General features: G+C 52.0%; 1 protein-coding gene across 1 annotated transcript; it reads right to left on the bottom strand.

The window, feature by feature from the left end:
- Positions 1–79,387: 79,387 nt before the first annotated feature.
- On the bottom strand, positions 79,388–137,111 carry NECTIN1 (nectin cell adhesion molecule 1). Its single transcript, XM_016188392.2, has 6 exons — positions 136,983–137,111; positions 93,263–93,613; positions 92,373–92,675; positions 92,039–92,156; positions 90,538–90,689; positions 79,388–83,411 (listed from the first exon to the last, which is right to left on the bottom strand). Exons 1-6 carry the CDS (start codon positions 137,059–137,061, stop codon positions 82,867–82,869), a joined length of 1,548 nt encoding a protein of 515 aa, XP_016043878.2. The 5' UTR covers positions 137,062–137,111; the 3' UTR covers positions 79,388–82,866.
- Between the last annotated feature and the right edge of the window lie 1,586 nt (positions 137,112–138,697).

Here is a 138,697-nt window from a genome sequence, read left to right as displayed (position 1 = left end):
CCTGTGAAGAGTGCCCCCTATAGGTGGGGAGCCCGGGGCTTGTACCTGGATCTTTGCACAGGTCCTTGTGCTTAGTTCTACGTGTGCTTAACCAGGTGTGCCACTGCGTGTCCCCCCCCCAACTCTTTTTAAAATTAATTAAATAATTTTTTTTTTCAGAGCACTGTTCAGCTCTGGCTTATGGTGATGCTAGGAATTGAACCTGGGACCTTAGAGCCTCAGGCATAAGAGTCATTTGCAGAACCATTCTGCTATTTCCTCACCAAAACTTGTAACCAGAACACCATAGTAACTGCAGGGTTCTTCAGACTTTCCTCTCCCCCCACCCTGCCCTGTTTTTCCTTCACTCTTGTCTTCTCCTGCTGCGCTCCCGACCGCCCCTCTCCACCCAGGTCAGCACATTCTGACTTTCTCACAGTTCAGGACCATCACCCCTTCACAGGGCACATGCTTATGGTTTCTTTGGACCTTATATCATAATGCAAAGCTCACTCAGTCTCCCCTGTCAGACTGAGATCCCCAAAGGTAGGAATCCCATGGCTCCTTCTCTTTCTAGAACCTTCTATAACACCCCAGAGCTCAGAGAGGGTGCCTGGAGGCAGCCGGCCCTGGAAGCTTGTCCCAGACCTTTCCATCTGTGCCTTCCTTTCCTCTCTCCTGCCATTCTAGAACCAGTTTACTGATCTAAGCTTGTCATAGGCCCCCTTGCTTCTCCAGAAAGACAGCTCCAGACAGAGAATGGTACCTTTCTAGCTATTTCTTCTCTCAAATACTTACCATCCCTGCCCCTTCTCTTTCTCTGCAGAGGAGGCCTTGGCTCTCACCAAGAAGTGAGCCAGCCACCTTCAACCCTTTGCAGCTGGTTCCTTCTTTTCTTTCTTTCTTTCTGTTTTTTTTTTTTTTTTTTTTTGCTCTCTAGCATGGGTGCTGGGCAGTACTTTCTCTCCCATTGCTACCTTCCATACCTCCCGCTGCCTCCCCGCCTTCTCCCAGCTTTTCTGTTCCCATCCTAGCTGTTTTCCCCAAGCAGCTGGGAGCAGGGCGCCTTCGATTTCTCTATTCAGTCTGAGGCGTAGCAATTTTCTGCTCTCCCGTAATTAGGGGAATTTTAAGCAAACTCCCCAACGGATGATTACAGTAGGTTCAATCCCAGCTCCTTTGATCAGGGAAGAATGAGGACGTTGTTAGAATATTCCTCGACCTGCTGGCCAAACAGGCTGGAGGATGACTGGTTCTTGGGCGCCCCCTGGAGGCCTCTGAACTTCATTCCTGGCACCTAAGTGTTGCAGGCCACTAAGATCTTCCCAGGTGAGGACTGGGTTTGAATCCTGCTTTGCTGAGATTATCCCAGACCCCATGTCTCTGGCTCAGAGCCAATATGGGGCTCAAGTTAGGACTGTGTTTGGTGAATTATGAGGGAATGGAAAATAGAGACTCACAAAAGGCCACCCAGGACTGCTGTGAGTAGCTGGACTAGGGGGTGGGCAGGGTTGAGGGGGTGGGAGGGGCGCATCACTCCCAGTAGCTAATGTGAATGGGATTCCTGGTCTTGTTCAGTGCGCAACCTATGCAACACTCTTGGTGGCCGGAACCTTGCTTCAGGAAGCCTGAACCACTTGATTTTTCTAAGATGTTAGGGAGCTGCCTCCTTAAAGTGGAGACTATCTCTTATCTTTATTTAGTCCATCTCTATGCATTTATGTGTCTGCCAAAGGCTGTCATTTTGTAAAGGTGTGTGGGGTGGGGTGGGGAGAAATAATGGGAAGATCATGGTCTTTGGAGCAGCCTGTTGGGAGAATGAGTTTCAGTCTGGCTATTCCTTGGCTGTGTGATCTTGAGTTAGTGAATAAACCTCTCTGGATCTCAATAGTCTCTTTAAAGGATCACTTTGAGAATTAAATAGAAAACAGTTTTTAGTGCTTGGCTCATAATAGATGTTCAGTAAATAGCCTCCCTCTTCTCCTGCCCACTTCACACACTTAAAAACATCATCACCTTTCAGGGAAAACTGTCTCCTCCTCTGTCTGCCTCTCCCCCCACCCCCAGGCCCCTGGGCCCCTAGAGCTGTGCCTGAGAGCAGACTGGGTGTATTAATAGACTACAACTGTCTCTGGCATTCCCAAGCAGCGAGCCTGGCTTTTCCATAGGTTAATTAGGCCATATTTCAGGATAATTACGGCGGTATATTCCTACACTAATTAAGTGGCTCTAAACCATCTCCACAATGCAGCTCCATGAATCATAATTAAGCCTTGCCGCCGCCGAGCGCCTCCGTCAGCCCCGCAGCCCTCACGCAGCCGGATCTGCCTGCGCAGTCTTGGGAGGGGGCGTGCCAGAGCCGTGGGTTTGAAAAGGACTTATTTTCCTGGGATCATGTCAGGAGGCTTCTCAGAGAATATGGGATGAGGTGTGTTTTTGTTTCTTCAAGGAGAGCGGCACAGGGAAGCACAGGGCTGAGATGGGCTTATCCCCTGCTCCTCTCTGCTCTGCTGAGTAGACATGAATGGGCTCCCCGGGGGACATGAGAGTATATATGAGTGTGTGTGTAGGAGAAAGCTTGTGTGTTGGAGCTCTGGGCGCCTACGTCTGTCTATTGTGAGCAAGTGAGAGAGCGTGCATGTCATGGCCATTGTTGCGTCAGGCCCTGCACCTAACCACTAGCCCACTCCATTCATGACTGCTTGCTAACCAAAACAAACTCAGCAGAAAACACCTGTCTACGAGGGCTGGAGGTGGGGTTGTCACAGTCCTGATTGTTCTGCTCTTGAGGTCCCCTTGCAAATGCAGGTGCCACCCTCTTGGCTACTGTCAGCACAGCCCTGAGTCACAGAGGGGGCCCTGTGTCAGAAGATCTAGCTGTCAATCTTGGCTCTGCCACCTGCTGAGGTCGTGACTTTGAGGAAGTCACCTGGCTTCCTCACTGACTTAGCTTCCTTATCTGGCAAGGAATGCTTATGGAGTGCTGAAGAAATGGAGCAGACAATGGGATGAAACAATGGCTCATGGGAGGAGGGAGTGAACTCTGGGCTGTTCTTCCAGCTTTGGAGAAGAACTCATGTGTACAGAACCCCACTACTCACTAGGGCTCCTGAGCACAGCCTGCCAGTTGTCTGATGGCTCTTATATCTTGTGTGCTCCATTTGTGTTTCCGGAGGCCACAAGGAACTCTGGGGACCTCAGGCCCAGTGGCACCCCGAGAGCTCACTACTGGAGCAGCTGGGGAGGTGGTGGCTTAGTGGTAGAGTGCAGGATTTGTATGCATGAGGTCCTTAGCCCAATCACCAGTACTGCATATGCCCAGCATGATGCTTTGGTTCTTTCTCTCTCTCTATCTCTCTCATGAGATAAGGGAAAAAAAGTCCACCAGCTTTCCTCCCATGCTTGGAAAAAGGTGAAGTTGGTTTCACCAGTTCCCACTGCAGTATCTTGGAGCTTCCACAATGTGTCATAGTGGCAAACAGAGACGGACGTAAGATGTCTGAAAAGGGTTTATAAATCCATGTTTTGGCAGCCTTGTTCCCAGGCTCACAGGCCTAGATTAGAGCCACCCTCTCTGGGGCTCCTCTCCTGGCCTCTCTGACCCACACTGAGACTTCTCACTCTCCTTCCTACTCACCTGCCTATCCCACTCTACCTGCCTTCCCAGAGCTGAGGCAGCACAAGGCCTCCTCCTTCCTCTCCCTCTCCCTCTCCCTCTCCCTCTCCCTCTCCCTCTCCCTCTCCCTCTCCCTCTCCCTCTCCCTCTCCCTCTCCCTCTCCCTCTCCCTCTCCCTCTCTAGCTGATGGCCCCAGGCATTTTGAGTAAGACATGAATCAAATAAGGACAGGTGACAGTACACCAACATCTTCTGTGGAAGCCAGGGAGACACTCAGCTGTCCACAGCAAAAGGACTGGGAATGGGAGGTGGGGGGGAGGTGTGTGGGAACAGGAAGGAGGCAGCGTTTATTTAACCTGGTTGTCACACACACAGCCCCCCCCGGCTTCTATGACAAGAAAACACCATATGAAGGCACAGATAAGGCGGCTGGAAAATTGACAGCGATGCAGAGGCCCTTGCTTCCCCCCCCCTGCTGCTGAGGCTGGTGGATTATGGCTCTGTTAAAATAGTGGAGGATGAGATGGAAGTGAGGACCCTCACACCTCCCCCATGATACCCAGATAGAGGGGAGCCAACCTCCTCCTGATGAGAGAATGACCTTGGGTAAGAGGAGGGGAGAGACTGGGGAGCCCTCCTGCTACATTTAGATGGACAACAGGAGCTAGCTGCTACTTAAAAAAAAGTAAATCTTTATTTATTGTATAGAGAACACAGAAATTGAGAGGGAAGGGGGAGATAGCTAAGGAGAGTGACAGACACCTGCAACCCAGCTTCACCACTTGCAAGGGACCAGAGCTTAAACCTGGGTCCTTGTACATTTTAACATGTGTGCTCAACCAGGTGCACCACCACCCAGCCCTGAATTAATTGCTTCTTTAGGAGAGATGCAAATCAGATCTCAGTCAACACTCACCCCCATTTTAGAATTTCTATGAATTTATTTTTATGCGACACTGTGCAATATTGCTAACTGGTTTCCTCAGTTGCTATTATGTTTTGAGAGAGATATGAGAGAGAGAGACAGAGACATCACAGCAGTGCCCCACCACTCATGGAACTCCCCCTGTGCTGTACATGGTGCTTCCATGTGGTACTAGGGTTCAAATCCATGTCCTCATGATCTGCAAGGTGTGTTTTCTACTGGGTGCACTATCTCTTCACCCCTCTATTAAAAAAAATATTTATTGGGAGCTGGGTGGTAGCACAGCGGGTTAAGCGCAGGTGGCGCTAAGCGCAAGGACCGGCATGAGGATCCTGGTTCGAGGCCCCGGCTCCCCACCTGCAGGGGAGTCGCTTCACAGGCGGTGAAGCGGATCTGCAGGTGTCTGTCTTTCTCTCCTCCCCTCTGTCTTCCCCTCCTCTCTCCATTTCTCTCTGTCCTATCCAACAACGACAACATCAACTACAACAACAATAAAAAGACAACAAGGGCAACAAAAGGGAAGATAAATAAATAAAATTACAAAAAAAAAATATTTATTTAGTATGAAGGAGAGCAAGCATGAGCATCATTGGCAAATTTGTTGCCTAAGCTATACTTGATAAAGCTCACTCATGCTATCCTGTGCTTTGCCACCGAGCCATAGCATGAGCAAAGCCTGACGCATCTCAGCTGAGTGGGGAGACTTCTGGTGCAACAGAGCCAGCCAGGGGGTGTGAAGAAACCCAGGACAAGGACAAAGACAGCAGATTATGGGGACACAGTAGCTTTTTCTGCACTTGTTACAGACACACCATGTCAGCACACCAAGTAACACCAGGGAGGAGAGGCTAGTCCTGACACTACCACCACTGCTGTGTAACTTCACCAGGTTGAGCCTCAGTCTTCTCATCTGGGGTGTGTATTGTCTCTGCCCCCTGTTCCTGGCATAGAGCAGCTAAAACCTGTGTAATTTCCTGTGTGATAAGAGCACCAAGGACAGCTTTTGTCCTCCTATTTGGTCTTTTGCCCTAGTTCCTGACATAGGGTTCCAAAAATCCTTGCCACTTCCTGGGTGATACAAGTGCCATTTGTTCTAAGGAACTGAGTCTGGATGGCTTCTGGATGAGGATGGGTCACTAGGAGGAACAAGTTATTCATGATCAGAAGCTTGAGACTGGGGTGGCAATATAGCTCATCTGGATAGTGTGTCTGCCTTGCTGTGCATGTGGCCCAGGTTAAAGTTCAGTCCCTGTTGCACTAGAGGAATCTTTGTTGCTATGGTGTCTTCCCTCTCTCTCTCTCTCTCTCTCTCTTTCCCCAGTCAGTTGAAGTACATTTTTTTAATTGATTTAATAATGATTGACAGGACCATAGGATAAGGGGGGGTACAATTCTACACAGTTCCCACCACCATATCCCATCCCCTCCATTGGAAGCGTTCCTATTCTTTATTCTTCTGAGAGTATGGATCCAGGATCATTGTGATCTCTTTCTCTTTCTATGGGAAACAGCTTGGAGTGCTGAAGCCCTGGTAACAACAAACAAAATTATAGGAAATTGGGATTTTCTACCCTGTCCCTATTCTCCTATTCAGGTATTAACTAGTCCTGCTTAGCTTCTGAGATCAGGTGAGGTCTGTGCCGTAAGCCCTGCTCCTTCCCTCCCACCCTATCCCTCATTCTTTAGAGGGGAGAGGGACTGGGAGTAGTATCCATTGAGGCTTTTGTGGAGTGGGGCTTGGAAGCTTCTAGGTGAAAGAATCCTAATTCCATTGAGATGGGAGCTACCCAGAGCCTCCAGGCCCCCCAGGTCTTCCTTGCCCTATATATCTCTTCATCTCTGTTCTCTGTTAGAACCTTTACTGATAAACACAAGGACATGTTTTATTGAGTCTCTAACTTGCTCTAGCAAAATCATCAAACAGAGAGAGGGAATTATGGGAGCTCCCAATCTATACCAAGTTGGGCAGAAGTTGTGAGTAACCTGGGGATCTGTCAATGGTAATTGATCTGGGGAGGGGGTTGTGGGACTGAGTCCTTAACACGTGGGGTGTGACAATTTCCCAGTAGAAAGTGTTAGAACTGAGTTAGGTTGCCGGACATTGAGGTGGTAATGCAGAATTGGTATGTGAGAGGAAAAAACCCACACATTTGGTGTCCTAAGTGTTGTGAGTGTGGTAGTAGTCTAAATAAAGCAGAATCACAGGAGGGAAAACTGAGTTTCCTATCTGAGGACTAGAAGAAAATTAGGAGACAGAAAGGATAAGACTTGAAGCACGAACAGGTCTACTGTGAGTCTCTGGGGGAAGATGAGAGAGAAAATAGAATGGGGAAAATACTGGAAGAAGCAGTGACTTAATTTTTCCTAGAATTAAAGAAAAATAGAAACCTTCTGATAGAAAGGGTTAAGAGAGCACTGAACAAGACAGAGAAGGAAAAACTCACACATAGACACACTAGGGAGAAATTTAAGAGCATTACAAACAGAGAGAAATCTTCCACAGAGAAAAATCAGATCACCAACAAATAGAGAGAATCTGAGTGACAAAGGATGACAGTCAAGTGACATCTACAAACTGCTGGGAAAATGCTTTGAACCTAGAATTTTATATATAGCAAAATATTTATTTTACATGGGAGAGAAAAAATAAAGATATCATCAGGTATAAAGATTGATGCAGAATGTATTCCAGCAGTAAAAAAAAAAAAAAGTTTAGCTAAGAGGCAGATACAAGATAAAAAATAAGACTGAAAAAACAATTTCTTAAATTTTATCGCTGCCTGAATAAAAAATGAATGTATATCATGATCTGGGGCTAAAATCCACATAATGTCAGCCTGATAGCTGTCAGGGGAGACAGAAAGTGAGAAGAGAACACAGGAATAGCCCTGAGACCCCATGTCAGAAAAATAAAAAACATATTACCAAATGGTCCTTGGACTAAAGAAAAAAATCTTCAGGGGAAATTATGAATCATTTATAACTGACTTCACAGAAAACTCTGCATGTTAAAATTTATGTTCTACAGCTAAAGCAGCACCAAAAGGAAAATTTATAGCTTTAAATACATCTAAAAGAAAATATGAAAGACTGAAAATAAATGAGCTATATATTCATATCTAGAGGAGAAAACAGTAGAGATACCCCACATAAACAAGAAAGAAAATTTTTGAGTAGAAATTACTGAAAGAATACCAATAACAGCAAACACAATGTAAATGACTACTAAAACATGTCTTTGCAAAGGCACGTATACTAGACATCTTTTAAAAGGCTAATGAAACAGACATCAAGAAAACAAGGGAGAATAAAAAAAAATAACCTCACTGCATAATTAAATAAGAACTAGAACTAATATGTTTTAAAAAATATTTCTTTCAACAAAACCTTTGTTTCATTTATTTCATGGGTTGGGGGGGTAAAAGGGGGAGAGAGAGAGAGAACCAGAGCATCACTCTGGTACATATGATGCTGGGGATTGAATTCAGGATTTCATGCTTAGGAGTTCAATACTCCATCCACTGGACTATCTCCTAGGCTGCATTTATTAAAATAGGCAATTAGTATTAGGAGACTAGTTGGTCTTGGAGAGCACAAAAGAGATGTCTCTGATGATTGCAGTGAAAACCACAAAGGCCACAGGGATTAACAACAAAGGCCCAAGACCACAAAGGAAAAACAAAGCAAAGCAAAATATGAAGCTTTCTAGCACTATTAAAGGAAAGCACCCAAATTAAAGGGAATACTATATCCATGTTGGGAATTCCTTAATCTTGGAAAGATGCTTATTAGGCCCCAACGTATTTTTATATTCAACTAAATTTCAGCTGGATTTTGGGGGAAGAATTAAACAAATTGATTATTGAATGTATATAGGAGAACTGAGCTGCACAAAAAGCTAATCCAATTAAAAAGAAGAAGAAAACAGTAACATTCTGTAGATAATCAAAATGACTGCAATAAAAGCATAATAATAAGGTGATGTCTGTTGACGTAGCAACAGACAAGTGGACCAAAGGAACAAAAGGAACAAAATGTACATAAGCAAACAAATAAACACAGAATGTCTAAATCAACAAACTAGGAGGAACCCAGCATAGGGGAGAGATCATCATAAATCAGAGAGAGGATGAGTTATTTAGTATATGGGATGTGGGGGGAAAATGGTTTTGGAATTACGTTGGATTCCTACTCAATACTTTATTTCAAAAAGTTCCAAGTGAAGAAAGACCAAAATGTGAAAAGCACAAATATAAACACAAATAAAAGAAAGCATATTAAAAAATAACTATAAACCTCAAAGTCAGCACTTCTTTGAAAAGATTCTTTAAAACCATCCGCAAACCACGAGGCACAAAATAAACAGATTTGATCACATAAACATCAGAGATTTTTTCCACTTCTTGAAAATGGTATAAACAAAGTTAACAGGAGGTAACAGATCAGGAGTATATATTTTTAGATGTTCAAAGCTGACAAAGGTTTACTATCTAGCATATACAAAGAACTGCAAATCCATAAGAAAAACACAAAGCTCTCACAGAAAAAAAAAAAAAAAAAAAGGAAGGAGATATAAATATGCCATTCACAGAAGCAGCCATTTGAAGAGCTAAGGAGTATGAGAAAAGTTGCTTAAGCTCTTTAACACTCATTAAAATAAAAGGAAGCACTCACCACCACCCCCCACCCACCCCCAGCAAACAACTGGAATCACATTGAGTTCTATTGAGGAAGGGGAGAAAGGGAAGATCTATCCCCGCTGTGGGCCCCTTCACTGTGGCAATTTCAGAGTCCCCTGTGCAAGGAGGTGTCCCTCGTGAAGGTTGGGGCTGGAGCCCCTCACCCCACCCCATGGTTGGGTGAAGAGTAAATGAACTGTGCCCTTTAAGAGCCTTTAAGGGATGGAATACCATCGAGCAGACAGAAATGATGAATGGCGCTTCATTCATTCTCGTGGGCAACACAGAGGGAAGCAATGTTAGAACCAGAATGGGACTGATAGTGTGAAATCATTTATGTAAATTTCAAGACACAGGCAGACAGTGCTGTTTTCAAAGGGCATCCATATATCTACATAAACAAGACTGCAAACACCCCAATGGGAGGGCATTCTAACTCCTCTGGTTTGTGACACAAGTGATGCTTTGCTGTAGCTCTGTACAAATGCTGCTGGTCTGATGTTCACTCCCCAAGATACCAGGCTGGGGTGAGCAGTCTGCTTTGCTGGTGACTTAGCAGTAAGAGCAAGCCGAGGGTTTAATGGCTGTTAGAGACCACACCAAGTGTCTTAGTGTCAAAAGGGTTCAAGTGTCTCTTACCTCCCAGAAATAAGTTGAAAGGCCCTGTTTCAATAAGTTCTCTGGACTGTGAAGGAGCTAATTTGATCTTCTCCTGTGAGAGCCGTTTGCCCTGCTTGTCCTCTGTGCTGTGGAAAGGCTTCATTTTAAAACGAAGATGTAAGTCTTTCCTGGAGGACTATCTTTGGGGTCTGGGTTCCTGCTCTGGAGCTCTAGGTCTCATTAGCTTCCCCTTTGACCTCACCGTTGTTGACTCTCCGTTTTCTCTTTTAAAAGCAAAAAAGATATAAAAAAAAGTGAAATAAATGAGACTAGTGAGGATGTGAGGGGGAGAAAGCTGAAGGACTACTTAGTAAAATAAAAGAGATCAAAAAGTAAAAACAGACAGCTCTGGCAAAAAAAAAAAGTTTCACTGGATGTGACCATAAAGAGCCAAGTGAGGTCTTTTGTCTAAATTAAAATAACTGAGCCTTAAAGTGGGAGCCTGGGGTTGAAGGAGTGAAGCTTTTAGACTGTCACACGTAGCTGGGAAAACTAGGCATCAGGAGCTCCTCTAACTCTCTCCTGGATGGGTACCCTGATGCCCACATGATGGGCAGAACTGATAGTCTCAACTGTCAAGGACAATTGTGGCCTGGGAATGTACCTGGGGCCCCAAAGCACTCTCCCCTGCCTCTTCTGACACCCCCCCCCACACACACACCCTGCTCCACCTCTCTCCTGCTTTCCACCTCAGTGTGACCTGCAGGGAGTCAGGGCCTGTATGCTCTAGTCCCAGTTCTGCCCCCTAATAACCTTGGGTCCAGGCAAACAGCTGACTCTCCCCTTCCTTGTCTCTCCAAGGGAGAGAATCAGAATAGTGACCTGGCTGGCTTCCCAGGCAGTCTTTGGAACCTAGGGCCCCCAGGAATGAGGAGCAAGTTTCACTGATGGTCCCCATCAAAGAGTCCTAAGGGACTCCTTTTCCCAGGAGGCCCTCCATGAGTACTTCCATTCAGACTTGATCTTTTCTTTTTTCTTTTTTTTTTTCCTGGTCTCCAGGGTTATCTCTGGTACTTGGTGCCTGTACTGCAAACCCATTGCTCCTGGTGGCCTTCTTTTCCCATTTTTATTGTTGTTGTTGGATAGGACAGAAAGAAATTCAGAGAAGAGGGGAAAACAGGGGGAGAGAAAGGTAAGACACCTGCAGGCCTGCTTCACTGCTTGCAAATCAACCCCCATGCAGGGAGCTGGGGGCTGGAACAGGGATCCTTACACCGTTCTTGCGCTTCATACTATGTGTGCTTAGCCCGGTGTGCTACTACCCAACCCCGCAGACTTGTTCTCTAACTGAGCACTACCAACACCCAGCACAGTGCCTCGCCCTGCCCTGTTTGGAAAGGCAGCAAAATATTGGTTGGTGCTTGATATAGATAGATATTAACTAATTGGGTGAGAGGTCTTGATTTTCCTGCCTCTCCAACCAGATTGTTAGCTCTTTGAAATAGAAGCTTCTTCTCCCCCCCCCCTTCCAGTTATCCTGCCCATCAGTAGCAACTTGACTGTTTACTACGTACCAGACACAGTCCTGTCCTCACAAAGCCTGTCTTATTGGGGGGTGGGGTGGGACAGGAGTGGAAGAGACACTTAGAAACCAAGGGAACAAGCTAATAGACAAAGATAAGTACAGATCCTGCGAAGTGCCACGGACACAAAAGAGACCAGAGGACAGCAAAGATAGCACAGCATAAGAGCACAGCACTTGCATGCGGAGGCCCTGGGCTTCACCCCCAGCACTGTATGTGCTAGAACTGAACAGGGCTCATCTCTCTCTCTTCCTCTCTCTTTTGAAATAAAAAAAAAATCCTAAAGCTATTGTTGAAAGAGTGGCCTGGGGTCGCACAGTGAGTGAAGCATTGGACTCTCAAGCACGAGGTCCCTGAGTTCAATCCCCAGCATCACGTGTTCCAGATACTCTCCTTCTTTCATAAATAAATCAGTATAAATCTTTAGAGAGAGAGAGAGAGATGGGGGGAGAGAGAGACAGACTGAGATGGAGAGGCCCTGGGGGAGGGATCACCTTCAGATAGGGTGGCCTTTCTCTGGGGAAAGAACATTAAGGCAGCAGAGTGTACAGAGTTGAGGAGGAGGGCTCAGGGGGAGGGAGCCACCACTGCCAGGGTGCAGATGTTTTCAAGTGAGGAAAGGCAGCCTGTGAGTAGAGCAAAGCTTGAAGAGACAGAAGAGGGTGGGTAGAGAGCAAGGAGGTGACATTGGAGAGGCTATGAGGAATTGAATCAAACAGCAGATAGATCTGTGGCCAGGAAGAGGGATGTGGGTTTAAAGCAGAACCACGTGGTCTACTTTCTCTGTCTCTCTGTCTCTGCCTCTCTCATACTGAAGAGGATTTTGCACACACTGTGGGGATGGAATCAGTTAGAATGTGGAACATTCCATAGACCGGCGCCTACCTGGAGGAGGTGTCAGGGTCTGCCAAAGATTGCGGGACCCAAGACAAGTCAGCCAAATGCACAGAAAGGCCCAGTTCATCTCCTGAGTTGAATAAATTAGCTGTAAAAAGTCCTTTCTGAGGCAAACGGGGAAATCTGAACATTGAATGTTAGGTAATTTTGAAGGGCCCTTGCTAATTTTGTTATGTGTGCTAATGGCACTATAATTAGGTTAAAGAAGAAGCCCTCATCTGTTAGAGATACATACTGAAGTATGCACAGGTGAAATGAAAGTTGTCTAGGATAGGCTTTGAAATACTCCAGAGAAAGAGTCTGTGTGTGTGTTGGGGGTGGGTGGGGCAGAAGAGTGGGGAATTGATGAAGCAAGATTTTTTTTTTCTTTTTTTTTCTTTTTTTTTTTTCAGTTTTTTTTTTTTTTATTAAAGAAAGGATTAATTAACAAAACCATAGGGTAGGAGGGGTACAACTCCACAGAATTCCCGCCACCCAATCTCCATAACCCACCCCCTCCCCTGATAGCTTTCCCATTCTCTATCTCTCTGGGAGCATGGACCCAGGGTCATTGAGGGTTGCAGAAGGTAGAAGGTCTGGCTTCTGTAATTGCTTCCTCGCTGAAGATGGGCGTTGACTGGTCGGTCCATACTCCCAGTCTGCCTCTCTCTTTCCCTAGTAGGATGGGTCTCTGGGGAAGCTGAGCTCCAGGACACATTGGTGGTGTCTTGATGAAGCAAGATTAACAATATGTTAACACATTTAGAGTTCTTGGACTTGCTGGCTTTGATCCACCAAGGTCTGAAGATGCACACAGGACCCTCCCTCACAGCCCCCTAGATCTGCCTCATTTCTCTGTGGACTAGCCAGAGAAATTCGAGCCACTGGGCCTTCTGGACTCCTTCCCCTCCTCCCTGGCTTCTGAGCTGAGAACCAGGCAGAAGGCAAAGGAAGCTTTAGAATCTGAAGTCTGTAGCGTGGAGGGACAGGGTTGCAGAGAAGAGTCTAGGGGGATTACTGGAGCACCCCCAGAAAGAAAGACAGGAGGCAGGACAGAGACATTGAACACCCCCTCCATGCACACACACCTTCGCCCCCACCACAGGCTCAGGGTAACTCATTCAGTTCTGTCTTCATCCCTGTGAAGGTGCTTTTAATCAAATTTGAAGTTGATTGGTAGGAGGGAGGGAGGAGACCCCTTCTGCCTTCACTTGTTCTCTTCCGGAGAGCAATCTGGGGAGTTGCTCATCCTGCCTGCATCACATTAACACCAATAAAACACCCCGATGCTCCCACTCTCCCGATGTCAGCATTTATTAACTCCACAGCACAGCGCCAGCTTCCACGTGGTGCCCTGGGTGCACAGCCCCCGAAGGAGAGGAGGAAAGTCTGTCTCCACAGAAAATACACGGCCATCCCTGACTCGGGCCTCTGTGAGCAGTGTGGACAGGCTGGGGTGTGGCTGCCAGGAAAATCTGGGAGGGGTGTTCCCAGAGGGGGCCAAGGGGCAATGCCACAGAGACTGGGCTGTGTGACCCAGGGAAAAGCTGGCACCTGGTGGGTCTAGGAGGACTCAACTCTAAGTGCTAGTGCTAGGGGGTATGCAAACTGTGAGTGAGTGTGTGTGTGTGTGTGTGCGTGTGTGTGCGCGTGCGTGCGTGCGTGCGTGCGTGCGTGTGTGTGTGTGTGTGTGTGTAGGGAGGCTTTGACCTCTCCTTCCTGCTGTGCAGGGGGCCACTGTCTACCACATCAGAATGAAAACCCCCAAACCCCCCACTTCTGCAGCAGCAAACTTCTTCCAGCAACACAACCGTGACTCAGGACATCTCTTCCACTCCCTCTGGGCACCACCATGGTGTCGTTTATATCGACCAGATGCTTTGTTTTACAACCACTCCTCATGGTTGACCCAAACAACATCCCACAGCCTGATGGTTCTTGGCAAGCCAGACTTGGCTGTGAAAGCCTCCAATTAAAAACAGTCACATCTGGTCTGCTCAGTGGCCTGTAGCTTACGCCTTGGAGAATCCACAGAGGCAGCAGGTATTTGTTCTCTGCAGATGGGCCTTGCTCGTGGGAACTGATACTGAGGTTTTCTGAGTCGAGGCTGGAGAATCATGGAGCTGGGGTGAATTTTCTTTCCTAGAGTGAAAACAGGCTCATCCCCACACCGAGGTGTGGGCTCACTGCACACTCTTGTCCTTCTCTTGGCAACACACAGTCCCTTGCACCTGCTGGTTGTACAGCAGATGTGACCAGGCAGTGGCTGCCTCTCTTGCTCTCTGCCAGGTGTCTCTGGGTCTGAGCTGTTGCTTCTCAGGCTGCCCTTGGCAAGGCTGCTCTGCAGCTCCTAGCCCCCAGGGTACCAAGAGCAGTTAAACAGTCTTTCTCTTCCTCTCCTCTTCCTAGTTTCCCTCCCTTCTTCCCTCAAGGAGTGGCATGAAAGGCTAAGCACTTGCTGGAATCGGGCTTAGACAGAGTGTCTGAGGGACATCCACAGAGCAGTGAGTCAGTGTGGCAGGTGGCAGGGTGCTGGGGGGTTGGGGGAGGCAGTGGAAGAGGCTTCTTGGGGGTCTTTCTTTGACTTTCCCTCAACTCTATTTGAAAATTAATTTAAGATTTATTTATTTTTGAGAGAGAGAGAGGCATCATAGTACCACTCACCACTGGCATGAGGTGGTACCCGGAATTAAACCTGGAACGTCTGTGACCTCCTCAGGCATCAATGTGCTTCTCCTTCCCACTGCACTCTCTGTCTGCCCCCCCCCTTTAAAAATGGCCTTGAAAGGTAACAGAAAACACCCCCCATAAATAATGTGAACTTAATGGTCTTTTGCTTGGTCACAGAGCTATACAGCTACCAGCACAACCAATTTTAGAGCATCTTGCCATTCTTTTTTTTTTTTTTATAATCATTATGCTATCTACCTATGCCTCTCTCTCTTTTTAAAAAAATTTATTTATTGATTCCCTTTTGTTGCCCTTGTTTTATTGTTGAGTTATTGTTGTTGATGTCATCACTGTGCATCTTATCATTCTGAAAAGAGCTTCTGTACCTGCTAACAGTCATTCCCCATGACCACCTCTAACCCCCTGCCCCAGCTACTAATTCATTTTCCATCTCCTTAGACCTGTCTCTTCTAGGCTTTTTATAAATGCATTTAAATACTGTGTGTGTGTATATGAGTGTGTGTGTGGACTGCCCTTAGCATGTTGTTTCCAAGGTTCTTCCATGATGTGGTGAGTATTAGGAACTGACCCCTCCTTATGGTTGAGTGATACTCCCTTGCATAGCCATCCCATGTGCTAGTTGGCCTTTCACTGGTTGGAGCATCCTGAGTGCTGTGGCATCTTGTTGCTTCTGTGTCTTAGAAGGTAGAGAGGGAACTCTTACCCTGTTTTCAGAGGCAGCAGTTTCCATTTCATATATATATATATATATATATATATATATATATATATATATATATACACACACACACACATATATATATATATGCATATATATATGAATGCTTCTTCATGAATGTGTGTTCTTCATTTCTTATATAAGTAGTAACATGCACTATGCACTATTCAACACCTTTCTTTACTCATTTAACTAAGATATAAAGACTGTCCCATATCTCTACTAAAGAATTTCTTCCTTCTTTACCTGTGATTAGTACTCCCTTGGATAGAGGGAGATTATTTATTTAATCAACTTCCTGTTACAAGGCATTAACCCCCCCACCAATCTTTTGTTACTATAATAAAAAATGGAATGTAAAGCCCTGAACAAGCATCCTCCCTCCACCCCATGTGTGAACTCCCCCATAGGATCCATTTCTAAAAGGAGAAGGACCTTATCATATGGTGAATGAACTTTAAATCCTGACACATCAAATGCCAAGTGCCTTCCACATGGGGTTATACCCATCCACTACCCGTCAGCAGAGTCTGAACCTGCCTGCTTGCCTACCTCACCAACGTGAGGACTGCCATGTGACTTGCAGGGTCATTATGAGTGAGAGCCTTTGATTTAAAAAAAAAAAGTCTGTTCATATTTTTACCTGCTTTTCCTTTAGCAAAATTGAAAATTACTTTGTGAGAGAAAGAGACCAGAAGACTGCTCTGTTCTGGTGTGTGTGCTATCGAGGACCAGCTCTGGGGCCCCCATCCTCATCCTACTGAACCCCTCCCCTGGTTGCTGCTGGTTTGTTGATTGATTGTGGTTCTTTACTTGCTGATATGTGGGTGCCTTTTATTTATCAGTGAAACGAGGCCTTTGTAATAGGAGCTTTGAAACTCTTCCCAGTGGGAGAAACGTGTGTGTGCTCGTGTGCGTGTCTGACATCTACTTATCCAATACCCTCTTTCTCTCCTTGAGAAAGAATTCTGTCTGTCTCCTGCCCCAATGACCACAGGCAGTTGGGTGACTTGCCTTGGCCATTATCTGTGAGCAGAAGCACTTGTGACTTTGCACCTGAAGCTGGGGTACAGATGCCCTGCACATGCTTGTTCCCTCTGCTGCTGTGATGTTGTCTGCAGTTGATGGCTGCAACTTCAGTTGAAGATCCCCAAGTGGAGGTGACAGTAGTGATAGCCATCTGTGGCTGCCAGGCAGTGCCAGCAGGGAATACTCCTTTGTGGTTGTAGGCCCCTAAGCCTGGCTATTTCACTTTTTTTGGCGGGGGGGTTGTCATATAACTATATGCACAGATAGATATAAGTGGCTTGTACAACAAAGAAAAAAATCTGTGGGGCTGAAATAATCAATTCTTTATATCATAACCCCTGGGTTTGTGTCAGAAGACCTTTCCTACTTCTGGATCATTCTTTTAAAAATTCGCCTATAGCTTGTTGAAAGCCCAATTTGAAACACCATCAGGTGTTTAATAACAGAAAATTCTGTTGTGACTCCATAATTAAAGAAGCAGAGCCTGGGGCAGCAGGCTCCAGCCCCGATAACCAATGTTAGAGTGCGTCTGGCTGCTGCTCTGAAGGTGGACTGCAGATGCTTCAATTAGGAGCTTTTTCTCTCTCACGGAAATCCAGAGCTGAGCATCTCAGGGCTGCCAGGCTAGCATCAAGGGCATTAGAGACTTGCACTTCTTACGTACTTTTGTTTTAACATCCTTAACATGACACTTTCATAGACTCATGATGTCACAGAATGTCTGCTGGAGCTCCACCCACCAAATCTGAGTTGCAGAGGGGGCACAAAGCACTGTGCTTATTCATTTCTTTTTCTTTTCTTTTTTTTTTTTTTACTTTTTAAGGAACGTTTTGAAGAATAATATTCCCAAACATCCCTTTTTGTCCAAAACTTCTCATATGGGCATGTCTTGATTCACAGGGGCAAGAAGCACAGTGTACTAGCATGTCTGTCCTTTTACTGGCTAGTCTGGAGTGTTATCGGTGCAGACTGTGGGTGAGACAGAAGGTGGAGAAGTTCTCCGGCAGCCTCAGAGCTTTGGGAACAGGGCCTTTCCTAAAAGGAAAGAAAAAAAAAGGAATTCCTATGATGGCACCACAAGCCCTCCTCATTCCCTGCCCACTTGGTTGTCTTCAAACTATAATAAACTGAGCCATGGAATCAAATATTTAAATTTTTTTTGGTGCAAGTTATTATCCCTTAGCTCTACCCCTAAGGAAGTCAGCTCAGTACATTCCTTGTTCAGTGGTGTCTACTTTCTGTAAAATGAACTAGAGGACCTGCCCCGTCGCTAAGGCATGACCAGCACTGTGGGCTGCTGGTGACCTCCTTCCTACATTCATGGCCCCCTGTCCCAGACCCCTGGAGTTCTGGACCGTTGGAGCCCCAAACCCACAGGAGCCCCAGACCCCTGGAGCCATTGAGGAAAGTGCTGGGCCGCCCTGGGAGCCCTGGGGGTGGGGGTGGGACAGAGCGGCCTCCTCAATCCCTTAGAAGAGCAGGTCTCTCTTCAGGGTCAGGGGGTTCTGGGGGTCCCGGGTGGGATGCCTCAGTTCATTTACTTGTGTCAGTTGACAGCCCTGCAGTGACAGGGGATCTTGTGTCGGTCATCCTCAAAGTCAAACTTTTAGTTGTAGTACAGCTTCCCCCACTTCTGGGACCTACGGCCTGAGCTGATGCTGGTCTTGTGTCCTCTCTTGAACATCACCACGCAGTTGGGGGCACATGAGTGTTTGATGTGCCCGGCAGGCCCCCTTGTGAGCTTAGTGTCGACCATGTGGTCGTTGTCCGTGCAGAACCTGTAGATGCTGCAGTTCAGCGACTTGTAGAGCTTCGCCTTATGGTTCTGCCACCTCGTTGCAGATGATGGTGCAGTGTACGTGATGGTTATGGCATGCTTTTCTGTGAGCGTGCCGTGTATAGCTCAGGCCCTGGATGCTTCTCCTCGACAGGTAGACATTGGACTTCCACTTGCATCTTCATTTGGAAGATCACCCAGAGGAGTCTGTGTGTGTGTGTTCGTGTGCATGTATGTGTGTATATTGCTGGGAGGGAGCCCGGCCTCTTCTCTTGGGATCTGGGCCCCTGACAGTCTGTGGTCCTTCCAGTCTCAAGTAGCACTGATGACTGTGGTTGCAGTTTTTGGAGCCTACTTCACTCTTTCCAAGGCTGCAAATGAGAGTGAAACCATGTTAAGAAAGGCCTGTGGGGTTACAGCCTTGATTTTGGGACAAGAAGAGAAAACCTCCTGAGAGTCCATCTGGCCCCTCCTGAAACAGGGGTGGTAGCCAGAGATTGTCAGATAAAGACCTGGAGGAGAAGGCTGTGCCGCCCACCTGATCCCTCCCCCCACTGCTTCTTGACCCTCCATCAGGACTTGCCACCTGTTCCAAGTTATTCCCTTGCCACCAGACTTAGTACCTCCTGGGTCTCTGCCAGACTCTACCCATGGTCTGGCCATCTACCCATGGTCTGGCCATCCCCAGGTCTCATGCATGTGTGATTCTGGAACTCCCAGATGACATTTTCATTGATTTCATTTCAGAGAGAGTAGAGAGGGAGAGACACCACTCCACCATCCCTGAGACACCCCTCCCTGGTACTGTCCATGTTGCTCCTGTGTGGTGCCAAGGCTCGAGCCCTGGGTCTTGCACATGATAAGGTACACATTTTACTGGGTCAGCTATCCCCCCTGGCTTGCTACATGGTTTTGTTTTTTTCCTTCTTGTTTTCTTTCTTGTCCACATAAAATCTGCCTGACTTTCTAAGATAGCTGTCCCCGTAATCCAGGCATTTTAGGTCCGTGAAGGCTCCATCCCTACAGGAGCCACACCTACCACTGAGAGTGAGGAGGGGGACCAGGCTATGGCTCACCCGCTAGTGCCAGCTATCACCATGTGCAAGTACCCAGGTTCAAGTCCCTGGTCCCCACTTGTGGGGGCAAATTTCACTGGTAGAGCAGTGCTGCAGGTGTCCCTCCTCTTTCTCTCTCTCACCTTCTGTAAAAATAAATAATCTAAAACAGGGAGTAAAGGGAGACTAGGAACTGACTGCTTTTGTCCGTTTTCAATGAGGCTGAGGGGTGGTAGGTGTGAAATTAGAGCTTCTGTTTATTGTCTAGAGCTGTGTGGCCCTGTCTCACTGTGCAAGGATAGAGAAGAGGAGGGGAAGCATGATCTTGCAGTCACATATCTGTTTCTGGCAATAAAACATGTTTTAATTGCCTCTGCCAATATACTACTGTCATGTCCAAGTTCTTGTCTGACCCTCAGCAACTCCTATGGGGTGACTCCGTCCAACACCTCCTAGCCCATCACCCACCTTTCCCGGTATGGACTCCCAACTCCAGACTTATCATGCCAAGTCCTTTTGCAAACAATTGCTCATGCTGTTACTCTAATTAATTAACTGGTTAATTAGTCTAGTTTTTCCGCCACTTCTTTTCTATGTTCTTGAGGGCACGAGTCAAGGTCAGTCTTTTTGGTGAAGGTTTCTCTGGGCTCAGCTCACAGTGTTCTACCGTTTTGCAGCTCATGTAAGGCTTGTTTTTATTTATTTATTTATTTATTTATTTATTTATTTATTTATTTGTCAGGAAATTGTGAGGAGCATCACGAAGCACCCTGCATATTTCTGCCTCCAGAAGCCTGGCATTCCTTAAAACATTAAGCCAGCTCCCCTTGCTCCATCCTGCATTCCTGATACTATAGTCTATCTACATAATCATTGTTTTGCCTGAAATATCCCCACCCATTCTATTCCTCTGATTTATCTTCTTTCTACTCTCAAGACCCTCCCTGTCTCCAGGGTATTATTAATCCCACAAGTTAAAACCTTTGCAACAGTTGCTAAGAAGTTTATACCTTTCCAGCTCCCTTCTGCTTTTCTCCACCCCTTTCCTAGCCATTTCCGTTTCTGACTTGCCACTTCTGGGTCGGACCTTTAAAAGCTTTGGCTCTCTGATCAATAAAGATATTACATTGCCTCGCACCATGTGTTTGGTTCCTGAATCATCTCCCTCGCGTTGTTGAGTGAGTAGCAGCCCAGGCTGGCTCCGGTCGAGTTCTCTCCAACCCAGAGAGCATGCCCCCAGGAAGAGGCAGCCCCATGCTAGCCCAACATTTATTTATTTATTGTAAGGCTTATTTTAAAAAATATTTTATTTATTTACTAATGAGAAAGATAGGAGGAGAGAGAGAAATAACCAGACACCACTCTGGTACATGTGCTGCCAGGGATTGAACTTAGGACCTCATGCATGAGAATCCAATGCTTTATCTACTGCGCCACCTCCTGGACCACTGTAAGGCTTATTTTTAAGATGTCACTCCGTCCTGAGCATATGTTCCTTCTGTGGCCTGTCTAGGTGGCAACCCTTGGCGACCAAGGCTTTGTGCCTCACCCCTCTCTGTTCCTTTAGTGCCCTGGTCAGTAGGACTCTTGGTGACCTTAAATTGTGAGCAGTCATTAAGCAACTGTTAATGGCCCGACACCCACTGAGGAAGCAAAAACAAAACAAAACAAAAAACCCCACAAAAAACCAGTAAAACAGCCCAAGAAGGAAAGCGGCCTGCATTTATTTATACATGCTGGCACCATATCAGCTAATGATGAAGAGAGACAGCTCTGGAGTCTGCTTGGGGGAGAATTCTGTCTCTGATGAATTAGCGACAAGACTTCAGGCAAGCTATTTAGCTCTTTTAGCCTGAGTTTTCTTGTCTTCAGAAAATAATAATGATCATTATCTACTGTATTAGTTTCCTGAGGCAAGGGAACACATTTCCACAAACTGGGTGGCCGAAAATAACAGAAATGTATTCTCTTGCCACTGTGAAGGGACTATGGCAAAAGGACTTTTTGGGCCCTCCCCCCTTTATGGCCCAGGCCTTAAGATTTCACACTGCTGTGTCCACTCATTCACTGCTTCCAGTTCTGGAGGCTCTTGTTTCCTCTTCCATTCTCTCAATCTTTGTGGGTTTCCAACTTAAAAAATCCCTTCACAGTCCAGTTAGCAGGGTTCTCATGAAGAGCAAAATTAATTGTGAGTATTCAATTCATCATCTTTACCTAGAAGTTTCTATCTGCATTTCACCTTTGAACTGACTGCATTTATGCCTTTTAATAAAATCCCTTTCCTGTCATTTTCATGGGGGTTAGAGAGAGTGTGAACTAATGGATGGTTTCAACTTGCCATCTTTAACTGGAACTGCTTTGTTCTTTATTGAACTTCTTTCTAGACATAAATGGCTGTCTCCCCACTAACTGTGAGCTTCTTAAGAAATTCCTTTTCTCGTCTTTTTTGCTTCAAAAAATAGCCCAGTGGTAGATATGGTGGGAGCTTCTGAAGATTTATGACCAAACCTCTGCTTTTTTGGTGTTTAATCTCACTTCTCTTTTGCAGCCTTGACAGGTGGGCATTCAGCAAATAAATATTTACCAAATATTTACCCTTTGCTGGGTAATAGCCAGGTCCCAGATGCACAGCAGAGATCAGACCTGACCGAGTCGCTGCTGGCACGGAACTCATATTCATTTCTGTTCAAATCTCTCTCACTAAACCCCCAAGGCATCCCACCTGTGCCAGAGGCTCTAGCTGAAATTGAATTCCGTCTTGTTTATTTTCTGACCAGAGCACCACACAGCTCTGGCTACTGCTAGGAACCTGAGCCCTCTCCCCAAGCAAGTCCTGTGTGCTACCACTGTGCCTCTCCTGGGCCCAACAGCCAAACTCTGCTTGCCTAACCCTAAGTCAGTGAGAGGCACTAATTCCTCCTGGCAGGCTTCCTGGGGTTGTCTGCCATCCTGTCTTCCTTATTCTCTCTTGCCTCAAATACCCACATCCAGTCCCCAGCCCTAGCACTCCCTGGTTCTTCTCCACTCCCTTTCCCATCATGGCCCTCAGGGACCTCCTTCTGTAAGCAGGATGGAGTATGGTTAGATTAGAGGTATGTTTGGCCTCATTCCAGAGCTTGAAGAATCCTTGGAATGCCCTGACTGCTTGAAGCACCTTTTATTATTAATAACTGGCACCTCATGTCACTTCCAGCCACACCTGGGTTTATGCTAATGAGATGATTCACTCAGGTCCCGAGTTTCAGAATGGCAGCTGGGAAACCAACCAAGTGATTAGAGAGTTGGAACTCTCAGCATGCGCCCCCCCCACCCTTGTACCACCCCCATATACACACAGCTTCTTCATGAACTGCTGTCCAGCAAGTGTTCTCTACTGCTGGTTCCCCCAAAGTGGAGCCCTGCCCTGGCTCAGGAGTGCCCAAGGACACCCCACAATCCATTCAGAAGTTCCCCTCCATCTGGGCATGGAGGGCTCCACAGGAGGCCCTGGCTCCTGCTGGGCCCTGGCAGCTGCCAGAGACATGATTGCCCTGTTTGCAGCTCCTGTCCTTGTGTGGAAAGATCTGGAGGCAGGCAGGGCTGGAGGAGAGCAGAACTGACAGTTTGTGATCAGAGTCTGCTCAGAGATGAGTTTCTGGAAACCAGAGCTGCTGCTGAGGTCTACACTCTGCACTCCTATGCCCACCAGGCTGGGACCCCCACCAACCAGGGCCACCTGGCTTTCTCTGAGCTTCCCAAAGGCTACAAGCAGCCCGGCAAGCCCAGGCAGTTCTTCCTGATGTCTGACTTCTCCCCATGCTCAGCCCTGGTGCAGTCTGGGTTTGACAGAAAGGAACGTTATGCAGTCGTGCTGGTCTCCTTCCCTACCCCCTCCCCTCGCTGGGCTGCAACCCACACATCTGTCATTGCTGGCATTTTTCTGGCTCCTGACAAGGCAATGTGTGAGGAGTGGGGCGCTCTCCACAAGATGCTAAGTGGGAGTTGGGGATGTGGGCGTGGGGGTGTTCTAAAGAGCTACCCAAATTAAACATCCAATCTGCCATGTCCTGTGTCATTCAATGCGATTCATCTTCTCTGGGCTCCCCGCTGGGACGGCTCCCAGAAGCAGAGGACGTGGGGACGCGGTCCTTAGTGCACACTGTTTATCAGCCTCCTCCGCTAAGGAGAACAAATGGGCGCCCCGCGGTCCCCGCCCCATTGTCATTCAAAGAGCCTGCGCTCTGGCTCCCCGGCCCCAGAAACTGCCGCCAAGCCTCGGGCTGCAGAGGGATTGACTGGGGAGGAGACAATGGGCAGGAGGAGGGACCGCAGGTTTCTAGAGACCCCTTCGGATGCACTGGGGAGTGAGAAAAGCATCCCCCCCACACACACACATACACCAATTTCCATTGTCTGTCTCAGTGATTCAACGGGAGGGCTGGAATGGAAACTGAGGTTCGTGGAGTGTGTGTGTGTGTGTGTGTGTGTGTGTGTGTGTGTCTGAGCTTGCACAGTGCAGAACTGGGAAGGGACCGGGAGACTTCCTACAACCCCCACTGCCAGCACCCCCAGTAAATGTGTCCCCAAAGCTGGCAGGCATTCAGATCAAGGAGGAGAGGTTGGGGGCCCAGATCTGTATGGCCCCCTCAACACCTCAGGATTCATCAAATAATTTCTTGATGAACTACATATTGGAATCACTTTTGGAGTTTCTGGGGTATACCAGGTTTCTAAGGAAGTTCTGTTTCATGTGAGGAAATGAAGGAGGCAAAGGGGAGGAGCAGAAAACACCTAACATTTCCAGCCCCAAATTCACACTTGGGGGGGTCTATGCTTCTGGACTTCTCGCTTCAGTCCTGATACTCATTTTCTCTAAATCTGGATGGCCAGGTTCTCTTTCTCCATCTCTCTCTCTCTCTCTCTCTCTCTCTCTCTCCTGCTTCTAAGTTTGGAGTTTGGATCCTGAGGCCTGAGGGTCCTTCCACATTCCTCTCCCTGAACTCCTTCTAGGCTGTCTGTCTGGAACAGCCAGGGACATAGAGGTGCTTCTGGGACTCCGTGGCTGCAGCCCCCAGCACAAATGGTGGGCCCCCTCTGTTGCAGGAAGTAATGTAGTTTTGTCTGGTGATGGTGGTTGAACACCACTCCTGAGCTCCTAGGAGAATAAATCAACAGGCAGCAAAGTTGTAGAAAAGATTAAAGTTTATTAGAATAGGCAAGTCAAGTAAAAGTCATGAAGGGAAGTGATGGACAGGGAGTAAAAGGCCAAAATCACTAACTGGGTAAGTGGTGGGAAGGATCTGTACTTATATCTAAGTTTTTGGAGTTTATATTCCTATATTTAGGGGTTGCTCAAGAAAAGCATGGAGACAGGGGTGTTCCTATCAAACCCTTCAGAGGCGGTCCACAGTCTGGGTGGGTGGTGAGAAACTCCTGTATCAAAGCTCTAAACCAAGGAAGGCAATGAATGTTTTGGTCATATAACTCAACTCCCCCACCCCTGCACTAAGGGGGAGGGGCTGCTCACGGACCTTCTGACCGGTACCAGGAAGGTTCTGATCATGTAACTGTGTGACTGTCATTTTGTTCCACTTTGCTTGCTTTGCTTTACTTGCTCAGGCCAACTGCCTGGCAGAAGCCACTTTTTAAAAAATTTATTCCCTTTTGTTTCCCTTATTGTTTTTTATTGTAGTTATTATTGTTGTTCTTGATGTCGTCATTGTTGGATAGGACAGAGAAATCGAGAGAGGAGGGGAAGATAGAGAAGGGGAGAGAAAGATAGACACCTGCAGACCTGCTTCACTGCTTGTGAAGCGACTCCCGTGCAGGTGGGGAGCTGGGGGCTCGAACCCGGATCCTTACGCCAGTCCTTGCGCTTGCCACTTTTATATATTTATGCCACAACACCGTCATCCTTATAAGTTCCCTGATATTCATCAGACAGAGACACCTGACTTCTGCAACAGGAAAGCTGATTCCAGACATTCAGAACATTCACTACGCACCTCTTCTGGGTGACAGGGCATGGTAGTGGGACTCATCTTGCCCCAGGAAATGGCTTGATTACAGGAAGTATATTGACTTGCTAGAGGTGACCAAGATGACCCTGATGACTTATCTCTAAGCTGGAGCTACTGAACCCCAAACCTGAGTCCCTCTACCTGCTTCTCCAATGCCACCAATAGGTCCTCCCAGTGGTAGGGGTGACCAGTGACTGGGCAGGCCCAGCTGAGTCAATGTTTGTGGATAGTCTGGAGTGGAGTGATGAACAGGGCCTTGTGGACTGAGAAGTCTGACATGAAACTATCCTAATTCTTCATAAGTCCTGCCTGCCGTCTTTTATATATCAACCTGAAATGTAATTATCTTTATGGCTGGCGGAGTAAATCACCACTGTGTGTCAAAGAGATTTGCTCCTGTGTTTTATTACGTAATATATTAGCTGTACAGTTTTAAGATGTCATTACTTGGCTAATCACACGAAACGTTTTCATGAGCAAACAGTGGTGCTGGTGGGAGCTGGGGACAGAGACCTGTGGCGAAATCCTTCTAGGGAGTCTGAGAGGTTGGGGGGGGTCGTCTTGTTCAACCCCCTGCCTTTAGGCAAAGAGAGCTCTACTCAGACAGAGACTCTGCACCATCTGAGGGGCTTGGAGAGGTGGGAGATGAGGAGCAGCCAGTAGTAGAGGGCAGGCATCCAGAGGCCCTGTGACTCCATTTCCATATCCCCAACAGGGATGAATGCTTGAGGCTTATGCCCATCAAAGGACACGCAAAAGGAGTTCTGTAGCTGCTTTATTCCCAATAATCAAAAACTGGAAACAGCCTACATTTCACTGTAGGGAAGACAAAACTTTCCCTCTCCCCTTTTATGTCCTGGGATTGGAGTCTGTGAATTAAACTAACAAAAGACAGCTTAACAGAAGAAAAGGCACAGAAATTTTATCATCGTGAATATTTTGTGTGTATGAGGCTTCACAGAAGAGAAGTGAAAACCCAAAGAGACAGTTAAATCCAGGGGCTTATATATCATTTTAGCAAAGAGCAATAAATCATGGGGAAGCAGCTAGACAGAGGGAAAGGGGGAGCAGTTGAACCACTAGGGTGGTAAATTGTGGGAAGGTGGCTAGGAAATATATTTGTTTCAGTGTTGTAACAGTGTTGAAATTCTCTTGGTCTCTGGCTGATTTGGGGGGACAGATTTTTGGCAAACGCTAGAAGAAGAAGAAGGGGACAGAAGTGATGTGGTGTCATGAGAATCTCACAGGCCCTGCAGGGATATACACTGTGACACTTTTTTTTTTTTTTTTGCCTCCAGGGTTATTGCTGGGCTTGGTGCCTGCACTACGAATCCACTGCTCCTGGGGGCCATTTTCCCCATTTTTGTTGCTCTTGCTGCCCTTGTTGTCGTTATTGTTATTGTTGTTATAGCTGTTGTTGTTGGATAGGACAGAGAGAAATGAAGAGAGGAGGGGAAGACAGAGAGGGGGGAGAGAAAAACAGACACCTGCAGACCTGCTTCATCACTTGTGAAGTGACCCCTCTGCAGGTGGGGAGCCGGGGGCGAACCGGGATCCTTATGCTGGCCCTTGCACTTTATGCCATGTGTGCTTAATCCGCTGCACTACCACCTGGCCCCCTCTACCACTTTTTTATGCTGTTATCTAGGACAGGTCTCTTAAATTTACCAAACCTCAAGTCCTATCTCTGTAAAACAAACAAACAAACAAAAGCACCATCTCTCTTGGCTAGGGATGTGGTTCAGGTGGTAACGAACATGCTGTGATGGTTTGTGAACCTGAGGCCTCAGGTTTGATTCCAAGCATTGCCTATGGTCAGAGCAGTGCTCTGCTTTCTCTCGGTCTCATTAAGTAAGCCTTTTTAAAAAGTGCTATCTCTCTGCAAGCAGGGTGCTGTGGTGGTTTTTCTTCGTTGGTACTGTATATATATATGTCAGAGTGATGCTCTGGAGCCAGCCAGCACACAGCAGTGCTATACTGGCCATCTGACAAGTTCTGCCAGCTTAACATCTGATGGTCCAGTATTCTGCTTTTTGACTCGCTGCTCCCCTAGCTGTAGCTCAAGTGGTCTAATCGTGGTTTAGCCTCCACCCACCTGACAGTTCAGGTTACTCCTTCCAGCTGTTCCCACAGGTTGGTTCTGGACTCACATTGGTTCCATGAGACCCTGGGACTTTCCTGGAACTTTCCACCAAGGATGACCAGCTAGCCAAATGGAGCCCTGAACTTGCTGAGAAAGGGCTAGGAGACAGCATCTCAAGTAGAGCACACAGACAGCTGAGAGACAAAGGGGGAAAGATTCTGATTCCTAGCTGGTTCATTTAAGCCCCCTGATACACAACCACACCTGGACTGAGTTGGGTTTCTGGCTCTCACAAATAAAATAATCCTGATTAGCATGCTGTTATAAAACTAACATTCCACAAGGTTTTTTTTTTTTTTTTTTTTTTTACTCCCCTGTGCAGCAGGCATTGTGCAAAGTGATTTACAAGCACCACCTGATTTAATCCCCTCAATAGTCTTGCAAGGTGTGTGCAGTGGGTTGAAGAAACCATCTCCTAAAACTTATGTCAGCCCAGAATGTCATGATGAGATCTTATTTGGAAACATGGGTTTGCAGATGTGGTCAGTTAAAGCAAGGCCAAACTGGATTGGGGGAAAGCCCTGAATTCAGTGACTGGTCTCTTTTTAAGAACGGGGGTGGGGGAGAACATCATATAGATGCAAAGGCAGAGATTGAAACAGCAATATTTTGGAAACTCCAGGGGCTGCTGGGAGCCACCAGAACTCATAAGAAGCCAGGGAGGATTTTGTATTTCTCCCTTTCTCCCTAAGGGAGCTTTCTGGCACTGGTGACCACAGATATTGCTGGAAGAAGGGAGGAGATTCAATTAAGAAGCATGGTTGAAAACTGAGACATTTGCCCCTCAGTCTTCTCCTCAAATTTGTGGGAGTAGTTGTGCCTTCTCCACTCCAATGGAGACTGGTTTGCTCTTAAAAATGGTAAAACAGAGGACTGTTAGATTTGGGCACAGGGGGGCTGCCAGGTTGAGGAGGGAGCTATCAGGCTGGAAGAAGAGAGATGGGATAAATTAGTGCATATGGATTGCAGAACCCTCCACATCTCTCTCCCCAGCATGCTGGCAGCCAGACCTGCACCCTGGAGGCCAGGGAAGACAAAGTTTTCCCTGGGGAATCTGACCAGCTCAAGAGTAAAGACTTAAAAATACAGCTGCTTGAGGGCCCCAGATACACAGTCACTCACCCTACAGGATTGCTGTCCAGCAAGTTCCACATGTGAACTCAGAGCTTCCCTTAGCATTTGGTCCTGGGGAATCTGACCAGCTCAAGAGTAAAGACTTAAAAATACAGCTGCTTGAGGGCCCCAGATACACAGCCACTCACCCTACAGGATTGCTGTCCAGCAAGTTCCACATGTGAACTCAGAGCTTCCCTTAGCATTTGGTCCTGGGGAATCTGACCAGCTCAAGAGTAAAGACTTAAAAATACAGCTGCTTGAGGGCCCCAGATACACAGCCACTCACCCTACAGGATTGCTGTCCAGCAAGTTCCACATGTGAACTCAGAGCTTCCCTTAGCATTTGATCCTGGGGAATCTGACCAGCTCAAGAGTAAAGACTTAAAAATACAGCTGCTTGAGGGCCCCAGATACACAGCCACTCACCCTACAGGATTGCTGTCCAGCAAGTTCCACATGTGAACTCAGAGCTTCCCTTAGCATTTGGTCCTCTACTTCTACACATCACTGGACAACCACGGGGAAGCATGTGTGGGACAGAGAGAAGGAGAGAGAGACACAGGGAGAGGGAAAGGCACTCTGGCACCACTCCGCCACTTGGGAAGTACATAGTGCTTCCATGTAGTGGCTGGGGCTCAAATATGAGTCCTTGTACATGGTGAAATATGCACTCTGTCAGGTGAGCTATCTCTTGGTCCCCAGAGGGAAACTTACCAAAAAATGATCGTTAAGATCCTTAGAGATACAAGTGAAGAAATAAGAAATCACTATTAAAAATGTGCAGCAAGAGCTCATGAAAATTAAAAATATGATAACATAAATGAAAAATTTAATTGAAGCAGTAGAGGATATAAAGTTTAGGGAATTTTTCAGAAAGTAGAACAAAAGAGACAGATGGAAAATAGAAAAGATAAGAAAATATTAGAGCAGGGTGTAGGGGGGTCCTCTCGATGTGAGTTACAGTATGTTTCCAGAATGAGAAAAGGGAAGGGAGGAAGCCACAAGCTACCTCCCCCAGGAGAAGTTCCAGGCAAGAAGGACATGAAACCTTCTACACTGAAATTGCTCACCATGTGTCCAGCTGTGGACAAGTTGCCCACACCAGGGCACAGCACTTGGGAAATTCAGAGCACTAGGAAGAGAGATCTTAGAAGTTTCCTTACAAAGGGTTGGGGATTAGAATCTCATCTGTTATAGTTAGAATCATGGAAATGCTGCTCTAACAACTGCAGTGTACATATATTGTCCAGATGGGGTATGAGTGAGAAGTGTGTGTGTGTGTGTGTGTGTGTGTGTGTGTGTGTGTGTGTGTAACAAAGAAAAGAGAGAGAGAGAGAGAGAGAGAACAGACACAAAAGGGGAAGTGGGCCAAATCTTCATTCTATATTCTGGAAAGTCAATAGATAATGCCCAAAATGGGAAAACAAAGAAGTAGCAGTATAAGCACATTTTAAAGAGATAAAATGGAAGGAGATATCAAAAGAATCAGCTACAAGCGTGGAAAGTGGCTGCCTCCAGGGAGTGGCTGCCTCCACCTGGGTGAGGGTGGAAAGCAGGGGATTGCTGCAGCTTTTTGTTTTGTGTTCAATGTCAAACCCGCTAGAATGATGTCTCTTTAAACTGCACAATAACACTGACAAAATGACAATATAGTACTAAAAAATGTTGGATGCGTGGTTTTTTAAAAACAATATTATATGTTTTTGTCTATCTAATCCTTCATAATAAAACTCTTTTAAAGGAAAACCCCAGGCCTGGTGGCTTCAGAGGAGAGAGGGGTTTCTGCTATGGGAGCTGCTGGGAGGCTGCTGCTGGTGGGGCAATTAGCTGAGTGCAGGGCTTAGAGAGGATTTACATGGGTAAGGAGGAGTGGGGCAGGGGGAGTTCTGGGGAGAGGAGTGGTCTGAATTCAGGCTCCGGTGGTTCTCATATGGGCGTGCTTGGTGTGATTTTGCTCCACTGGAGTGAAATTCCACCCACACTCACTCACAGAAAGACGTTTAGAGGTGCACTGTGGGGGTGATTAAAGCCAAGCAGAGGCCCAGTGATAGCTGCAGTGGTAGAACACCTGGCTTGCATGCCAGAAGCCCCTGGTTTAATCCTCAGCACAGCCACATCCTGCAGCTGAGCAGCGCTTTGGTCTGTCTACCTCTATTGTCTGAGTAGTGAGCTACTCTAAACCGATGTATACTTTAGGCATTGTGTGTGAAACAAACACATGCAAGCCCAGCAGAGGCTGGAGTGCCTGGGTGTGCCCCACATGTGCCCAAGGGAGTGAACTGAGCCCGCCACGAGCAGGATGGGGCAGCAGGACATGTGGGAGTCAGGGAACCAGGCAGTGACTGCAGAGAAGTGGGGAAGGGCTTGAGGGGGTGGGAGATGATGGAGGAGGGGAAGGGCAGCAGCCGGACTAGAAAGGGGGACTGGAAGAAAGGTGAAGGAGGGAGCAAGGTAGTGAAGGCTGTGTGTGGGAGGCTGGGGTCTGGGGCAAAAGGGATGCAGGAGGAGAGAAACTGGCAGGCTGGGCTGGGTCCTGGTGTATGTGTGTCACAAGTGTCACCATGTAGAGCCTGTCAGTTCTTTCTTTATTCACCATAAATGAAAAGGAGCCCGAGCGCAGCAGGCAAACAAGCTTCCTTCAGTGGTCAGAGAGGAGTAAACAAGAGACTGGAGATGGGGAACTTGTGTTCTAAGAGGACCTTCTCAGGGAGGCCACTCAGCATCAGAGCATGGGACTCTTATACCCATGATCCAGAGATCAGGGCTTCTCATACACACACACACACACACACACACACACACACACACACACACACACACAATTTATTTTTATTTATATATTATTGGATAAAGAGAAATTGAGAGAGGAGGGAGAAGATGGAGAAGGAAAGAGACAGAGAGACACCTGTAGCCCTGCTTCACCACTTATGAAGCTTTCTCCCTAAAGGTGGGGACCACGGGCTTGAACCCAGGTTCTTACTCAGTGTAATGTGTGCACTTAACCACCTGTGCCACCACCTGGCCCTTTTATTATTATTTTTTTAGAGACACCTCTCTAAGCAGGGGTCTTGGGAGGGTTCTATCTGGGTATGGAAAATGAGGTTGGCATGAGGTGGGGCCTGGTGTGACATCATTTAGGGTAAGGGGCCAATGACTCCCTTTCTGGCCCCTTAGGGTCAAGGCCATCTGGTTACAGTCTGGGGTAGGGGTGGAAATGATGGGCAGGGCACTGTAAGATGGACTCCAGATTCCCTGCTGTCACTGCAGGAGTGCTGCATGCCGTGAAATGTGGGTGTAGACCTCCTGGCTTGCTTTCTGTTAAGTAAGCCTGTGGCAGGGAGGTCAGCAGGGGGGAGGTCATTTCCCAGGGGGCCTGGCCAGCCAGGTGGGCAGAAAGGACTCAGGGTGGCTGGTGGATGGAGGAGGAAGTACAGCCCAGAGGAGAGCTCTGAGATGAGTGCACCACACCCAGATGTTTCTTGGGCTTTCCAGCTACAGAGAAGATTTCCAGACCCAGCTTCACCCAGCCCTGTGAGAACAGGAAGGCTGGCATCATTGGCATCATTTTGTCAGTGGGAAAATTAAGGCTCCCAAGGGGTTCATCGAAATCCCCCTCCCGCCATGGGAACACCATCAGAGTACTCTTCTTTGCCCCCCAAACCACCTGATGGGTGGGTGAGAGGAGTGTGGACATTTGTCATTGGGAGGACAGAATGGAGGGGCTGCCTGAACACCCCCACTAGGGGGCAGCAGAGGCAGCACGAGAGAAGGGGCTGGTACACAGAAAGCCAGAGGGTGTGAGTGGCCCATAGAAGCACAGATCCCCGGGGTGCCCACCCCATATGTTCTGGGAAGCAGGTGGAGTGCAGACGTGCTTTTCCTCAAGGATAGGGGAGCCTGGATTCGTCTGCAGGCTTCTGCCTCAGAACCTTCCAGGTCTCCACTCGGAGGCATCCAAGGTCAGCCTTCCAGTCAGAGACAGTACTTTCTTCATCGGAACATCTTCTCAATGTTAAAAAAGAAAAAAAAGATTTTAAAAAACATCTGCCAAAGTATAAAAATAGGTTCAATAAGATAAAGCAGCTGGGGAGGTGGTAGAGGTAGCACAGAGATTACATGTGTGAGGACCTAGGTTTGCTGCTAGGTACTGCATAAGCCAGACCAGCACTCTGATCTCTCACAGAAAGTAAATAAGCTAATTTTTTAATTATCTTTATTTATTTATTGGGTAGAGACAGTCAGAAACTGGGAGGGAAGGGGAGATAAAGAGGAGAAGAGACAGAGAGACACCTGCAGCTCTGCTTCACCACTCATGAAGCTTCCCCCCTGTAGGTGGGGACCGGGGGCTCAAACCTGGGTCCTTATGCACTGTAATGTGTGTGTTTAACCATGTGCGCCACTACTTGTCCCTTTGCTCTTTCTCTCTAGTGAGGTCAAGAACAAGCACTACCCGGGATCCCCAGATTAGGGGATATAAAAAAGGCACCCTAGATGGGTTTCACAACGGAATAAGTGCTTAGGACTGTTTGCTAAAGTTTGTGGTTCTGTATATCTGCCCCTCACCTTTTTAATGTGTTGAGTGGCCATGAACCTAATATCTTTCCACTGAGAGGCATGGTCCAATTGTCTTATTTATTTACATGTTTTTGAGAGAAAAGGAGAGAGGGAGAGACAGACAGAGAAGGAGAGAGACCACAGCACCATTCTGTCATCCATAGAGCTTTCCCTGGTGCCATCCATGGTGCTCCTATGTGGTGATTGGGTCTCTTGTGTGGTAAGTTGTGGACTTTACCTGCTGAGCTATCTCTTAGGTCCTGGGCACCTCTACTCCTGTGTCAGGGGCAGGTGTGTGTGTGTGTGTGTGTGTGTGTGTGTGTGTGTGTGTGTGTGTGTCTAGCTGTGAATGAGTGTGTGGTACAGGTCTGCATGTCCTCACTCAGGTGCCTGCATGGGCTGCATGAGTACTGAGGAGGAGGCCCATCAGATGTTCTTGTCATCCCCACCCCAGATCCCCAGCCCACAGGTCCTGCTCTCAGTCAGGTCTGGAACAGTAAGTTAGAAAGGGAAGCAAACATCCTTTCAGCCGTCTGTCACCAGCCTCAGAGAGCAGTGACAAGAAAATGTGCCTGTTTATATCAAAATACCTTAATAACCATCAATTTCACCTGAGGGGGAGGGGCAGGGACAGGCAGCTTTCAACTTGAAGGACACACAGAGAGGAAACTCAATGTGAAAGTTAATCTGCATGCCAGTTGCTCTGGATGGACAGACTCCCAGGCCCCCAGGACAGGGAGCAACCTTCCTTTCTCACTCCTTTCTCCCTTACATGCCTTTTAGCAGAGCCTTGGAATAACATTAATTTATCTAATGCATGCACGCCATAAGTTACTTTTTTAATTATTATGATCAAAATATTGCTTAAAATTGACGCCAGCTGCATGTGTTTCTGTCGGAGATCATAATTGCAATTGTAAATTGGGGAGCAGCTCAGAGCTGGGAGCTTCCCTGAGTAACGGCCCGATACCATTATGGAGAGGTGGATAAAAATAAACCGGCAGATCGCAAGGCAAAAATATGCCAGCGCAAGTTAAAAGGATAATTAGCAGAGCAGAAAGGGAAGCAGGGATGTTCTGAGGCTTGCGGGGGTGGAGCATGTGCCAGGCTGGCCTGGGAGGAGTCTGGGGGCCCAAGGAGGAGGAGGGCGCTGGGGGAGGAAGGGTCTCCTCGGGATGCAGCTTCTCCTTTATAAATTAGAGATGGTAAGACCAGATGGTGGTGTGAAAGTTTTCTGGAAATCCAGCTAGCCAAGGGTTATTAAGGGGTCTGGGAGGCTTGATATTATGTTTTACTTTCTTTATCAGGAATTGACCAGACTGACTTCCAAAGAACCTGAAGGCTGCTTTGGAGTTGATGCACAATTCTTGGGCTGCATTCATTCATTCATTCACTCACTCACTCACTCACTCACTCACTTGTATTTAAGAACCCTGTTTGGGACCTGGTCTAGGCATTAGGTGAACATGCAGCTGTAAACAGAATAGAGAGCCCTGCCCTTCTGGGGCTCACACTCTGGTTGTGAAGTCGATAAATCAGTCTGTAAACCGGGGGGAAGTGGCTTGGTGGGTAGAATGTGGGACTTGAATGTGGATAGCTCTGTCCACCCCTTTTGACAGAGATCATGCCATGAGCGTCATAGAGACACTCAGTGTTACAGACACTGGTGTGTATCTAATACCTGGGGTGCACCAGGCACTGCTCTAAGCTTTGCATGTGTATTAGGCTATTTACTTCTCACAAGGTATCTATAAAGCAGGGGGAAAGACTCATTGATGCCTTCAGGTTTGTGGAGTTTCATATTCATGAAGCTGCTTTTCTGTGGTCAAGAAGAGTAGCTATTCTCTTACCCACATCTGACAAATGGGGACTAAGTAGCATGGGCTCCCCAGGATGGAGACAGTGCCTGGCATGAAATCAATACTCGCGTGTTTGTTTTGCAGGGAAGCTGCTGGAAGGTGGTTGGGAGCGGAGAGAAGCCAGATAACCCAGTTGGTAACCTGGTCACCTGCAGAGCTGATAAGGAAAGCACACAGGGCCACTGGGGGGTTGGTAACCCAGAAGTAGGGGCAGGTTCCAGGAGGAAGAGCCTCTGTCCTGAGCTCCTGTCACAGACATGCTGGGAGACACTACTGACAGGACTAGGGCATCTCAAAGGTCAGGCAGGAAGGGCTTATTTTTTTTTCCTAATAAAGTAAACAAGGCTAGAAGGAGTCAGGTGTGGGCATGGATGAGCAGGTGGCCCAAAGGGCATGTTTATTCCTGAGAAGTGACATTAAGGAGGAGTTGTTCCCTGCTGGTTCAGGCTGCCTGTGGGTCAAAGTTCTTGGGGGGTGGGGGTGGAGATGGGGGGATAGCCTGACTACACTTTGGGGAGGCTAGGTTAGCAGGCTTTTGGTCCTGGTTAGCTTGTGGGGTGCAGGGTTTTATGATTTGTGAGACAATGATGGGATTTGTAGGCTCTGTGCCTGACTTTGTCAGAGGGGAGTGAGGGGGCATCTGTGAGGCTAAGTCACATGGGGAGGGGTGAACCTTTTTCTGGAGCTCAAAAGGGTAGGGGATTTCTAAACCACAGCTGTTTCCTGGAACACAGGATGCAATTCAAGTGAAACTTTGTCACTGGTCCTTGTGGGCTTAATGGGAGCCGGGGACAGGAAACTGGTGACTTCCCCATTTGGGAAAGAAGCAGGGTTGGGGGCTTGGGTTGGGGGGGAAACTTTGTCTCCTTGACTGTGACACTGAGTGGTTCAGTTCTGCCTGGTTGCCCTGCTCTCTCCATCTTTGATCCAGGTAGACAGTGGGGGCTGGGAACTTAGGGGCTGCCCCTCTCAACCCCCCAGAGGGTTAGGTGGGAGCCAGGAGCCAGGGCCCTATTCCAACCAAACCAAACTTGCAGAAAGCACCCCGCCCCCATGTTTGGGGAGCTGGTTTACTGGAACTCTTGCTGTACAAGCCTTCTGTGTTTGGGTGGTGGGAGCAGTGGAGCTGAGCTGTCACCCCCATTATTTAGAACCCTATACTCCATGCTGACTGCCTCCCATACTTCATAATGTGTCACTTCTGGGCTGTTTAGGGGAGAGGTGGATGCCCCCCTGTGTGGAGAGGGCACAAGTGAAGCTTCACCCCAGGCTCCATCTCCAGGCTCTGCTCCCAGTCCCAGGGGCCCCGCCTTGGCCCCGCAGGCCACCCGCCTGTCTTTCCATCGCTCAGGGTGACTCCCTAATGACTATAATCAGGATGCCTGCTGGAAGGCGAGGGGGGCAGAGAGTGGAGAGTGCTTCCCTGGCCACCCAGTCCATTAGTGGGGCAGTGGCTGTCACAGCAGAGGCAGATGAGCTTGGGGCCAGGCCCAAGGACAGGGGAGGTGGCCCCATCTGCTCCACCCCTTCTTCTCTTCCCCTCACCAGGCCTCCTGCTCAGAGCTCTGCTCTAATTATAAATGGTTTGACAACTTTAGACCAGGCCCTGTAATTAAAAATAAAGAGGAAGACAGGCAGCATTGTCTCCTAACCGTGCCTTTAATTGGTGGAGATAATTTTAACGGGGCTGAGCTTGGGCCCTGGAGGAGGGAATTCCAAACTGGGGTTCCTGCTGATTACACCCCCCCATACACCCTGATGCTTACTGGGCCCACTTTCCCAGCTGTCTCCCCAGGACTGGAATGGGGATTGGACTGTGTCTTTATTTACTTATCTTTTTCCTGGGTGCCTGGAACTCAGTAAGCACTTAATAGATATTTGTGGAGTGAACAAAGGCATGGGGTTTGCTGTGAGCAAGACTAAGGGATCTGAGCTTCTGAGCGTGGTTTTTTTGCTGTGCAGCTCCCACTTCCTCTGGCTTAGAATGCTCACTCTTAGAATCCTGCCTGCTTCTGGGTGAAGATGGTCCTCTAGTTGGGATGGTGACTTGCACGTTTCTCAGCCTCACTGAGTGACAGGGAGAGATGAAAGGGCAGAGAGAGGACTCACAGGCAAATGGAAGAGGAGAACCACCTCTAGCCCCCAAGGTCTCCTAGTAATCAAGGCTCCTCCCCAGGGTCACCCAGCCCTCCCAGGAGGAGGGGGACAGCTTTTGTCTTTTTTTTTTTTTAACCTGAACACTGATCAATTCTGGTTTATGGTGGTGGTGGTGGGGGGTGGGTTGAACCTGTGACTTTGGAGGCATGACAGTCTGTTTGCATAACCATTATGCTATCTACCTCCCGCCCAGCTTTTGTCTTTAAACTGCAGCTCAGCATGGAATGAACTTTCTTTGGTCCTCTTACCATGGCCCTTTAAAGACAGATGGGCATATTCCAGTCTCACTATGGTTATGAATTTTTTTTGCTCATTTATATTTTGTTTTGATCTTAGTTCTCATTGAGAGAAACTAGCCAGAATACCTGCGCTGCAATTTTAATACAGTGCTGGGGATTGAACCCAGGGCGTCACACAGGGAAGGCATGTATATGTTCTACCTCTGAGCCACTTCCCTTGCCCCTCTCTCTCTCTCTCTCTCTCTTTCTCTCTCTTTTAATTTCTTTCTTTATTTTATAAGATGGGAAGAGCAGAAACTATTCTACCATTCACATTTCCCCCCCACTAGGGTTATTGCTGGGGCTCTGTGCCTACATGATGACTCTACTTCTCCCTGTAACCGTTCTTCCCTCCCTCCTTCCTGTCCTCCCTCATTCCCTCCCTCTTTTTATTTTTTCTCCTCATTTTTTATTGAGGGGGGTTAATGCTTAACAGTACAACCATTGACACATGCATACAATTTCATATGTACCAGGCCCCCAACAAGAAAGTAGCAAGCAGGAGGCAGTGAGAGGCCAATAGTGAATACATGGACCAGAGAGGTGCCGTGGGCAGAAGGCAGAGAGGCCACCTGTGAAGAGACAGAGAAAACTGGGTGTTTATATGGGAAATCTTATAGCTGGTTCACATGAGGTTTTTCATTTTCTTTTACTGTGCTTCTGATTTACTTTGCAAATCATCTGTCCCATAACCAGGGGTCCACTTCTTAGGAGCTAGATGGTCCTTGGTGTTCTGCTTGGTTAGATACACATTGTGAAAAGAGGGCACATACTAGGAGATGTATAAGATATAATGGGGGCTTGGTAGTGGTGCATCTGGTTAAGTGCACATGTTACCATGCACAAGTACCCAGGTTCATGCCCCTGGTCCCCATCTGCAGGAGCAAAGCTTCACAAGTGGTAAACCATTGCTATAGGTGTTTCTCTGCTTTTCTCTCTTTCTCCCTCTCAATTTCTCTCTGTTCTGTCAAATGAAGTAAAGTTAAAAAACATAGTTTTAAAAAAGATGTAATGTAAAAACAGAATGTTCTGGACAGTGTGTGGTCAGCTTTCATATGTTGCAGCAGAATGCCTTCTTTAAAGTTATTAAAGTTAACCCCCAACAGAGGTGAGAGATAGGGAGAGAGAAAAAGAGAGATGCTGGCAGCACTGCTTCACTACTCATGAAGCTTTCCCCACTGTGGGTAGGAACCAGGGACGTGAATCTGGGTCCTTGCACATGGTGATGTGTATACTTCACTGGGTGTGCCATCCACTTCCTCCATGATAAAAAAAAATTTTTTTTCTTCTTTGGATGTGGTGCTAGGGATTGAACCTGGGGTCTCACATATACAAAGCATGTACTTTATCTGAGCCATCCTCCCAGTCTCTATTTGTATTTACTAATTTGTTTTAATTATAGAAAATAGGAATACAATGTTCAGTGTCCTGGGAAGTGATGCCTTGAGTAAGTGCTAAATTTGCCTGCATAAGATCCCAAATGTAATCTCAGGCATCAGATACGACAGACTGATGCTCTGGATCTCTCTCTGTCTTTTTTTTTTTTTTTTTGTGACTCCGGGATTATCACTGGGGCTTAGTGTCTGCACTATGAATCCACTGCTTCTGGAGGCCACTTTTTCCCTTTTGTTGCCCTTGTTTATCGTTTTGTTATTATTGTTGTCGTTGCTATTGTTGTTGAATAGGACAGAGAGAAATTGAAAGAGGAGGGGAAGACAGAGAGGGAGAAAGAAAGACAGACGCCTGCAGACCTGCTTCACTGCTTGTTAAGTGACCTTCCTGCAGCTGGGGAGCCGGGGGCTTGAACCAGGATCGTTGTGCCGGTCCTGTGCTACCGCCTGGCCCCCAATCTCTCTCTCATCAATAAATAAATGAATAAATAAGTACATATTTTCTTAAAAACAAACAAAACCTGTTGTATGCTTTACATTGGGTAGTTCTCCCCCGCCAAGAGAATTGCATCAGTCCTGTTAATTTCGCAGGCCCGCTTGGCCCTGCCCCTAGGGACCCTGCCAGAGTTCCAGAGTTCGAGAGTTGGAGAGAGAGTTCGGGGAGTGCCAGAGTTAGAGGAAGAGTTCCTGAGTTCCTGAGTTCCAGAGTAAGAGAGAGTGCTTGTGCCGCCGCAAAGAGACAGCAGAGTTCTGTTTGGTGATTAGTTTGTCTTAGTTTATGAATCGTTGGTCCTGAATAAAGAAATACAGCTTCCCTGCCCAGCCGTTGTCTCCACGTCTCTGTTACCTGCCTGTGAAGCTAGCCCGGCCAGCAAGAGCCCGAAAATTTTAACAACAAAAACCCAAAAAGAATATACAAAAAAAGAATGGTTTTCCCAAGAGCAGATTTTGAATACTGAGAGTCAGCTACTGTTTAAGTTTGCCTCTTAGAGTTCTGAATTATACCATAAAGTCCCACAAGCTGGGGCAGTTCTACTATGTCTCCATGAGGTGCCTCAGAGTGAAGTCATAGAAGCAGAGCTTTCTCCGTCTCTGGGTGAACCCCTTAGGACAGAGCCTGACACAAAGTATGTCTTAGTAGTATGTACATCCAACTCTCCAAGTTTAGCAGAATATGTTAGTCCTTCCTGTTTGTCCTTTTGGAGGGACAAAAAGACAATGATGTAACCTTTTTACTTATAGTTCTTTTAAAAAATATTTATTTATTTATTTATTTATTCCCTTTTGTTGCCCTTACTGTTTTATTGTTGTAGTCATTATTATTGTTGGGTAGAACAGAGAGAAATGGAGAGAGGAGGGGAAGACAGAGAGGGGGAGAGAAAGACAGACACCTGCAGACCTGCTTCACTGCCTGTGAAGCAATTCCCCTGCAGGTGGGGAGCCGGGGGTTCAAACCAGGATCCTTATGTCAGTTCTTGCGCTTTGCGCCACCTGTGCTTAACCTGCTGCGCTACCGCCCGACTCCCCATGCAACCTTTTTATATGAACTCAACTTGTGTGCCCATCAACAGGGGACTGGGACTGGAAAAAGAAACCACGAAGTGATGATTGTGTGGTTGTAGCCAAGTGGTTAAGAAACCATGGGATATATACCCAGTGGACTACTACTCAGTTGTCAAAAAATGACACAATGCTTTCAGGACAAAATGGATAGAAATGGAGGTGATTATGCTAATGAAGTCAGGAAATGAAAGATGACTACCTAGTTGTGCCATTCACATGTAGATTATAAATAGTTACAGCAAATAAGCTTGCTGCAGTAATATTAGTAACCAAACTGACTCAGACTCTGGGAAACTGGTGGTTATCTGAGGGTTAAAGGAGAGGAAGGGGGCATATAGATGGAAGGGCCTCTGGTGTAATGACACTGGAACTTAGGTGGAAGGTATGGTGGATCATATACCTACATATATATATTGTTTAATTCATTTATTGGGGAATTAATGTTTTACATTTGACTGTAAATACAATAGTTTGTACATGCATAACATTTCTCAGTTTTCCATATAACAAAACAACTCCCACTAGGTCCTCCTCTGTCATCCTTCTTGGACCTGTATTCTCCCCCCCCCACCCCCCCACCCACTTCAGAGTCTTTTGCTTTGGTGTAATACACAAATTCCAGTTGAGGTTCTACTTGTGTTTTCTCTTCTGATCTTGTTTTTCAACTTCTGCCTGAGACTGAGGTCATCCCATATTTATCCTTCTGTTTCTGACTTCTTTCACTTAACATGAAATTTTCAAGGTCCATCCAAGATCGGCTGAAAACGGTGAAGTCACTGTTTTTAATAGCTGAGTAGTATTCCATTGTGTATATAGACCACAACTTGCTCATCCACTCATCTGTTGTTGGACACCTGGGTTGCTTCCAGGTTTTGGCTATTGCAGATTGTGCTGCTAAGAACATATGTGCACACAGATCTTTTTGGATGGGTGTGTTGGGTTCCTTAGGATCTATCCCCAGGAGAGGAATTGCAGGATCATAGGGTAGGTCCATTTCTAGCCTTCTGAGAGTTCTCCAAAGAGGTTGGGCCAATTTACATCCTACAGATGTTTTTTATTAATGTATTTGTGAAACTATATTCCTAAAATCTCAAAATATTTGGTGTCCAAGTAATGGAAAAATATGGCAAGTCTTTGCATATATCAGACCACTTTTTTCTTTTTTCTGTTGTTTCCAGTGTTGTTGCTGGGCTTGGTGCTTGTACAATGAACCCACTGCTCCTGGAGGCTATTTTTCCCCCTTTTGTTGCCCTTGCAGTTTTATCGTTGTGGTTATTGTTATTGTTGTTATTGATGCTGTTGTTGTTGGATAAGACAGAGAGAAATGGAGAGAAGAGGGGAAGACAGAGAGGGGGAGTGAGAGACACCTGCAGACCTGCTTCACTGCTTATGAAGTGACCCCCCTGCAGGTGGGGAGCTGGGGGCTCAAACCTAAATCTTTTCATTGGTCCTTGCGCTTTGCGCCATGTGTGCTTAACCTGCCGCACTACTACCCAGCCCCCAGACCACTTGTTTCTAACCCTACATCAGTAAACCTTGTTAGTTTCCTAAGAGCTAGAATAATGCTGTTGATACAATGCCAGAGACTGAACTCAGGACTTCATGTTTTTAAGTTTATCCCGTGCACCACCTCTTAGGCTGTCATCTCTCCATAACTGAGTCTGGCGGAGAACCTGCGCCCACTGATTCAATGACACAGACACTCAGAGAATGAACCACCCAGTGCAAAGCAGTCAGTGGATCTGAGGACTAGATTTTTCACCTGGAGCTAGACGCAGATCCAAGCGAAGAGGTTTTGATTGGCAAGATCTAGAAGTCTAAGGGAGCAACAGTTTAGCTTTGAATTCCAAAAATAGGCTTAAGTTAAACTCAGCAGCCATCGCTGGAATTTTGAAAATTAACCATAGAGTGTCTAGGGCTGTGGATGCGGAGCTAGCCTTCCTCTACTTGATCCCGCCCATCTATGCAGAGTCAGTGGTGCTTACAGCAGTGCCTCAGCCATTAGATTGAGGATTTGCTGACTGCTGATATGGTGCCCAGCTCTGTGCTGGGCATGCTTGGCCATGTGGTACATCCCATTTTATTTTATTTTATTTTTTAATAACTTCTTTATTGGGGAATTAATGGTTTATAGTCAACAGCAAAATACAATAGTTTGTGTATGCACAATGTTTCAGTTTTCCACATAACAATACAACCCCCACTAGGTCCTCTGCCATTAGGCTCCAGGACCTGTACTCTCCCCCACTCCACCCCAGAGTCTTTTATTTTGGTGCAATACACCAACTCCCGTCCAAGTTCTGCTTAGTGTTTTCACTTCTAATCTTGTTTTTCAACTTCTGTCTATGAGTGAGATCATCCCATATTCATCCTTCTGTTTCTGACTTAGCTCACTTAACATGACTCCTTCAAGCTCCCTCCAAGATGGGGTAAAGAAGGTGAATTCACCATTTTTAATAGCTGAGTAATATTCCATTGTGTATATATACCACAACTCACTCAGCCACTCATCTGTTGTTGGACACCTGGGTTGCTTCCAGATTTTGACTATTACAAATTGTACTGCTATGAACATAAGTATACATAAATCTTTTTGGATGGGTATGTTTTGTTCCTTAGGATATATCCCCAGGAGAGGAATTGCAGGGTAGGTCCACTTCTAGCCTTCAGAGAGTTCTCCAGACTGTTCTCCATAGGGATTGGACCAATTGACATTCCCAGCAGTGTGGGAGGGTTCCTTTGTCTCCACAAACTCTCCAGCATTTGTTGCTGTTCCGTTTTCTGATGTATGACATTCTCACAGCAGTGAAGTGGTATCTCATTGTTGTCTTTATTTGAATTTCTCTGACAATGACTTGAAGCATTTTTTCATAAGTTTGTTGTCCTTTTGGATCTCTTCTGTGGAGACTATTCTATGCATATCCTCTCCCATTTTTCTGATGGGATTATTCATTTTCTTGTTGTTGAGTTTGGTGAGCTCTTTATATATTTTGGTTATAGCCTCTTATCTGATGTTTGCCATGTACAGATCTTCTCCCATTCTGTGAGGGGGTCTCTTTGTTTGGGTGGTGGTTTCTTTTGCTGTGCAGAAGACTTTTAATTTGATGTAGCCCCATTGGTTTATTTTTTATTTAGTCCTATTCGCAACTGGATTTGTATCAATGAAGATGCCTTTAAGATTTAGATGGAAAAGAGTTCTGCCAATATTTTCTTCTAAGTATTTGATAGTTTCTGGTCTGATATCCAAGTCCTTGATTCACTTGTAATTTATTCTTGTGTTTGGTGAAATATAGTGGTTCAGTTTCATTCTTCTTCATGTTTCAACCCATTTTTTTCCCCAACACTATTTGTTGAAGAGACTCGGCTTTCCCCATTTAATAGTCTGGGCACCTTTGTCAAAGATTAGATGTCCATAGGTGTGGGGGCAATGCATCCCATTTTATACCCTCAGCAACCTCATAAGGGACTGTCACGGTTGTTTTCAGGTTGCCGACCAGCCCCTGTAAATTGCCATCTACTGTATAGCTGTAATGGCCTCTCTCTCTCCCTGTAAATCAATGCTGTCACCTCTATTTTCACCACCAATGCTCCCATCCTTGCATGCCACTTCCCTCACTGGGGAATATCTGTGACTCTTTGGCTTAGAAGGGATCCAATCTCCCCTACCTGAGGCTTCTAGGGAGAGGAAACCTTGCTTCTTCCATGCTTCAGCAGACCTGTGCACACTGTGATGCTGGTGCTTATATTCAAGACTTCACTGTGATTCTCTGCAGATTGGTCCCTTGCCTTGCTCACTCTATGAGTAGAGGGGTTTCCTCTGTATCCTTGGAATCTAGCAGATGCCTGGCACCTGCTGGAGGCTGTGGACTAAATGTGAGAAGAATGCCTGAGTGGCTGTGTGAATGAGAAGCTGTTGACTACAGGGCAGTGATTTAAGTTGTCCCACTGCACAGGAACACACTTCTTCCTGACAACTTAGGGAGCCCAAACAGATAGGCAGAGCTGAGAAGGAGCAGTGGGGCATTGTCTCTGTTCCACTACCCCTGGTTTTCATTTAGGAACCAGAATCCCCAGGGGTGATAGGGACCATCAGGGGAGAGAGCGCAAACCAAGGCAGCTTTTGCTCGGCTTCCCTCTGGAATGTTTAAAATATCTTGTACCAGCAGGGACTAAAACCAGCAGAGCAAAGGGCACCTTCTAGGCATTGAGAAGTTCTCAGTGAGAGGACAGTTTGCAACAGTGTCTCTCTGCTGTTATATAGCCTTCTAGTTCCTGCACTGTGACTGTTGCAGGGTGAATCCAGACTGGCCCCCATTCTGAGCCGTGACGTCTGGTGGGACAAGTCAGAGCTAGCAGGAGGCAAGCAACCCAGCATTCAAGATAAATTATCTATCTTTATTTATTAATTTTTACCAGAGCACTGCTCAGCTTTGACTTATAGTGGTGCTGAGGATTAAACCTGAGACTTTGGAGCCTCAGGCATGACAGTCTCTTTGCATGACCATTATGCTATCTCCCCTGCCACAAGATAAATAATATTTCAATACACTATGTATGTAAAAAATTAAATCAGCAAGCCATGGCCCTTGTGCTAGTTGTCTGGTTTTGTAAGTAAAGTTTTATTGGAACCAGGGTCAATATCAGTGTGAGAGGAGCTGAGGACAGGCTGGATCTGAGGCTCTGCTTCCGAGGAGGAGGTGTGCTCACATGGTCCTTCTGCTGGGTACTGACTTTGATGGAGGACTCACTCCTTTTCAGGGGGACACTGAAGGGAGAGAACATTCCTTTTATGATATGTTTTGGGAGTTACTTAGTGCCTGTCACTAAGTCAATTCTCTTAATTAGCAGTGAATTACCGCATCTGGTTCACATTCAAGGAGAGGGGACCTTGCCTCATGCAACTCCATTTCTGAAGGAAGGATTGTCAAAATATTTGGAGGAGATTTTTTTTTTTTTCCAAATCACCACAAGAATGAAGTTAAGTTCAATTACAGAGAGATAAAGCAAATCTCATTTCCACCTGGCTCGGTTATGACTGGACCCATTTGAGCCGGAGACAACCGTCCTCAGATGCTTCTTGCTGCTAACCTTTTCTCTCCATCTCAACACCTCGTCTTTTGTGTGGGCCACGATTACCTCTCATCAAGAAGCTCCTAACGGTCTCGGAGAGCTGTCGGGCTGCTCTGATTTTTCACACTGTGGTCAGAGTACATTCTTTATAAAATGCAGACAAATCATCTCATTCCCTGGCTTAGAGCCATTCAATGACTTACTTTTTCTTTTATTGACATATAATTCATATGCCATAAAATTCACCATTTTAGGCATGCAATTCATTGGTTTTTAGCATTTTCACAGAATAGTGTCACCACCACTACAATTGATTTTAGAGCATTTTTTATCCCTCCAATGATAAATCAGGTACCCATTGGCTGGCTTCCCTATAGCCTCTTAACACCCCTAGTCATAGGAAAGTAAGAATCAACACCCTGTTTCAGGAGATTTGCCTATTTGGCACATTTCACTTCAATGCAACCATATAATATATGGCCCTCATTGTGGTTTCTCTCACTTAGTTTAGTGTTTTCAAGGTTCATGATGGTAGCCTGTTTCTGCAGTCCATTCCTCTTTATGCCTGAGCAACATTCCAGGTCACATTTAGTTTATTCACTCATCAATCGAAGGGCATTTGGGCTGTTTCTGCTTTGGGGCTATGATGCATAATACTGCTATAAGTATTAGTGTGCAAGTTATATATAGTCATGTATTTCAAATTTCTTGGGTGGATACTGAGTCATATGGCAACTCTGCCATCCCAGTGGGTGGAAAATAGTGTCTACTGTGGTTTGGATTTGCATTTCTCTGACAGCTAAGGTTATCGAGCACCCTTGAATGTGCCTGGACCTGGAGTGTTCAGAGAGCTACCAGGAGCTGCTGATGCTGGGTCATGCAGTGGGGTTCACGAAGTGATGGGATATGAGGCTGGCAGGGTTGCTTGGGGGAATGCCTTGGACATCATGGACCTTAGCCAATAGGTAATTGATTGGGAACCATTAAAAACTTCCTAGGCAGGAAAAATGGTAGAGCCAAATATAGTCATAGGGATGACTGGCATTTATGGCATTTATAGGGGTTGAGTTGCATAATAAGGCAGACTCCAGTTGCCATGAACTGACTGGTAATGTCCCTTCCTCACCCCCATTCATATGTTTCACCTAACATGATGGAATTAAGTGAGGACATTGGCAGGTGACTGAGTCTTGAGAGTGAAGTCCCCATGAATAGGATTAGTGCCATTATTAAAGATACCCTCAAGAGCTCTCTGACTGAGCACAAAGTAAAACGTAGACTGAACATGGTATATTGCACCAAAGCAAAGAACTCTGGGGAAGGAAGGGGAGGGTATTATATAATATGTCAATAACTGCACTGTAAAACATTAACCCCCTCAAAAAAAAAAAAGAGCTGTCTTACTGCCTCTCTTTTTTCATTCTGTGAGACTACAACAAGATCTCTGCAACGTGGAAGAGGACCATCCCTTTGGCCAGAATCTGACCATACACCCTATTACTCTGAGCTCAGATTTCCAGTTTCCAGAACTATGAGAAGTAAAATTGTTTTGCTGATGTCCCACCATGCCTATGGGATCCTGTGATAGCAACATGAAGGGACTCTCTCCCCAGCAACATGGTACAGGTTAGAGAGAGAGGCTGGTGCCTGCTGATAGTAATCCTAAATAATTCTTCTGGAGAGATGAACCACTGCCTTGTGCCTGAACTCCATTTTGAAAGTAGGACTTGACTTTTGTTGAAGGAAGACAGAGAAAGATGTCAGAAATTGTTTTCCCAGAGCTGTGCTTGTAGGGGATGTGAAGTCACGGCTGAATTCCCAGTGAGCAGGCTGAGCTCCACCTGCTCTGTGGACTTTGCAGGGTTTGTTTTCCACTGATTCCCCCTGGGGATCTTCTCCCCACACCTGCTCTTCCTCTCAACATACACAGTCCCCATGTCATGCCCAGTTTCTGGTAGAACCTGAAGCTTTCCTTTTTTATAATGAAAAGTGAATGTATTCATTATGAGAGAGACATCAGAGCTCTACTCTGGCATGTGCAATGCTGGGATCAAATCTGAATTCTCATGTATGCAAGTCCTGTGCTCTCCCTGTGGAGCCACCATTCTGGCCAATAAAACATGACACTTTCAAGAGCACATAGTAGGTAAAAGAGCCCCATGGGATGTGACAGGCCCAGGGATGCTTCTTCCCTAGAGGGCTGCATATGCAGCCTGCTTTCTGAGCTACCATCTTCCACTGACTCATGCCAGAATCAGTGACTATGGGTCCTACATTGCAGGGTCCTTCTCTCCAAGCCCACCCTGCTGTCACTCCCTCAGTGCCTTTGGTGTTGACTTCTCAGCATGAGAGACCCCCTTCTTTACAGAATGTGGGATCATACCCTCCTCTCTCCAGTCTAGATGCAACAACAGCTACTGCACAGGCAGCAATAAAAGAGTGGGAGTTGATAGGCAGCTGAGAGGGTAGGGGCCAGGCTGTGGGACCAGTCCTGTGTCTGATGGAGGTGGGGTGATGAAAGGAGTGTGCAGCTCAGAGTGATGGGATTGGAGGTGGGGTGCGACAATCCAGACAGTGGCTTTCATTGATTCATTCAATTGGGGAAAAATTACTAAAGGTTGAAATGAACCAAATATGATTAGTGGGAGTCCTGACTCGTGCCCTCCCCTCCCTTTTTTTTTCTTTCATTGTCTTTAAGCTATTTTGAAGCTCTGGAAGTTGTAGAAAATTGGTAACAATGTAAATATCTGTTGTCAAAATGTGACTGAATTGTATTCACATTGATTACTGGGTTATTGGCCATCGATAGACCTGCTTAGCATCTGTTTATAAATTCGTTTCCACATCCCTCACTTGCCCGTTTCTATGATCTGAATCCTTGCACAAACACACACACCCACCCACCCTTCCCCAAACCTGTATGTCTGTTGTAACCATAACCCCAGAGTAGCTGAATTAGGAGATGGAATGTTTAAGGAAGTAATTAAATTTAAAAGAGGTCCTAAGAGTGTGGCTCTGATTGGATAGGATCAGTGTCTTATAAGAAGAGACACCAGAGAGCTTGTTCTTATTACCAAATCGAATGTTTCAATTGCTCAAAACTCGGAAGGCCAATTAACTGAGAGATGAAAGTTAGTAGGAAAAAAGCAGATCTAATCAGGTGCTAGCGGTCCTGAGATGATAGTAGACTCAAGTCTCAAAAAACCACCTTACTCTCAGCTGGAGTAGACGAATAGTGGGCCAGTGGGGTTGGGAGGGGAGAAGGGTTTTGTCAAAGTTTTCTGGTTGGAATGAACCCCTGGGGCCTGGTGGTCTGTGTCTTGTAAAACTTTGAGATCATATCGTTAACAATACCGTTGGGAGTCGGGCGGTGGCACAGTGGGTTAAGTGCACATGGTGTGAAGCGCGAGGACCGTGGTAAAGATCATGATTCGAGCCCCAGGCTCCCCACCTGCAAGGGAGTCACTTCACAAGCGGTGAAGCAGGTCTGCAGGTGTCTATCTTTCTCTCCCCCTCTCTGTCTTCCCCTCCTCTCTCCATTTCTCTCTGTCCTATCCAACAACGATGACAACAACAACAGCAATAATAATAACTACAACAATAAAAAACAACAAGGGCAACAAAAGAGAAAATAAATAAGTAAAAAAACCCCAATACCATTATTCCTAGATGTCTAAATGACTGGCTCCTAGTTCAATATCAATTAGTATTAGGAGGTACTCCCCAAAAGAACAGGGGAGTGAGGGTATATAGAAGCAGGCATATGAGGAGTAAGCTAGAGTCTGTAATGTTCGCTTACTGCTTCTCCCTCACTCCCTAGGGCCAGCACATGCCAAGGCAAGACCATGTGAAGAAGACAGATGAAGGCAGTGGTCTGTGAGGCAAGAAGACAATTCTCATTGGATCTAAACCATGCTGGCATCCTGAGTTTGACCTTCCAGCCTCTGTAACTGTGAGTCTATGGTTTAAGCTACTCAGCCTATGGGATTTTTTCATGGTAGCCTAAAACAGACTTAGACATCTCTACTTGAGGTTCTCTGGGTTTTCCTTTGAATGGATTATGACATCTTACTGGTTCCTCCACCAACAAGTGAGTTAAATAAGATTTCTGACACAAGTCAGTGTTCTGCTAGTTGTGGTTTTATACTTAAGACAAAAATGGTTCCTGTGATCATTCGGTCATCTAGCTCATGTTTGTTGTTGCTTTTTGCCGCCCAGGTGCTGGGCTGACACTTGAGAATATAAAGATGGGGGGCTGTGTAGTAGCACACTGGGTTAAGCACACATAATACAAAGTGCAAGGACCTGTGTAAGGGCCCTGGTTCAAGTCCCTGGCTCCCCACCTGCAGGGGGGTTGCTTTACAAGCAGTGAAGCAGGTCTGCAGGTGTCTGTATTTCTCTCCCCCTCTCTATTTCACCATTTTCTCTCAATTTCTATCTGTTCTATCCTATAAAAAAAAAAGAGAAGAAAAGAAGGAAAAAATGGCCTCCAGGAGCAGTGGATTCCTAGTGCTGGACTGAGCTCCCGTGATAACCCTGGAGACGAAAAAAAAAAAAAAAACAGAAAGAAAGAGAATACAAAGATGGACTGACCCCAGTTCATGTCCTCAAAGAGCCGGTTGTGCAGTGAGAAGGCATGCAGTAAAGTGAACCAGTGGCTATTGTAGTGTGCGTGACTTGTGTGGGCAGAGGCTTCAGGCAGGATGGGAGGTCTCAGTGAAAAAACCTTGAAAAGACAGCCCTCCATTCAAGGCCTAAACCCACTCCTCCGGAGTTGTATGACCTTGGACAAATTAATTTTCTTATCTGCAAAGTGAAAAGTTGTGTTTTATTCTTAAGGATTTGTGATATAAATGAAGTGCTGTATACCAAGTGCTCTCTCTACCTGGTGCCTGGATGTAATAAAAGCTTAATAAATGCTAGTCTCCTCATCCCTCCTTGACTGTGGTTTCAGAAGCTTGAGGAAGGCCCCCAATTCTGTCTTCTCTTTGCTGGGTGACACCTGGAATTCCTTCAGAAGAGAAAACCCTTTCATTATTCGGCTAGGAAGGGTTGGCAGGGTAAACAGCCTGGGACAGGAAATACATGACTGGAACCCGTGCTAATGTGTAATTTGCTGCTGCCATAGCTTCCGCTTAGGGAAGAGCGGCATGAGAATAACTCCTTGTCTGCCAGTGCCTTCCAAAGCACTTTCACATCTCACCTCCTTTAAAACCACCTCCAACCCCCTCTCCAACGCCTTCTGGAGGGGGCAGGGCCAGAAGCACATCCTCACTCCTGCAGGAGGGACTTGGACTCCCAGCAGTTAAGTCAGCAGCCTGCTCAAGGCTAGATGGCTGGAGAGCCCAGAGCAGGCCTTGGACCAGCCACTAGGGTCGCACCAACCACTCTTTTTCTCCAAAGGCCCAGAGAAAGGAGAGAGGGCAGAAGGCAGGAAACAGAAAGGACCTCTTCTTGAGGTCACTTGGAGGTCCCTTGGAGACTCAAGCTTGGAGCAGTATGGGGTTAGCTCTGGCTAGAGGGTAAAGCCCCCTTGTGTGCCCCCTCACCCCCGGGGGCAGTAGATTAAGTTTTCCTGTGATCCATGAACTTGATGTTTAGCATGCTGTAACTTGGTGTCTTCATTTTATGAAATGCATATAGGAATGTGTTTTCCATAGGGCTTCTCTGTGAACATGGGGACAAAATAAATGTGTGGGCTGCATGGGGGCAGGACAGAACTGCCTCAAACAACACAGAATCTGTAAAGTCCAGGTGTTCTCCCCCAACCCCATGTTGCTGAAGTGAAGCAAAGTGTGTAGAGCCATGTGTGCTCTGCAAAGTTGCCAGGCTGTCATGGTGGCATGTGGGGGAGCACACAGGGCTAAGGACAGCTCCCACGTGGCAGTGGGGAACACAGTTCTGAGGAGGAACCGGGGTTCTTTGACACAGGGGGCTCTGGGACACCGTCTGCTCTGAGTCAAGCAGGTAGGAGCCAGGATGCTCTGTCCTCAGGCACAAGTCAGAGGCTCCCAAAGGACAGAGGGAGACTGTAAATTTTTAAAAATTTTCTTTATTGGGGAATTAATGTTTTACATTCGACAGTAAATACAATAGTTTGTACATGCATAACATTTCCCAGTTTAGGGAGACTGTAAATTAGTGCAACAGTTTAGGTTCAAGGTCATGCAGAGAGACTCTGTAAGGATGCTGGGGGTTGGGGTGGGGGTAGCCCAGAAACCCCAGCTGCGAGTAGTGTACTTTCTGAGTCCACTTTATTTATTTATTATTATTATTATTATTATTATTATTTTGCCTCCAGATTTATTGCTCCTGGAGGCTATTTTTCCCCTTTTGTTGCCCTTGTTTTATCATTGTTGTTGTTATTGATGTTGTTGTTGTTGGATAGGATAGAGAAATCGAGAGGAGGGGAGACAGAGACAGGTAGAGAAAGATAGACACCTGCATACGGCTTCACTGACTGTGAAGTGACACCCCTGCAGGTGGGGAGATGGGGGCTCAAACCAGGATCCCTACGCTGGTCCTTGCACTTTGCGCCATGTGCACTTAACCTGCTGCGCTACTACCTGAACCCCTTGAGGCCACTTTTTTTTTTTTTTTTTTTGGTCTCCAGGGTTATCACTGGGGCTCAGTGCCTGCATTACAAATCCACTGCTCCTGGAAGCTATTTTTCCCCTTTTGTTGCCCTCATTGTTTATCATTGTTGTTATTATTATTGTTGCTGTTGCTGGATAGGACAGAGAGAAATGGAAGGAGGAGGGGAAGACAGAGAGGGGGAGAGAAAGACAGACACCTGCAGACCTGCTTCACCACCTGTGAAGCGACTCCCCTGCAGGTGGCCAATTTCTATAGCGATCTTGGGTCCCAGTCCTTACCTGGGCTCAGGACATTATACCAGGAGTGTCTCAAGCTCCTTCTATGATTTTCCTGGGCCTATCCCCTGACCCAGGTCTTCCAGTGGATGTCTAAGGACTCAGAGGTTTTGAAGGAACCTGTCTTTGGGAGGAACTAGTGGGACCCTCTGTCCCTGAGTCACAGAAGTCTGAGCTGTCTGAATCTCCACTTCTACATGCCCCTCCACCCACTGCCTGGCTCTTTCCCATGATATTTTATGCTTGCTCAATACTCTCTCTCTCTTTTTCTCTCTCAGACAGAAAGCAGAGAGGCAGACAGAGTGAAAGAGACCACAGCACTGAAATGTCCTTCAATGCACTGGAGGCTGGGCTTGAACTTGGGTTGTACCCATGGCAAAGCAGTGTACTATCCAAGTGAGCTATTTAAAAAATTAATTTGATGAGAGAGAGAGAGAGAGAGAGAGCAGAGTATTGCTCAGTTCTGGCCCATGGTGGTGCTGGGGATTGAACCCTGGACCTCAGAGCCCCAGGTATGGAAGTCTTTTGCATGATGATTATGCTGTCTCCCCAGCCCCCAACTGAGCTATTTTGCTGGCCCCGTGCTCAGAATCTTTCTGATGGGTGGCTGTGAGTGTCTGGAAGCCCCCCTATAGGTGTCCTCCCTTCCCTTTAACTTGGGGTGTTCGCTTCCTCTGCTAGTTGCTCTCCTGGGGCCCCTCCCACTCTTGGGGGTGCTCCTCAGGTCATGTCCCCGGCTCTCACCTCCTCTCTCACTGCATGTTCTCACTGCGTGAGCTCATCCTCCCCGTGGCTTTAATTACCATCCAGAGGCCCATGACCGCCTCTCCAGTGTAGGCTTGTCTCAGGAGCAGCAAACCGTACATGGAACAGCTCAGGAACAGCTCTGCTTGGTGCCTCACAGGCACTCCCACCCACAAGTTCAAACATGAACACAAGGTAATCCCGCCACCCCCATCCCTTTCGCTGAAGTCACTACCTCTGTGAGCATCTACTCCAGTGCCTGTTGGAATCACACTTTCTCTCTTTCCCTTCCAAGTTCAAGTCCTTGCCTTAGATTTGGCCTGATTGTCCATTAGGTTTTTCCTCCTAATTAGCTTCCCAATTATCTCCTTCCTCCTGTCTCCTTCCCTGGCCCCCACCCATGGCCTCCACTGAGCAGCGCTTAGGCCGTCTCTTTTCCTGCCTCCCCCAGCCTTCCTGCCTCCGGGCTTGGCTCTGCTTGCTCCTGCCAGCTTCAGCAAGCCATTCTTGGGCTCTGTCTGTTCCATGTGCTTCCTGTCTGGCCTGTCCTGGTCCTTCAGGTCCTATGAGGCCCTGCCTCTCTGAAGATGTGAACATGAACAAGAAATGGGTGGTCCTGGAGCCCATGGATCTGGTTGTCATGAAATCCAGATGTCACCATGTCCTATCTCTGTGACTTTGGGCACTCCTTCTCCTTCTCCTTCTCCTTCCTTCCCCTTCCCCTTCCCTCCCCCTCCCCTTCGCTTTCTCCTCCTTCTCCTCCTCCTCCACCTCCTCCTCCACCTTCTCCTTCTTGCCTGCTGGGGGGCTTCTGGAAAAGGTTTCCTCCCTTTCAATAAGACATAAGGAAAATCAGCCTTGGATGCTACTAGAAATTTAAGCCTAGATGTGATGTCTGTAACTGTAGCAGCTACTTTGTGACCATGAGCAGAATTAACATGAAGTTAAGGTGAACAGAGATATACTAACAGAACAGAAACATGTTTAAAAAAGTAAATGAGGAAAGAAAAAAAGAAAGAAGGTAACCAGACAAAGAAGCTAACAAACAAACAACAACAACAACAACAACAACACTTGTGGGCATGATTGTAGTCATTGCATAGCTGAGTTCACGAGACTTGGGCTGCATTTATCAACTTAAGCCAACACCCAAACTTAACTCATTTAAAAAATATTTATTTATTTTCCTTTTTGTTGCCCTTGTTGTTTTTCATTGTTGTTATCATTATTATTGTTGTCATTGTTGGATAGGACAGAGAGAAATGGAGAGAGGAGGGGAAGACAGAGAGGGGGAGAGAAAGACAGACACCTGCAGACCTGCTTCACCACCTGTGAAGCGATCCCCCTGCAGGTGGGGAGCCGGGGGCTCAAACTGGACTTAACTCATTTTAACACATGCAATCAATGAGGTGATTTGGATGAACTGCAATGAACCAGGAATCTCTAATCCTAAATGTATGTGACTGAATTTTGAAGCTCAGTAAGAGATTTTCTCTGCATCATTGTTAGATTTTATTATTTTGGCTTTGATTTAACATTTCATCTTTTAATTGATCTTTTGGATGACCAATTTAATGCTACAGAATATTCCCGCTACTCTCTCTCTCTCTCTCATATTCATAGGGTTTCAGTGGGCACACTGAAAGAAATGATAAAAGAGTTGAAACTAGGCCAGAGAGAATGCCGTAAAACAACACTAGAAACTGAAGGGCACCGTTGTCTAGAGCAGACATTTGGAATGAACCTACTCATACCTCAAAGCTTGTATTTCTCTATCTTATCTGCCTTTTTGCTAAGATCAGGGTTTGTGACAATGAGATATTGATCCATCTGGTCTTATAAGAAATGGAAGTAGAATTAGCAGACCTCTGCTGGGTCTGTGTGCTCCCAGGGCTGAGTCCTCTGCCCTGGCTTGTCTGTGTGTGGGGAGGGTTGGCTGGTCTGTGGCTTTTCTCCACACCTCTCATGGTAGGCCCATAGGTTTGGAGATGAGGACTGAGCTCTGGCCTCCGTGGGGCAGGGTTAGCGGCTAGGGAGATGGCTGGACATGTGGATGGCAGACTAAAGGTCTTCTCGTGGCAAAAAGGCTGGAAAGGTCATCCTAGCCCTCTAAAATGAGCTGCTTCTTATTGTCCTCACCTCCATACTCTCGTCAGATGCTCTATTTTCCATGTGCCCTTCCTCCTCCAGAACTTCCTAACAACTGTCCCCACACACAGACAAGCCAGGGCAGCCAATCTTCTGTGGCTTTCAGAACCAGCTCTTGAGGGGGACACTGGAGAAGAGAGGTGTTGTGTGGGAGATAGAATCTCCCTGAAGCCTTTTCTGCCCACAGGGGCCGAGGGAGGGTGGATGGCTTGGTGAGACTGGGGATTCTGAGAGAAGGGGCTTTCTTGAACTGCTCTCAGGGTGACCCCGTCCTCCTCGCCACCTGTCACTGCTCACTTGGGTCCATGTGATAGAGTAAGACCTGAACTCTGCATAGCCAGCCTCCAGCAGAGGAGGAGGTATTTAGTGGGACAGAGGGAGAAAGACAAGAGACTAGGCTGCTCTCTGGTTAATGGTGTGAATGACAATGGAGTGACCTCCTCTGGGCCCCCTAGGTCCCTGAGCCCCAGCTGAGATGCCTTGCGGGTTCCCTAATCACACCATTCTGTTTTCCACCCTCACTGAAGTCCCAGGGCAGCTTGAGGGTGTGGAGGGCTCACCTTGTTAGAGGGGAATCAGCCTCCTGTTTCTGGAAGTGGGGTACATGTCCCTGGTTGCCAGCAGGGGGAGCCCTGCCCCACCACCCACAGGCAGGCAGGACCCAGGGTCTGTCTGTGTGGACCCAAGTAGCCGGCAGTTGTGCTGCCAAACTAGACAGTGTGGGATTGTGGGAACCTGTCTGGCTCCTGGAGGGGAAGGCTCCCTGGCCCTCTTTGACCCAGTCTGTACCCCTGAGACTGGACTCAGGTCTCAGTCCCTTTCAGGGTGCTCCCCATATCCACAGGTCTGGAGGGAAGGAGGAGCTCCTGAGATTGGCAGTGGTCTCAGGAACAAAGCCCATTCTCAGGAAGGGTGGGACAGACTCAGCAGAAGGCCCAGGAGGGGAGCTCAGGCTTGTGGGGGTGCCCAGCATGTACTTCACATCTCTGGGATTTGCAGGGTAAGGGGGCAGTTTCACAGAGCAACCCCCACCATCCACTTGCCACCCCCCACCCCCTCCCCTTGTGGCTGGGACCACAACCAATTGAGGTTCAATCAAGGAGGCAAAAAGGGATCCAGGGGGCAGGAACTTCTCCTCCCCTTCTCACCACCCCCAGTATTCCATGGTCCCGTGTGGAGTGTATCCAGGGTCAAAAACAAGCTACCAAGAGGAGCAGCCCAGACCAGACATCTTGGTGATAACGTTTTATCTGAGCCATCCAGTCATATGTCCTTGCCTACATTAAAAATGAAAATGAAGGGAATCAGGTGGTAGCGCAGCAGGTTAAGCGCAGGTAGTACAAAGCGCAAGGACTGGCATAAGGATCCTGGTTCAAGCCCCCGGCTCCCCACCTGCAGGGAAGTCGCTTCACAGGTGGTGAAGCAGGTCTGCAGGTGTCTGTCTTTCTCTCCCCTCTCTGTCTTCCCCTCCTCTCCATTTCTCTCTGTCCTATCCAACAATGATGACATCAATAACAATAATAATAACTACAACAATAAAAAACAACAAGGGCAACAAAAAAGGAATAATTAAATAAATATTTTTAAAAAATGAAATTGAAGTCTCATTGCACTGTGTGGCCAGCAGCTTGGACTACACCCATCATTGTAATAGTCCCTTGGTATGGACCCCCATCTGGGCCCCCAACACATGGGATCTGGGGACTTGCTGAATCAGAAGGCTGGGTCGCATGGGGGAATCTGGAATGTGGGGAGCTGCCAGTGGGGACCTGGGAGTCAGGAGTCAGGGAAACACTTTAAGGAGGGCAAACATCCAACCAGGGCCAGAGCTGAGCAGTTGTGGGGAGGTAGGGGAGGTAGGGGGGGCAGGTGGGCTGCATGGAGCTTTTAGACTCTGCACTCTCTCACGCACCTTAGCATCTTAGGAAGAAGAATCCCACCCAGTGGTGTGGGGAAGGAGACAGATAGACCTGGTGACTGTGACTCTGCCCACTGACTGTGCCATAGGGTGGGACCCTGCCACTTTCCTGAGCTTTGGCCTCTTCCTGGTTAAAAGGCACATAAGAGGCTCTGGGGAATATGGGGTGCCCCTGCTGCCTCCTGCTGTGGGAACAGCCAGACTGAGACCAGCCCCTCTCCCTCTGAGCCTGAGTTCTCCCTCTTTGGTTCCTGCAAATTATAATGTGTGCCGAGTCTGATGCCAGCCAGGATTTGAGGCAGCTAACCCCTTATTTTCAAATGAGCCAGCAAGCTTCAGGAGGGTTAGGGACTTAATGGAGTCATGTCGGCCCCAAAGTTCCCGAGGTTCCCCGAAGGTGGGAGCCAGGAAAGTTTCCTAAGTGCAGCCTCTCAGCTCCACCTCCCACTCATCCAGAGGGCACCATCACCCCTGAGGGCTGCGGGGCTGGGCCAGGTGTGGACCTGGCTGGAGCCTGGACAAGGCTACTGCACAGCTGAGCTCAGTCTGGGGAGAACTGGGTATCTGGAGGAGTGGTGGGGGCTTCCAAGTGGCATGTGTCCTGGTGAGGCTCAGACCCAGAGACTGGGTTTTGGAGACCCTTGTGGGCAGTGGCCCCTTCAGGGCCCAGAGCTGGAGAGGGCTTATCCAGCCTCTGCTCTCCTTTTAGGCCACTTCCATCCAGGAGCAATCTTGTAACAGTGATAATGCGAAGAACAACATTTATTGAGCAGCCACTGGAAGTCAGGAACAGCACCAGATTCTGTGCCTGGACTTCTCCCTTAATCTACTCCACAGTCCCGCAAAGGTAGATAACAATGTCACTCCAATAAAGTAGCACTGGTGGTCCGGGAGGTGGCACAGTGGAAAAGCATTGACTGGATTCTCAAGCATGAGGTCCTGAGTTCGATCCCCGGCAGCACATGTATTAGGGTGATGCCTGGTTCTTTCTCTCTCCTCCTATGTTTCTCATTAATAAATAAATAAAATCTTAAAAAAAAAAAGTAGCACTGGGTCAGGGAGGGTCAGTGATGGGCTCAAGGTCACACAGTTTGTTCTTGGAATCCCAGTGTTGTTGGGAGCTTTCCATCCAACATATGGCTCTGGCCAAGGAACAAGGGCTTCCCAGGGTGCTAGGTCTCTTGACTCCAGTAACCTGTCAGGGAGAGTTACGGTCTGGGCAGTGGGCTGCTCCTGGAAAAGCCTGGTCTTTGATGGGGGTCCTCAGCTTTGATCTCCTTTTGAAGTTCTTACTCTGGAAGCGGCAACTTCAGTGGGGAGATCACAGGAGGTGTGTGTATGTGTGTGTGTGTGTGTGTGTGTGTGTGTGTGTGTGTGTGTGTGTTTGGGGTGGGGGGGTTTGGTTTAGTGAGGAGACCTAGAGAGAAACAGATGTGTGAATGGGACCTGTGGCTGGACTGGGGGAGGACAGTGAAGGCTGCTCTGGAAAATGAGCCCATGGATAGAGGGGATGGGGTCAGAGGGGCTGAATATGCCATGGGGGGGGGTGCGGAGGACTAGGGAATTCTGGGGACAGGCCATGTGCCCCCAGCTTCCACCTTTCTCTGTCCAGGAATAAAGCTCTGGGCTGAGCCTTACAGCAGAGCACTCTGACCCCCCCTCCCCTTCTTCCAGGGAGATGCCCCTCTTTTGGCTGGTGTCTCAGTGTCTGATGGTTCAGAGTCAAATGGTCAGGGCAGGGGGTGGGGGAGAAGGAGCTCATATCTGGGGCTTTTCCTAGGCTTCGTGCATGCCTCCAGGCCTGCACCCCAGCCCAGGGGGAGAGGGGAGAGGGGGGCCTGCCTGCAGGGTTGTGCACCTGTTGCTGCCTGACACCTCAGCTTCTCCTGTGGGGCTACAGAGAAAATGCAAGTGGGAACATGTCAGGGAGGGGCCAGCCCCAGGGCCCACCCCACCATGTGCTGGCTCTGTGCCCCCCTCAAATGCTCAGGTTCCCCAGAAGCTGTCAGTTCCTTGCAGCTTCTTCTCACCTTGAGAAACCAGGCCTTCTCAGACCTTGGATTGAAACAGAGGGCCTCCCTGTCCCCCCCTCCCCATGCCTGAGCCCTGCTGACGGAATGTTTGGCAAGGTGGGGGCACCCATTGAAAGCCGAGGCGGCGGCTGACCCCTCCCTCGCTTGGGTGCCTGCCAGGAGCGCCCAGGATTATGCCCGGCCCGACTCCCCATACTTCAGAGAGGCCGGGAGGGCTTCCAAATTAGGATTTATGAGATTAATGGCTTTTTTTCTCTCCTCCCCCCACCCAGCCTGTCTCCCTTACTGCAAGCCTCACCCCTCCTTCTGTCGGGCCTCTCCCAGGGGCTCAGACCTCACAAGATGCCTCTGCAGTGGCCGAGTTCTCTTCCCTTGGTTTGGGGTGGGGGTGGGGGGTGGCTGGGGAAGCCTGCCCACCCTCCATCCCAGCCTCCTTCCTCAGGCTTGATAATCCTTTCTTATCTAGGGGAGGCCACGATGGAGTGGAAAGACATGATTTCCAAAGGCAGCTTCCTCGAGGAGGTCCCACACCCCTGCAGGCCTTCACTGCTTGGGGTTTAAGGCCAAAGCCATGTCTGGGAAGGCTGGGGAGATTAGACTTGCATGACTGAGGTCCCAGGTTCCATCCCAGGCAACTCCATATGCTACAGCTGAGGCGTGTTCTGGTCTCTCTCAATGCCTATCTCTCACTAAAAAATAAATCTTAAAATTCTGTAGGGTCTGTGGTGGGTGTGGGTCACAGGAGCTTGAGAGGTGGTTGAGATGGGGGGGGCGGTGCATCTGTGGAGAAGGGGGAGCAGAATTCTGGCCCTTTGTGGGTCACAGGAGCTTGGGAGGTGGTTGAGATGGGGGGGTGCATCTGTGGAGAAGAGGGAGCAGAGTTCTGGCCCTTTGTGGGCCCTGGGACTCAGCTAGCTTTTGGTGGGTGGGAATTATTCTTTGAGGACTGCCAGTAAGGTTTCCAGGTCCTTCCACAGGACTGTTTCTGGGACCTGCAGGTCCATGGGCCCATGGCCTTTTGGCATTCTCATTACTGTCTTGTTCCTCCTGGCCTCTCTTTCCAGTCTCTATCACTTCCTTCTCTGTCCTCTTCCACCTGCTCACCTCTAAACCAGCTTGGGCACAGAGCAGAGCAGTGACAAGGTGACTTTTCCTATCTGAGGGGTGGGCCCAATCTACAGTTCTGCTTTCTCACATTGAGGGTCTTCAGCTGCCTGAGCCCTTCAGGGAGCTTCACATGGTTGCAGAAACCTTTCTGACCTCATGGTCTTCCCATCAGTGTGTGACTTCTCTGTTCTGCAGTTTCCAAGTAAATCTAGGATCCAGCACAGGCTGTAGAGAGAACCCCCCACTCCCCCCACCTGCCCATCCCTCACAGTGAGGGGCGAGGCCCTGAGCAGTCACTGGGGGGAAAGGGGGCTGGAGTGCAGGGGCCTTGTGAGAGCAGGTGCTGGAGAGTAGGTACTTAGAGGGTAGGTTGAATCCAACTGTTTCACTGAGCCAAGGGGGTGTGAGGACCCATGAGCCTGCTGCCCTGGGCCCTTGGTAAGAAGCTGAGGTAGAACACCAGTGTCTGGGGAGGCTTAGAGCACCAGCGGTGCAGAAGTGAGCAGCTCTGGGGAGAAACAAAGGCTGCTGGGGCCAGAAGAGCCCTGGAGATCATGCACATTGCACCCACCTTCTTGTTCCTTGAGTGGGGAGACAGTGGTCTCAGGAGAATCAAGGATTGGGGAGGTGGCACAGGACTCATAGGCAGGGTGGGTGTGCTGGTGGGGGGCGGTCAGGTAGATGGTGGCATATTCCACAGCCCTCACAGGCCTTGGTGCACTGTTTCATGGCCCCAGCACAAGCTCTAAGGCTGAGGGTTCCAGCTCTGTGTAGTGGACGTCATATTCATTTAGGCCAGAGTCCTATGAATTAGGTAGAAGGGGGAGGTGACAGAAGAGGTGTGTGTGTGTGAGGGCATCGTGAAGAGATAGTGAGGTGTGGGAGTGAGGTGGGAATCAGGGAGGATTATGGGGTAGGGAGGGAGGGTGAGAGAATGAGAGTGAGAGAGAGAACCAGAAAAGCAATCAATCAGTGACAACAGAGAAAATAAGGATTTGGAAAGGTATTTGCAAAATTGGCCACAAAATATAATCTGCTCTGCTAAACTGTGTCCCCCCCAGACTAGGAAGTCAGGGGCTGTGTAGTGAGTAGGCAGGTGGCAGGGGGCTTCCGGCTCCAGACCCCCCAGACTCAGCTTTGGGAGATTATTTGGGCCCCTGACCCTCCCTCATTTTGCAGAGGAAGGAAAGTGAGACCCAGAGAGGGGATGTGAGGGCCTGGGGTGGCAGGGAGGCTGCTGGCAGAGCCGTGGTGGCCAGGGGGAACTTGGAGTGGGAAGACCTGGCTTTGAATTTTCACTGGGCCACTTGCCAGTGTCTTTTCAGGTGACTCAGCCCACCTGAATATGGATTCAAATTCAAATCAGCTAGTTGCATGCATGTAGAACCGGGAAATCAAACTTAGATGAATTATCCTTGGAACTGAAGGCTCCAGTTTCCAGGCCAGCTCTTCAGTGGCACTGTGTGACTTCCTTTTAAAAATTAATTTAATTTCACTTATTTTTATGAGATAGAAAATGGGAGAGGAGAGAGAGAGAGAGAGAGAGAGAGAGAGAGAGAGAGAGAGAGATGGAGGAGAGCACTGCTCAGATCCAACTTAGAGTGGTGCTAGGGACTGAAACTGAGTGCTCATGTACACAAGTCCTGTGCTCTAATGCTGAGCTATCTCTCCCCACCCCCAAACTTAGCCTTATTTGTATGAGTGAGAGACCATCTTACACAGTGCTGGGGATCAGATTCAGGGCCTCGTGTCTGCAAGACAAATGCTCCACCGCTGAGCCAACTCCCCAGCTCAGATGCCTGGCTCTCGACTTGCTTTGGGAGTGCCACCGAGTCAGCTCTGGTAACTGTACTGTGGGGGTGGTTCTGGGATCCTCGAGGCCCTCTGACTCCTCTCTGGAGCTTTCCTCGCCAGCTCAATGGCTGTGAGCTGGACAGACAGACTGACCAGGTACATGGGGGCAATGGCTCTTGGGGGCTAGCAGGGCAGGGAGAGGCACCCATGAGCGAGGTTGATGCCCTGTGTGCCTGGGCAGCCGAGTGTCCTTGTTTCAGCTGCCCTTCAGCAGTGCCCATCTTGTGCCTGCCTTGGCAGCTGGGGACACATAGCAGGGCTAAGATTAGAGCAATTAGCTCCCGATTTCTCAGCAGTGACAGTCACACCTGCCACTTTCCTTCCTCAGCTCCTGTGCCTCCAGAGCTGGCTGCAGAGGAGGGTGGAGGGCAGACCTCATTTACAGAAGGGAGGGAGTGTGGAGACAGAGCAAGGGGCTCCACAGACAGCTCCCCAGCTGCTGGTGATGGGGCTAAAGGGTAGGCAAGTAGGAAGTGTCCTGAGGACATCCCAGACACGCCTTGTCTGAGGGTCCCAGGGGTTGGCAGGTGCTTGGGTCCCTGCTTTGGAAGGTGTCTGGGGTGAAGTGGAGATCATCTGTGGAGGCAGTATGCCACATGGAATACCCCCATACTGGGACAGGGTCGATGGGCCCCACTTCCGGTCCTTGTCATGAGGGGGACAACCAGGGATGGCTATGCAGGTGGCAGGTGCCATGAGAGACCACCAGTGCCATGAGCTGCGGGTGTCAGGGACAGCTGTATGGGGCAGCCTGGGCACTGAGCACTGATGCCCGCAGGCCTGGGAGATAGGGGAGTAGTGGAGTGGGTGCTTTGGGGTCATCTCCTCCAGCTCATCCTTACGGTTCTCAGTGGGGCGGCTAGAAGCCCTGGCGGCTTTTGCTTTTAGCCCTTGTAGACTCTGTCTCAGTGATGGAAATTGAGGGAGCAGGGAAATAGCTCACTCACTGGAGCACATGCAGTGGAGCAGTCCTGTGGCGTCTTCTACTTTCTCCTTAAAATAAAGAATAAAAAACCCAGTCTGCCTGGAGAGGCTGCTCAGGGTGGTGTCAGGTCCTGGGGCTCATTCCCTATGCTACAGATAAGGAGATGGAAGGGGAGCAGTGGCCTGGGACCCCTGCTGGGAGCGGGAATGCTTTAGTGAAAGCCAAGGGATCCGGTCCAGGCCCCCAGTAACTCTGCCTGTGCTCCCATCTGGGGTTCTCCTCAGGGACCCTGAGGGACACAAGAGCTGCAGAACTCTATCTCTCCAGAGGTCACTGTATCCAGTCTTCTGCTTCTGGTCTGGACTGTCTGCCCCCAGAGACTAGGGAAATAGCTTAAATGATAGAGTGCATGATTTGCTTGCCTGAGGCTCTAGGTTTGATGCCTGGCATCACAAGTACCAGAGTGGTGATCTGGCTTCTATCTGTCTGCCTATCTCTTATATGAATCTCTCTTTCTCTCTCTCCCCTTCTCCCTCATATGAAATAAAATAAACCTTAATAGAAGACAAAGGAAATGGAAGATGTTTTCCTCTAAGGTAAGGCACTCTGTTCTCCCTCCACTATGTCTAAAGGATTGATTTGTTTAATGAGAAAGGGAGACTAGGGGACAGCTCTGGTGCTGGGGGTGGAACCTGGGACCTTGGGTTTGCAAAGCCTGCCTCCAGCCTCTTTCACACATCTGCTTTGGAGCCTCTTTTATCCTCCCTGAGGTCTAGCTGATAGCCTTGCCCCCCAGGTCTCCAAATGGTATCTGCCTCCAGAGGGGACTCCTAGCCCAGAAGCCCCTGGAGAACTGGACCTGTGTACCAGGCTTGAGTAGTGTCCTTGGGTTTGTGTGCAGCCTGCATGGGGCCTGGGCCACCCAGGCAGGGCCACTGAGCTAAGAGGAGCCTCCCAAGGCTCCTCTCACTCCTGCTCACCCTGTACTCCCCCTCAGTGAGCAGTGCAGCTCTGTGCCTGGCTCCCTCTCACTCCTAGTTGGAAGAATTGATGACAACATCAATAATGTGACTTGTATACAAGCGACACCACCAACAAAGCCGAGTGCTGGATAAATCCTTCTCTGGCCCAGTAATTGCTCTGTAAGCTGAAAGGAATTTAGACTTCCCTTGGCAACAATAGTAGTGCTTCCCTAGGACTTGGGGGCTAACCCACAGCAACTGCCCCAACCTCCAAGGGCTGTTCTCTCTAGCACCTGTGCACCCTAGTGCCCTCATCACAGGGGCCCTGGCTCCAGGACATGGAGGGTCCCCTGTGCCTGTGTCCCAGCTGCCTGTGTCTCTTGCATAGATAAACTCCTTCTGGGTTTCCCTCCATCTGGTACGAGCAGAACCGGGGAGAGAGGGCTGTGGGGCTGTGGGTGGTAAGGAGGTGGGGACCAGGTCCCTAGCCATGTGCTGGGGCCTGAGGAGTGTGTGCTAGGAGGGGCACAGGTGGTGGGGGCTGTCCTAGATGTGGGGCATTCCTCCCTTGCCCCCAGGGAGGGAGAGCCTGTGGGGGAGGGCAGGATGGAGAAGTCCTGGCGGGATTAGTGTCAGCTGCAGCTGTCCCCTTACATCACAGCAATTTCCACACTCAGCCAGGCCCTGGCTCTTCCGGAGGCTTCCCTGACTTTCCTCTCCTCCTGCTCTCCCACCCCCTCCCCAGCCATGCTCCAGCCTCCTCCCCACCCCCTCTCCTCCACCCTGTGCTCTCACCAGGTTTTTGGCTCTTGGCTCTGGCAGTGCCAAGGGAGAAAGCTGATTTGGGGCTTTCTCTTTGGAGTGTTGGGGTCTTCACATTCCCCTTCCTTCACTTCTTTCTGGCCTGGGGATAATGTTCCTTCCACCTGAGAAGGTGGGGGTCTCCACCCTGCCTGGTGCTTGTGTGACTCAGGCTTACCGACCCCCCAATCAAGGATTTTATACCCCAGCTCTTAGGAGCCCTGGGACTGAGGGCAGTGGGATGGGGGGTATACATGGGAAGCCTGGAGTACAGGGGGTCCTCCAGGCTGCTTGGAGGTTAGGCTGGCCTTGGGGGCCAGACAGCTGGGCTTTGAATGATGCTTTCCCCAGTGGGTCACCTTGGGAAATTCATTTTCTTAAAGGATTTATAGATTTATGCACTTGTCTTGTATGTATTTTTTATGAGACCAGAGCACTGCTTCACTGTGCATAGAGTTTTATTTACTTGATCTCTGCTGCTCTTGTGCGATGCTGGGGATCGAACCCAGGGCCTCAGCATTTGAAGACATGTGCTCTACTGCTGAATTCCCCCTGGTTCCTGGGGGAGCCTCCTCACTTGGCTGAGCCTGCCCCTTCCTCTCTAAAGGAGGTCTGTGTCAGGAGGCACTGCAGACACTGTTGAGGGGATTAAACTGAGTGGTGCTTGGAAATGCCAGCCTGCAGCTCTACCAGGTGATCCTGTGTGTGGGAAGCAGGGGCACCTGGGCTGTGTGTGCACTCTGGGGTGGGAAGGGGTTGCCCAGATGCTGTGCGGGAGCAGACTCCGTGCCCATGAGTTTCAGCTCCCTTCCTAGTCTCTAGGCTGGCTGAGGAATGGTCTTTTCACTGCCTTTGTGAAATCAGATGGTGGGGGCTGGCCCACTGGGCTTGGCATCCTGGGGTGGGCATGCTACCTCCCTGGGGACAAGATTTGGCACCTCAAGATGGCACTTGCTGGCACTTCCAGCCAAGAGGGAGGGTGGCTTTGCTATGGGGACAAAGGCCTGGCTTTATTCCCAGTGCTAGGAGGGAATGTATTATCTTTGGGCCCAGGCATCTGGCCTGGTCTCCAGGTTGGCATAGGGTGGGCACCTCCCCAGCCCCCAACATGGCTGAAAGGCACTGACTATGGACAGAGGTGGCAGTCATTCAAGTGGACGCTGGCCTTCTGAGTGGCTGGGTGTGAGGCCAGGAGGAGGGGTGGGGGCTGGCTTTCTGGGGGGTCATTGGCAGGGCTAGGGTCTGGGGTACAGGATTAGGGCTGAGGACTTGGGAGAAGGAGAGCTGGGCGTCAGGCTAGGGCTCCACCTCTCTGGTCTTCTATGTCCACACTGGCTTTGCCCAGGGAGCTACTACAGTAGCACATCTCTGGGGGCCTCCCCTTCCCCTACTGAGACCGCCTTTCCCTGTCTCTTAGCCTCCTGTCTTCTTCTCTAAGGCAGCTGGACTCCTGGCCAGGCTGGGGTGCCATCCATGAAGGGCAGTGATCCTTAATGAAGGGTGATCAGAAGGCAGGGCCCCCCGGTCATAGTAGGTCTGCAGGGGCAGCTTCTGCTCTTCCTCCCCTTCCTGCTGTGGTGACTGTGCTCCTGACTCCAGGCAGAGAATCTGGAAGATAAGGGTAAGCACTCTGCCCAACTTCTTTCGTCTCTTGCTCCTGACAGTCCTCCTGGACTCCCCTGTCCTGGCATCCACATTTGGGTTGTCTGGGAGGGCACAAACACAGCTGAGCCTTCCCCTGGGCAGGAAGGGTCCTCATTGGTCATTTCAGGGGCTGGGGGTGGGGTGTCCTTCTGCTGTGGCCCTGGACTCTGCCTGGCCTTGTGGGAACTAGCTGGGCCTGTTCTGGGGCTCCTGGGCACATGAGGGCTCTGCCTACAAGTTGGGCCACCCCAGGGACCCAGGCCCACCTGGATGTCTTCAGGTGCCAGGTGACTCTGTTTTGAGAGGGTTCCAGCTTCTCAGAGGAGGGTGGGGTGTCCTGGGGAAACAGTAGGAGGCTCATATTGGCATCTCATCAGGACACTTGGGAGTTATTGCTGCCTGAACCCCACTCACAGAGAGGGCTCTGGAGTTCTGCTGACTGGCCAGAGCTCAGTCAAGGCTAGCAGCAAGGAGGCAGGGCTGAGTGTCCCCCCATTTCCCATGTCCTGTGTCCTGTCCCCCCTGCCGTCTAAACTCTGGGAGCTGCAGGCCTCAGGTATCCCAGCTGGACAGCAGGAAGTCCAGGGCCATAGGGCATCAAGGGGTGAGACCAGAGTGGCAGCATGAGACCTGGAGCACAAAGTTTAGGAGAGCACCAGAGGGCTTAGTCTCACGATAAACAATGGTTTCATGCAATGCTTTAAAAATCAAAATTATGCCCAGATCCAAGAGGAATAGATGCTCAGCACTTTCAGTAAGGCGCTCCCGTGCTGTGCTGAGCCGCAGAGGAGTGGGGGCAACAGGGAATGCCGGTTATATGAATCCTGGCTCTGTTTAATGTGCATGCTTTGATCATTGGGGACTTTTTCTTTTGCATTAATTTTGATTTTTTTTTTAAATAGCGTGTTGAATGTGAAAAAAAAGTCAACCTATATCTGACTGTGGGAGTACTATAGTGATTATGGGGGTAAGGATGGGGGCATAGACCTTTGGTGACGGGACTGGTGAGAAAAAAGAAATCTCTACTGCAAACCATTAACATCTCAATAAAAAAATAAGTTAAAAATGCTTTACAATATCATTGTCAGCATGGCCAACTTTGTGTCAGAGGCTGCAGCACCCCGTCCCCTTGTCCAGCTCTGCCCATACCCCTAGTCAGTGGCAGTGGTGGGTGGGGAAGGGAGACAGGTGCAGGGCTTCCATCTCTCTGGGCCTCAGTTTCTTCATCCTGAACCAGGGATTGTAGCTGTACCCCTGTTTCTCTGGTTTGCTGAGAGGATAAGACACACTTTTGTAACATAGCATAAACATTTGGTATGGGGGGGCTAGTGCAAGTTGTCTTTGGGGGTGCCCCTCCCTACTCACAGCTTAGGTGGCGACTGAGAGTGTTTGAGGGCTGGGGGTTTGAATGGGCGGCCGGGCAGAGGGCTGGAGGTATCAGTCACCTGCCTCTCTGTGCCTCTAGCTGGTGCTTTGGTTGCCCGCGGGGCAGGAGGAAGGCAGCTAGAGCTATGCTGAGCACGAGGGCCACTGTGCCCCTCAGGAACATGGCTGTGGCTGCACTGCCTGGGATCCCCCCAGGTCAGGGCTTTTCTGGAACCAGAGACCAAGAATGTGTATGTGTGTGTGTGTGTGTGTGTGTGTGTGTGTGTGTGTGAGAGAGAGAGAGAGAGAGAGAGAGAGAGAGAAGCCAGCGAGTCAGAGAGAGGGCCCAGCATCAGGGAGCCAGACCCTGAGGAGGGCCCTGCTCTCCTACCTGGGCCCTGCACCCCCTTCCCTGTTACTCTTCAGTTTGGGGGAATCTGTCTCAGTTCTGGACAGGGAGGAAGCCCTCCTATTCTGGCTCCCCAGGGCCCTTTAATACCAAATTCTGCTCTGATCTTGGGACTTGGTAGGTAAAGATGGCAGGGGTGGAGGGGGAGGAGGAGCCCACAACCAGATGGGGTGGAGGTTACAGGTCAGGAGGAGGGGTGCTCAGAGAGAGGGTCCCCATCCTCTCATTCCATCGCTGGCCCTGCAGGGAAGATTCCTGTTGAGGAGTTTAATTTTCTTCCCTCCCTACCCAATTAAACAAGCAAATGAACTAATTGGTGCTTTGCCCTCCCTGCTCCAGAGAGAGAGAAAGAGAGAGGCAGAGAGAGAGAGAGAGAGAGAGAGAGAGAGAGAGAGAGAGCGAAGGGATTCAGGGAGAGAAGGCCCAGGTTGTGAGGTTGGGTGGGGGCACTGGTGGAAACAGTTCATCTAGCACTGGGGCCCAGGAAAACCCAGGGACCTGATACCTAGGCAAGGGGACCAAGTCCAGCCACTGGCCCTGGGCGGGAAGCAGGGGGCTTGGGTTCTCAGGGGCTCCTCAGCCGGTTTGGCTATGGATGGGACAAGTCACTCAACACCATGGAGCTGTGGAGAGAAAAAGACCAGCCGAGGGCATGGGGAACTGTTTCTCAGTCTGAGCCGGGGTGGCGGATGGAACTCTGCCTGGTTCCTGGTTCTGCTACCACAGGCCTGGCAGGGGAGGCTGAGGAGAAAGCTAGCCCTGTCCTTCTTCCCTCTATCTGGCTCCATTTCTCACCTCTGACCTTCACACCTCCCGGGGAGGCAGGACTGAGGAGAAAATCACAGACTCCCCTCCCTCCTTCTACCCCATCACCATATTATATATAATTAAGCTCAGAGCGCACCTGAATAGAGATGCGAAATTGCAGTTTGCAATAAACATCATGGAGCCAATTTCCCCAAAGTGGGCTGATGAGCACCACCTGGCCCCAGTGGTGGTGGGGAAGAGGCTTGTCTGCAGAGGCCCTAGCCAGGCACCTGTCCCTCTGTGGCTGGTGGGCTGATTCCCCATTGGGGCCAGTGTCTGCTTGTTTGAGAGTCTTGGGTTCCCCACTGAGCTGTGCCAGTGTTTCCCAGAGGGAGTCAGGACCTCAGACTCCCCTTGGACCTCTGAGCTCCCAGTAGTACTTTCACCTGCCTCTTGCTCAGGGACAGTGCAACCAGTTAATCATTCCTGCTCCCTTTCCTCTGAACCTTCGTATCCTAGCATCTGGCCTGGTTCCTGCCCATCTCCAATGCCACTGCTGTCATCTGAGCCCCAGCACTGCAGAAACTGCCACTCCTTGTCTCCAGTGCTGCCTCCCTTGTGCTGCTGTAGCAGCCCAACTGGCCTTCCCACCCCAACCTGCCCCCTCACAGCCATCCTCCCTGCCGCCAGTTAAGTCATGTCTCAGCTTAATACCCTCCAGGAGTTCCTTGTGACTGTCAGCCCCGTTTGACATGGGCCCCACTGGCTCTGGAGGGAAGGGCCACAGCCTACTGTCCACATGCATAGCCTCCTGGATCTCGAAGTTCCCATGCCAGTGCCTGCTCATCCTTACGCCTCAACAGGAGGTTTCTCTCTGCCAGAGGTCTGTTTTTCCTGCACCCTCTTTGTCAGGTCAACCCTCCTCTGAGCTTGAGCAGCCCATCCTTCCTCCAGGGAGCCTTCCCAGCTCTCCCCACCACTCTTGTTTTTGTTTTTTGTTTTTTTTATTTAAGAAAGGATTAGTGAACAAAAACATAAGGTAGGAGGGTTACAACTCCACACAATTCCCACCACCCAATCTCCATAACCCACCCCCTCCCATGATAGCTTTCCCATTCTCTAGCCCTCTGGGACCATGGACCCAGGGTCGTTGAGGGTTGAAGAAGGTAGAAGGTCTGGCTTCTGTAATTGCTTCCCCACCACTCTTGTACAGAGGCCCCCCTGTCGGGTCCCCATCCTCCTGCATAGCCTTCCCACAGGGGCCTGAGCCAGCCAGCCCCAGGAAACTCCCACAGGTCTGTCCCCGCATCCCCTAGGTGAACTGAGGCAGCCAGCAGTCCTTGGGTGGGGGAGCAGCTGGAATGCACGAAAGAGCAGGAGCTCCTGCACAGCCTGGCTAAGTAGAGCCGGCTCAGCTCTACAGGAAGCAGCATGTGGGATCAAGCTGGGGGCCAGGTGGCTTCACTTCTGTCATTGTCTTGGCTCTCTTCTTCCAGGTGACCTCTCACTGGGTCTCTCCTCTGGGGACTCTGGGCCGGTTTAGCAGAACAGGGAGACAGCAGTCCTTATAAGGGACCTTCTACCCCATTCACAGCACAAACAGCAATTGCCAACAAACAGGCTGTGAATGCACTAATATGGGCATCGGGAGAGTGGAAGAGCCCAAGGGGGAGCAGGCCCTGATGGAGCCCCAGCCTGAGCCCAAGAGGACAGCTCTGATTTTTTCCCCTCTGAAATGCTCTCCCTTTGGGGGCTCCTGCTCATTTCTTTATTTTATTATTTTTATTTCACAAGAGACTGAAAGACCAAAGTGCTGCTCAGCTCTGGCATTTGTAGAACCTGGGCTAGAACCCAGGGCCTCGGACATGTCAATCCTGTTTTCTACCCATGGAGCCACCTCCCTGCTGCTGTGTCGTGTGCACTTTAAAGATAAATGCAGGTTCCCTGGAGCCCTCTCGGTTCTGCCTAGTCCACCGGGTGGAAGAACTATCAGCAGAGGGAAAATGAGAACTGAAGACAGAGAGGCCAGACCAGTAGAAGTCTCAGGCCTGTGGGCCTGGTGCTTAGTGCCATCCTCAAATCAAGCCTTTAGAATTATGTACTGCTACTTCCGAGTTGCAAAATGAGGCTCAGAGAGGTGAATATGCTCAGCTTGGTCAGTGGCACAGCAGACCCTGAAACACTTCCTGATCAGACTGTGGGTCTTCTTAGCAGTCATGGTCCTTCATATGCCCCAGAGCCACTTTCCCCTCCCTCTTGCGGTCTTCCCTGCCCACCCTCTCCCTGGACGCTTCTCTGTCCCAGAGCCTCCCCTTGACAGCTGTGCAGAGGGGCCAGTGCTGGCCCCAGCTGGAGCCCTGGCATCCGGCCCCAGACACTCTCTGGTTACAGCGGGACAAATCCATTCCCCCAGCTTTGGCTCTATGGGCCTCAAGGCTGGCCCAGTCACCTGCAGACAGCCAGCTGGCCAGTGCTGAGGGCTGGGAATTAGTGTGCACCCCAGAGAGCACACACCATGAGCCAGCCTGGGTGCTGGCTGGGGCACACCCCCTTTGCCATAATCCCAAGAGGCTGTTAATCATAAGAAGGCTCAGAGAGAAGTCAAGTCAGTGACCAGAGCCCCTGTTGTAAATTAACTTAAAAGGGGGTTGATTGGGGGCTGCTGTGGCACGTAAAAGGATTCACAGCGGGGATCTGGGAACTGGTTTAAACAATACAAGGTTTATTAGGGTAAAACAGGTAAAAGACAAAATAAGCACTTATCATCAAGGGTTAAGAGTACACTAGGTCCATAAAATCTGAGTATAGCTATCAAAAGTTTAGTCCCATAGGATAAACAATTATCAGCTGAGGTAGAGGTTGCTCATGGCTGTAGAGGGGTCTAAAAGTTTACCAGCTAGCAGAGTCACATGTGTTCAGGTTCCAGGAGAAGTAGCCATGGCAGGATACCTGGTGCACCTCCCCAAGATGTATCTGACCAGGAGAAGCAGCAGCAACCGCCAAAGAGGGAGAGAGCGACTTCCGGCTGGCTGTACTTTTAAGACTGTCCAGCCTACCCACAATACTTTGTACACCAGCACAGACTGGAGCCACCCGCTGTCTACCATGTGCCTGTGCAGATCACTGCACACTCTGTCTCCAAGGCTGACGTCAGCACTGTGTCAGGACTTCCATCCATGGTCACCGTTATACTGCGTCACCACAAGCCCCAAGCTGACACTAGGTCCAGGTCTCTTCTGAAGTTCCTCTGTTCTTTGTGTCAGTCAGCAGGGCCTGGTCTCTGCCAGGGACCTGGGGAGGAGCTCTGATCAGTGCCTGACACAGTCACTATGTAAGAGCTGTCCCAACTTTTGTTATTAGCTATTCACTAAGTGAAAATGGGAGGTAGTTATTACAGGAAGGATGGTGATGTTGGGGTGTTGGTGCCTCTTCCCCACTGAAAGCTTTGCTTCTTTTCTAAGCTAGCATCCCGTGTGGTATGGACCTCAAGCTAGGGCCTGGGCATCCCAGTGTGTGTACAAGATGCTCTTGGGACAGTTGAGGGCAGTCACTTCCCACTTTGTACATGGTGTCCCCCATCTGGCTTGCTCTACCCCTTGTCACCAGGCCTTTAACCCCTTCCAGGCAGCCCTGCCCACCGTGAGCTTGGCTGCAGGAGATAGGAAGGGACTAGGATGTCTGCTTTCCCAGAAGCCTTCCCTTGTAGCAGCAAGGGCCAGCCTTGGAGCCTTCCCAGATGAGGCCCAGCTGGAGAGGGTTACCGGGATTTCACGCACATTCCTGGGGGGAGAGGGCCCATCCTGCTGTTAGGGACCCTGCCAGGCGGGGACCTGATCCCAGCCCTCACTGAGGGAGAGGTTATGGCCCCGTGGGGCAGGGTGGGGGCTTGGGGAGCCATCTATCTGTCACACAGGTGTCCGAAGGCCCCTTCTGGTGCTCCCTTCCCTCCAGGCTGCCCACAAAAGACCCTGCCCGTGCACAGCGCAGACTCTCCGGCTGCAAGCCTTGGTTTTCTCCTCCACAGAGTGGAGGCGTGGCCAAAGTACAGGCCTTGTCCCCTCACGCTGGCTGGCTAGAGAGCAGTGTGGCATCTGTGTGGGGACTCTGCCAGGACAGTGAGGGACATGTAGCCTGGGGTCTTTCTAGTCACTTCCCCACTCTCTGCTCCTGGCCACTGCACAATGATACCTCCCCCACCCCAATCTCGACATGCTACTGGAACCCCTGCTGCCCCAGGGGAGGAATTCTGGGGGTAGGGTCCAGCCTGGAAACACCATTCTTTCTCCTGTGCTGTGGCTGGACCCGCCTTCCTGGGGCTGGAGGTGAGAAGATGTGGTGACCCCAGAATGAGCCCAGTCAGTGTCATCACCTCACTGTGGCCTGGGGTCAAGCTCAGTTGTTCCCAGTTGGGCATGTGAGGGGTGCTTGCTACTTTGTGGGTGCGCTGAAATGTGTACCAGGCCCAGCTCCCCTCAAGAGTTGGGGAGTAGAGTCCCCTAGCTCTCCTCCCACTCCATTCATTAGGACACAGTTCTGCCCTTTAGGGTCTTCCTTGCTGCAGGCAGCAGGCAGAGTAGCAGAGTGGTTGGAGATACTGCCTGTGAGACCAGATGCCTGCCTGGGTGTGAGGCCCAGCCTCCATCAGCTGACTTGGGGCAGTTCTTTACATTTCTTCATTTCCTGCTGTCAGGGGATAATGGCAATAATAATTCTTGCCTCTAAGGACTGAGGTGAGGATTTAATATCGTAAAATACTTTGAGCAGTGCCTGGCATTTAGTGAATGATGCTGTTAGCTGTTATTAAGAGATCTTGAGCCACTTTGTAATTTCCAAACATTATAGAAGTGTAAGGAATTCTTAGCATTGTTAGTCTTCTGGGACTCATTTTCCCCTTTTGAGGATTGGGGTAAATGGTCTTTGAGGTTCCTCTTGCTTCTAATAGCCTGCAGTTCTAAAATAGGCAGATGGATGTCTTTCTTGGCATCTGCATGTCCTGTTCTTCCTCCTGTCCCTACCACATGAGGATGACCCAGTGCTGAAGCCCCAGCAGGGCCATACCCCAGAAGGACATTTCCCAGCTTCTCCATCTCATCTTGTGTCCTTCTCCCATCTGGAGGGACACTGTGTCGGATGCTAACGAGGGACGGAGAAAGCCAGAGAATGGTGGTCATGTCACCAGGAAAGCTTAGTGCTGGGCCCTGAACTGTTTTTTTGGCAAATGTGCTAATGCCTGCCATCATTTCCATGACAGCCTCTGTCTTCTTGCTGCAGTCTGCTGCTTAGAACAGATACACAATGGTGAAAATAACAGTAAGAGATGATACAATCTCATCTTAACAAGGCAGAGCACTTGCTCTGTTCTGGGCATTGTGCTAAGCACTTTCCAAAGGAACACTTCTCCTTTAATCCTTGTAGCAGCCCTCTGTGCTAAGTGCCTATTGTCTGTCTTACAAATCACTTTCTAGATTCACAACATTTCTTTATTCATCCCTTTCGATTCCCACTGATTGTGAAAACAAGCTCAGGGAAGGCAAGAAACTTGCCTAAGGTCCACAAACAGTTGATACGTGGGAGAACCAGAGATGGAATCAAGGTCACTTGGACCCTGTTTCCTTTTCAGTGGGCGTTTTGCTGTTAACTGAACTGGTGACAGAAAAGGAACACACAACAAGGCTTAAATGCTGACCCTGATCATTAAGACAAAACATAGCATACAGACAGGAAAATGACCACATGTGGGGGGAAATAGACAGTCTAAGTATAGGGTGAAAACTACTTAGAGATAGCACATATGAAAGAGACTTAGGTTTATCCATTTGTACACCCACCCACCCACCATCCATTCTTCCATCCGTCCATGCTACTATCCATCATCCATCCACTTATGAATTCATCCATCCATCCATCCATCCATCCACTTATCCCCCCATCCACCCACCCATCCATCCACTTATCTACCCATCCATCCTCTCATCTATCTGCCCACCGATTCTTCCATCCTCTAAATTTAACCACTGTTCTGTGTCACCACCCTGATGACAGGTGGCTATGGCCCTGGTGTGAGAGGGCTAGACAGTGCCCAGTGGGGAGAGCAGTCATGTACTGCTATTAGCTGATGATTTTTCTTTCCCACTGGGGACTCTCTCAGGTCTGAGGGTCCTGGGAAGGAGCTGAAGAAGAGAGTGGGAATGAGTTCAGTCACCCCTAAGAGCTCCCTGTGGAGACAGCACCTTTCCCAGAGAATGTCTCTGAGGCATCCAGGGCCCTTTGTCAGGTAGAGAGTGAAGGCCTCCAAGACCTGTCACCTTCCCCTTCTGTGGTGCTGCTCCCATCTGTGCAGGGGGCTCTGAAGGCACTCAATTCTGGGAATGCCTGTGTGACCTACTCTCTGGGCCTTGAGCTCAGGATCCTGCTTCCCCAGGAATGGTCTAAAACCAGAATGCCTCCTTCCTGAGGATCATAGACACAGTCTCATCTAGGCTTCCTACTTGCCTTTAGGCACTGATTTCCACAGCGGTCTCTATCTTCCTGGACCCCTGGTCTCAGAGGTGATGATGATGATGGCAGCAGTGGTGAAAATGACTGATGATAATTGCCAGAGATAGCATACCTGGCACCCAAGGTCTTAAATGCAGAAGTTACCAAATAACCCAACTCCTCACCCTTTAGCCCCAGATTCCTATTTAGGCCTGCCCCTTCCTCATGACTAACTCCTGGGATGGCCTCTGTCTCTACACCTGGTGCTCTGAATCTAGCAGGACATTAAGAATCTGATGGGTAGGTGGCTCTGTGGTGCAGTGGATAGTGCATTGGACTTCTAGACAAAAAGAATCTGATGGTGTCTGGGTAAAGATGCAGGCATCTGAGTGGCTAAGGGGGTGGCTCGTTGGGTTGAGTGCAGGAATTACATGCATGAGGCCCATGGTTTGACCCCTGGCACCTTATGTGCTAGAGTGATACCCTGATCCAATTCTCACTCTTGCTTTCAGGAAAAAATAAAAGACTCGAAAGGTGGGGAATAGCTACCTCAACTCAGTAGAGTATATGCCTCACCAACTATGACGTCCTGAGTTTGAGCCTCAGAACCAAGTGGGAGCACCATGGTACTGGGGGGAAGTTCCATGGATAGTGGAGTGGTGCTGTGTTCTCTGTTTCTCCCTCTCCCTCTTTCTCTCTCTCTCTCTCTCCCTCCCCCCCTCCCCTCTACCAGAGCACTGTTCATCTCTAGCTTATGTACAAGGGCTTGAACATGGGACTTTGGAGCTTCAGGCATGAGAGGCTGTTTGCATAATCATTATTCTACGTATCTATCCTCCATCCTCTCCCTTGCTTTCTATCTAAACAAATAAAGGGAATGATAACATTAACCCAGCAATGGTGGCATTGCAAATGAATGAGGCCCTGGAACCACATTAATTTATTTTTTCTAAAGAAGGAGGGGGAGAAGAAAGAGGAGAAGGAGGAGAAGAGGGAGAAGGAGAAGAAAAAAAAAAGGAAGGAAGGAAGAATAAAGCACTTACATAAACACACACCTGCTTGTGTTCTGCACTCAGAGGCTCATACTGTTTTTATCAGGACATTTGATATTTTTAAACTACTAGCATTGCTTGCCAAGCTTCAGCCTTATTCATTTATGTATAATTTTTTTTTTCAGGGACATGGTATTACCAGATTTCCCCCATTGTCATGGCACCTCTCATGTGGTACTAGGGCTTGAACCTGGACCATGCATGGCAAGCCACTCAACCTTCCCAGTGATCTTTCTCTCTGGCTGTTTGCAATTCCCAGGGGGGAGGTTCCGGGCCATGTATAGGGTTTGGTACTCTGTGCTCAAAGGGGTCTGCATAGTGTGTTTTGTTTGATGATACCCTGGAGCTGCCTTTCAAGTCCAGCAAGGCTGTTCCTGGGCCCTTTCTAGAGAGGAGCTCATGATGAGGTTGACAGGAGGGACCCCTGAGGGGAGGCCCCTGGCAGAGCGGAGTCCATGGTGGAGGTAGGGAAGGGCCTTGCTTTGTCATCAGCCTGTCAGCCCAGAGACAGGAGTGGGGTCAGGCAGGCAGAAGTGACTCTGGGAACAGGGTGTAGCTGGAGCTCTCCTCAACCCTCTCCAGGCATTTGCTCCCCCACCTCCCCCACCCCCAACCTGCCTTCACAGACCCCAGCAGTGACATCATGATTCAGTGAAATAGATTGGGCCTTTGCTCCTGTTTCTGGCATGGAGCTCTTAAAACTCCTGGAATTTCCTAAGTGCTAAGAGACCTAGTTGTCTTGATGCTCAGAAGAAGCCCCTCTCAAGCACAGCCAAGTTGAGGCAAATAATCTGACTGTTATAAAGCATCTACATCTGGGGGCTGGTCGCCCGGGAAACAAATATGTGAACAGGGACCCACTTCCAGGCCTCTGAGTGGGAGGCAGGCTGGGAACCGAGTTCAGTCATCAATGGCTAGTAATTGTACTGGTCATACCTATGCAATGATGCCTCCAGAAAGTCCTCTCAGGTCTGGAGAGTGTCCAGGTGTGGAGGTGCTTGGAGAATAGCATGTGGTCCAGGAGAACCATGTGGATGGATGGATGGATGAATGGATGGATAGGGGATGGGTGGGGGCTTGCATGCATGAGTGAATAAAGGAACCCCATAGTCCATCAAGTTCATCCCCTCAGCCACCTGCAACTGGGAGCGTAAGCAAGGTGAGGAGGAAAGAGGAGCGACCGACCTCCCTGGCACCTGAGGAGCTTTGGCTGCCCAGGATTGCAGTCCTGGCCCCTCGGAAGAGCAGGGCAATGGCGGGCACAGCCCACGGGTCTCTGCCATGCCCTCACCCCCCCATGTTAGGACCTCAACTCTGCTGAGGGTGGGGGATTGAGGGCAAAGGTTGAATTTGGAGGAAGGAACCACTGCCTGACCAGCAGAGCCCTTCCAAGCCATGGCTGAACTAGGGAGCCAGGAGGCCCTGAACTGCAGGGTCCTAGGGAAGGGGCCCGGCTGGCTCCTCTGGCTGGCTCACTGTGCCCGGGACTGATGTCTTACCCCCCTCCTGCAGCCGGAGACCATCTTGGCTAATTTGCCGGAACGCTCTAGTTAAATGCCAATTAGAAGGTTCTGTCCATTGCTGTCTTCTGATATATTAATAATGTAATTAAGCATGTATTGCCTGCACGAATTAGAAATTAACTTAAACAAATAGCCTGGAAAACTGAGGAAGTGACCACTATAAACCACCAGTTTGTGTCTTGGAGCCTTGGCATCTGAGCACATCTGAGTCTAGGGTTCTGGGTTTGCCCTTCCTGAGAGGGGCCCAGCCAGCTGCCCACAGCTGCTGCTTCTCCTCCTGCATACCTGTGGGGTGCCCTTCCCCTCACCCCCATTCCCTAGCACCAGCGCTAGGTGCAAAGGACATGGCCTCCCCAGATGTCCATGGTGGCATCTAGTATCCCTGCCCATTCTCTGGAGTGCCTGGTGTTAATTCCAGTGAAAGGAGATGCTTCTGGGGGTGGCTGGGAGGGTACAGTGGTTGCAGCCCTTGCCACTTCCACCCCGGACTTATTTGGGCTGATTTGTCCTGCATTCCAGCCTGGGGAGATGGGAAGCAGATGGTGTGGAGCCAGCGAGGGAGAGGTCACCATAGAGCCAGGGGACTGTCCCTCCCACCAGCCCCCCGGAGAGATGGGGGGGGGGCTAGGCTCCAGCACTTGCAGGGGACTGGTTCAGGCAGTATCCTGGAGACAGAAGATGAAAGGAGAGAGCTCCCTGTCTCTGTCCCCCAGGGAACTGTCTAACACAACAGGTGTGACATTGTTGGGTTTCTTCTAACAAACAGCTATAGAGGGACCTGGCAGGAAGGAGGGTGGCGGTGGAGAGTGGTTGGAGAACCAGGGAGGCTGCTGGGGCAGGAAGAAGGGCCTGTGTGCTTGGAGGCCCCCCAGAGTACAGTTCCATGTCCATTCCCAGGAGTGAAGGATGACTCAGGGAAGCCAGGTGGTGGGGAACTGAGCTTCCAGGCTGGACCACGCTCTCCCTGCAAGATGGCGGCCTGGGCTTCCTTGGGCCCTGCAATGGGGGCTCCTGTCCCACAAACCTGGGACCTGGGGAGAAGGTTCCCTCTTCTCTCCTGCATGATGAGATACCCTCCCATCCACCCTGGCCTCAGCCTGTCCACCTCCCCATAGGAAGCTGCGAGGAGCAACTTGAGGCACCTAGGGTTGTTTTAAACACTTTATTTATAAAAAAGTACATTTTTTTCCCCTCAGTACATTTTTTTTCAACCCATCATATTTTTATTTTTTTATACAAGTAAAAGGAGGTGATGCAAACACCCCCTGGGTCAGAACCAGGAGAACCTGCTGGGCCGTCCCCAGGACCAAAAGACAAAAAGGGTGACAAGGAAACTGAAGCAAAGGTAGTCTATCACACTTGGGGGGGAGGGTGGCAACGTCTCCTGGATTTTGTTTCCATTTATACAAAAAGGGAAAACCATTTTCTTTTCTGGCCAAGATTCCCATCTCCCAGCAGGAGTTCGAACAGCAGCAGCACTGGTGGGCTGGCCCTTGGGCCTTAGACTTGAGTGGTGGAAGCTGGGACCCCACAGCAGGTCTCTGTGGGTATGAGGCGCCTGGGAGGCCCCACCTCCCAACCATGCACTTCACTTCACTCGAGGGAAGTACAGGTGTGTGTTTTGGGGGTGGGGAGGTGTCATGCTTTGGAGGTCTGTGCCCGCCCCCACAGTGATGGGGTGCACACACACACATACTTACAGTCTCTGCCTACTTCCTGATTCCTCTACTGGAAGGGGGTGCGGAGATTATTGCACCAGTGACCGGGCACAGGGAAGGGAGAGGACAGAGAAGTCTCGAGCCTGGTATCCCAGTGAGGCACCAGCCCTGGGAAATCACTTTCTGCAGGCTCGGTCCAGCCCTCTGCCCTGTCTGTGTGTCACTGTGCATATGAGCGTGAGCTGAACCTGGGTTCACCGACCCTGTCCTGCTGCTCTTCGGACCCTTCCAGTCCCAGGGGACTCTGGTTCTGTTACGTATCTGAACAATACCAACATCATAAGGAACTAGGGGTGCGGGTGGAGTGGCAGGATGGCAACCGGCGAGGCCTTGGCACAGCAGATACCACATCTGTTTCATTGCATGGACGGTGAGAGCTCAGCTCAGGCTAGGCACATGGAAGAGCAGTAGCCGTCGTCTTTCTGAGGGCTGGGGCTCCCTGCTGCACAGAGCTGTGTCTGTGAGTCCAGCAGCAGTGCCACAAAGTTGGGGCACAGACCTCACCTCCCCAGGCCCAAGTGCCAGCCCCTGCCTCATTCCCACTCTTGGCGGGGAGCAGCTGCCCCAGTGGGCAGTTTGTGGCTGGGTCCCTGGCAAGGCAGGGACTCCCAATGTGGCTCATGCATGTGGCCGAGAACCCACAATTTGTGCTTTGCTTGGGGAGAAGGTTGTGGAGGTATCTGGGGTGGGGGTGGGTGGGGCAACTCAGTGCTTTGGCTGGGCCCGGAAGGGGCTCCAAGTCCATCATATAAAGGGGGAGTCGGGGGTGGCAGTGCAGGATAAGGGAGACACAGAGGGAATCCTTTCACTTGGTCATTTCAAGGGGACAGAGAATGCCTCTCTCAGCAGGCCCCTTGGGTTTCACTCTGCCTGAGGGCAGGGGGACCAGGCAGAGCTACTAGAGTGGCATGAGGTGGGATGGGCAGTGAGGTGACATGGGAAAGGTCCTCTGCCTGGGTGTGTGTGGGTGGTGGCTAGTGGGTGGGGGCACTAATACTGCTGGGAGAAGCTGCCCAGCTCCTCCACCTCCTGCAGCTAGAAAAGGACCCAGAACTTTTTTCCCAACTCCACCCCATTCAGGACCCCCCATGCCATGGGGGGAGAGCCGCCCCAAGGCTGGCATGGCTTCAGACTTCTGCTACGTGGCTACTGGGCAGCCTGGGCTGGGGCGGGGGCAGTGGGGTGCTGGTCAAGGGTGGCCAAGGCAGAGGTGGGACTGGCTGGGGGTTCAGTAGCAGCACCAGGGAGGGGAGGAACACAGCAGGGGTTGGGGTTCCCTTGGAAGGCCTATGGCAGGGTTGGTTGGTGCCTGTGGTCTGCCCCCACCACATGCCATTCTACAAAGCCCATGGCACTCTGGGCCAAGTTCACGGGTAGCCTTACTGACCGGCTCGAGCCAGCCTCTCCCATTCCAGGGTCTCTCCCACCTAGGGTGCTAGGGGGGCTGGGCGGTAGATGGAGGAACTGAGGCACTTGGAGCTGGGGGAGCTGAGAGAGGGCTGGCAGGGCCCTTCCTCCATTGTACTGATGAGAAGACTGAGGCTTGGGTGCCCAGCTGGAGCCCAGAGCCCCAGTCAATGGAGCTATACCTTTATGGCATGGAAGGAAAACTTCTCCAAGATAACCCCCCTCCACCCCCCGCCCCAGTGCAGAAGGGAGAGCAGAGAGAGCTGGGCAGGGCATGGGGAGGGACAAGTGGGGGCTCCTGACCAGGCTCTCCAGACTGCCTCATTGCTCCTATGCTTTGTCAAGCCCAGGACACCTGCCCTCATAGGTGAGGGCTTCCTGTGCTCTTGAGCCCTGACTGGGCTTGCCGTCTGCCACATTGGCCTCCTCCATGGGGCCTCCATGTGGATTCTCTTCCCCTCCGGCTCCTGGAGCTAATCTCTTCCAGGGACCCCAGACCTGAATCCACTAGAGAACCAGGCTGAGCCCCGAGCAACATCCTTGCAGTGAGAAGCAGTGCAGGGCCAGCCTGAGGCCTTCAGGTGGATGTCCCCAGAGGCCGCCGTTGCCCCAGCTAGGAAGGGGCAGAGGCAGGGCTGAGGGACAGGCTTGGGCAGTGACCAGCCTGGTAAGGCATGTGGCCCCGGGCTGTGGGGGCAGTTAGGAGGGGTGTGCGTGTGCATGTAGGCGTGCACGTGTGTTGGTGCAGGGGGATGGCAAGTGCGGGCCGCAGTCCACGAGGTGTCCCCTGTGTGGGGCAGACTGGGGTTGGGGAGGGGATGTGCTCGAGATGGGCCAGCTTAGCTCTCTTTAGCCCAGTGAGGGAAAAAAATATGCAACCCACCTTTCCAGGTAGCACACTGACTGAGGTCCCAGCTGGGCCCTCCACGAGTCACAACCCAGGAGACAACTGGGGGCTCAGTCCCCCAACCTCTTGGGTACAGCTGCTGTCTAGACCAGGGTCCAGGGGTGGAGGAGGGGGTGTTGGGTTCCCTCTCTCTGGGAAAAGGGGAGCAGCATCTGGGGGTGGGGTAGAGGCTCTTCCTCTTGGAGCCCCCTTCAGCCCTCCACCCCGAATGGAGAGAACACAAACAGATTCCAGTGTTAGGGGGAGAGGGGCTGGCTCCCCAAACCCTGGCAGGTGCCTGGGCACACAAGAAGGGGACAGGGCTTCCTGCATGGGGAGGGGCAGCTGGCGGGCTGGGGCAGGAGGGGTACAGCAACACCAAAGCCACACGTTAACAGCACACCATGGGGAGGACGTGGGGTTGGGAACAAAGCAGGTCATGTCTGCCCGGGCTCCCCGGCTCCCCAGGAATTTGGGGCTGGCTTTGGGTAGCTTGGGGGAGTCTCCGCCGAGCTCCTGGAGGAGTGGGTGGGGGCACTGGGGTGGGCAGGGGGCGTGCGGGTACGGGCTAGAGAGGAGGGGGCGCAGACAGAGGCTCCCCAGAAAGGGGGGGTGCTAGACGTACCACTCCTTCTTAGAAATGAAAGACCCGTCGTTCTGAGAGACCATGTTCTCAGCCAAGTCCAGCTGCTCAGGGTCGTACTGGTAGCCCAGAGTCCGGTCCCCGTAGCCGTCCTGACGGGCCTCAGCCTCGTCCACTGTGAAGTAGGGCCTCTTGGCATCCTCGTCATATTTGGGGTGTGGGCCGCCCACCTTACGCTCGCCCCCTCCACCGCTCTCCTCCTCCTCCTCCTCGTAGCTGCTCCCGCCCAGCGGGCCGGCCTTCTTCTCATCGTCTGAGTCATCCGGGTACTGCAGGTTCTGGGCCATGGGCTGGTGGTGCTGGGGGATGCCCGCCTTGCTGTAGCCATTGCCATACACGTGCTTCTTGGTGCTGTAGTCGCCCTTGAAGGTGTGGCGGCGTCGGCGCAGGGCCACCACGATGCCACCCACCACGATGGCCACCAGCAGCACACTGCCTGCCACACCCCCAATGATGGCTGTGGGCACAGGTCCCGCACGCCGCCCGTGCTCGGGAGGAGATGGGGTGTAGGGGAACTCTGGGGGAGGAAAAGAGAAGGAGGGGAGGTCAGTGTTTCTCCTGGGGTGGCAGGGAGGCAGGGGAGAAAAAGCCAGGAAGTGGGCTTGGCCCCCCGCACCCACCCCTTCCAAGAGCGAGAGGTGAGAGAGAAGAGAGACCACTCCATTGTCCCATGGCCTCAGCAACCTCTCCCTCTCTTTTATTTATTTATTGGATAGAGACAGAGATGAACCAAGAAGGAAGGGGCGGTGTGGAGAGAGAGAGAGAGAGAGAGAGAGAGAGAGAGAGAGAGAGAGAGAGACAGAGACCTATAGCACTGCTTCCCTGCTCTGAAGCTTTCCCCCTGCAGGTGGGGACCAGGGGCTTGAACTCAGTTCCCTGTGTACTATAACAGGTATGTTCTACTAAGCATACCACCACCCAGTTCCCCCAAAACCTTTCATTTATTTATTTTTAATGTGAGGAAGGAAGGAGGGAAGAGATAAGAAGAGCATTACTCTGGCACGAGTGGTACTGGGACTCAAACTCAGGAACTCATGCTTGAGAATCCAATGCTTTTTACTCACTGAGTCACTTCCCAGGCTGTAGCACCCTTGGATGTGGTGACCCCCGTCCTTGACCAGTGCCCACAAGATGCCAGTCACTTTCATAGCTGTGTGCTATGTATGCCAGTTCAATACTGAGGCTGGAGAGGTGAAATGACTTGCCTGAGGGTTGGGGAAGCATGTAGCATAGACTTGAATGCATAAGGCCAGGGTTCAGTCCCCTGCACTGCTAACAGCCAGAACTAAGCATGTGCTTACTGAGGACCAGGAGTTGTTGGTCAGAGGAGGGTGGGTGGTGGTTGACTGCCTCTGCTACCCTGCTGAAGCCTGTGAGAGCAGTGCCTACCCCGGGCAATGTGCCCACCGTCCCTTCCATGCCACAGGGGTCCCTGGGCAGGGCTGCAGGAGGCGTTTCCCAGCACCACCACAGGGTGGCACTGGAGACCATGGCAGACCCTGGTCAGCACAGGCTCAGGGTAGCCTGGAGGGCTGGTTTGGCTGCTCTCATCTCTCCTCTGCAAGGCCAAGACTGGGACGGATCTGGACCAGGTTCTGGCCAGCTTGGCCTGATTCAACACCATTCACTTCAGTGCAGATGCTCCTCCGCCTCTGAGCCCATCCCTCCTCCCTAGGGTGGGCAGGACCCTGTGGGCTGTGTCTATAGTGGAGGAAGCAATGCAGAGATGCCTGACAAGAAGAGGGAAGGCCTTTTGGGCTCATGGAAAACACTGGGGCCAGAGAAGGGGGTGGCCTGCCTGTGGTGTCATGTGGCTGAGCGGGGACCACCCAGCTGCCCTGGCCCTGGCCTCCCCACAAGGGAGCTGGCAGAGAAGCACAGTGAGGACTCCGTTCCCCGTGCGTCACTGCAGTGGGTGTCCTCAGTGCGGGTCATTGCCTGCACTAAATATTTATTGCCTATCTGTCCTCCCTGCCTACTTCCACAAGTCTCACTGGAGCCCCAAGCTTCTCCTGGCTCACGAGGTCCCATCCCCTGCCGGGGCGGGGGGCGGGGGGGAGAAGGTCTGCACACCTGATCCCCAGGAGGTGGGAGCTGCCCCAGAGGTGGCCTGGACAGAGCCTCACTTCTCCTGCGCTCCTAGCCTGCCTCTTTGTATTCATCACTTCTCACTTGATTTGTCACTTCTCACCCAATCAGCAGACGTGTACTTACTAGTCACAGGGTACTGGAAACTTAACCACCTGGCTAGGGGACCAAAGATCACTCCCTGTGTACAGACAACAAGGGCACGGTTTAAGGAGTGGCTGGGGATGCCGGGAAAGTAGACACTGTACCCTGGGGTGAGGAAACGCTTCAGGAGGAGGGACCAAGCCAAGCCTGGAAGGGTAGCCAGGAGAAGGAAGGCATCCAGCTAGAGAGATTTGCTTTTCCTTTCTGACATGATTCCTTTGCCTTCTAATATACATAAGTGTTTCCTTCCTTCCTTCCTTCCTTTCTTTTTAATGTCAAGTTCCTTCTCTGAGCATCTGTCTGGCACTGCTGGGGCTTCTTTCTCTGCTCTGGCCACCAGGCTGGGGGTTCTTCCATCCTTGAGCCTTTAATCCTTCCTCTGCTTTCTTCCCTAGTGACAAAGCTGGCCACAGTGTCACAAGTCGCTTCTATCCTGCAGACTCTCCACACTACCTCTAGTAGGTAATACTCACCAACTCTGGCACTTGATATCCCAAGGCCTTTACGACAGTAGTTTCTAAACCATGGCCCAGGGAACCCCAAGTCATAGGTTTACAGGTCAGCAAAAACACTGGGGTCAAACCCTTTGGGAAATGTTTGTTTAGACAAAGCATCAGGACTGTCTCTTTCTCATGTAGCCTATGACTTTTAGTGACATGCAGGGGATGCAGTGTTCCTCTGCCTCCAAGACCAGCCACTAGACCGTCTTTAACAGTGTGCACTTTGAAAGCCCTTCTCTGGCACATTCTCACTTGGATTTCTCCACCACCTGGCAGCCCTCCTGCCCTACCCTGGGCTCTAATTCTCTGGGTTCTAGCTCCCAGCAGGCTCGGTCCCTAGCAGCTCCTCACTGTCTCCATCAGCACCACCCACCCATCTTTTACTAAACACTGAACCAGCCACCTAACTACTGGCCTCTCTGACTCCACCTGTTTCTTCTGGAGACAAGTTCCAATACAGCAGAGATTCTGTTAGGTCTGGACAGCTCAAATGTTCTGGAGGCATGGGCCCCACCCCCACCCTCACCCCCATCTCTGACTCCATCTCCCTGCCTTACTCCAGGCACATGGGGTGTTGTGCACAGGCCACCCTATACCCCAGGAGGCTGCCTTCAGGTGTCCCTGCTTCTCCTTCAGGGCTTGGCTCCACTGTTACCTTCTCTGATGATCCCATTGAAAACTCACAGCTCACGAACCCCCTTACCTGCTCTTCTTTTCTCCACATCCCCTTTAAAACTGCACTTTGGAATATGTATTTCACCTACTGCTTGCTGTCTGTGCAGCCGTGGGGCTCACTGGCTACCTGGCACACACGGAGTTGAAAAGTGTTTGCTGGGTGAAATTTGTAAAGGCAAAGCGATTGTCTTTGAGGTGAGCTTTGCCCTGGGCAAAGGAAGCATTCAGGAGATAGGGGGTGGGGACAGATGGTGCTGGGTCTCCTGCTAAGGTCTTCAGGCTGACTTTGTGTATTTGAGAAGATGACAGAGAGAAACCAGAGTGTCACATGGTGTCAGGGATGGGGCTCAGATCAAGCAACTCTGGTGTCTGACCACTGAGCCAGCTCCCCAGTGATGAACTTTCCCCCCTAAGTCCTAAGGAGCTTTACGCATCCCTGAGGATCTTGTGGGAAGAAAGGGCATCTGGTTGTTTTTTCTGCTCTAAAGTCAGGCCAACGTAGGTGCAGGGGAATGGCTAGGATGGCCTTCCAGCAGAGCAGATTGAGAGTGGAGATGCTGAGTGAGGGTATGGAGGAAAAGAGGAGATGAGGGCCTAACTTGTTTGCATGCTGAGGCTTCTGTGTGGTGTGCACAGGAGCACCCACCCCTCCCCTGTCCCTCAAGATGTCACACTCAGCCAGCAGCCCCTGCCTTCATGCCAGGAGCAGAGCTTCCAGGGTTGCAGCTGGGAGGGGAGAGGAGAGCTGGGTGCTGGGCCACTGATGCTCACTGGAGGGGGGTGTCCACATGACTATTACACCTCGTTATAAGGAGGGCAGTTCGGGTCCTCCTCCCTAAAGGGTCCCTCTGGGGTATAGGCTAGCCAGGCTCATGGCACAGGGGTAGTGGGGAACTTCCCCTAGGGCCCTAGCTTCCTGAGAGCAGTGGGTCAGCCAGTACAGGGGTGTCAGAGGGAGCTGGCTGGGGTGTAGAACTATCTTTTGGTGCTTTCCTAGACTGGTAGGAAATGGCCTAGCCTTAGAAGGGTAGGCTGGGAAGTCCTGAAAACTACACTTCCCAGCATGCAGTGTGGCTGGCCACAGGGAGATTGGGAAGGCCTGAGGTCAAATTCTGGGAAGCCCTTCTCCTGCAGCTGTAGCAGCTGTGCATGGCGTCAGACCCAGCAGGGCCTGGGCAAGCTGGAGGGGCTCAGATCTCCCAGGGGTGTTGATGCAGCTGCCTCTGCACAGTCCCCTCACACTGCCTCTCCTGGCCTGGAGGAAGGCACATCTGTCCCCGGCTGCAGCGCCGCCTGCACACTCAGCACAGCTCCCTGCTTGCTGGGGCGCGTCTGCACGTTCAGAGGCATACACCCAAGCTCACGCCTGGGCACGCATGTCCCTCCCTTCCAGATGGACCTCCAGGCCCCACTACACTTGGGCTGAAGGACTCCAGTCCCAGTGGGCAGAGCCTGGCGCCCTCACTGGAAGTAGGAACTGGGACAGACACCCCAACCCCCTGGGTATCCCAACACTGCTGCTCTTAGCCCCCAAGCTGTTTCTCAGGGGCTCTGCAATCTGGTCAAGGCCACACACTCCTCACCCTTAGTATGCCTCCCAAGAGAAGAGAGGAGGCACTGGTGTGCTTGTGGCTGTAGTACTGACCCTGAGAAGTTGGTCTTTAGCATGAGGGCTGGGAAGTGGGCTTGGGTGATGGTGTGGGCAGTGCCCACCCAGGTTCTTCCTGAGTGCGTCTCCCGCCCTCTCATCACCCCACAGCCATGGCCCCATATTTCTCACTGGGAGGCCTTCACCGTGACAGCTCCTGACTGATGTCCTCTGTATCCACATGGTCGGCCTCCTGAAGGTTCCCTCTGCACCATGTGTTTTGCTGGGCTACATCTCATCTAGGAGTCTACAAAGGCTCCCTCGCTCCACTCTTGCCCTCCCCCCCCTAAGCCTGGGGTCCTATTCCCTCCCCATCACCCATCCTTGTGGGAACCACTCAAATGTCACTTTTTGCCAGGACCTGGAGAACTTTGTCTGGAAGGGTGTCTGTGTCTCTCAGCAACCTCTCCCCGCCCCTCCCGTCCCCACCCATGCCCCAGCTGCTCTTCATTTCCCTTCCCAGATGCGCCCAGGGCAAAGCGATTACCCGAATGGACGGCCAGAATGAAAAATTAAATTTCCACTTATCCGCCTCACTCATGCATTCCCTCCAAACTAGAGGGGCTCAGAGCACAAGGCATGGTGTGCCCCCCTCCCCCTCAAGGAGTCCTAGGGGACATGATAGGCCCTAACTGATGGGGGCTGATGGAGGAAGGGGGTTAGGTGGGGGTGTGTGTGAAATAGTCGGGGCTTGGAAATCATCCCTAAGTACAAGCAGCTCTGAGAAGGCCCTGGCTGAGTCCTTTTGGGAGTGAGGGTGGGGGGTGAGACCATCCCTGGGGACAGCCAAGCACATAGCTCCAGGCCATCAGGATTCAGGGAACGTCATGCTGGCTGGCTCCTGCTTCACTGGGTCATCAACAAGAGTCTCCTTATGCAAGGCCCTTCTCACTGCCTCTGTTCCTGTCTCTGGTCACCCCGTCTCTGCCCTTCCAGTCTGTAATTTCAGGGAACAGAAGATGTCATCCTGGGCACACCTTCCAGCTGGGTTCCCATGGAGGGCATCACTGTAGCCTCAAACCCTAGTCAGTTCCATTGCTGGGCTCTCTTCCTTCCTTTTCTCTCTTTCCTGGGCCTGGGAGGTGCCCCCTTTCCTCCCTCCCCGCCACAGGAGAGCAACCTCCCTGGAGAGCAACCTGGCTTGAGCTTCAGGGAATGGAGGCCCTGACATCCCCTACCCACCACCCCACCTCCACATCAGAACTGGCAGCAGCTGCTGGGGAGTGGGGACCATGGGAGATGGTTACACCTTGGTTTCTCAGCCTCTTCCCCTTCCTCCCTGCATCTAGGGGTGTGTTGGGGGAAGGACTCCCATATAGGGGGTGCCTGAGGTGTGTGTCCACACACTCAAATGCAGCCTCAAACAGATAACCCCGATGATCTTGTGGCACAGAGTAGGCAGCTGGAGTGCACACATAGGTCAAGGTCTCGTTAAGACCAGGATGTGAGCCATCAGGCCATGCCATGCTGTCCGCCCCCACCCCTGTGACCACCTCTCTGCAGGTCCCCTCTGCTCCCTACCCCATCCCCCAAACTCTCGACTAGGGAGGGGCTTCCTCATCTTCCCCAGAGCCAAGGGCAGGAGGTGAAGGAAAAAGCCAGGAACAGGTGACTCCACCATCACTCTGTGATGTGATGGAGAAAGTCCTGAGAACAGGCAGGTGCAGCCAGGGCTTCTCTGCTCTCTCTGTAGCTGTGCCCACATTCCCGAGACACACGCTCAGAGCCAATGAACCCCAGGTCATATCCTTGAGCCCCAGCACCAGGTCCAGTCACCACTGTCTGAACTCCAGTATCCTTGAGCATGGCCCCACTTCTCCTTGTGGTCACTTCCTGTCCTGGAGGATCTGTCACTTTCTCACCCTGGAACTGGCTCAGGGATAATGTGCTAGATGCCACCTCTTCAGGTTAGGAAGTGGTGGTGACAACTTCCCCTCTGTTGGCTTGTTTTGATCCTTCCATTAATGATGGTAATGACAGAGACCAAGATGATAATCACAGAGCCTGGGCCATTTATTGACAGGCTGCTTCGTGCTAGTCACTTGGCCTACAAGGCGGAGAAGCCTGATGAGAACCCTTCCAAACATGCCCGGGCATCCCCTCTGAGACTGCAGGTGGGGTGTCTCCTTCAGAGCACCCTAGTTCCTGTGTCCCTTTGCCCTGGGAAGTCATGTGGCTGAAAGTCACAGAGAGAACAGCAATCCCACACAGCCAATGGTTATGGCCCAGACCCTGGCTTTCCCTCAGGAGCCCCAGGGTAAGGTCATCAAGCCATACCCCTGGGAGTGGGTTTACTGAGTTGTAGGAGCTGAGCTTCGTGGTTCTTATGGTGGATGTACACTCACTTCCTCCCTCAGGGAGCCTCCCCCTGATCCCTTCTCTAACTGTATGTGTGTGGGGTCACCTTGACTATCTCACTCATACACTTCCCTTGAACAGGGACGAAAGGAAGCAAAGCAAGACCAATGGCCAGAGCTCAAGGTAGAATCCGAGGGGTGAAAAGGAAGAAGGAGACACACACTTCCCACGGTGACAGAAGCCACTGGAAGTCAGGGAAGGGAAGGCAGGGGCAGGATGCAGCTTCCTACCTGTGATGTTCACCTCCACCTGGCCCGAGCGGGTGCCGATGGGGTTGGTGGCCTCACAGACGTAGGTCCCGGCCACGCTATAGGTAATGGGTCCCCGGAAGAAAAGGGTTCTGTTCTGGGCCTCCACACCCTTGGGGAGGGAGCCATTTAGCCTGCAGGGATTGAGACACAAGAAGGGAGGGCTGAGACCCTCCAGCCCCAAGAAGTGTCCCTGGCCCCCTGCCCCCTAACCCCTCGGCTGAGCTCACTGGAAGGAATGAACACAACTCCACCAGTAATGCCTTTTTTCTGGTGACTTTATAGTATTGAACACCCCATCTTTGATCCTCTCAGCAGGACAGGTAGATACTAGCCTCACTTAGTAGCTGAGGCCAAGGAAATAGAGGCAGCCAGTGGGGAACTAGAATTCAGCTGGGTGTTAGGTCTCCTTGTGCAGCACTCTTTATGCTACTCACAGTTGCTGGTTGTTGGTTCTTGGTGCCCTAGGGAGCTGGCTAACAAGTCAGATGCCTGGGCCCTAAACTCTAACTGGATCTAAGAGACTGAAGCCGAACCACTGGGGCCACTGCCCCAGTGAATCTGCATTTTAACATGCTACTTGGGCAGGAATTGTGCTCCCTGTCACTATGTTATTACCAGGCATGGCACAGGCCTTTTATACGTGCAGAGCACTTCTGGAAGTTTCTTGGGGCTGGGGCCCTTCCTTTCATCTCTGTTCCCAATGCCACAAGGCTGCCATGACACCAGACCTCGAAGCACTTTGGTCCAGAGAGCTGAGACTGACAAGCAGGCCACGACTGTTCGCACATGCCAAGGCACTTCTGGTCCAGGGAGTGGAGGGTAGTGGCTGTGTGGGTAAGCACTCAGTAGGTCTCAGAAGACTATAGGCACACACTGGGCAGCATCTGACCACCCTGTCAGTGTTCTAAGCGCCTCCCCCTATGCCCACCCCCTCTTTCTGTGAGCTCTAATCGGCTCTTCCTGGAAAGAGTAGTTAGTGCTCAGAGCTCAGATTTTGATGGAGGGGGCAGGTCCTGAGGATCAAATGCCTCGTGAACACAGGCAGGCCGGGTGGACTGGCATCTCTGCCCTGAAGTCTGGGGGAGACGAGGAGGAGGAACAAAGAAAGATCTAGGATGCTCCAGAAAGTCAGCTTCACTGGGGACACCTTGATAAAAATAAATATTGGGGGCTGGGGTGGGAGTGACTCAGTCTGAATCACTGAAAGAAAGTGACAGAATGTTTCATTAGGGAGAAGGCAGGCAGGGCATGAAGGGGCTCCTCTGGCAGAGCATTTGTCATACTGACCCTGGGGCTGTCAAGCATGGGGGTGTATGTGTGTGTATGGGGAGGAGTGTGTGTGTGTGTGTGTGTGTGTGTGTGTGTGTGTCTGATCTCTCCTCACTGAGAAACCTGACCCTCACTTGCCTCCTACTCCAGGATGTAGGTGGATGGGGACCCCTGTGACCAGCACAGGGACCAGCCATCCCTCAGCACTTACGTGGTCCAGTGGTACTCTGTGGCTGGGGGGTTGGCATCAGCTTTGCATGTGAGCTTCACCTCCGTCCGCTGCAGGTACCAGTTACCATCAAACCCCTCGATGGTCACCTCAGGCTCGTCTGTGGGATGAGCGAGAATGGGATTTAGGGCCAGGAGGTTGAGGTAGGCAGGGGATGCGGGGACACCTGACTGAGGGGGATCTGGGGAGGGCAGGGATGAGTAGAGGGAGGGGATGAGGAGAGAAGAGGGGTCCCCCAGAAAGGGAAAGGAGGAGTGGGTATCAGGAGAGGAGCAGAGCTGAGGGCAGAGGTGGTGGCACTGCTGGGGCCACTCACATTGCACATTGAGGGTGAGGCTTTGCCGGAAGCGGTCCATGTGGTAGTTGACAATGCAGGCCAGCGACTGCTGGTGGGCCTCCCGGCTGGGCACCAGGCGATACCGGCTGATGACAGTCACCGTGCCATTGGGGTTCCGGATCTCCTGGTACTCCGCCTCGCCCTTCAGTCGAGTCTCCCAGGATACCACACTGGGAGGCTTCCCATTGGCTGATGTGCAAGTGGCCACCACAACCTTGTCATCCTGTCCCTTCCGGGCCCGGAGCCTTGCCTGTGTGCCCTCGATCCAGTTGGTGGGCTTGGCTGCAGGGATGCAGAGAGGGCCAGGGGTGGCCTCCTTCACTTCATCAAAGAGGCCAGGGCTCCCAGAGGCCACCATCCTGCCAGGCTTAGCCTTGGTCACCCTGGTCATGTCAGCTTTTCTCTGTGTGTCACCAAAGTCCCTCCCAGCAACTGTTGTGTAGCTTTTCCACACCCACCTTTATCCCACTCATTTTGCTATTTATTTTTTGGGGAACCTCAAGCACTGCTGTCCTTTGTCTAGGAGAGCACCAGGCACATCTTTGTAGTCTGCACTCCCATGTGTTGAGCTGATGTCTTCTGCAGGCTAGGCCACCACTGCTCTTTTCCCCACTGTGGGGTCTAATGGATGTCCCCCATCCAAGTGCCCCATGCATGCTGATCCTGGACTGTGGCCACAGCTAAGGCCCTGTCCCTGACCCCCCAGTGAGCTGGGGATGACCTTGCTAGAAGGGCTGGGAAGCACCAGGGAGCTGTGGAGCACGCCGTCCCATGGGGAGTGGAGGGAGCCAGCTGGTTCCCAGGGAGGCTGGCCAGGTCCCCAGGACAGTATACTCTGTAGGGAGGTGGGGTGGCGCAGGTCGGCTTACCCATCACTGTGAGGTTGAGCTGGCTCTCGCGGTTGCCAGCGGGGAAGGTGGCAAACTCGCAGATGTAGACGCCCTCGTCCTCTAGCTCCAGGCGGGAGAGGCGGATGGTGCCGTCAGTGAAGGAGGGCCGCAGGAACTCTACACGCTCACGGTAGGGATTCAGCACCGAAACACCCATGGCTGGGTTGTAGATGGCCACGTTCTGCTTGGAGCCATTGGTGGCCTTTTGCCACGTGACCTGGGTGATCTTCACACCGGGCAGGGGGTTGGCAAAGCTGCAGTGCAGCACGACATCTGTGCCGATGAAGCCATACATGGAATCGTTTACCTGGACTATCTGGGTGTACGCACCTGGTGAGAGAGGGGGTGGGAGTGTCAGAGAATAGGTGCAGGCCTTGGCTAGAACCATTGCTCTTTTTAAAAAAGGATCTGTTTGGTAATGAGGGAGAACCAGAGGGTCACTCTGTGGTGCCAGGGATTGAACTCAGAACCTTAAACATGCAAATCCTGATTTTTAACACGGAGCCACAACCATTACTCTTTCCATTCTGATTATACAAATAATAATTGTTATAAAACAATTTTGGTAATACCAAAACACACTGAGAAGAAGATGACAACCACCCTTGATCTCACAACTCGGAAACATCATTGATAACCTTGAAGGAGAGCTAGCCCTTTTGACTTTTTTTTTCTCTGCAAATCTATAGCACCATGATTTTTTTTTAAAGAGATCAGCATCATGCTGTACATATTGTTCCACATGCTGCCATTTTGCTTAGTGATGTGGTATCAACACAGTGCCCTGGCAGTGTATACACACCACACCCTCATTTTTGATGAGGCTGGGCTCCTCTAGCTGCTAACATGTTCCCTCCTTCCATCTATCCACCTACCTTATCCGTCTACTCATCCATTTAACTATTTACCCATCTATCATCTATTACCTACTCTGTCAGTCTATCAGTCTTAATTATTTATCCTGTTCTTTGCATCTTGCTGTGGTATTGGGGATAGAAGCTACAACCTCATGTGACCTGTGTGTCCTACAGCTGAGTGACACTCCCAGCCCCCTGCTCTCACTTATCCCACCATCATTTGCTGAGTCTGTTACGTAACCAGCCCCCACGGAACACAGAGCCTCTGGCTGTCACACATCTGGACTCTTGCTCATGCAGTTAGCTCCTGAGCAGGTCCTTCTCCTTCACCTGTGGGGTGCCCATTTCAGTCACCTCCTTGGGAAGCCCCCGCCCCCAATCTGCCTCTGAATGCAGTCATGCACACCTGTCTACTGCACCAGACTGTGGCTCCCAGAGTGGGACCAGTGACATCTGTGCGCCAGAGCCCAGCCCACATCTGGTGCATAGTAGGTAGACAGGGCACCCCTGTGGGAGTCCTGGAAGTGAAGATCTGCAAGGTGGAGGGTGGGTGTGATGAATGCATTTCCTCTAACTCCTGACCCCTTCTTTGGGCCCATCTACAATATCTTTGTTTGTGCTTCCCTGGGCCTGCACCTGCCTCAGCCCCTTCACTTGGGGCAGCCATTCCTCTGCCCCCAGCCATCACTGCCAGGTATTTGCTCGCTGCAGCACCACATCACTGAGCACCACCACTCACATCAATGCAGAGCTCTGCACCGACCCAGAGGCAGGGGGTGACCTAAATGGCGCCTGCCTCTGCATAGACACCCAGGCAGGGCATGCTGTTCTGACTTCCCAGGCCTGCGGGGTGAGGTGCACTGCTCCCCAGGGCACAGGCTGGGCCTGTCTAGGCCCATACAGTAGGTACTAGAGATCCTTGCTGCATAAATACATCTCTGGCCCCAACAAGCTGGGTCCTCACCATGTTCTGAAAGCTTCCTCAGTGTTCCTCACTTCCTTGATCCCATACACACAGCTCTTCAAGGCCCACTTGGGGTAGATGGGGGTATCACAGGCTTGGGGCCCAGGATTTGCATGCGCAGAGTCCCTGAGTTTGATCCCTGACACTGTCACAGGCCAGAATGATCCTCCAGTCTTATCCCTTTCTCTTGTCAATGAATATATTGAAGGCTCATCTGGGCTGCCCCCTCCTCCCACAGCAGGTTTGTGGGGTTCTGACACCTCCCTGGGTGATGGCACTGAGGCTGGTGGGAGTGTGTGGAGGAGGTACCCTCAGTGAGGGCTGGGCTTAGCGATGTTGGGCTCATGGCCCTCTCCAGGCCCTCATTTGTTCACATGTAAGGAGTAAGCTGGGAGTCCCTCTGATGCCAACTCATTCACTGGTGCCCTGCCTTGCAGCCCAGCTCTGGGGCCCTGCCCCACATCCATCCCAGGGGAGGCCAGTGACCTGACAGCCTGATCCGGCCCTCCTGCTGACTGGACAACTGGTGCAGGAGTCGCCTGGGCCCTCCCCGCTTGGCCGTGGGTGCCCTGGCCTCCCCACCCCCAGCCTCCACTCACCAAATCTGCTGGGGCTGCCAGCAGCTGAGCTAATGTGGGGATAATTGGGGAACTTTCACCACACAAAGCCAGGAACCAGAAAAGCCAGTTGGGAGGCTTGGGCCCCAGATGGGGGGGAGGGGTGTGGCTACCAGGAGCCCTCCTGGGATCTGTGCTGGGGCATGGGGGAGGGGGTTTGTTGTATCTCTGTACTCCCCTTACCCCTCCAGGGTAGGTGTGGGGACAGCAGGGTCTAGGCCTGGTGCACAGGCTGACACATATTCACTATATCCTCAGCTGTGGGTGCCAGGCAGGGAGATGGCTGGCTGTGCCTGGGTGTGGGGGGATAGTACTCCAGGGGGTTCAGGGCCCTCTCTCACCTGGCAAAGCCTCAACAGGCAGGGGAGGCATTCTCTGGCTCAACCATCTGTCAGGGCTGTGAGAATGTGTCCTGTGTGCCCTCCTAGTGGTGGCAGGAAGAGCACGGGAGGTGGCCTGGGGCAGGCGTCAAGGAGCTCTTGGAAGATGAGGCTGATGGATGGTGGGAATACAAGAGTCTGGACTGGGGGTGGGGGAGAGTTGGGAAGATTGCAAGGTGTGAAGACCCTCTTTCCCCAGCGCCCCATCCCAGGCTCAGGGACCAGGCCCCAGCTTGGAGCTGCCTGTCTAGGTGTGAGGAGACGGGAGGAGACTGGGCAGGCTGGAGGCTTTCAGAAAGAGGGCACACCCCTCTCACCATCACTACCGCCACCACCACCACTTTCTGGTGGACAGGGACACAGTGCTCCACCAATGAGAAAGCAGGGTTCACCACCAGGGAGAGAAAGGGGTGGCTGGGGCCAGGAGCATAGCCCTCCTCCGCTTTGGAACAGGTGGAACCCAGTCACATTCTCTGGAAGGTCTGGAGAAGTAGGGCTCCCGTGGAAGTAGTGCCCCAGAGTCTGCACACCAGTCCCCCCACCAGTCCACGCTTCTCCACTAGCCACTTAAGCTGATTGTTGGGTCTCTCTCGTTTTGCCAAGTCCTTCTGGTCTCTGAAGAGTCTTCCATCACCACCCCCTGCAGACTGTCACGCTTCCATTTATGAGCTGTAGACTTGGGGGAAGGACACCAAAGACCGACCCACCAACCAGAAGCTCCCTTCGGTGCTAGCCACAGTGCTCCCGTGCAGTGCAGGAATGCAACCTACTCATGGTAAGGCGCCTGCTCTGCCCACTGAGCTATCTCCCAGTCCTATAACTTAGCTCCCCTGTACCTCAGTCTGTGCCTCACACGCTGTAAAACAGGGATTGCTGTACATGTGTGACATGGAGTCACTGTAAGGGTTAAGTGAGTGAGTATAGTGCTCACCCTAGAACGTCGATCACCTACCCAGCACTAATCCCGTCCATCGTCTCCCCCCCCCCCCCGCCTCCTCAAGCCATCATCTCTTATGCCAGCCATGCCAGATAAGCCTGCATGCTGGGGCTTTCCATCTGCTGGCATGTGTGTCTCCCATGTCCCGTGGGAGAGGGAAAGAGCAGGCTTGACTTGAGCTAGCCATGGCATGGCAGGCACTGTCAGGGTCCCAACCTAGCCAGCTCCCACTGAGTCTCTGGCTCTCCAGCTCCAGAAGTCCCAGCTCCTTCCTTGCAGGCTGTTCTGGATGTGTGAAGCAGGACCTATCAGCTAACAGTGCATTGGCACTCCATGCACCAAGTGTGCAGAATATCATTTCACAAGAGACCCCCATGTCTGGGGGGTGGGGTCACTTGTCCAGGGGCCCAGTCCAGAGTCTTCCCATCTGCCACCAAACCAGACTCAACCTCAGTGGATCATCCATCATGGATGGTGCACAGGGCCTGAGCTGGCTTCAGGGGCTGAGTTAGGAAGGGGGGCTGTGAGGGGCCCTAGCGGGGTACCTGTTTGAGGTACAGAACAGAAAGGAGCCACACTTGATTTGACAAGGGCCCATAGGGAACATTCCATTCTTTTCTGAGAGAAAAGTGTCTTCTCCAAGGCTGTCCTGTGAGCTCCCATGTCTGAGGCACAGGTCGCTGTGCTCCTGTGAGTCCCTGTGCCTTAGTTTCCCCACTAATGTTCGCTTTGGGCAGTCCAGGCCACCTTTGTGGCTTCCCAGAAGTGCTGAACTAACAAGACAGGTGTTGGGCTCCCCCCCCCCCATCTCTCCAGATGTCAGGGACCTGCAAAAGCCCCAGCTCAGCAACAAAACACAAAGGCTCCTCAGTTGTGGCCGACAAACCTGCTCCCCAAGGCCCTGCCCATTGGCCCTGCCCGCCTCAGAGCTAATCTTCAGGCTGGGCCCTGGTTCCCACGCAGTGAGGTGTGGCCCAGCTGGGGGTGCTTTGTGTACCATGCCCACCTCTAGCAGGTTCTCTAGCTCTCTGAAACCTCAGCCCCCCACCTAGACCGGGCAGGGGTCCCCTGTACAGCCCACCCCTCTCCCCAGGTCTGCCTGGGTGCCCTCAGCTGGTCGGCATGGCCTGCAAGAAAGTGGGGACATACTGGGTTGGGATGCCAGACTCTAATCAGGGCCACCCTGAAACCAGCATCCTTTGGGAGTCAGTTTCCAGGGCTTTCCAGGGATATGCCCCCTCCTTGCTCTCCTCAGAACTCGCATAAGGAAGAGGACATCCGGTGAGAAGCCAGCTCTGTGTAAGTGGGGATGACTCACCCCAGAGGGGGGCTGCCAGCTGAAACTCTGCTGAGTCAGCTCAGTGACCTAAAGGTTAGACAGGTCCTCTGCTCCCAGAGCAGCTACTTCCCCAAATGTCACTTCCCAGGGCTGGCCAGCTCCTCCCTTGGTGATGGTGATGCCAGGGCTGACCCACAAGGAAGCAGTTAGTGCAGGCCGAGGGCCCCAGCCAGCTGCTCTGCTAGGAGAACCTATGTGAGCAGGGCTCTCTCTCAGAAGCCCTTTGAGCATATCCTGTCTTGTGTCTGTGCCCTGGGCATGTGTCCCCACTAGTCCAGGGACACCCCAAATGTCTGGGCTGCAGTTCCAGTCTCCGCTCTGCACCCAGGAGGGAACCCAGTGGGGAGGGCTTAGTGGGGAGCAGCAGTCACACCACTCCTTGACCTAGCACCCCTCATGGGCTACGTGCCCCTGTCCAGTGCCCATGTATGTGACCTGCCCTGACAGCAGGGATGATCCAGCTGTCCTGGAGCCCTAAGTCCCCTCCAGTCCCCCTCTGCCTGCAGGAGTGATAACATCCCATGATCCCTGTTGGGGCCTAATTGCTACTGTCCAGGCTAAGGCACCTCCACCTGTTGTTTGGGGTCAGAGAAACTGTCGTGCTTTCCTCTCGGTGGGTGACCCTATTCCCCACACGGAGCTGGTTAATGATGGGCTGTGGGGCTGGCGCCTGGTGCCCTGGGCGGGGAACAGTGGGGAGCAGTGCGTGGGAGCGGAGGGGGTGTGGCTGCCTGGGAAAAGCCAGCATCCTGCAGATAGACCCTGCTCCCCCAGCATGGGAGCCTGGGAGCCTGGTGTGTGTATGTATGTGTGTGTGTGGGGGGGGGGGGCTGTTCTGAGAGCTGGCAGTACAGGCTGGGAGCAGGGATAAGTCAGGGGCAGGGATCCCTGGACTGCTTTCCTCAGGCCTGCTTCCTGCCCTTATCCCATGGAAGGCCAGAAGGAACAGCCCTCCACTCTACCCCAGGAACAAGAAACCCCACTCAGTTCAGTTCCTCTCTCTTCTCCCTACCACTCTAGAGTTACAGGGTTTCAGGAGTGAGAGACAGAGAACCAGAGCATCACCCAGGGCCTCATGGATGCAAGTCTTGTGCCCTATCCACTGAGCACCCTCCCTGGTTTGCTGTCTCTCTCTGGTTAGGGAGAGAGGGGACCAGACTTGGTGTCCACTGCTTGGCCATTGTTCTCCTGCATGGCCTTAAGCAGGGCAGCTCCTCTGTCTGGGGTCTGCTTCCTCTTCTGTGTGTTGACTTCTGGGGCCCTGGAAGGACTCTGAACATCACCTGTCCAGTTCTTGCTCTGCCTCAGATCCTGCCCACCTTCCCTGGGTGGGCCCCTGGAGCCTCTCTACAGTATGCCTCTATGGGCATACTCCTTCAGGAAGACCTCCCAGCATGGGAGGAATGGCAGAAAGGACCCAGGCAGCAGGATGACGGAACAGGGTACAGGGGCTCCTCCTCAATGACCACACACTGCCACCAGGCACAGCTCACACTGGTTCCAAATGCTTTTGAATTCACCGCCCCCCCCACCTGCTGTCTCTAATCCAGACTCTTCCAAAGGCCTTCCAGGCAGCTCAGCCACCCTGAGGGCCCCTGGCAGAGTCTCACTTCTTTATTTTCTCAAGGCTCCTGGGCTGGGGTTCTACTCCAGCAAAGTAAATCACATCTGGTTTCCTTTGAACCTTAGTGAGCCCCCCGCCCCCATCCCCCACTGTAGGCCACCTTCACTTTTCCCCAGTCCCTGCCTCCGACTTCCCTCCAGTCCATCCTCCACTCTAGACATATAGACGATTCTCTCTACTTTATTAAAGATTTGTTTACAGTGATAAGAGACTAGAACCTCGCTCACCTCTGGCATACAGTGTGGGGGACAGAACCCAGGGCCTCAGGCATACAGTGTGGGGGACAGAACCCAGGGCCTCGGGCATGCAAGTCCTTTGCTCTAATACTGTCTCCCCAGCTGTCTCCCCAGCCCCCACTGAATTTTAAAATTCCGCCATGTTTTCTCATAGCACACAGGAGCTAGTCCAAAGTCCCTCTGGGCTCAGGACCTTACCTGGGGCACCCTTCACCTCCAGCCACCTCTCTGCTCTGCTTTTTTCTGCTGTCGCACTTTGTGCTCTGTGCTGGAAATGCAAGCCCTTTACCTGCCCACATCCTCTTCCCACTCTGGAAAGACCTGAGACTTGGGCTTTGGGGAGGAGGCTTCCAATGAGTGAGGTGTTTCTGCACCCTGGGACCTGAGCAGACAGTTGCCCTAGCATTCTCTCCCCACGGCCCCATGGAGCTGCAGGGAAGGCTGTGAACTGGGGTCCACCCTTCCTCAGGTCTGGCTGCAGCTTCTTGGAAACAGCTCAGAGGCTGTTACAGGGGGTCACAGTGTGCAGTGAGTGGCCCAGAGGTAGGGAATGATACCTCATATCCCCATGGCAAGGAAGCAGACTAAGACTAGGCTTCCAAGTCTCTTGCTTCACCCAACCAAAAACTATACCCTCAAAGAGTGCAGCACTGCCTGGTCTACTGCCTCCCTTCTCCACCCCCCAATAGCCTCTGATTTCCCTCAGCACTGTCTGGTCTACAGCACTGTCTCCAACACCCCCTGCCCATCAGCCTCTGATTCTTTCCCTCTCTCTTGCCCCAGTTTCTAAAACCCAGGCTCTCTTCCTTCCTCACTGCACACAAGAAGGTGACAAATAAGCTTCTCACCCTGGGAAGGGCTTACTGTGGCCTGAGGCCCTGCTCACCAGCTCATAGCCCCACCTTCCTCCCTCTCTCCCAACTGGGCTTTCTCTGGCCTGGCCTTCAGGGCCTCACAGACGTGGCATCAGAATCCCCAGGCTGGAAGGCCAGGGCAGAGACCAGCCCCTGGAGAGAGAGCACCAGGCACCAGCCTTTTCCCTGCCTTTCCAGAGGCAACGGCAGCCAGATCCCCTCAGTCAGGGCACACTGTTAGCAACACATTTGAAAGTGGAAGTGCAGCAGCAGCCTTTACAGAAGGTGAAGGTGGGGGTGGGAGAGGTTGGAGCTGTGGAAGCAGCAGAAAGAGAATCCTCAGGCTTCCTGGGAGAACCCCTTAAGAACTCAGTCTGGTAGCACTGGGGACTGTCTGCAGCAATGGCTGGGGCTGGTCCAGGGAGGGAGGGAGGGGATGGCAATCAAATGGTATAGGATGCCTGCTTTGGGGAAGGCTCATTCTACCTGGGAAGGAGTTCTGAGGACCATGGTGGAGGTGGTCCAACATCATTCTTCCAGGAGCCCCAACTCTGAGTGCAGGCAGACCTGGCCCTGCCCCTCCCCTCCCCTGCACCTTGGGAACTGGGTCACCTGCCTGTGACCTCTGTGGCTCATTTTCTCACGTGTAAAGTGGGGGACTGTGGAGGTGCTCTTGGGGCTGGGCACACAGTTGGGGAGTGCTCCGGGTGTCACTTGGCTACTCAGAGTGGAGGCTGGGGCGGGGGCACACTTGGGAGTCAGGACAGTTCATTTTCACTTTGGCTCTACACAGCTGCCTTTTTGTTGTTGTTTTTAAAATATATCTATTTTTTTATTCCATATGAGGTTGCAGTCTCACACGACAGAGAAGCCAAAGCGCTACCCTAGTGTGTGCATGCAAGTCCTGCACACCACCCGCTGAGTTTCCCCAGCTGTATACTGCCCACCTGACTCTGCTGAGCCCACTTCCCCAGCGCAGGGGCCTCCACTTGGGCCCCACAGAGCCTAGGCCTGATCATCTCTGCTGTCTGTGCCCTGGTCTCCACCCACAGATGCCAGCAGCACCCAGCCCTGTGACACCAGGCGTCTTTAGGCCTTGGTCAAATCACCCCTGGAGAAAGCCTGCCCCCCCCCCCCCAGAGGAACTTGGTTCTCCTGCAGGGGTGATGGGTGTGTGTCGCTGTGCAGCCAGAGGACTGGGGTACTTGGCAAGGAGGCCTCCCAGGGTTGAGGTCCCAGAGGTGGGTCAGTGTGGGGTGCAGCCCTCCTGCCTAGAGAGAAGGGGCAGCAAGCGGGTGTTGAGGGGAGGCAGGTGGATCAAATGGACCCCCCCCCCCCAGCTGTCTGCTGCCAGGACATGGGCTGTGGGGTTAACAGCTGAGGAAGGCAGGCAGTGATGGGCGGGTGAGCCGCACACACCAGGGACCGAGCCTCTAGGTGCGGAAACCGGGTTATCAGAGTCTCCCTTCACCGGTGAACTGCTATCGTTTTGAGAGGATTTTCACCTCGTTTGGTTCCTGCTTAAGTGAAATCCGCAACATGTGTTCTCCGCATTAGTGGAGTGTTTGTGCTTAATTAGTGGCAAATTCTTTCATATTAAAGTCATTAAGTTTGTGCTGTTTGCGCTCCTCACCCTGGCCCGCCTCTCCTCTGTTGCGCCCTTTAATGGGCAGCCTGACTGCAGACGTGCGGGCTGTTCTGGCCGCATGCACACCCTCCCGTCTGCCATCTCCTCCCTGGTCGGACCCAGCAGCACCAGCTCTCGTGCCTGTCCCGCCCTGGGCGGGCATCTGTGGCTGCTGGCACCCTGGGGCTGCTTCTAGGCATGGCGGCTGGCTGGAGAGGGTGGGCAGGGCCAGCTTTAGGGTGTGGGTGGGCCAGGAGGGAGGAGAAGGCCCCTCCATGGCTCAGGAGGCCCTGCCCCAGCTTCTCAGACTCACCAGCCCATGTATCCTGATAGCCCCTGCCAGCGGGGGTGGGGGGGTGGGGTGGGGGTGGGGGGGGTGGGCTGGGAGCTGCCTCACCTTACTGCCCAGAAAGCCTCGGTCTAGCAAGCTGCTTGTTCTGAGATGCACCCATCTTTGCTTTGTAGCCACACTAAGCAGAGCTCCCACTCTTGACCAGTGACTAGGGTTCAAGACATAAACTCTCCCCCACCTGCTTACGAGGTAGCTTAAGAAGGATCTTGTCAGCCTGGCTGACAAGATCACTCACCCAGATAGTGCACTCATGAGTGTGGCCACCCAGGTTTGAGCCCAACCACCACTACATGGAGGAAGCTTCAGTGCTGTGCCATCTCCCACTCTCTCTTTGGTGGGGTAGAGGGCAGGGCTGGCATGCCTGAGGTCCTGGGTTTCATCCCCCAGAGCTGCACATGCCAGAGCACCTCTGGTCACTCACTGCTTTCCTAGAATGAATGAGTGAGTGAATGAATCCTTGCTGAAAAGAGCAGATGTGTGAGAGGGAGGCCTTGCCATTTCATTTCTGGTTGGACTCACTGGTCCTGCACAGACAGTGGAGTGTGGGTCACACTGCTGGTGCTGTGGAGGGGCCTCCCTCCCCAGTGGACACCTCTGGTGCAGCTGGGCAGCTCGAGATCTTTTATTATTATTATTATTATTAATTTTATTATTATTTTTTTTACCAGAGCACTGCTCTGTTGTGGGGGGACTGAACCTGGGACTTTGGAGCCTCAGGCATGAGAGTCTCTTTGCATAATCATTATGCTATCTATCCTCTACAGCTAGAGGTCTTTTAAACAGCAGGGCTGACAGCCACTTTCCTCAGGTAATGCCTCCCCTCAAGGGTGTCCCTTGGAGGGGTGGGAGTGGAGAGGACAGCCAGTCTCAGTCCTTGAGCTCCCCTGAGTGATGGAGCATCGCTGCCCCACCCCCACCCCTTGGATGCAGGCTTGGGACTGGTAGCATCTGAGTGGCCTGGGGTTGATCACAAGGTGCAAAGAGGGGAGCAAAACGGGGGTGGGGTTTAAGGGGCATCACTTAGTCCTGCCTCTAGGTTCAGAACTTTTTATCCATATACCTCCCTCACACCAGTCCCCGCCAGCCCGTTCTGTCTCAAGGGAATATTACCCCCAAACCACCCCTCCCAGTACACTGGCCTGAACTGTCTGCTCTAACTCACCATAGCCAGCCCATTGTTTATACCTCCAAATATCCTAACCACAGTATCAGCCTTAAGATGGGTCCCAGCTCCATCTCTGTGCCAAGTCAACCACAGGACCAAGGTCATGCCCTGATCAGCTGGTGGGCTGGGAGAGAAGAGGGAGGCAGGGTCTTGTCCTACCCCATCCGTCCCCCGGGAGGCTGGTGCCAGATACCCAGCATGGCCCTCAGCTCTCCGAGACCTGACCTATAAAGTGGGCCCAAGTGTTTCCAATAGGCTTGGCTGGGGTATAGGGGAGTGAGGTCAGCAGTGACTCCTGCCCAGTCTCTGTGGGCTAACCTGGGGCTATCTTCTCCCTTTCCTCCACTCCCTTTCCCATCTGCACCCAAATGGCCACCCTGTCTTGGAAAAGTATAGAGAAGAGCAAGGTTGCATGAGGAGGGAGGGGCCTGAGTCCCAAGCTGGTTACTAGCCCCCCAACCTCACTTCAGGCTGCCTGTCACAGGCTTATGAGAATTCTGAATGTGGGGTCTTCCCCTCCTCACCATCCTCTGCACAAATCTATCAGGAGCCTGCCCCACCTGCCTTCGAGCTCAGACTTGTTGGGGTTTCAGGAGTCACTGGGTAGGGGCCCGGCGTGCCAGGACCTGCTCCTGTCCTGTCTTGCAGAGCCAGCTAGCACGTAGGCAGAGGGCACAGCGCCCAGTGTGGGGTGCATTCAGCCTCACACAGTGGCCACCTTAGGGCCCTCCCCACCCCTACCTCCCATTCCCATGCCCTTTGTGCCACCCCACCCCCACCAGCCCACCACTCCATCCAGAGTGGCCTATGAAATGGGACCGGCCAGCAATAGGTTGCGTGTGTGGCAGGGTGGACTGCCATATTCTGTCAAATCTGGGGTTGTTGCCTGCCACCTCTAATCACCCTGAGATGGGGCCCACCCCCAGGGTCTTACAAGCCCCTCTCGCTCCCTCTGTCTCTCCCAGAGAGATCCCACAGGTTGCCACCTGGCACAGTGGCAAGCACACCTGAGTTGCCTACCCAGGACCAGTTTCTACCCTCTCATCTAATCCTCACAACAGCCTAGAGCTAAGGAGCCACACAAGATGAGGGGGCAGAGAATTCACCTGCCTGTCCAAGGTCACACAAGAGGCAAGTCTGGCTAGGGGGTCTTCACCACATTGTCTTCCATGGCCCCCCTCCCCTTCCAGGGGACACAGGTGGCTGATGCATGCCCAGGTCCTGGGTGTGGGTGTGCACAGGCCCTAGGCCTGTAGGTGAAGGGTTGAGGAAGAGTCTCTGTGGGAAGGGAAGCCATCTTAGCACCTCTGCCTCTCATCCCCAACTCTTAAGTGAGGCTGAACTCCAGGGAAGCTCTGGCCAAAGGGATATTACTGGCCTTCCAAACACATAAAACCTTCACTCTGTGGCTGGAGGTAGCTCAGTGGGCAGAACACATTCTTGGCATGAGTTAAGGCCCCAGGTTCAGTCCCAGGCACTGCACATGACTAAGCAATGTTCTGGCCTCTCTCCCTAAACAAATTAAAATTTAAAAACATAAACAAGGGGTCGGGCGGTAGTGCAGCAGGTTAAGCGCATGTGGTGTGAAGCGCAAGGACCAGCATAAGGATCCCGGTTCAAGCTCTGGCTCCCCACCTGAAGGGAAGTTGCTTCATAGGTGGTGAAGCAGGTCTGCAGGTGTCTATCTTTCTCTCCCCCTCTCTATCTTCCCCTCCTCTCTCCATTTCTCTCTGTCCTATCCAACAACAATGACATCAATAACAACAGCAATAATAACTACAACAATTAAAAACAAGGGCAACAAAAGGGAAGTAAAAAATTTAAAAAAAATAAACGAAAACTGTCTTCATTCATTCTTTCATGCTCTTTTTGCCCCAGGAAATTAAGAAACTTGCCTTTTAATCTAAACAGCTCTTTTTAAGATTTATTTACTAGGACCTAGGTTTGAGTCCCTGGTCCCCACCTGCAGGGGGAAAGCTTCACAAGTGGTGAAGCAGTGCTACAAGTATCTCTCTGTCTCTCTTCCTCACTATCCCCTCCTTCCCTCTTGATTTCTGGATGTGTCTATCCAATAAGTAAATAAAGATAATAAAAAAATTTTTTTTAAAGATTTATTTACTATGAGAGAGAGAGAGAGAGAGAGAGAGAGAGAGAAAGAGACTAGATCACTGTTCAGCACTGGTATAGGTGGTGTTGAAGATTGAACCTGGTGCTCTTGGGTCCTCAGTCATGTAAGTCTTCTGCTCTAGCAGGCTGAGCTGACTCCCAAGTCCTACTTTAAATGTCTTGAAAATGTAAAAGTTGACCTGAAATTGGTTTATAACGGTATAAGGCCTTAGGAGTAGAGTTTCACATCTCTATATGTGTATGACCACACCCACCACTAATGTTGCAGTGCCTTTTTAACCAAAGATACCCCTCTACCTGCCCCCACTCCCTTCCAAACTGCATTTCTAACCCCTCCATGTCCATTGGGTCTAGGGCTGGGAGGACAAAGCTGTAGGCACTTCCAGAAACTCCAGGGAGCTCAAGCTGCTGCAATAGAATAGGCACCTGTGATGTGTCAAACATTTACATCCATAATCTCACTTAATCCATCCCATCATCCCATGAGGGGAGTCCCCTCCGCCTCAGGCCCAGAGAGGTGAGTGACTGCCAGCCTTTCCCAAGGTCCCAGAAACGCAGGGCTTCTCCTTCTTTTCCTTCTCATCCTTAGTCCCCACCTCAGGGGGATCCCTTCATGGCGGCCCAGCCCCCCCACTCTGAGGGATCAGCTGATGGAAGCCCCAGGACATGGCAGCAGGAGCTGATGAAAAGTCTGCAGAGATGCATCCCACCCCTCCTGCAGCAGGACTGGAGGCCTATGGGGCTACATTGGGCCCCCAAGGGGAGCAGGAAGGTGGGGCACAGCTCTCCAGCTCCAGCCCAGCCCCATGAGGCTCTGCACCAGAGGCTGCTGGGAGAACTCGTCAAATTAGCCTAATGAGTGGGGCCCCAGCTTTAATTGGGGCCCTCTGCTCTGCTGCTTTCATTTTTTAATGCTGGGAAAGGGTGGGTTTTCTTGCTCCCTCCCTCTCTCCCAAGCATTTTCACCCTGGCTAATGGCTCCTCACTCAGAAAGGCCCCTGCAACTGCTAATTGGGTTTAATTACTGGGGTAATTAATGATTCGATTGGAAAACTGGAATGTTGTGGATGAATTCTGTGTATAAATAGACAGGAAAGTCAAAGGGGCAGAGAACTCAAATGAGAGGGGTGTGTGTGCAGGGTCTGGGGGTGGGAGAAGGAGGAGGGCCAGCAGAGACTCAGTCCTTTAGCTGGCAAGACTCTTAGGTGGGGCCAGCTGGTCCAAACACCCCAGTAGTTGATGAGACAGAGGAGCAGAGAAAAGCAGCTCACCCCAAGAAGTTGGTGGGAATGGAAGGACCAGGCAGAGCCAGGTCCTGGGAGAACAGGGGAGGAAGGTGTGACTTTCCCCAGGATGGCTCAATACAATGACAATGGAAATGAGAGCACCTGCAAGAGACGTTATCAGCCAGACACCAGCCCAGAAAAATGGATCTTGTGGTTACAAATGGCCTGCCTCTGGGTCAGATAAGCAAAAGATCATCAAGCCAGGAGGCAGGCAGCTGGAGGAAGGAGTGGGGGGCAGCAGGCCAGGGGGCCTGAGTCTCCCCCCACACACCATGGTGGGGGCCACCACCACACCAACATGTCTGTTCTGGCTGGTCCACATGGACAGCTGGCCCTTCCTTCCTTCTTCCCTCCCTCCCTCCCTCCCTTCCTTCCTTCTTTTCTTCCTTCCTTCCTTCATCTTTGAGCTGTACCCACCAGCCTCATCCTGGACTGATGGGGAAGAAGGCTTAGACATTCACTTCTTTTTTTATTGCTTTATCATGGGTTTACTGTGTCATACTTCTACGGACAGAGTTTCAAACCTGTATAGGTCTTTATGGCTCACTGCACCCACCAAAGTCCCAGGGCCACTCACAGAGGGACATGCACTTCTCACTGTGCTACTGGTGACTGCCCTGCAGGGTGGGGGGGATGGGAAAGAAGTGGGGGCTGAGCAGGGGTGGGCGGGACTGCCTGCCAGGAGGTGGATGCTTGGTTTATTGTGAACCCCAACTCTATATCCTCTGTTGTCAATTGGAGTTCTCGCCCCTCCAGCTGCCCTCGGAGCCTCCCTGGTAGCATCTGGCCATGCTGGTCACCTCATCATAGTTATTTGCCTCTCTTCCCTCTGGGTTTCTAGAATATAGCCATCATGCCACTGCTTTTATTTTTTCAAAGACGAACTGTTTCATGAGTGAGCAGAGCGATACCTGGTTACATGTAGTACTGGAAATTGAACCTGCTTCTCCCTCCCCAGCATGCCAAGCCTGCACCTCAACTATCTCCTGGGCCTGAAGTGAGCCGAGCCCATGCAGGTGGAGAGCTGGGGCTTGAACCTACATCCTTGCTCAAGTCCTTGTGCTTCATACTATATGCACTTAACCAGTGCGCCATTGCCTGGCCTCCAGGCTTCCTTTTCTTACTGCAGCTCCGTGGCTGAATTGGCCTCTGCTATTTCTAATCTGGAGTCATGGCGCCAATAAGACCCAAACCAGCAAGCTTCACTAAGCACTCACTACCTAAGAAGCATGGGCAGGTTCTGAGTTTCACTTCCTTCTCCTAAGAATATTCGCAGAGACCTTCTGTTACATGGCTGGGAAACCTAGGCTCAGGCTGGGCTGGTGCAGAGGCTGGTCCAGGGCACACCCTTCATAAGTGGATTTAAATATAAATCAGATACCGTCAGTCAAGTCCCAGTTCTCCACTGCTGTGGGGCAAATCTATGCAACTTATCAGCCTCACAATCAGTCCCTGCCTAGATCCCCTGCTTCCTCTCCTGTCGCTCCCATGTCCCCACCCTCCACACTCAGTCACAGCTCAAGTTCCCACATCGCCTGCTCTCCCAGTGCCAAGAGATTTGCTCTCTGGGACCCCCAGCACCCAGCACCCAGCACAGGGGAGCACCTCTACCTGGACCTGCTTTGCCTGCCAGCCCGAGTGGGTTGGAACCCCAGAGGACACACAGGGGTGCAGGCCCCACTCCACCTCTGAGATCACTGGGCTCTGTTAATCAAGATTTCTGAGGAAGCTCCCCCTCAAAGAAAGGTCAGATTCCCCTGAGTGTATTTACAGAAAGGAAGGAAACTTCATGAGAGAAAAGCTTTGAGGCCTTCAAGATGCCCCTAATTCCAGACCCCCCATGTCTGCCAGGGCAAATCTCATTGCCTAGTTCTTTCAGCCCTGTCCTCCTCAGTGGCCCTAGGTTCTGGAACAATCTAGGTAAAAGCAGATGTTGCCCCATCTTGTAGATCACAGAGAACCAAGAGGCAGGATGGCTGACTTGCTGTTATAAACCAATGCATGGAGGGGCTGGGTGGTGGCACAGCTGGTCGTGCAAGTTACCATGTGCAAGAACCCGGGTTCAAGCCTCTGGTCCTCACCTGCAGGAGGGAAGCTTCACACGTGGTAAAGCAGTGCTGCAGGTGTCTCTCTTACTCTCTCTCTATCTTCCCCTTCCCTCTCCATTTCTCTGTCCTATCAAATATAAGAAAGAAAAACAAAATACATGAATGGAGATGTCAAGAAGAGAACTTGTCTCTTCCTTTCCCTGCTCCCAAAGGTCCCCAAGGTTTGAGGAAGTGGGGCCAGGAGAAGCAGGTGCTGCTGAGCAAAGCCTTCTAGGGTGGGCTCTTTGGGGGCAGGTGGGTGCCTCATGCCTGGTGCTGAGATCCAGACTGACCTGGAACAAGGTGAAGGTGGGCACACCATTCTCCAGGCTGGGCCCCTAGTCAGTGCCATCAGGAGGTGCTCTGGAGTTCACTCCTCCCCCAGCCTGTCCCCTTGGGGTGGGGGTGGAGGAGGGAGGGGAGCCTCAAGAAGCAGGTCACAGCAAATCCTCCCTGAGTGCCGCACCCCCAGGAGAGCCTGTAGGACCAGAACCCTAGCCCTGCCCGGACATGTCCCATAGTGGGAAGTGAGGGGTGAGTCAGGACTGGGGGGGGGAGAAGGGACAGAGAGGGGCAAGTGGGGGGGGGTAAGCAGGTCAGTCCCACCCCAGAGGACATAGGGAACAGGCTGGCCAAAATCTGAGTTGGGGTATATACGTTTCCTGGGGCAGCACTGAGGGCCTGCGGGCTGTCCCCCTCCATGGTGACAGTCTTAGACATACTGGGGAGCAGGGCAGGCTGCAGGCCGCCAGGTGGGAAGCAGCTCCATTGCCAGGGAAGAACAGCCTGTTAGCAGTGTGGGGCTGCCCTCACATCCCCCCTCCCCGCTGCTGACTTCAGCTGGGCCCCGGGGGCCCTGGATGCTGCCCACCTGCCTGAGTGGTGCCCATGCTGCTCAGGGCAGGCCCTCCCCCATGGAGGATGGGGTGAGGATTAGGGCGGGGAGACGCTTTGAACCCAGGAAAGACTGGTGAGAACTGGTTCTTGACTCACAACGGAGGGGGGTGCAGGTGGGGGCTGGGCTTTATTATTTTATTCCCCCCTTTTATGAGATGTGAACTCAAGCAATTAAAAAAAATCTGCATCTTCTTTCCCGCACTGGCCTCTTCATCTTTGCTCCAGCCTGAGTTTTTATAAGGTGGCGCTCCCCCCCCCCCACACACAGACATTTTTGCTGGTTTCCTTGCCCCTAAAATGAACCACTGGAGGACAGTGCTTCCTGCCACCCAGACTGTTAGCAGCAAGCCCTGTTAGTTTCCAGTAGTATGGCTTGAACACCTGTGTGCCAGGCGCTGAGAAGCAACTGTTTTCCTTCTGGAGCCTTGAGGCAGTTCCCTGCTCCCTCCTCCTACCATCTTATTGAGGGAAAGAGGTCGGAGCATCACTCTGGCAGAGCAGCACCAGGGATGGAGTCCAGGATGGCATGTATGTCTGTCCAGTGCCTGACCCACTGAGCCACCACCCTTGGTCACTCTTCTCTACCCACTGGAGCAAGTGTTGGCATTCCCATCGGATAGAGGAGAAAACTGAGGCCCAGTGGCTGAGAAATGTCACCAAGTTGCATAGCTAGCAGGTGGTGGCATGTGGAACTTGAACCCGAGTCACCTGGCTTCAGGTCCCTGACTGCCTGCTCCGTTTGAGCTGGTCCTGACCTGAGCCTAGGTCGCAGCTTCCCAAGTGGGCAGTGTCAACTCACTGGTCCACCTCTCCATGGACTCTCTCACAGCTGGGATGGATTTCCCCAGGGGGTGGGAGAACATCTGGGGCTGCCATTTTGGGGATAGGCTCTCCAGCTTGGACCTCCTGTTGGCCCCCTTTTGGGGTGCTGAGCTCTCAGCATGGAGCCACACCTGCCTGGGCCCTGCCTGATCTGACTGGCTGCCCCAGGCACCTGCTGGCAAGGCTGCCCAGTAGACTCGGCCAGGAAAGCATGTCCTGGGAAGGTGACACCTGTGTCTGACCTGGGCCAGATGGCCTCCACAGAGGGCTGGGCCCTGGTGGTTGCCATTTGAACTGCCCACTTAAAGGCTGGAGAGGGGGCTGTCTCAGAGAGACCTGTTTCTGGCAAGACTGAACTCCAAACAACCCCACCCAGGAGACCAAATACACTTCTTCCTCTTTTTTTCAAGGCCTGTGAGTCTGTCACCTCCCCTGGGAAACTCTGAAAAGCTCTATACCCAGCCTTGGATGATGGGGAAGTTTGCCTATCCAGTCCCTCCTCTAAACTTTATTATTTACTTAAAAAAAAAAAACAACTTTATGAGTGGGAGATGAGCACACTGCTCAGCTCTGACACTGCAGGGGTAGGGACTGAACCTGGGGCCTCAGACTTGCAAGTCCTTCCTACTCTCCAACCTGAGCTCTCTCCATAGCCCATCAATTTCTCCTGATACTTTGGGAGAATGAATGCTATTCCCATGGCTTCAGGGTCTTCTGGGTCAGCTGCTGGGCGCCAGGGAAGTCCTCCCACTAAGGACAGGGGAGCGAGGGTAGGGAGGGGCCTTGATGGCAGATTGGATGAGTCTGTTTCCTCATCTGTGAAATAGACTGGATAATTTGATCACTAAGTGACTGTGAGGATTCAGTTAAAGACTTGTGGTTCGCCAAGGGCTTGGCAGCTGGTATGGAGGTACTTTGGGGTCATGGACAGAGGTCCTCTTCCAGGCTACAGCAGGCCCTTCCCAGTACTGCGAAGTGGGTCCCCAGTTTCACACTGTAGGCCCTGAGAAAGCAGAGAGAAGGACCTGAGGTTTGAGCTGGGCTGAGGGCCCCCAACTCCACCTCCTTCCCCAGTTCTGGGAGTCTCAGAAAGTTCTGAGTGTCCTCAAGGGAACCCTGGGCCTCCTTCCCATGTCCGGCCAGCAGACGTCAACTATGCCAGCTCCTCCCCCCCAACCTCAGCCCCCACCCTGGGCTGGCCAGGCCTAGCCCCAAGTCCTGGAGAGCAGAGGCCCCAGTCCCAGCAGCAGGCCACACCCCTGCACTATAACATCTCTGGCTGCATGAGGCATGGCCAGGCCTCAGGCCCAGCTGGTCGCACAGGATGGCTGGGAGGGCCTCATTCCACCTCTCCCTGCTCCTTCGTCACCCACAAGAGTGCAGGTTGAGTAGCAGGAGCTTGATGTGGGACCCTCTGAAGGACACTGGGTTACTTGGCAAAGCCCTTAGCACAGCTTTCTAGATGAGGTGCCAGGAGAGAGACAGCTGGGGAAACTGATGCTCAGCTCTTCTCTCCAAGGCCTCTGAAAGGAGACTGCTTTCCACATCTCAGGACCTCTGCTCCCCACCAGCAAGAGGAGTTGTTGAAGGAGAGGCACACAGCTGCTCAGCTTCAGGCTTGAGGGCATGGACAGATCACATGTCCCCTGGGGATTCCCATCCCCTACCCCAAGGGCTTAGCCAGGAGCCCTGGAAGGGTGGGGATAGCCATCTTGCCTCTGGACATGGACCCGGTAGTCTGGCCCTGCTGGACTTTGTCCACCCCTTGTGGGTTGCACTGTTCTGGCTGCCAGCAGCCCATCAACTTACCCTAGACTCTGAGGGTCGCTGATGTGACAAATTTGCCATGTTGTGTCATTCATTACTGTTAACACCCAGTACCTGCAAGGGGTGTCGGGGAATCTGTGCTCTGGTGCCAGGGAGGTGATGGCTCCTCTCTGTGTGTCCCCAGGGGCCCAGGAAAGGGATGTGGGGATGGCAGGCAACTCTGGGGTGCTCTCACAGCCTGGCAGGATGGAAAACAGGCTGCTTTTGCAACTCTGCCAGGCGGGCCTTGCAAACAAGGTGTGGCAGGGCCCTGGTGCTGGCTGTGTGAGGTGCTGCTCAGAGTGGGCCTTCTTAGAAATGGCAGGGCTGGGCCCTGTTCTGGGACCAGGGGTGGGTGGACAGAGGGCTGCAATCTTCTTCTTCTTCTTCTTCTAGCATTTGCCCTTCTTCCGTAGCCAGTCAACAGCATCAGGTTGAGCCTGATGTAAAGTTTCGAGAACTCCTTTGAATCTGGAGAGGTGGCAGTCGTTGACTATGGGCTGCAATTATTCTGCAGAACATCTCCAGGCTCTTGCCCAAGTTGGGGGGGAGGGGCGTGGGGAGGTGGGAGGCTGCTGCAGGGGTGCCTGGGCTTGGCAACTCCCAGAGGCTCCAGGCTGAAGATCTTGAGTTCACACCCAGGAAGTGAGGTGTCTGTTAGTAAGGAGGCTTGGGCAGTGAATCAGGGGCAGGAGTGGGGTGGGCCAGCTGAGTTCTGAGCTGCCTCTGGAGCCACTTAAGGTCTGGTCTCAGTAAGTAAAGGGTCCCCACTTTGTCATCTGTGAAATGCGCACAACACAGCTGGTTCCTGATATCCCCAGAGCCTACTGACAGGCTCAGATCAAACTGACCTTGTGGATGTGAAGCAGCCTAGAGACTTTTTTGCAGGGGTTTCTTCAAGCTCCCTGGCCCAAGGTCACCTGGAGAGAGTGGCTAGGGAGGTGGCTCAGTGCTGGAGTGCAGGACTTATATGTGTGAGTGGGGGTGAGTTTGAGTCCAGGTACTGCATATGTCAGAACAAAGCTCTGGTTCTTTCTCTCGTGAATAACTGACCCAGCCCTTTAAAAAAGTAACATGGAGAGGTGACTGCACTGGGGCACTGGTGGCTTGATCTTTACCGCAAACCCTGGACTCAGTTTCCTTGATGAAATAGTAGAAGCCCAGGGAAGGTGCTTTGGATTTTTTGGGGAGGTTAGAGGGTGTTCTACCCTGTGTCACTCAAAGCAGGATTTGCCACCCTGTATCAGGACAAGATGGTTTCGTGGGACCCATCTCTGCTTGCAGTTCCTAGAACAGGACTCCAAAAGCTCAACCCCTCTTTCAGGCCCGGCCTTCCTCCTGGCTCAGGAAGGCATCTGGACAGATGAGGAGTCTAGGGGAGCTGTTAATTAGTTCCAACAAATTAATAGAGATAGGCCAATTCTCCAAATCTCATTTCCTTCTCTGCATTTTTCCTTTCCTGCCCAACTGCTGGAGAGGAGGAGGGAAAGGTGGGCGGTGGGGCCAATGGGGAGACAGCGGCGGGGTGGCATCAACCTGCCTCCTAGGCTGCTTTCCAGGCCCACCCCGTCCCAGCTCCAGAGGCCGGCCCCAGACATTAAGCTGTCAAACCACTCCCAATTATCTCCCTCCACACCGCAGGCTCTAGGGGCGACAGTTGTAGCAAGCCAGCATTGAGTCATGCTGTCACCAGTCTGCCCTGCTCTGGGAAAATGCAGTTTAATGAAGTCCAGTGGCAGGGCTGGAACACAGGGTCCCGGGAAGAGGGTAGTGGCAGCCTGGGGAGCCCAGAGTCCCTGCTCTCTGTGGGATGGTGTCCTCCCTCTATCTGATTAGCGTTCCCCTGCTGGCAGAGCAGGGCCCAGCAGGAGGGGTCACCCTGCAGCCTCCGCTCACCCCAGCCTCCTCAGGTCATGGTCAGCTCTGCAGCAGCTCAGTCACCCAGGGAACTGACATTCCCCAGCTGGCCCCCACCTCCCCAGGCTTCTGGTTCTAACAGTATGGTCCAGACAGCTGGGGGATTCTTCTCGCTATTTAATCCTTATCCTTTTTGCTGGAAGGCAAGCCCATTTCCCGTGCCTTTTGATACAGAGCCCGGGGTGGGGGTGGGGGGTCAGGCCTCTGGCTTGTCATCACAGCCAGCCAGCACCAGGAGGCCAGTGGGGACAAAGCCAGGGGAGTCTTCCTTAGGGGTGTGGTAGGCCTGGCTCTGCCTTGTGGCCCCTGGGGCTCCTTCTCCTCAAGGCTACTTGCTGGGGATCCACTTTCTTTCTGGCTGGAAAGAAGAGAAGCTCTGGACCCGAGGCCCTGTGTTTGAATCCTGACTCTGCCACTTGGCTGTGTGACCTTAGGCCTTCTGGATCCCTTTCCTCTATACAAATGCTGCAGCCTGAGGTTTGGGAAATAGCTCAGCTGCTGGAGTGCAGGGTTTGTAGGCCTAAGGCTTCTGGTTCAATCCCTGGCACTGCTATGTGCCAGAACTGAGTGGTATGCTTTGTTCTCTTGCTTAAAAAGTAATATATATATATATAGGGGGTCGGGTGGTGGCGCAGCAAGTTAAGCGTAGGTGGCACAAAGTACAAGGAACAGTGTAAGGATCCCAGTTCAAGCCCCCGGCTTCCCACCTGCAGGAGGGTCGCTTCACGAACAGTGAAGCAGGTCTACAGGTGTCTATCTTTCTCTCCCCCTCTCTTTCTTCCCCTCCTTTCTCCATTTCTCTCTGTCCTATGCAACAACAACAACATCAGTGGCAACAATAATAATAATGACAACAACAAGGGCAACAACAAGAGCAACAAAATGGGGAAAAAAGGCCTCCAGGAGCAGTGGATTCATAGTGCAGGCACCGAGTCCCAGCAATAACCCTGGAGGCAAAAAAAAAAATATATATATATCTTTGCAAATAAATAAAGAAATGCACACTTGGACTGAGGCAGCTTGCCAGCTCTCTGTCTGACTTCCATACCTGATTCCTGGATTATTGTTAAAGCAGCTTCCCTTTCCTGGGGGCAGTGTTCCCAAATTTGGAACCAAAGCTGCGGGGAGGGGACTGTGGATTTGAGTCAGGTCATGAGTGCAGGGAGGGGTCCCGGTCCTTCCAGCTCCCCCTTCTGTAACTTGGCTTACTGAGTGTTATGAGGGCTGACAGTGGGTCTCTGATCACAACTAGGGGAGACCCAGAGAATGCCCAACACTTCCCAGAGGACTCCTTCCAGTCAGGAGGCAGGTGCAGGGAAAGTGGAAAGATCAGTCATGCCTGGGTGCACACCCAGAGGGAGGTATAGGTGTGTGTGTGTGTGTGTGTGTGTGTGTGTGTGCGCGCACATGCGTGCACCCAGATGACACTGGAAGTTAGCAACTGGTCAGCACGAGCCAGGCTAGTCCTCAAGTGCCTTGAACTGAGTGGACAGATACTCTTGGGATGCTGGTGGTAGGGAACCTCACTTATTCTACTATTTCTACTTGGACTTCTCCTAGGCCTAGGTCTGTTTGTTTGCTTATTTAGTTTTCCTTTTATTTTTGATAGGACAGGGAGAAATTAAGAGGGGAGGGGGAAATAGAGAGGGAGAGGAAAAAGAGAGACACCTGCAAACCTGCTCCACTACTTGTGAAGCGTCCCCCCTATATATGGTGATGACAGGTTAGAACCTAGGTCTTGCACAAGGTAACATGCATATACTCAACCGGGTGTGCCACCACCTGGTCCCCCTTTATTTATAATTTGTGGTACAAGGTTCTTGAGCATGTGTGGTCCTACCATTCCTGGACTGACTCTTTTTCTCAGACAGTTACATAGAGAGAGACAGATACACAGACAGGGTGAGGCATCCCAGCATTACTCCACCAGTCATGGAGCTTCCTCTAATGCTATAATACTCCCATGGGGTGCTGGGGCTTGAACCTAGGCCTCCCACAAGGTAAGGCTGGTGTTCTGGTGAGCTCTGTCCCAGGCCAGGACTATCTCATTTTAGACTAAGGCAGGCCAGGGAAGGTCTCATTGAGAGAAGGGTCATTTGAGCAAAGAAGCAAATGATAACCACATGGTTGTCAGGGATAATGTTCCAGGTAGAGGGAGTAGAAGGTGTGAGGATGGAGATGGAGAGCCTGGGTGCTCCAGGCAAGATGGAGCCACTGAGAGAGTGAATGAAAGAAGGACTCAATGCTGGTTCCGTCTTTGTTTAACAAAGCTGCTGCCAGCAGTATGCCATCAGGAGTTTCTGCAATTGTTCTGGGCATCTTCACAGCCTCTGCTGGGCTGGGGAGGAGGCACCTAAGCCAGAGGTGGGGTGAGGCTCCCACCTGTTTCAGGAGTCCTCTCCAGGTGGGACAGCTGGTCTCCGCTCCCTGTGCTGCACACAAGCTGTCTTCCCCCTTCCTGGGTACAGGAGGGAGGAGGCAGGAGGAGCAAGGTCTGTGTAAAACCGAGGCTTGCAGCCAAGACCTGGGCTGTGGGTCCCCTCCGTCCCCCTTAGCCACTGGGAGAAGTGAAGCCGCTCGAGTGTGATGGGCTGGGAGCCAGGTCCTTGCTCCTCACTTGCCTCTGCCTTCCCCTCCTGTCCCCACCTCTTTCCTGGGAGCAAGTTTCCCTCTGACACTCGGAAATCAAATAACTTTTCACTCAAAGGGAAAGATATTATCTCCCCTTACAATTCAGCACCAGCACTGGTGGAACCGACATCCCCAGATTAAAAGGCAATTAGACGCTTTGTTTGTGCTGAGGCAGAAGGTCTGCTTGGCACCCTACTCAGGAACTGGATCCTGGGAGAACTCCCCAAGGGAAGGTGGCTTTCGAGGGCTCATTCCCACCCCACTTTGTACCCCTCAAGCCCCTACTACATGCCTTCAGCAGCAGGAAGATCTGTTCCCAGAACTGCTGGAAGTCAGGAAAAAGGGAACTCCCCCATCAGACACCGCTTTACCTTCTCCCTGTACCCCGTGCCCTCTGAATAAGGGTGGAGGCAACATGTGCCCCCCACCCCACCCCATCTGCCATCTCAGGCCCAGAAGATACAGTGCTGATTGCTTTCAAGTCTATGTCAAACAAACAGCATGGGCGTGTCCACACTGAGTCTCTATCTTGAAAATGGCATAAAAGATTAAGAAGAGACAAGGGGGTGGGTCAGGTGATTCCTTCAAACCAGAGACCCTGGGTCCCCCTTTTTCTCACTCAGTTATTACTCAGCACATGTCAGAATCAACCAGTGATTACTAAGTCCCCTGAGGGTATTTTTATGTTTACCCCCGTCCTCCTTAACCCTCCAGACATCCCTAGGAGTAGGGACTAGGAGTAGGGGACTAGTCTATGGGGGGGGGGGGAGTGCACGTGTGCGCGCACGCGCGTGTGCGCGCGCACATGCACACACACACACACAGCATCACTCTGGCACAAGTCAACTCAGGACTTCATAACTGATACTCCACTGTTACATCCACTGTGCCACATCCTAGGCTGCAAAATTTATTTATTGAAGTGACAGAGAACAAGGTAACCAGAGCTTCACTCTGGCTCTCATGGGAATAGGGGTCAAACTCTGAGCCTTAGGCATGCAAGTCCTGTGCTCTGTCACTGAACCTCCTCCCTGCCCATTCTGCCTTTGTGCTCACTTGGTGGACCATACTTATATGCATGAACAGAGCAAGGATCAAAGGCACAAAGTAGGTTCCCCAAGGATACAAAGCAGGTATGGTGGCAGGGACCCCCAAGTCCACCCCCATGGGGCCCCAATTCTCTCCATGGGGATGGGTGAGGAAGGAGCAGGCTTTTGAATGCATCAGTGGCCATCTAGTAAATGGCATATGGCAGGGACAGTGGGACATCACCACCCTGCTGGCTGGGTGGTCAGGGAATGGCCGTTCACCTTAAGCCCCCTGCCCTTAGTGGTCCTAGGCTACCTAGATTCCCGCCTATCTCTTTCCCCATGGGTGCTCGACTTGAGGATATTCTAGGTGCTGTTCTCTCCTGTGTACCCACTGCTGCCCATTACTACTGAAGGGTCATCCGCACTCTGCTCCGCCCGCCCCTGCCACTCGCTTTGTCAAAACTTTTCATCTCACCTCTTATGCCTCACAGGGACTATCTAACTCAGGGAGGTAACCCCTCCCCACCTTTCCCACCTCTAAGCATCCTTAAAGACTGTTCCCACACCCACCCACCCAGTGAGTGCCTGCTGTGATACCAGGTGTCTGGAGACTTCTCTCCTTCCAGATCCTTCTCCCGGTCACCTCTGCCAGATGAAACTCAGAGTCTGGCTCTTCCAGTCCCCTTCTCTCATCTAGGAAGCAGCCCAAGTAAAGACCAGGGTGCCAAGCCCCAGCCTGCTTCATTTGGGTAAAGGTGGTGGCCAGAGGAGGAAGGCAGAGGCCCGAGGAGAAAAGGAGGGAGACTGCCATCTTTTCTAGAAGCTCACCTGAGCAGGAAGCCCAGACAAGACAGCAAATAACAACTGAGTGACCTGTGCTGTGTTTTGTTTGTGTTGTTAAAGAGTGAACCCAAGGTGAAGGGCTTGGTTAAGGAGTCCTGTCTGGGGATGAGGAAGGTGTGGCAGAGATATCCCCTGGGTCTTGTAGGCTCAGGAAGACTGAGGTGTGGGGGGGAGAGAAGGCGAGGGCAAGAGGGAGAGAGAGAGACAAGAGTACAAGAAAGTTGCTGTAAAAAGCATGGATATGGCTGAGGCCTTGGTTTCTTGGTGCAGAGGGGAAGGGGAAGGGGGGTGGACCCTGATTCATGAAGGCTTCTCTAGCAGCTGGGGTGGTTGCTCAGCGGATAGAGCTCAGGCTCTGCACACCTGCGTGAGGCCTAGGGTTTGAACTGGAGCACTGTGTATGATGGAGTGGTGTTCTGGTTGGTCAGTCTCTTATAAAATAAATCTTTAAATTGATACAAAACGTTTTGTGTCAGACAAGGGTGTGGTCTCCACTGTGGGCAGCCCGGTGGGGACCTGACAGAGGCCTGTCACAGGAGGCCCGTGAGTCTGCATATGTGAGATGCTCAGAACAGGCAAAAGGACAGTCCTGGAAGCTGATAGGTGGCTGCACTGGGGAGGAGAGGAAAAGTGCAAGTGGGTGCTGGATTCTTGGGGGTTGATGGAGAGATGTCCCGTGTTGGCATGTGGTGACAATTATACTGCTTGGTGAATATATGGAGACCCCTGGCATCGTCTGCTTTAACAGCATGGATTTTATGGTAATGTGAATTTCATATCAACAAAGAGGTGCATGAATAAGAGAAGACAGGGGACCCCACCTCTGCTGGAGGCAGGAGGCCACTGGACACCTCTGCATGGCTGCAGTACCCCCAGTGTTGGGGCCCCCTGCTCAGCACAGCCTCTCTGGCAAGGACTTGAGGCTTGAGGCTATATCTGGCTCTGTCCTCTGCCCAGGACTGACCCTGTGGGGTGGGGTGGGGGCACCCACCTCTGTTCAGGTACTACAGCAGGAGGTGTGACTACACATCATTGGGGACCAGGGTGACAGACGGTCACCTGACAAGCTACAACACTGATTTTGAAGGCAAGCAGGTCCCCTGGTAATAGAGCAGGCATAGAAGAGGCTTTGCCATTGGTGAAGAAATTAGGGCAGAGAGCTACACCGGGAAAACAGGGCTGTGTGTGCACGATGGGGAGACAAGCCTGCCTGTGTGGGGCCCTGGCTGCCATGTTTGCTCTGCTGGGTCCAGAGGTCTTTTGCCTACCACCCTGGAGGTTAGGGAAAGCACTAGGTGTGAGGAGCTCCCACAGAGCTGATTGAGAGGGAAGCAGAGCACCCCACTCTCAAAATCTGGGACCAGACTGGAGCGGGCTGGGGCAGGCGGGGGATGCACCTATGCCGTGCAAAGTGGGCATGTGAGCGCCGGCTGAGGGACTTTGTGATCTCCACAGAGTGAAATGGTTTGGGGTAGGTGAGGCTGAGGCTCAGCACTAGAGTCCTAGAGGTCCAGGTGTGGGGAGGGGGAGGAGGAGGAGGAAGAGGAGGAGGCAGCAGCTTTATTTTGACTCAGATCTTGGGGTGGAGGGCAGGGCAGAGAGGAGAGAGCCAAGCAGAGCAGGCTGCAGGGGGAGGACCTGCAGATTTTTTCCCAGCATGCCCCAGGCCACTTTGCTCACCACAAACCTCAGTCTCAAGCCACTTGGTTGTCATGGAAACAGGCCGGAAGAGAACAGATGGTCTCCACTAGCCAAATTCCAATTAAACAGGGCAGAGATGGGTCTAGAAGGGGGTGTGATGTGACTGGGTCACAGAGGGCTCTACCCTCCCATGTACCCTCACACCCAGGACCACCCCTGGATGGACAGGGCAGCCCTGGCACTTCCCTGAAGACGGGGCTGAAGAAAGTTCCAGAGTAAACCTGAGGTGGGTGGAGAAAGTTGCCCAGGGAGAGTCAACACCTTAGTCACCTCTATACTCACCCCTTTTGGAGGATTCCCAAAGGTGGGGGGGGGGGAGCTGTTGAGAGCAGGTGGACAGGGGAACAGATGTTTAACTGAGAGGGCACACACATTTGCAGATGTGTGTGACTGAGCCCACACGTGTGTAGCTGTGCATTTACACACGGAGAGTCACACACGGCCACGTGCAGAGAGCTTCCGCAAAGTCATTAATCAGAGGCACACTCTGAGAACAGTACAAAGAAAGTGCTCTGGGAAACAAAGTAAGCAATTTATTTCAATTTATTCAATAAACATGTATTAAGAATCTATCAAGTGCCTGAAAGTAGTGATTATAAATACACACATCCTCTCTCTCATATGTTAGGCTCAAGGACATAGGATGAATGAATTACTACTACCCTATCACCTTACTATGGGAGGAATGTTCATGATGATCTGGGGGGGGGGTTGACAAGCTTGGGGGGGGAGTGGTCTAGAAGGAGGCCCTCTAGCAGGGGAATCCTAGAGCAGAGGCATGGTGGAAAGGTGACAGCTCAGTGCCTGGGGCGTGAAGCGCAAGCAGCTGGCTGGGAAGAAGCCCCCAGAAGGAGACCAGGTATGGCTGGCACTCTTCCTGCTGCAACACTTACACCTATGTGCCAGCACACACCTGCCTGCCACACCATGCAATGTGCACGGCTTCACACACACAAACGGAGTCCCAGGGCCATGTTGAGAGGCACCCGGGTAAAGCTGACTAGTTGGGGAAAGATGGGGGAGTTTGTTGTAAAGGCCACAAAAGTGAGGGGGTGAGGGCAGAGGAAGGGGCAAAGGATTCACATCTTGGCTTGGGGACTCAGACTCAGTGCCGAGAAAACCCAAAGGTGCACAGACCAGGGCCACTTGGAGCTCAGTGGGCTTCTGCTCCTCTTAGCACCGATGCACCCAGGCACTCAGCTAGATGGGTCTGCTGGGGTGTGTGTGTGGGGGGGAGGGCTATATGGTTTGGATTTTATCAGTGATTAAAAAAAATTGTTAATGAGGGTGGGAGAGAAGGAGGGATAGAGATAAAGATAGAGATAGATAGAGAGAGAGAAAACCAGAGATCATCATTGACATATGCGGTGCTGGGGACCGACCTCAGGATCTCATGCTTGCAAGTCCTTCGTTCTACCACTGCCCACCTTCTGGCTGGCTTTAAGAATGATTTCAAGAGTCCTCCCTGTCAATGAATCCAGGGCCTTGGGTGAGGAGGGATGAGGCCTTCCAGGGAATCAGGCATTTTGAGGTGGAGGTCTGGGCTCAGTCAACAGCAGGTGCCTGGTTCAGGGGCAGGAAGAGTGGGGACAGTTGGGGATATCTAACTTTGGCTGGAACCTGGAGTATGTCCATGTCAAGGAGTGAGGCGTCTCTGTGGAAAAGTAGTTGTGGCCACAGCCAGAGCCTAGACTAGTGACCCCCTAGTGACAGGCAGCAATGCCTATAGACATTTTTATATTGTCCCAGACAGTGGGGGGGGGGGGGGTAGGAAGGATGCTACTGGCATCTAGTGGGTAGCAATAGGGATGCTGCCGCTATATTCCTCAGTGCACAGGACAGCTCTGCATTGTCTTCTGCCACCTGGCCACCAAAGTCACTATCCTAGGCAGCCATCCTCCCACACCAGCTAGGGCCCCAAGTCCCCTACCCTGCTGTGCAGTGAATTCTTGCCCATCACCCCCTGGCAGCCCCAGAGTGGCAAAGGGCTCACAGGACCGAGGCAGCCCCTTCTGCCTGTGCATCCCCTCCCCGCATGGTAGGTGGGGAGTCTGCCAGTAGTGAGAGACTTAAGAGTGTTCCCCTCCTCATCCCAAACTTCTGACGCTGCTTCTGCTCTGAGGGCTGTGCCTAGTCTTTAGGTGCACCCCCGCCCCCATCCCACCCCAGCCCCTTCAACCTCCACTGGTGTCAAGTGGCTTTTCTAGAACCAGCTCCTGACACTGAGCAGCTGTTCAAGGAGCCTCTGTGGATGGACTCACCAATCTCACCCTTAACCAAGGCTTAGGGCCCAGTGACCCAGGGGTCACTTCAGGACCCCACTGGGCTCTGCCAAGGAGAGTGCGTCCCTAGAGATACTGGGTGCAGGGTAGGCCGTCCTTGCTGGGGTGGAGTGGGGGGTAGTGTTTAGGGGCATCCTAAGAGCCAGGAGGGCTGGAGCCAGGCAGGAAAGCAGGTCACTAATCTCTTCTGGAGATTAAAGACCAGGCTGCTTGCGGAGCCCAGAAGGCCTAGTGGGAGGTGTGGAAGGGGAGGGGAGGTGGTGGCCTGGGGTGGGCAGTAGGGAGCTGAAGTTGGGGGGGGACACGGATGATTTGTTAACCCAAGTTGCTAATCATTAACCAGGCAGACTCTTGGACTCTGGGGGGATTTCTGGCTTCACCTTGGTGCCGAGCATTGAGTCTGGGAGTGGCCCCACCCCTGCCCCACACCCTGTTCCTCCCTCTAGACTATCTCTAGCCTCCATTTCCCCTCTTTATCTTCCCAGGCCCTTCCCAAGAACTGCTGCTCTCCTTCTAGCCCTGGGGGGCCTCAGAGAGATGGGGTGACAGTGATTGAAAGCATCACTTGGGTCTGGTTCTGCGGCCTGGGTGGCCAGCACACTTCCACTCTAGAGGGGAGCTAGCTCCTTATCTCTCCCTGCTGGGTCTCAGGGCTTGGCAGGAGGGGGTCCGAGCAGGGGAGGGGAGGCACTGAAGTGTGCCACCCTGCTAGGGAGCAATCAGATGCCCAAGGAGGTGGCACGGGCAGCCCTCCTGTGGGGTCCTGGGGGCTGTGGCTGAAGGGGGCACTGGAGTAGAGTAGCTGGAGACATGTGGAGGGGCAGGTCCTAAGGAGCTTTCTGGTGGAGTTTAGAAAGGAGGCTTCTAGGTTCCCCTTAGGATAAGGGGGAGCCCAGCAATACAGGGGTGAGGGTTTTGGTTAGCAGTCCTCTTCCTTAGACACTGGCTGAGCCTGTCTCACCAGAGAGGGAAGCAGAGGTGAAGGTCTGCCTAGGGGAGACTTGGCTTCATTTTAAGACACAAACACATTGACTGACTGAGAGGTCACAGTGCCTGCTTTGACCCACACCATGCCAAGGACTGAACCCTGAGTCTTATGCCTCTGAGTCCTGAGCTCTACCCACCAGGCCATGTCCCCAGCCACTTAGGGGCTGCTTTGAGTTCCAGGCAGCACCTGGTGGAGTATCAGGGGGCTGTGGCCATGGACTTCATACTCGCAGCCTCGCACAACAGCACCAACCATCAGGTACCTTGTCTGGCCACATGTCGGGGCCAGGACTCATCTCCAGACACCAACAGGGGACACAAGAGACTGTCAAGCACCCAAGAGCTGTACTGCTGCAGAGCAGGGCCCCTGGACACCCTCCCCGCCACCAAACAGCTCTCCCCACTACTCCCCGTTAAGGCACAGGCTGCTGTCTCTCAACCTTCTGCTGTCTCCACTGTCCTCTCCCCACCCTGAATCTCTGCAATATGTTCCCTCTCTCCCCAGCACTGGCATAATTCCTTAATTCCCATGGGAGATCAGAGGATATTTCCATGCAATTTACTGTTAATCCAAAGGAGAAGGGGGCTGGGAAGGGGTGAGTGAGGTGGAGGTGGGAAGGTGTGAAGGCAGCCAAGGTCCTTGCCAGGCTGGGCAGCCAGACAGCCGGGGAGCCCAAGGAGTACCCCTTTGGATGGTAAAATGTCAGCCTTGGTAGATGAGCCCCATGGAGGAAGCAGGAGTCTGTTTTTCTTATCTTTTCTTTCTTTTTAAAAAATATTTATTTATTCCCTTTTGTTGCCCTTGTTTTATTGTTGTAGTTATTATTGCTGTTGTTATTGATGTCGTTGTTGTTGGGTAGGACAGAGAGAAATGGAGACAGGAGGGGAAGACAAAGGGGGAGAGAAAGATAGACACCTGCAAACCTGTTTCACCGCCTGTGAAGCAACTTCCCCTGCAGGTGGGGAGCCAGGGGCTCAAACTGGGATCTTTATGCCGGTCCTTGCGCTTTGCGCCATGTGCACTTAACCCGCTGCGCTACTGCCCGACTCCCTGGAGTCTGTTTTTCAATGCCCACAGGACAGATGTCCTGAGCAAGATCAGATGTGGTCTATGCCATCTCAAGAGGATAGAAACAGGGCAGATGGGCAGCAGCTCCTGGGAGTGCACGTCAGCTCAATACAAGGGAGTGGGACAGCCAGGGTGCCCAGTGCTTGTGTGTGTGTCTGTGGGGTAGTCCCCCATTCCTGGAGGCGCTCATGCTGAAGTTGGCTGTCCAAGATGAGGATGGGCTGGGGAGGTGGCTTTGCAGTTGAGAGTGTGCGCGCACGCACACGCACACGCACACGCACACGCACACGCACACACACACACACACACACACACACCCCTTGCATGCCTGAGGCCCTGGGCTCAATCCCTGTCACCACGTGAAGATGACAGAACACTTCTCTGGTCTCTCAATGAAAAAAAAAAGTGAGTGGGCAGTAGGCATTGCATTTTATCCATGATTTTGCCTTACCCTCAGCCCTCCTGCCTGCCCTGCAGAGCACAGTCACTCTGAGGGAGGCCCCCCTACGAAGGGCTCCCTGGACCTGGGCCTGGGAGGAAGAGTATTTTTAGAGCTTGTTCTTATGAGTGAGGCCAGAGTAAAGTAGGGCTCAGCACTGGCTGATAGTGGCACTGAGAGTTTTACCTGGGCTGGCAGACATGCAAGTCCTGTGATGTAACTATCTGGCTCCTCAGCCTTGCTGAAAGGTGTCTTGGGATGTCTGGGTAGAAAATTACCTGGTTTAGGGAGAGTGGAAGGGGCTTACAGAGCATCACCCCACAGAGCCCAGCTCCTCTCTTCAAGTTTCAGCCAGGTCACTGGCTGTGGGCATCCTTAGGTGTCCTGCTGTGTTTGAGGTCAGGGGACATGGCTCTGTGTGTGTGTGGGGGGGGATTGGAATCTCAGGAGGGCAGGCATTTATGTTTCCTAAACCCTCTTGTGTACCTGGCTTGAGTCTGTCTCTCTACAGAGGTTATAGGGGGACCCACAGTGATCAGCCATGAACTGCTGGGAGAGCCCAGGACTGCCCCCCTCCCTTCCCAAGATGCAGAGTCTCTGCATAGGCAGCATCCTCCAAACTACCAGTGACTGTTAAGCCAGTCACCAGTTGCTTGGAATTAAGTAGACAACACAGTGATCTCAGTCTGACCTGTTCAGTCTCTAGCTGGCATCTGGGCACAGTGCAGATCCTGCCCCAACTGCCTTCATCTCTCTGACTGTTGGCTTCTTCTCTCTCTCCACCTCCCACCTCCCAGCAGTCTGGTCCTGGCCAAAAAAACCCTAGAGAGGGTGAGAGCACCCCCCCCCCCAGAGAAGATGGCATCAGAGTGGTATGGTTAGGAAAAGGCACAGGCGTGCTCAAGCACACACACGTGACCGCATACACACATGCACACAACCAGCACATACCCATTATCTATAAACCTCTCACACACACAGAGGACATAAAAACGCTTGTAAAGAAACACATAAACCAGCACAGATTATCATTATGGCGCAAACTGTGTACACAAGCACAGAGGGGCGGGGGTGGGGGGGGATGGAGACGTGAGGTGGGAGAGGACAATAGGCTGCTGAGGACCCCAGAGGCCCATTATCTAACTCCTGGGAAGCAGTGAGGGTGTGGGGTGGGGTTAGCTGGGACACCCTCAGGCCCATCCATCAACTGAGCAGAGATAATCTGTAAGCTCAGCCGGCCCAGGACACTGATTACTCCCTGGGCACCATAAACACAGCCAGTAAATCTGGGAAGGGGCTGGCCAGGAGGGTGCCTGGGAAGCCAGACTGCCAGCCTGCCCAGGGAGGGAGAAGTGGCCCACCCATCACCCAGAGATGAAGCAACCCAGGCCAAGGTGCTTGGGATGCTTGGATTGGGGAGGGGGTGAGAGAGGTGAACAATCAGAATGAAATAACCCAGTGCTGTGTTGCTGCCTCACTCTTATCTTATTTACACTCAGGATGAGGCTATCTCTGCCTCTGTTCCCACTTACTCTCAAAAGCTGCTGCAGGAGACCTGGCCCAAGGGGTAGGGGAGGGGGACAGGGGCCTGGCCTCCTGAACCAGGGAACACAGGAAAGGGACAGGGGCCCAGCCTGGTCCAGGGGGCAGAGGAAGGGAAAAGGAGCCTGGCCTGGCCAAGGAGCAGGGCTAGCATCACACCCCTGGGGCCAGTGGGTTCTGGGCACAGCAGGCCCCTTGTTGCCAGCTTAGGCTTGGGTGGAGGGTGCTCCATTATCCTCTTACTCCCCAGCACTTCTGGGGTGTGGGCAGGCTCAGTCCTGGGAACTGAGGGTACAGTCCCCGCCTGTGTCTGGGCTACAGAGGCTTCACCGTAATTCAAGCTAACGGAGCATGGCTAATCTAGAGCAGCGGAGGGTCCGGGAGGAATTTCTCTTTGGCGTTGGAACATATCAGATGACTGTTTTGCAGTGAGTTACCTTCCTAATTAAGTAAGGGAGTTCGTGAGGCCTAAGCCCACGTGCTGACCTGTCAGGTCCCCAGGGGACCTCCAGAAAACAATCCACATGTGGAGACTCAGCGGAGACTGAGAAAGGGTCTTGCTTTTCCTGTTCCCCCGGTGCCCTCCTAGGCCAGTGCTCTGGCCTGGCTGCAGCTCCATCTCAAGGCCCCATGGTGCCTGAGGCAGAGGAAGCACCAGCCTTTCATCCTCAGGAGATCAAAGCAGCTAGCACAGGTGAACACCCTAAATCCTCTCCCCACCCCCTTCTCCAAGGAAAGGCCCCTCCCTCATCATGATTTGGGATCTCTGGGTGAGAGCAAGAGAGACCAGAACCTTTCAGAAGTTCAGGACAGGCCCTGGCTTAGGATCAGCTTGCTGAGCTGTGGTCCCACCCAGTACCTGGGAGCAACCTGTGAACACCTGCTGGGGGCAGTGCCAGGTGGGTTCTCTGGAAGAGGCTAGCCATCTGCCTCTACCCTCACAGAGCAGCATGGCATGGGCCCTAGAGGGCAGCAGGGATGCCCAGTGGCTCAGGGGATGGTGGAGTGATAATGTTAAAACACTTTCCCCCAGCACCGCCACAGCAGTACTCCCAGACACCCTGGAGACTGTAGCAGGAGACACTGGGAATGTAACAATGTGCTTCTAGGACTTGCAAGGTAGCCAAAAGATATAGCCGTAATAACCACCAAGACTCCAGTGATAAGCGCTAATGACTGCCCAGTGTGCCAGCGATGCCCCAGCCTCTTCTGCACCATCAAAGGAGCAGGAGGGCAAACTGGAGGGTGTGCTGCTGGGGTAGGCACTCAGAAGCAAGGCTTCCTCCATCACCTGTGCCTTACCCAGGTTGCCTGGCTACAAGGTCTGATGGTGGACACATAGTCCCCCTTCCAGGCTCAGCTGAGCAGCTATGGCGCCATCACTTGGTCTCTGCCTGGGCCTCCTGTTTCTATATGCAGAAATGAGGAGAACAGAGTCCCTTGAAGGATATGTTAATTGCTACACAAACCTGTTTGTCTGCAACAAACAGTGCCTGGCACTCAAGCTCCTGGTGAAAGTCTGCTGCTACTGTATCATCAACTGTCCAAACAAGCCACATGCCCCTGCCTCCATGTGCCACCAACCCAGGATGTGGCTGGCCCTCTGCTGGACCATGGGGACCCCGAGCTCTGTGGGCAATGGAGCTAGGGCTTCTAGAGCACTCAGTCTGGGGGGGGGGGAGTGGAAGGGTGGGAGGATAAATTTTAGGCCCAAATAACTATGTAGCAAGATTCGAAATGGCTGGTGTCCAGGTGGCTCAGAAGAGGAATTAGGGGGGAAGCTGTGAGGAGAGAGGCGACACCAAGCTAGGGAACTCCTGAAGGCTCCCAGACAAAGATGGCTCTGTACCTCAGTATTTAAATAGGGAAAACAAGGGTGAATTTATTGGGGGAGGTGGCACATGCAAAGGCCCTGGGGCAGGAATAGAGGTGGTGTGGCCAGATGGGTCTGGACTAGAGGAGAGAATGATGGGTGATAAGATGGGGGAAGGAAGGTCTTATCTGCTGAACAGGGTTGACTGGCAAACCCTTCAGCACCACCATCTCCCCAGTCTTTGCTGACTCAGATGCAGGAACTCTGCTCTAGGGCCTGAGTGACCCCTGTAAGGAGCACCTGGGCTGACCTGGAGGTGCCAGAAGGGGTCTTGTTTCTTGTGGGCCCAGGGAGGGGTGTGGTTGTCAGTGGGTGTGCAGGGTCATGGGAGAAGGCAGGTCAAGCAGAAAAAGGAAGGTGCAGGCAGAGAAGAGGCTGGCTGCCATTGGGATCTGCTAAGAAGGAACCTCAGCTCTGGTGGGAAGCACCCCAAGTTAGAGCAGGGGACTCCCTCATAGCCATTACTGGCCAGTTACTCCACCTGGGGCCCAGGTTCAGGAAGCCCCTGGCAAGCCTGCCAGTTGGTAAAACTGTCCTAGAGGTGAGGGGGGAGGTGCCTTACTGGGGGGGGGTAGATCCCCAGTTTCTTTCCCCCACCTTTTTGACTGAAAGATGGTCCATATTCAGACCGAAGCCACTGTTAGAGCTCCAGACCACATTTCTACTACTAGGACATGTCTCTTGGGGTATCTCCAGGTGTGCAGGTGTGGGGGGCAGGTATCCCCAGTCCCCAAAGCCCTTCCTCCAAGCTTGCATGCACAGGTGGTAGGTGAGGGTGGAACTGAGGGCCCACAGGGCTGTCCCAAGCTTTGGGGATCGCATGCTCTGGGGCTGTGGGGTGTGCACAGGGCCTGCATTTATGCCCTGGAAGGAATCCGCTTACCCGATGGGATGTCCCTGTGCCTGCGGTCACTGGTCTGTTTTGCTGCCTGGGCCACGCCTGCAGCTGTGTCCCCGCGGAGCCACCAGCCAGCGGAACTAATGTCCTCTAATGAGATCCGGGCCAGAGTGGCCAGGCGGGCTTTATTGTCTGTGGCTCCGTAATGAGACTCCTCATAAACGGGGAATGAAATCGGGGTCTGCGTGCATTGGAGCGGGTGGGGTGGCCCAGGAGAGGAAGTGGACTCTGCCTGCGGAATCTCACCACTGGCACTCCTGAGCCTCTCTGTCCACTGCATCTCCCACCCACTGTTCTTGCCGTGCCCTGGGATGGAATGATCACACTGCAGGGGCCCTGTCCCATCTCAGTCCAGACCCGAGGACAGGGTGGTGTTAAAACTTCAAGGGGGAGACTGTTCCTCTTGGCTCCCCTCCCCCAGCCATTTGGCCACTGGGCCTGCTGAGCCCTAGCAAGCTGGAGAAGACAATGACCACCTCCCTAGAATATTCTATCCTGGCCTGGCTCAGCCTCTCTTACATCTGTCCATCCCAGTCTCTCTTCCATCTACCTTGCCTACTGAATCAAGAGTCAGAGTCTCTAGCCTCTCATCCAGCCATACTGGCCCCGGGAGGTCAGCAAGTTCCCAAGCTCATGCCAGACCAGGCCACCGCCACAGCAAGCGCTCCAGATGCACAATGGCACCTGGCTGGGCCACAGCCAGGGAACATGCAAGAACCCTGGGCAGCAGCTCGATGCAGACAATGGCCACACAGCACCTGCTGCTTGTGAAACTTGGACTACCCGGGCTGGGCTCTCCACCAGCCCCCCAGGGTGGTTGCAGCCTCTGCCACCACTGCCAAGCGGGATGGCTCCAGGTTGGAGGTGAGGAAGGGAGAGCACCAGGGAGCACCAGGATGCGTGGCTCTTTCTCAAGGGAGTATGAGGCTGGCACTGTCCTGTGGGTCGATGAGGAGGGAAGGCACGGGGGACAGGAACAGTCACCACTTTCCCGCACACTCATCACATGCCTGGCACTGTGCTAAGCACTTTTCATGCTTTCTTCTTCTTAAATATTTATATATTTAAGAAAGGGCAGGGGGTGGGGGATCAGTGCATTGCTCTGGCATGTGCAGTGGCTGGGACCTCATTCATGCAACTCCTATGCTCTGCCTCTAAGTCACCTCGTGGATGTCACTCTGTTTTGTTCGTTTTAACAAAGATTTCTTTTATTTACATACTGGTGTGGGGGTGAGGGAGAACAGAGCACTACTCAGCTCTGGCATATGGTGATCAACCCAAAGCACCAGAAACTGCAGGTCCAGTGCTGACCCTGCCCTATTTTACTCTTTTTCGACCAGAAGGCAATTCCGTTCTGCCTAATGGTGATGCCATAGAGCCAACCTGGGGCTCTTACATGCAAGCCCTGAGCACTACTGCTGGACATATTCCTGCCCCCCCCAGCCCCCGCTAGGCTTAATTCTTGATTAACTTCTCCTAGACTTCCTTTTAAGTCTGGATGAACAGAAACCCATTTTATAGATGGGAAGCTGAGGTTCACAAGGGAACTTAACCAAGTCCTAACTCAGCTAGCAATTGGTAGCTGAGCCCAGTCTCCTGGGCCTCTCTTTGCTGTCTGACTCTGCTGGGTGGCCAAGAGGGGGAACCTCCAGGTTTCAGGAGAGCAGAAACCCCTGACCTGGGAGACTATGAAGAACACAGCCCAGAAGATACATACTAAGGGCCCCCACCCCCCAATTGGCAGGAAAAGTCTGAAGTCAGGAAGTCTGTCTCATTCTTGGGTGCCATTGGTTGCACTGAGTTCATCCCTCTCTAGAGAATGGGTCAGGGTTCAGATAGTGGATCCCATATGTTTTGTCTTCTATCTTCTCCTTTTCCCGTTATCATTATCCTGCCTCAACAGCAAAACAGAATCCAGGGCTTCAAGGGTTAACTGGACTATGGGGTGTTCTCTTCAGTAGCAGGGCACTCCCTTTGCAAGGTGATCCCTGTTCAGATCTTAAGTTACCTCCAGCCCCAGCTCCATCTGCTGCTGGCTCTGCAGAGTTGGTCTCTGTGGAGGGGGTGGGCATCACCACAGGGGAGAGACGCTCTCCAGCTGGACTTGGATACTGGCTCCTAGGACTGCCCCCCCTCCCTAATTCCCATTGCTTTCTGCTGGGGAAACTCGGGTGCTTCCAGGCACATTCATACCTGGTTCTGCAGGGCTAGTCAAGGAGGGCCAGAACCCACAAGCACACTCCTTTTAATGCCTAGAAGAATGCCAGCTTCCCTTCACCCAGCCTCCAGACGATCCCTTTCTTCCAAGTATTTATGCGGGAAGCAAAGCTGCCAGAGTCATAGTAGCTGAAAAACCTAACTCCCACAGCCCCTCTCAGCCATTCAGGGATCCTGGGAAGCCAGGCCCCAGTTAACACCAGGTTCTGTTTGCCAGGGGACACAGTAGAACAAGAGAAGAACGTTCCTCACCACCACTCTTGCCCCCTGCCCCTACCCCCCCCCCCAGTATCTCCCTGCAAGGATACAAAGTTGATACAAGGGCAGGGGCAAGGTGGTGGCTTAGTGGTAAAGCACAGGACTTGCATGCATGAGATCCTGAGTTTGATCCCCAGCAGAATGATCCCCTGGTTTTCTCTTTCTCTTTAAATGAGCAAATCTTAAAATAAATAATTAAAGCCAAAGGCAGAACAATGAAAGAAGGCAGTGTACAGGCTACTTGCTTTCTATGGACTGGGCAGCTTAACTTGGCAGGGGCTAAGGGCAAAGTCAGGGTCTCCTCCCCTAGTCACCCTTCTTGATAACTCTGGCATAAACACGGGTGTCATCAAGGCTCTTGGCCACTCACAGAAGCCTAGCTGGGGAGGTACAAGAAGTCAGTTATAGGTGAATGCACATTTGCTATAATGTTATGGTCCTCATGGCTCTGCACATGCACGGTGGCTTGCAGACAGTCGACACCAGTTCATACGCCTTGCACATATTTGTGCATGTGCCCACCAATGATGAGGCCATATGCAGATTGCTAGACTGGTTGCAGCCCAAGCCTCACAACAGTCTAGTGCCCATTCCCGCCTGGCTCACTGGCTCACCGCCCAAGTCAGAAGAAGAGAATCAGCAAGATAGGTGAGGATCTACACACCCTCCACAGGCCCCTCCCCTGGGTAGAAGTCATTCCATTTAGCAGGTTAACCAGGAAAGATGCAATCGGGAAAATCGAAGGTACATTCACACCTCCCTCGGGTGTTTTCTGTTTGTGCTGAACAATGAACATTAGTCAGCAGCTGAACAATAGTACAATCACTGACACAGGGACTAGGGGCCAATCCTGTGCCCCCAGCCTGGCGCACTTGCTCCACTGCCAGCACTGGGCTTTTTTGGGGTGCCACCATCCTGCACCACACAATGGAGTCCTGGGTCCAGCTGTGGACAGGGAGGTGGGTTCTGAGCTGGCCAAGTGGCTGCGAAGGGAATCAATCCCGGGGCTTCAGCTGGCCCCAGGCAGGAAGGGCCATTTGTTCGCCTGGTATGCACCCAGGTTCCGGCTTGGAGCTCTCTTCCAGGTTGCTCAGCAGGGGTGCATGTGCGTCCAGTGCTGTATAGCTCCGCCTCCCTCCCAGCTTGACCAGCAGACTCTGAGCTGCCTCCTGGGACGGGCACTGAGAAATGCCCCCACACGCACCACCCACCCCAGGATGGCAGGATTAGTCTTGTTGTAGGTCCTGCCCAGGCGAGCCCAAGCACAGCCTCGTGAGCGAGGGGGCAGGAAATCTAGCTAGCAGGCCTGGTGCTCAGCATTTCAGAGGAAGCCACCATGCCAGCGATCTTGCTCCACAGGCTGGGGAGAAAGGGGGTGCTGCCTGACAGGTTCTCTGAGGGTGTGCACGACACCTGGGGCGTGTGCCTCTTATTTCCAGACAAAAGCGGTGGGGAAGCCAATTAGGGAGGGTGTGGTGTAGGTGGGACCGGACTCCCGCACCTGTTAAGAAGGCTGGAGCCCTGCCTCCTCCACCAGGGTGCTCCGTGCTCTCTAGGACACCCATGGCCCTCTGCTCGGAGTTAACGGGCAGGACCCAGGTGCTGGGCTCCCGGGGGCTTGTGTGGCTTCGCCGTCCTGCCAGTACAGTCTTTGTGGTTAAATATACATTTCTGTGTTTACACTTCACAGCGAGATTGAGGGTGTGCTAAAGTCAGGAGGGCAGGCATCAGATACAGACATGGCAGTGGGTGCCCCTGCCTCCTCCCAGCAAGCTCCTCTCCCAGCCCTCCAAGCTCCCTGCCTCCATTCAGGAGGACTCAAAAAAGAGCATCCATCCATCTACCACTGGTGAGTCCCCAGAGAGGTAGCAGCAGGCAGGGGTAGAGGGTGGGGGAGGGCAACTTCTGAGGCTTCCAGCCTCTGCTTAAGTGTCAGATGGGTACAAATGTCCTGAATACCAGCCTACATGGGGGCTGGGGGCACAGGCACTGGGGGAGAGGAGCTTGGGGTGTCAGGAACTTCAGCTGCTGGTTCAGCCAGGCCATAGGATTTGGATCAATGAAGAAGCCTGCTTAGGGGAGCTTCTCAAGTGCCCATCCTCTTGGGAGCTGTGGCTCCTGCTGTGCACCCCCACCCACAGCCCCTCATTTGAAGATTCAGTATGTTAGGGGAGTGTCCACACTGGAGTCAGGTGCTAGTGTCACCTCCCTGCTTCCAGAGGGGGTTGGAGCAAGGCAGGCCTCCATTCCCCCCCCACCCCCACCCCTAGTCCCATGTTCTCCTCAGAAGTAAGGAACCACAGCACCAGGGAGCTGGAGAAAGAGAATGACAAAAGAAGGGCTGAATGGGGGTGAAGCCAGGCCCCCTGCTCTAAACCTCCCACCCTTTGTCCACTCAGGTGGACACTAGATTAACCCCTAGTGTACCTGATCAACTAAACCCAGGGGAAAGCTCTCCTTAGGCCGAGTTCCAGGTGTGGCCTAAATGGCATGAAGGGGTGCCTGCTCAGCAGCCCAAACCTGGATTCTCTGGCAGATCTGAGAGCGGGGACCTCTTGCAGACACCCCAAGGAGGTCCAATGTGAGAGGAAGGTCTCATTCACCAGTGCCTCCCCCAGTCAGATCCCTTTGCAAAGGGATGTGACACCTAAGTGCCCTGGAACCCCACCCCAAGGGCAGCACCCCACAGGCTGTAGGGAGTGGGGGTGGGGGAGGGGGGCACGGGTTTGGCTTTCCACAAACTGCTTTCCATGCTATATGGGATCAATCCTGGAGGCTCATCAAGGCTGGGCAGCCAGCTGGCAGCACACTTCCAGGGGCCTGGAAGTGAATGAGGCTGGGGTCTTGTGTGCCCCCTCCTTGCAGCTCCGTGGCCAGGCTGGCCCCTCCATCACCAAGTGCCCGGCAGTCTGCAGCAGCATCACAGGCATCTCCTCCCTCCTTCCAGCACTGCCAGCTGCGTCCCTGATCAAATATTCTCCTCTCTCCCTACTCAGACCCCTGATTCTCACACCCGGAGGCCAAGACCATGTGCTCCAGCCAAACCCCCAACCCCCATCTTCCTAGGTCATCTGGAATGTCTTCCCAGAGGACTGGAAGCCCTCCGCCCAGAGTCGCACACAGGTCCCCAGCTGGCAGCTCCTCCAGGGACAGAAAGGGTTAAATCCAGGCGCTCGGGGACTCGGTCGGATTTGCCTCCTAAACGCATTTTCCAGTTCATTCCCCAGCACAATAAGCCCCGGCCGGTCCCAGCCTCCGCCCCCACCCCACCCTTCAGAGGGGCCACCCCCCCCCCAGGGCGGGCGACGAGTTAACCCATCGGTCGCGGGCACCTCCAAGAGGGACACACGGGGCCCCCTCGGGAAAGTGGGTCAGGCGCTGGCCACCTGGCTGGCACCAAGCCCGCGCCGCCTTTCCGGCGTTGAGACCCCCGAACCGGGAGCCAGGCCCGGAGGTGTCCGCCTCCCGTTCCCGGGAGGGAACCGCAGGTGAGCGGCACTGAGCTTCCTCTGCCGCAGGAACCGACTCTCCCGCCGCCCGGGGGCGACGTGGGGCGGAGAGGGCCGGAGCACCCGAAATCTCCCGCAAGAGACACGAAGCCCCCAGCTACCCGCGGTACAAGACGGACATCCTCCCTCTGGGGCCGGTTGTCTCCCAGCCCGAGATGGTGATGATCATTTTGCATTTACATAACATGCAGTGTTTCCAAACTGCTTCCCGAGCTGAGAGCTGGCTATCGAATAAATAGGACGCGATCGCCCATTATTATTTTCCCGGAAAGAACTGAGCGGAGAAAAAGTGCTTTCTGGCGAGAACGAGCGAGAGCGAGAGCGACGTGCTCCCTGCAGGGCGGGCCGACCCGCTCCTCGCCGCCGCTCTCCGCGCGGTGCCACCCTCCGCCCGCCCTCCCCGAGCCCCGACCTAACTTTTGTGCCTCCCTCCACACCCGACTGCCCAGCCGTACCCGCCATCCGGCTCCCAGCCCGGGAGGCGTAGGGTGAAGACGGCGTGTGTGTGCCGCCGGGAGCGCTTACCTGGGAGGAGTAACGCGGTCAAGCCGAGCGCGAGTCCCCACCAGCATCCAGCGGCGCCCGCAAGCCCCGTCCGAGCCATCGGGGTCCGGGGGTCCGGCGAGAGGGGCCGCGACGAGAGCGATCCAGGCGCCCGGGGCACCGGCCCGGAAGACGGAGGCGGAGCGCGGCCGGCCGGCCGGCGGGCGAGTCCCGGATCCAGGTCAGGCGGCGCCGCGGGCCGGGGCGGGCCGGGCCGGTGCGATCGGCTTGGCCGCAGTCCGGGCCCCGGCGGCTCAGAGGCTCGGTAGGTGCCCGCCGCAAGTTGCACGAGTCATGCCCCCCGCGCCGCCTCGCGCCGCTCCCGCGCTTCTCGAGCTCCACGCAGAGCGGGCTGAGAAGACCGACCCACCCCCGGCCGCCCCGCTTCCCGGCCGCGCGGTTTCCCGGCTTGCGCGGGCTCCCGGCCCCGGCGCGCTCACACCCGCCCGCGCGGCGCCAACTTGCAGGCGTCCATGGCCGGCCGGCCGGCCTCCCCGGGCGGCGCGGGAGCTGGGAGCTCGGGGAGTGCGGGCAGCGAGCGGCTGCGGCGAGTGTGCCCGCGCGGCTCGGCCCGGCGCCGGCGCCAATGTCTGCAGAGCTGCGGCGGCGAGTGGAGCGGCGCTCGCTGCTCTCCCTCTTTCTCCCACTCGCCGAGCTCCAGCCTCTCGCCCGCTCGCCCGTGATGTCAGACGGGGGAGGGGTCAGCTTTAACCCCCTCCCGGCTCCGACGCGGCCGGCGCCCGCCCAGGCCTCCGCTCCTCCGCCCTTCAGCCCCTCCGCGCACACCTCCCTCCCGACCCGGGACCTTGGCGAATCACGATTCCCGGCCTCCGAGTCCCGCCCAGGGCCCCCCGGCTCGGGCGCTGGGCGTTCGGTGGCCTCTCAGCCCGGGTGACGGTCGGCGGGTTAGCCACCCTGCTCTGTCGCTGACAAAGGGAGGCAGTGACCCCTAGCGGCCGGCGTCGGGGCCGGCTGAGCGCTGGGGGGTGGGGCTAGGATTGGGGGCGTGGCTTGACTATGTGGCTGGGCTGGATGTGGGCGGGGCCTGATCGTGGAGGCGGAGCTTGACTATGTGTCGGATCCTGCTGTGGCCTTGGATGGGGAGAGAAAGCTTGACAAGGATGGGGCTTGTCTGTGGAGGCGGGGCTTAACTGTAGAGGCGGGGCTTGTCTGGGGGCTTGCCTTGGGGGCGGAGCTTGAGCGTGGAGGCGGGGCTTGACTGTAGAGGCGGAGCTTGCAGATGAAGGCGGAGCTTGACTGTAGAGGTGGGGTTTGTCAATAGAATGAAATCAGTCTTTGGGGTTTAACTTGGAGGTGGTCCTTGACCTCTGGTGGGGGTGTAGAAGTTGAGAGGGAGGTGACTTCAGTGCTGTCCCCAGTTCACAGATGATAAAACAAAGGCCCCTAAAAGGGTAAGGTCACCTGCCTAGGGGCTCAGGGGCCAAAAGTGGTAGGGCAGGAGCCCTGTTGGCTGAATTCTCTCCCAGGAGCGTCTCTCCAGGCTCTGATTTGAATCAGCCGTCGTGGGTGTTGGACCCTTTGCTCCCTCAGGAGTGCCTATTCCAAAAAACAAAAGCCTCTGGATTCTAGGCTTGGACTCTCTAGCTTTTGCTTCGCCTTTTTGTTTATTTATTTGTTTATTTATTTAACTTTAACCCCCCCCACCACGACAAGCGCTTTCTTAGGGGATTGCACAG

The sequence above is a fragment of the Erinaceus europaeus genome, chromosome 20, assembly GCF_950295315.1.
Source record: "Erinaceus europaeus chromosome 20, mEriEur2.1, whole genome shotgun sequence".
NCBI lineage: Eukaryota > Metazoa > Chordata > Mammalia > Eulipotyphla > Erinaceidae > Erinaceus > Erinaceus europaeus.
This window is presented reverse-complemented; position numbering and strand designations above follow the sequence as displayed.

Bases quoted from the DNA above. Each gene is read 5' to 3' on its own strand.
- NECTIN1 (XM_016188392.2), bottom strand. From the start codon at position 137,061: ATGGCTCGGACGGGGCTTGCGGGCGCCGCTGGATGCTGGTGGGGACTC. The intron at 93,614-136,982 runs GTAAGCGCTCCC...CTCTCTCACCAG, and splicing joins GACCGCGTTACTCCTCCCAG to GTGCGTACACCCAGATAGTC. The intron at 92,676-93,262 runs GTAAGCCGACCT...GCATCCCTGCAG, and splicing joins GCTCAACCTCACAGTGATGG to CCAAGCCCACCAACTGGATC.